Source organism: Bufo bufo, chromosome 3 (genome assembly GCF_905171765.1).
Source record: "Bufo bufo chromosome 3, aBufBuf1.1, whole genome shotgun sequence".
NCBI classification, from domain to species: domain Eukaryota; kingdom Metazoa; phylum Chordata; class Amphibia; order Anura; family Bufonidae; genus Bufo; species Bufo bufo.
This window is the reverse complement of record NC_053391.1, coordinates 79,628,790-79,772,968: the sequence shown is the minus strand read 5'-3', so window position 1 is coordinate 79,772,968 and position 144,179 is coordinate 79,628,790. Positions and strand designations below refer to the sequence as shown.

The window sequence follows — 144,179 nt, the reverse complement described above, 5'->3', positions numbered from 1 at the left end:
TTTTGTCACAAGTTAGTGGAATATGAGACTTTGTATGAAAAAAAAAAAAAAAAAAAAAATAAGCATTTTCCACTAACTTGTGACAAAAAATAAAAAATTCTAGGAACTCGCCATGCCCCTCACGGAATACCTTGGGGTGTCTTCTTTCCAAAATGGGGTCACTTGTGGGGTAGTTATACTGCCCTGGCATTTTCCAGGGGCCCTAATGTGTGGTAAGTAGGTAAATGACCTGTGAAATCCTAAAGGTGCTCTTTGGAATATGGGCCCCTTTGCCCACCTAGGCTGCAAAAAAGTGTCACACATGTGGTATCGCCGTATTCAGGAGAAGTTGGGGAATGTGTTTTGGGGTGTCATTTTACATATACCCATGCTGGGTGAGAGAAATATCTTGGCAAAAGACAACTTTTCCCATTTTTTTATACAAAGTTGGCATTTGACCAAGATATTTCTCTCACCCAGCATGGGTATATGTAAAATGACACCCCAAAACACATTCCCCAACTTCTCCTGAGTACGGCGATACCAGATGTGTGACACTTTTTTGCAGCCTAGATGCGCAAAGGTGCCCAAATTCCTTTTAGGAGGGCATTTTTAGACATTTGGATACCAGACTTCTTCTCACGCTTTGGGGCCCCTAGAATGCCAGGGCAGTATAAATACCCCACATGTGACCCCATTTTGGAAAGAAGACACCCCAAGGTATTCAATGAGGGGCATGGCGAGTTCATAGAAATTTTTTTTTTTTGGCACAAGTTAGCGGAAATTGATATTTTTAATTTTTTTCTCACAAAGTCTCCCGTTCCGCTAACTTGGGACAAAAATTTCAATCTTTCATGGACTCAATATGCCCCTCACGGAATACCTGGGGGTGTCTTCTTTCCGAAATGGGGTCACATGTGGGGTATTTATACTGCCCTGGCATTCTAGGGGCCCTAAAGCGTGAGAAGAAGTCTGGAATATAAATGTCTAAAAAATTTTACGCATTTGGATTCCGTGAGGGGTATGGTGAGTTCATGTGAGATTTTATTTTTTGACACAAGTTAGTGGAATATGAGACTTTGTAAGAAAAAAAAAAAAAAAATTCTGCTAACTTGGGCCAAAAAAATATCTGAATGGAGCCTTACAGAGGGGTGATCAATGACAGGGGGGGTGATCAATGACAGGGGGGGTGATCAATGACAGGGGGGTGATCAATGACAGGGGGGTGATCAGGGAGTCTATATGGGGTGATAACCACAGTCATTGATCACGCCCGTGTAAGGCTTCATTCAGACGTCCGGATGCGTTTTGCGGATCCGATCCATCTATCAGTGCATCCGTAAAAATCATGCGGACATCTGAATGGAGCTTTACAGGGGGGTAATCAATGACAGGGGGGTGATCAATGACAGGGGGGTGATCAGGGAGTCTATATGGGGTGATCACCACAGTCATTGATCATGCCCCTGTAAGGCTTCATTCAGACGTCCGGATGCGTTTTGCGGATCCGATCCATCTATCAGTGCATCCGTAAAAATCATGCGGACATCTGAATGGAGCTTTACAGGGGGGTAATCAATGACAGGGGGGTGATCAATGACAGGGGGGTGATCAGGGAGTCTATATGGGGTGATCACCACAGTCATTGATCATGCCCCTGTAAGGCTTCATTCAGACGTCCGGATGCGTTTTGCGGATCGGATCCATCTATCAGTGCATCCGTAAAAATCATGCGGACATCTGAATGGAGCTTTACAGGGGGGTAATCAATGACAGGGGGGTGATCACCACAGTCATTGATCATGCCCCTGTAAGGCTTCATTCAGACGACCGGATGCGTTTTGCGGATCCGATCCATGTATCAGTGCATCCGTAAAAATCATGCGGACATCTGAATGGAGCTTTACAGGGGGGTGATCAGGGAGTCTATATGGGGTGATAACCACAGTCATTGATCATGCCCCTGTAAGGCTTCATTCAGACGTCCGGATGCGTTTTGCGGATCCGATCCATCTATCAGTGCATCCGTAAAAATCATGCGGACATCTGAATGGAGCTTTACAGGGGGGTAATCAATGACAGGGGGGTAATCAATGACAGGGGGGTGATCAGGGAGTCTATATGGGGTGATCACCACAGTCATTGATCATGCCCCTGTAAGGCTTCATTCAGACGTCCGGATGCGTTTTGCGGATCCGATCCATCTATCAGTGCATCCGTAAAAATCATGCGGACATCTGAATGGAGCTTTACAGGGGGGTGATCAATGACAGGGGGGTGATCACCACAGTCATTGATCATGCCCCTGTAAGGCTTCATTCAGACGACCGGATGCGTTTTGCGGATCCGATCCATGTATCAGTGCATCCGTAAAAATCATGCGGACATCTGAATGGAGCTTTACAGGGGGGTAATCAATGACAGGGGGGTAATCAATGACAGGGGGGTGATCAGGGAGTCTATATGGGGTGATCACCACAGTCATTGATCATGCCCCTGTAAGGCTTCATTCAGACGTCCGGATGCGTTTTGCGGATCCGATCCATCTATCAGTGGATCCGTAAAAATCATGCGGACGTCTGAATGGAGCTTTACAGGGGGTTGATCAATGACAGGGGGGTAATCAATGACAGGGGGGTGATCAGGGAGTCTATATGGGGTGATCAGGGGTGATTAGGGGTGATCAGGGGCTAATAAGGGGTTAATAAGTGATGGGGGGGGGGGTGTAGTGTAGTGTAGTGGTGCTTGGTGCTACTTTACTGAGCTACCTGTGTCCTCTGGTGGTCGATCCAAACAAATGGGACCACCAGAGGACCAGGTAGCAGGTATATTAGACGCTGTTATCAAAACAGCGTCTAATATACCTGTTAGGGGTTAAAAAAAACACATCTCCAGCCTGCCAGCGAACGATCGCCGCTGGCAGGCTGGAGATCAACTCTCTTACCTTCCGTTCCTGTGAGCGCGCGCGCCTGTGTGCGCGCGTTCACAGGAAATCTCGCGTCTCGCGAGATGACGCGTATATGCGTGACTGTGCGCAGCGCTGCCACCTCCGGAACGCGATCCTGCGTTAGGCGGTCCGGAGGTGGTTAATTAAGTGAACAAATGGACAATAAATTCAAAGCAAAGCATAAACATTAATCTTTAAATCAAGAGGATTTACACAGAGATTACGATCAATCATGTGCCTGGAATCTCATATTTAATAGTGTGATGACCTTAGTTACTTCATTTAATCACTAAAGACAAAATCAATTTCCTAAAATTGTAATTTGGATTCCAGCCAAACCCGATGCCATTAATTCTGCTGCTGCTTCGAAACGAACATGTTAAAACTCCAACGGCAAAAGTTATTTTTGTTGTGTTTCCGTATCGCTCGCCTCCCCGTTTTTGGAATATTCATTCACAGAAATCTGTGAAGCAATTGCTTAATCTTGCTGCATTTAAGTTGGATAATTGAATCTCAGGGTTTGCAAATTCAGTTCTGTTTTAACACACGCAGACGTAAAGTGCGGTTATATTGAGTTTGGCTGATGAATATTGAAGAATAAAAGTTCAGGATGAAGGGTGAGACTGCTGCGCAACAAACAGGATTTTAATTGAATTCCTTTTATTGCCTTACAGTAAATATTTGTTACAGAGTTTACAGGTAATGGGGGCTTCATATATCCGTGCGGTAGTCTCTTTGGATGTAAACAGTCGATCTGTTTCACCTAATATCCAGCCAAATACTTTCATAGTACAGATGTGTAACACTGTAGTCATAAAGGCTCTCCAGAGAAGTCATTCAACATATCCTTTTTTTTTTTTCAGAATGTAGTCTGTTTTTTTTGTGTGCAGTGCAAGATGGTAAATTCTCACAGCCTACAAAATGGTTATAGAATGTTTACATAATCTGATTTTGGATAAGAAAATTACTTTTACTCCTTTTTATGATTCTTTTTTAAAAAAATTGCAAGTCTCATTTTTGATAACTTTTGGTCCAGTGTCCCACCTTCCAAAATCTCACTTACCTGTGGCTTTAAAAGGCAGAGTTCTCAAGATGGCTAATTTTATAAGGTGGCAAATGGGGCAGTTCCCCTTGGCCTGCTATTTCCTAGGGCCCCCTGAGGACAGAACTCCCGAGAGCAAATTGAAATGTATGGTGGTATTAATTATGAATTGTACGGCAGTATGATGTGGGGTTTTCCAATAATAATGATTTTCTAGCAACTGCCTGCAACGTTCTTCCTGAAACAGAAGATTCATACTTACCTGGTCCTTCACGCTGTCTCCATCTGCAGGTTCCTGAACTGTACATATATATCCAGTGATGCATGGGGATGGTCAATTGGATCGCTGCAGCTAATGACTGGCTTCAGCAGTGATATGAGCACAAGCAGAACATCACCGCTAAATCGAGTTATTGGGTTTAGCGGTGCACGTGACCATGCCCATGCACCACGGATGTAAACAGAGCAGGGACCTGAAGATGGAGACAGCAGAGGCAGCACGGAGGACTGGAGCGGCATGGAGCAGGTAAGTATGAATCTTCTGTTTCAGGGGGCACGTTGCAGGCAGTTGCTAGAAAATCATTATTACCCAAAAACCCTGGAGTGTTGCTTATGATAGTTGTAGATGCTGCATATGCTGCTGCTCCATATCATGGTATCAGCAACCTCCAACACTCCAGCTTTTGTGAAACTCCCAGCATGTATACTTGCTCAGCTGTTCTCAGAACTCCTAAGGGCTCATGTACACAAACATATTTTTTCCCGTTTCCGTTCTTTTTTTTTACAGGTCCATATGTGGAACCATTCACTTCAATGGGGCTTGAAAAAAAATGAAAATGACTCAGTCTGCATCCCTCGTCCTTATGTCCTTATATCCGTTCCGCAAAAAAATAGAACATGTCCTATTCCTGTCCGTTTTGTGGAAAATAACAGGCATTCTTAGGGCTCATGCACACGACCGTATGTATTTTGGAGTCGGCAAAATACAGATCCACAAAAAATACGGATGGCAACAGTGTGCATTCTGTATTTTGCAGAACAGAACAGCTACCCCAATAGAACAGTCCTATCCTTGTGGACAATAATAGGACATGTTTTATTTTTTGGCGAAATGTACATGCAGACATACGGAAATGGAATGCACACAGAGTAACTTCCGTTTTTTTGCGAACCTATTGAAATGAATGGTTCTGCATATGGTCCCCAAGCAAACGGAATTGACACGGTGAGAAAATATATTTGTGTGCATGAGCCCTTACAATGGATCTACAAAAAAAACATGCAACACAGACGTCACGCGGATGTCATTTGTTTTTTTTGCGGATCCGTGTTTTGCGGACCGCAAAATGCATACAGTCGTGTGCATGAGCCCTAAGTAAGTGATTGGAATAAGGTGGGAGTTGTAGTTTCGTAACAGTTGGAGTGCTGGAGGTTGTTGACCCCTGGTTTATGATATGGACAGGCATGGTTGTAGGAGGTGCAAACTCAACTGTTCTCAGAGGGTTGGGGTGGGGGGGCTGGGCTGCAGCAGTAGCAACATTCCCACTCAGACATACATTGCTGCACTAGATAGTGCCTTTTCGACCACCACCCGGGTCACCAACTCATCAGGAGGGAAGGGGACATGCAGCAAACTGGCTTTCAATTACTAAGCCTCTGCAGTGATGGGGGCAATGCTCAGAGCAGCTCTTACTGCAGCTGAGGGATGAGCCGAAGGAAGCTACAGGAATGTTAGCTTACTGCAGCTGCTCAGGGTGAGGTTGCTCTAATGATGATCTCAAGCGCACATGCAGAGATCACCTCTCCGAGCTTCTGCAGTGGTGATTGTTGTTCCATGGGATGTCCAGGCTGTAGGTAGGATGCATGAAGGTGCTACATTGATGTGAGGGCCGCATACTTGGGATACAAGGCCCAGGAGAAGCTGGTACACCACAGTTAAGGACTAGTAATGAGCGGCATAGGCAATATTCGTTTTCTCAATATTTTGCTAATTTTTTGCATAATATTCGCAATAAATTTGCAAATTCGAGAATTCGTGATTTCCAGTCATTATCTTTGCGATTGCGCAAATCGGCACTAATGATGCGCATATTTTTTGGGCAATACGTGCAACTTCACATTTTATCAGGTCTGAGTAGATATTACTGATTGGTGCAGTAAGTATTATTGTGACATCACAGCACTATGTCTGTAGCATGTATGTATGGACAGCAGAACCTATCAGCTACACTATATCAGGATATAACCTAAACTGACTATCTCCCACTAACTATCTGTATTATATATATATATAAGCTAACTAAGTAACTATGTAATGTAATGACACAGCAAAGCACAGAGCACAGCAATGACACAGCTCTCTCTCTCAGAACTGCTGCTGGGGAGGTTCTTATATAGTAAGGGGTAGGCAACTTTCCTATTGGTTGCTAGGGATGTTGCTAAGCTCAGACAAAGATATTGCAGCCTTCTCATTGGCCAACAAGCAAGAAGGGAGGTTACTGATGGAAAAAAAAATCTAGAATATTCGCGATTACGAATATATAGCACTATATTCTACATCTTCGCAAATTCTCGAAGTGCTGATATTCACGATAAAAATTTGCGATTAGAATATTCACGATCAACACTATTAAGGACTGCCCTCTGTATAGAGGTGTCTAGGGTGCAGATTGCGGTCTCAGGATGATTATCAGCTTCTGTGCCCAAAATTAACATCTGAGCTGCTCGTGGCACACACTGTCATGGACACTCCATAAATCATTGCCAGCAGATCTGGTCTGTCTTTTGATCCCCCTTGAGCTGCATGTGGCACAGAAAGAGTTGGAAATAAATAGCAAATCAATGCATATAATCCATCACTGCATCACTTCAAATCTAAAAGTCAATGAGATAAAATATAGAATGGGCTTCCGTGTTTTTGAGATGCTCTAGCCCTTCCCCATAGCATAGCAACAGGTATGATACATGACATTAAAATAGTGTTCACCATAAAAATGAACCAAAAGGAGCTATTTATTAATCATTAATGATTCATTAATCAATTAACACTTTCCCACTAACTGAGTTCGTAATTATCCAGAGGGAGAGAAGCACACCTCTATAACAAACTAGAGTCATATTCACACCATGTCACCACAGCTGTTAATTGGTACAGAGAAGAAATAGTATGGAATATACACTCACCTAAAGAATTATTCGGAACACCTGTTCTATTTCTCATTAATGCAATTATCTAGTCAACCAATCACATGGCAGTTGCTTCAATGAATTTAGGGGGGTGGTCCTGGTCAAGACAATCTCCTGAACTCCAAACTGAATGTCAGAATGGGAAAGAAAGGTGATTTAAGCAATTTTGAGCGTGGCATGGTTGTTGGTGCCAGACGGGCCGGTCTGAGTATTTCACAATCTGCTCAGTTACTGGGATTTTCACGCACAACCATTTCTAGGGTTTACAAAGAATGGTTTGAAAAGGGAAAAACATCCAGTATGCGGCAGTCCTGTGGGCAAAAATGCCTTGTGGATGCTAGAGGTCAGAGGAGAATGGGCCGACTGATTCAAGCTGATAGAAGAGCAACGTTGACTGAAATAACCACTCGTTACAACCGAGGTATTCAGCAAAGCATTTGTGAAGCCACAACACGCACAACCTTGAGGCGGATGGGCTACAACAGCAGAAGACCCCACCGGGTACCACTCATCTCCACTACAAATAGGAAAAAGAGGCTACAATTTGCACGAGCTCACCAAAATTGGACTGTTGAAGACTGGAAAAATGTTGCCTGGTCTGATGAGTCTCGATTTCTGTTGAGACATTTAAATGGTAGAGTCCGAATTTGGCGTAAACAGAATGAGAACATGTATCCTCTCATGGCTACTTCCAGCAAGCAGGATAATGCACCATGTCACAAAGCTCGAATCATTTCAAATTGGTTTCTTGAACATGACAATGAGTTCACTGTACTAAAATGGCCCCCACAGTCACCAGATCTCAACCCAATAGAGCATCTTTGGGATGTGGTGGAACGGGAGCTTCGTGCCCTGGATGTGCATCCCTCAAATCTCCATCAACTGCAAGATGCTATCCTATCAATATGGGCCAACATTTCTAAAGAATGCTATCAGCACCTTGTTGAATCAATGCCACGTAGAATTAAGGCAGTTCTGAAGGCAAAAGGGGGTCCAACACCGTATTAGTATTGTGTTCCTAATAATTCTTTAGGTGAGTGTAGTATACAACATATACTGTACATCTGGATCCTCTAATAGCATAGGTAAGACATATTACTTCCTCATAGATATTTAAATGGACGTGTTCTGCATGTTAATTTCACTCATAAATTGACAGCTAGATCTCTAGCTATGCATATTTGTAAGGGGTTAAATAAATGTAAATAAATTACCAGCACCCAAGACCACCCTGCACCTTATCGATTATTGACAGCAACAGTGTATTCAGAAATGTGCTGCTGATAATCAATAGAACCGAACAGTGGAAGAACAATTGGGGGAGTGCAGTACCCCAGAATCAGGTACTTGCAAATTGTTTCTTGTTATGTAATATTATTTCATTTTATTTATGTGTTGCATACCCAGTATAATTTTGTATGGATCAGTCGGGGTTAACAGTCCCCCCCTGTAGGAAGGTAGGATTTGGATTTAGGTCAGTCATTCAGTTTCTAGCAGAAATAACTTCTATTCAGAATACTAGGCTTAAAGGGGGTTTCTGACACTTACATACTGATGAGCTAGTCTTTGGATAGGTTATCAGTATCTGATCGGTGGGGGTCTGACACTTGACTGGACCCCCGCTAGTCAGCTGTTTGAGTAGCGGTGCGGCCTTCTCTCAGCTTTTCCTAGGCCAGTGATGACACATTCATCAGTCACGTGGCCGAGGAACAGCTCAGCCCCATTGAAATGAATGGGGCTGAGCACGATACCAAGCACAGCCGATATACAATGTACGGCGATGTGCTTGGTAAGCTGAGAGAAGCCTATGGTGCTCACAGGAGTGCCGATTTCTTGTCAAACAGCTGATTGGTGGGGTGCCAGGTGTCGGGCTCCCACCGATCAAATACTGAGGACCTATCCTAAGGGTAGGTCATCAGTCATAATATCCTGGAAGATCCTCCAGAGAACCTACATCACTACATTACAGTACTCCACCAAGGGCACCCCAACAACCGCGAAGCAGAAGCCCCTACATCAAGGTGTTTCTTCGCAAAGGAAGAAAGCGTGAGTGTTCCTATGACTGTCCTGGCTCTAGAGAGCATGGGTGTGAGGATTGGCACTGTGAATAACTGTTGCAGCCAGAGCCACTACCACTCTAATCCTCCGCTCTGCTCCTCTGGGGCTCGCGGCAGTAGCAATCGTTCGTCCCACATTTACTTTGCATGGACCTGTGCAATAGACCAATGCAAGCAAGTGCCAATTGACATTTTTATTGTCGATTGGCCTTTACTATTCAATAATGGTAGGTAACATCCTGCCTCACATTTATTCCCTGTGGCTGATTGATTTATTTTATTTTTTTAGATCTTCGCCTCTTGATGACCTCGTCACCCATTCTGTACCATGAAATACAAAACCTGCTAAATTACCTCCATGCATTTGTGTAAAATGTTTGGGCACCAACAACAGATTCAAAGCTGTATTGCTACCAACACCCGACAGGTAGATCTTGCAGTCTATGAGGTACACCAAAATTGTAGTATTGCAATTAATGTATGTCTGTATCTTCAAAGCTGAAGTATTCACCTTAGACCTGAATTGCTTGGTAGCTACCATATGTCTATATCCCTATATTCACCCAAATAATTAGCAACTCAGTTAGTGGAGAAATGCTCATTTTCAACTTAATTAATGAATCACTCCTTTTGTTAAACAAAACAAGCAATGCAACAGCTCACTGCAAACCAAATAAAGTACAAAATTGCATCATAATTGCAAATGCTAAACTAATAAGTTAGAGATACTTGGCAAATCGTTTTGTACAAAATTATTTGAGCCCGTCTGCCGCGCGTCAAGGCAATCTCTAGTTAGACGGGTTCCTAACACTAAATGTACCTGTTATGTGCCATAGCGGCTATCATATAATTCAGAAAAAGCAGGTTCCACTTACATGCTGGGCCCGCCTGAATTTCTGTCATTTTCGGTGCCAAAATGGCCTCCATTATATCCAGGGAAAGCAGTTACCAGCATGCACGCCGGGCCCACTCCACACCACCCCTGGCGCCACATGGTCACCAAGGACTGCAATGAGAGTCCACTCCTTTTGTTAGGGTGAACACTATTTTAATGTTATGTATCATACTTGTTGTTATGCAATGAAGAAGAGCGAGAGCAGGCCGAAACACGTAAGAAAGTTCTGTATTTCACCTCATCGACAATAAAGTCCTGCTTTAATATTTGACCTGATGAGGTGCTGGTGGATTTCTGAGCTGCTTGTAGTACCCCATATAACTATACAGAGCTCCATACTGGGATGTTCCTATAGAGAGTTGGATATATTGCAACCTCTACAGCAGGGATGAACAACCTCCGGCACTCCAGCTGTTGTGAAACTACAACTCCCAGCATGCTCCATTCATTTCTGTGGGAGATCTGAGAATGAGTAGGCAAGTGTGCATGCTGAGTGACATAGTTTCACCACAGCTGAAGTGCCGGAGGTTGCTGGTCCCTGCTCTACAGTATGCTGTGAATAGAGCCTTACCTATTGCTGGGGTCTGATGGGTGCAAATTGGTCTGGAAGAAACAAGGGAATAGAGACCTAACGGATTGATAAATTCAAAGAACTTTCAAGTTCAGTGGAGGAAGCCTGATGATATGGGATTGTTTCACAGCCAAAGGCGTTGGATACTCTACCTGTCACGAGGGTGTCACGACCTATCACTGACCCTGTTGTGCCTGGGGTCAGAAGGTTCGCAGCGGGTGGCTATGTGCCTGGTTTCTCAAGAGATTGCTCCATGACCTAGTGGTGGGAATATATTTTGGTCCAGGTTTTCCTGCTTAGGTTTGTGATCCTTTTTGTCCCATTTAGGAATCTGTAACTTTTCCTTTCAGCCACTCCCAGCTCCTATATATTCTCCTTTTCCGCTTCCCTTGTTGCCAGATATAGACCTTCTTTCCAGATCTTGTGTTCTGACCTCTGGTGGAGTTGGAGTTGCTGTGGAGGTGTTGGAACTGGACCTGTCATATCTCCTGTTTGTTGTCTACCTTCGTGGATTGTTTGTGTTGTTTGTCCTTTCGCTGTTGTTACCCTAGGTGTCAGTGGTGAGGACTAGTGCTCCCACCGCCCTATTCACTACCCGTCTAGGGACGTCAGGGCAGCCAGGTGCCAGTGCTAGGTGAGTTAGGGGTCACAACTCCCTCTCCCTAGTAGAAAGGTACTCCTCTTCCCTCACCTCTGCGCAGCACGTCTGTTACCTGCCTAATCAGATGTGATATTATATCTGGCCCTTATTTGGAAATTTTTATTTTTTTATTTTTAAAGGGAACCTGTCATCAACAGTGATGGCCAGTTCGCCGTGTTCGCCCGCGAACACATGCGGGCTGCCATCTTAACTCACAAGTCCGGCGATGCACAGGTAAGTCCTTACCTGTGCCTGTGCCGGGAGCCGGTCTAAAACAAATGCGATCACCGAGGGCAGGCAGTTCCGAGAACAGCCGCCAGGGGTCATACTAATGGCAGCATAAAGTAGAGACAAATGAATTGATTTCAGCGGTCTGGCATTTCTAACTTAAAAGCAAATGGTTGCTGAGAACCAACATCACAAACATTGCAGACTGGGCCTGGAAAAGAGTCAAATCTATATGAGAAGAGTCATGGTTATTCATGAAGTCCTGCTCTCCCTGCCCACCTGCTGATGATTGACAGTCTTCTACCAAGGTTTCTCCCTTTCTCTCTGGGAGAGAACTGCCAATCATCAGCAGATGGGCGGGAGAGCAGGAGATTATGGATAACCATGACTCTTCTCAGGTAGATTTGACTCTTTTTTAAGGCCTGGACTGCAATGATTATGATGCCGGTTCTCGGCAACCACTTACTTTTATCTCATGAGTGACACACCAGTAAAATCTACATGTCTGTCACTATTTCATATGGCCCTTAGTGAGGTCCGCATAAAATTGATGACAGGTTCCCTTTAAGATCCACTATGGATCCTATTGCTGATTTGGAAAAGCAGTTGCAAGGTCTGTCTCTTGAAGTGACAGAATTGAGGGCGTCGGTCCTTCAGCAGCTGCAGCAGACCTTGAGTCCAATGGTTGCTATGGGTAACCAGGTCAATTCAGAACCTAAGGTTGCTCTCCCTAACAGATTTTCTGGAGGGAGAGACAAATTTGTGGTGTTCCGAGAAGCCTGTAAATTATATTTTAGGCTGCGCCCAAATTCCTCTGGTAATGAGGAACAGCGTGTGGGGATTGTTATCTCCCTTCTTCAAGGGGATTCTTAATCCTGGGCTTTTTCGTCTACCCAGGCTCTTTGGTTGGTAATTGAGTTTTTTGAGGCCCTGGGTCTTACATACGATGACCCTGACCGAGTCTCCTTAGCTGAGTCTAGATTACGGTGGCTTCAGCAGGTTTATTGTTCCGAGTTTCGTAGGTGGGCCACGGATACTCAGTGGAATGATCCGACTCTCAGGAGCCAGTTTTGCCAGGGGTTGTCAGTGAAAGTAAAAGATGCGCTTGCACTGTATGAGACTCCTTGAGGCCGCTATGTCGCTATCTATAAGAATTGATAGATGCCTTAGATATAGGCTGAGAAGTTCTTGTACTCCAGAGACTTTTCTCAGGCAGCAGTCTGTTTGTTCTGACTCAGACAAACCTATGCAACTAGGGGGAGCCACTCGTCAGGTTGGGACTCCTGGGGCTCGCCGTAAGTCTGTGGTTTGTTTTTTCTGTGGTCGGAGGGGTTATTTCATTGGAGCTTGTCCATCCATACGCAAAAAGAAACAACCGTCAGAAAACTACTGACCCCAGGTTATGGGGAGGATGACAACCTGGGTGTATACATCTCCTCCATATGAACGTCTCAGTTTGTTTTGCCAGCTATGGTAGTTTTGGGTAATGAAACTGAGACGATTTCTGTTTTCTTAGACAGTGGGGCAAGGGTCAATTTGGTGGATGCCTGATTTGCTCAGACTCTAGGTTTTTCTTTTAGTCCTTTACCTAGATCTATCCCCATATTCGCTATCGACTCTGCTCCTCTTACTCAGGGGAACCTGGAACACATGGTACATAACATACATCTCCAGGTAGGGACCCTCCATAATGAGTTTATTTCTTGCTATGACTGCAACACCCCAGAGGTTTGCCTGGAATGGAGTCTTTCTATCCATTCTGGCCCTCTCTAGAGAGGGAGGAGTTGTTAGTTAGTGAAAGGCCGTTGAGAGGACCCCCTGCAAGGTGAAGGCTGTGCTCCAGCCAGCAGGTAAACCTTCTGCTCTGCTGGATCAGGAGGCCAAAGTAAAGAGCCTCAGAAGCCAGGAAGAAGGTTCCCTGGATAAAGATTAAGATAGAGACAGACTACAAAAATTAAAGTTCATCAGAAAGGAAAAGTTCCTATTTAAGCCTGTCAGCATAGCAGAGCCGAGTGTGTTCGCCTGCCAGAATTTAAGCCAAAGCCTGCTGGTAACCAAGATAAAGTCTGAAGATTGTTTCATGATGAAAGTTTATTCAAGTAAAGTTGCTGTTCAACATTATACAAAGTCTGGACTCCATTTCTTTCTACATCCCTTCCATCAACTACCCCTTGATTTGCTTGGCACGACCAAGCCTGGGATTTCAGCATATCCAGGTAGGAGCACCGTGACAAGTGCAACACCATTAAGGGACACTTAGGCGACCCTACACCACCCTGGCATTCCTACACTAGGTACCACCATATCACTAAAAGGGGGCCCTGTGCCCTCGTTGCTGCAATGCAACTGGCGTCACAACAAACTTTTAACACTTATAACACCTTAAAGGGATCCCATGGATGTTAACCACCCGTGCGCTGCATGTTCTTGAAGGTCTTCCTACTCGTATAGTATTAGGTCTTCCCTGGTTGGAAGCGCACAATCCTGTTGTTGATTGGCAGGACAGGTAGATATTGGAGTGGAGTGAGCATTGTAGGGGCAATTGCCTAAGTAACAGTTGCTCAGCCACCTCCATTACAACCTTACCAGCATTTGTGTCCGACTTTGAGGATGTTTTCTCTGATAAGGGGTGTCAGGAGTTACCACCCCATCGTCCGTATGATTGCCCGGTGAACCTGCTCCCTGGAGCAAAGTTACCTAAAACCGGGTTATATAATCTTTCTGGCCCCGAAAGACAAGCCATGAAGGACTATATTTCCGAGAGTCTGGTTAAAGGACATATCAGACCCTCCTCTTCACTAGTGATGAGCGGCAGGGGTCATATTCGAATTTGCTATATTTTGCAATTATTTCGTAGAATATTCCTAGAATATTCGCGAATTTGAATATTCGTCATATTCTACTTTTTTTAACTCGAAAAATCGGCAAGGTAATGATCGCGTAATATGCGAATATTACGCAAACAATACAGGCGTGGGTCAAAAACAAATAAATAGCACTATAGAATTTAGTGCTATATATTCGTTTTTTAGAATATTCGTCATTTTTTTCCATCTGAAGTTACTTAAGCAGGGAGGAATCATGACTTCAGATGACGAATATTCTAAAAAACGAATATATAGAGCAATACTAATATAGTGCTATATTAATTTTTCGGAATATTCGGAATATTCTAAAGCAAGAATATATAGCAATATAGCGAATATTCGAAAAACAAAATTAATATAGAGCAATTTAGCTAATATAGTGCTATAATATTTTTTTTTCATTTCAATCTGAACTTCAGATGAGAAAAAAATTGCAAGATTCTAGCACTATATTAGCTAAATTGCTCTACATTCATTTTTTCGAATATTCGCTATATTGCTATATATTCTTGTTTTAGAATATTATGAATATTTTAAAAAACAAATATATAGCACTATATCGAATATATTTATTTTTTTGAATATTAGTCTTTTTTTTTTTTAAAATCTGTACAGTTGTTCCACTTCGGCATACTCCTCCCCGACAAGCGTCCCTGTCACTATGGGAACGCCTGGGGGTTAAAATATACCACCGGATCTCATTGAGATTGTGAAAACTCAGATCCGATTGTATATTCTAACCCCCAGGCTGTAAATAGCGTCAGCCATCTTAGACTCTGCCATTTACCAGTGTACTTAGTGCAGGGAGAGACATCAGCAAGCGTTAGAGACAGTGTTAGAAAAAACTTCATTGTGCTAAAAAACTATTTACAAGTGCAGGGAAAGATTATTCAAGGTGTAGGGAAAGGATAGAGAGGAATCATTCCACAGCATTTATGTTGAACAGGGTTCAGTAGGGGAGGCTACAGCCTGGGTAATAGGAACAATCCTATTACACCTTGTTGCACTGACTGGGGATCCAAATTGCCATTATAGAGCTCTGTAATTGCAGCAAACCATTCTTATTAGGGTGCAAGTGCTATTTGAAACGGGCATTAGCAGGGTTTATTACAAGGAAATATTTCTACGTCTTATTTGCCCTTGTGCGGTGCAGTTATATGTTCTAAAGCATTTTTTGGCTTGTATTCGTTGGAAAAAAGGGCTTATTAGCCGTTGTGTGGTGAAGTGCTAAAATTACAGTTCTTTTCGTTGTGTATTAGTTGAGAAAGAAAAAATATATTTGCCGATCAGCGGTGCAGTTATATGTTCTAAAGCCTTTTGTGGCGTGTATTAGTGGAAAAAGAAAATATATATTTGCCATTCAGCAGTGCAGTTATTTGTTCGAAAGCCTTTTGTGGCATGTATTAGTGGAAAAATAAAAAATATATTTGCCGTTCAGCGGTGCAGTTATATGTTCTAAAGCCTTTTGTAGCATGTATTAGTGGAAAAATAAAAAATATATTTGCCGTTCAGCAGTGCAGTTATCTGTTATAAAACCTTTTGTGACATGTACTGTATTAGCAGCAAAATAAAAATATATTTGCCGTTCAGCAGTGCAGTTATATGTTATAATGCCTTTTGTGGCGTGTATTAGTGAAAAAAGAAAAAATATATTTGCCGTTCTGTGGTGCAGTTATATGTTCTAAAGCCTTTTGTTTAGTGTATAAGTGGAAAAAAATAAGGGCCTATTTGCGGCTCAGCGGTGCAGTTATATGTTCTAAAACCCTTTTTGGCGTGTATTAATGGCAGAAAAAAAGTATTTGCCTTTGTGTGATGAAGTGATAAAATTACAGCCCTTTTTGGCGTGTATTAGTGGTAAAAAAAAGGGCTTATTAGCCGTTGTGTGCTGAAGTGAGGAAATTGCAGAGTTTTTTGGGGGTTTTAATTTCCTTTTGATTTATTTATATATTTATTTGATCTAACAATATGTCAGACTGAGAAGTGCCAGGCCCTGCACAGGGAAGTGGCAGAGGCCTACATGTTTCTGGCGCAGGCAGAGGTCGCAGCAGAGAAAGGGGCCGTGGCAGCAGGGGTCACAGCAAGAGGCCTGAGCTCCCAGTGTCATCTAGCGGTCGTGTCTTGACCAGCAACCCAGCGGTTCTTGAATTGTTGGCTCGGTTATCCACTTTATCCCAAGTGACATCAGAGTCGATGGGTTCCTTTGACACGACGCTTAGTTGGCATGGCCCGGAAGCAGGCCCTGTGCCCCCACCTGTCCTGAACCTGACTCTGTCATTTTCAGTTCCCTCACCGCGAGAAGTATTATATGCCGTAAGGCTCGGCTCCTCTTTTCAGCGAGGACGAGCTACTAGAGGACAGTCAGGAGCTACTGCTTAGCCAAGATCTGGAGGAGACATCCGCTGCTTCCTCCAGTAGGTGGGCAAGTAGTGATGAGGGGAGTGGCATGGGAGCTGGTGTTGCGAGCAGTCAGGCTTCTGACCTAGAGACGGTCAATCAGGACATCAGTGACGTGCAGACAGTACTCAATGATGATGATGTAGGGAGCTGGGTGAATTAGGGGCTTCATCATCATCGGGAGAAGAGGGTGGCAGCTTGGCCATGAGCCAGCGTGGCCGGAAGTCAGCAGGGTGGCAGCAGTGGGAGGGCGGGAGCCAAACGCGCCCGGGGTAGACCACCCACTTTGCAAGAGCCTACCTGCTTGGGAAGTAGCGGTGCATGGTTTCACGGAGGCAGCGGCAGTATCAGTCAGTCAGTGCGTAGTGTTGGGGGTAAAATCACCTACTTGGCGGTGTAGCAGTTTTTGGTTAAGCCGCCGGAGGAGGTGAACATGGCCATATGTAGAATCTGTGGGCAGAAGGTGAAGCGTGACCAGGGTGCCAATGTTGGCACCACAGCCCTGAGTCAACATATGCAGCGTCACCATAAAGTAGTATGTGAAAACCGTGGCTCACATGTGGTGGTCCAGTCTGCCGCAGCAACCACTGCATCACACAGTGGCATGCTCCCAGTTTTAGGCTGTCAAGGCTCCACCACCTCAGCCGAAGGGAGCTGTCTGTCCTTCCCATCATTTGCTGGTCCTGATGCTCCTGCTCTTCACCCGCCTACTCCTCATCACTCATTCAGTCAGCCATCGATCACCGAAGCGATTGCTAAGAGACAACATTATGCATGCATTCATCCAACGGCGCAGAAGCTGAACGTGCTCCTGTCCAAGTTGCTGGTGCCGCAGTCCCTCCCTTTCCAAGTAATGGACTCTGCACCTTTCAGAGAACTGATGGCTTGTGCCGAGCCGAGGTGGAGAGTCCAAAGCCATAATTTCTTTGCCAAAAAGGCAGTATCAGCCCAGGACACACATGTAGAACATAAGGTGGGCCAGTCCTTAAGCATGTCGGTGTCTGCCAAAGTGCACGACAACGCCGACGTGTGGAGCTGTAACTACATGTCCTTTACGGCCCACTGGGTGAATGTAGTTCCTGCACAGCCACACCAGCAACTTGGCCAGGTGACACCGCTTCCACCTTCACGTTTTCACACCGTGGGTCCTGCGACAATGTCCGCCTCTGCCTCCTCATCCTCCACCGTGTCTTCAGCCTCTACTGCAGGGACAATTCACAATGCCCCTCCAGCATACCACATGTGCAGGGCACGGCGGTGTCACGCTGTTGTTCACCTCGTTTGCCTAGGCGGATGGAGTCACACAGGGGAGGAACTGCTCCTTGTCCTTCATCAAGAAATTGAATCCTGGCTTTCTCCGCGACAACTCAAAAATCGGAACCATGGTGACTGACAATGGGAAAAACATGGTGTCGGCACTGCATCAAGGAGGGCTGAGCAATGCGCCCTGCATGACACACGTGTTCAATCTGGTTGTAAAGCTTTTCCTGAAGTCTTACACCTATCTCCAAGACAACCTAAAAATGGCAGGGAAACTTTGCATGCACTTCAGCCACTCGTACACGTAAACTAGCTCAGTCTATGAAAAAAGGGGATAAGACATTCTTCAGATATATAAATGAAAAAAGGAAATTAAAACAAGGAATAACTAAATTAAAAACAAAGGACGGAAGGTATGTAGAAGAGAATAAAGGGCTAGCCGACTGCCTTAATGAATACTTCTGTTCAGTTTTTACAAAAGAAAAAGGAGAAGGACCTCCACTAGAAAGAATGACTATTAAATCGTTTGATGCATGTATCTTTACAGAGGAAGATGTTCTAAGTTTGCTGTCTAAGGTGAAGACAGATAAGTCACAGGGGCCTGATGAGATACACCCAAAATTATTAAAAGAGCTTAGTGGTGAGCTGGCAAAACCGTTAACAGATTTATTTAACCAATCATTAGTAACAGGAGTCGTCCCGGAAGATTGGAAATTGGCAAATGTCATGCCCATTCACAAGAAAGGTAGTAGGGAGGAATCGAGCAACTATAGACCAGTGAGTCTGACATCAATAGTAGGCAAATTAATGGAAACCCTATTAAAGGATAGGATTGTGGAACATCTAAAATCCCATGGATTGCAAGATGAAAAACAACATGGGTTTACTTCAGGGAGATCATGTCAAACAAATCTTATAGATTTTTTTGACTGGGTGAATAAAATAATAGACGGTGGAGGTGCAGTAGACATCGCATATCTAGATTTTAGTAAGGCTTTTGACACTGTCCCACATAGAAGACTTATCAATAAACTGCAGTCATTGAGCATGGACTCCCATATTGTTGAGTGGATTAGGCAGTGGCTGAGTGACAGACAACAGAGGGTTGTAGTCAATGGAGAACATTCAAAACAAGGTAATGTTACCAGTGGGGTTCCACAGGGATCTGTACTGGGACCGATTTTGTTTAATATCTTCATAAGTGATATTGCAAAAGGCCTCGCTGGTAAGGTTTGTCTTTTTGCTGATGACACAAAGATATGTAACAGGGTTGATGTTCCTGGAGGGAAACGCCAAATGGAAAAGGATTTAGGAAAACTAGAAGAATGGTCAGAACTCTGGAAACTGAAATTTAATGTGGATAAGTGCAAGATAATGCACCTGGGGCGTAAAAACCCAAGGGCAGAATATAGAATATTTGACACAGTCCTGACCTCAGTATCTGAGGAAAGGGATTTAGGAGTAATTATTTCAGAAGACTTAAAGGTGGGAAGACAATGTAATAGAGCAGCACGAAATGCCAGCAGAATGCTTGGATGTATAGGGAGAGGTATAAGCAGTAGAAAGAGTGAAGTGCTTATGCCGCTGTACAGAACACTGGTGAGACCTCACTTGGAGTATTGTGCGCAGTACTGGAGGCCATATCTCCAGAAGGATATAGATACTCTAGAGAGAGTTCAGAGAAGAGCTACTAAACTAGTACATGGATTGCAGGATAAAACTTACCAGGAAAGGTTAAAGGACCTTAATATGTATAGCTTGGAAGAAAGAAGAGACAGAGGGGATATGATAGAAACTTTTAAATACATAAAGGGAATCAACTCGGTAAAGGAAGAGAGCATATTTAAAAGAAGAAAAACTACCACAAGAGGACACAGTTTTAAATTAGAGGGGCAAAGGTTTAAAAGTAATATAAGGAAGTATTACTTTACTGAGAGAGTAGTGGATGCATGGAATAGCCTTCCTGCAGAAGTGGTAGCTGCAAATACAGTGAAGGGGTTTAAGCATGCATGGGATAGGCATAAGGCCATCCTTCATATAAGATAGGGCCGGGGGCTATCCATCGTATTCAGTATATTGGGCAGACTAGATGGGCCAAATGGTTCTTATCTGCCGACACATTCTATGTTTCTATGTTTCTATGTTTCTACACAGCAAAGCACAACCTCCTTGAGCTGCAGCGGCAGAACGGCATCCCCCAACATAGGTTGATATGCAACGTTCCCACCCGTTGGAATTCCACCCTCCATATGTTGGACCGACTATACAAACAGAGAAGGGCTGTAAACAATTTCTTGATGATCCAAGCGGACAGCAGTACTCCCCTGTGTAACTTCGATGTCAGCTAGTGGCAGCTCATGCGTGACACCTGCCATTTGCTCAGGCCCTTTGAGGAGGCCATGTTATTTGTCAGTCGCCAGGACTACAGCCATAAGGGTCGTGAACAATGTCATTCCACTGCTTCATGTCCTGGAACAGATGCTGGTAAATCTGGCTGGTCAGGGGACTGGAGACATGGCGTCTACATCTCACGGACACATGAGCCCTGTGGGGGCTGAACTGGAGGAAGAAGAGGATGAGGACATTGGAGAACAAGCAATGTGTAGCGAAATGGGTCGTTTTCTACACAGGTGACAGGAGAGAGGGAGCAGGAGCAGGCAGAGGAGCTACAGGGCGATGAGGAAGAGGAGGCAGAGGACCCAGACACACTGTGGCAGTATGCAGTGGAGATGGATGCAGGGAGTCCCTCCGAGTCACTTGTACAAATGGCCCGGTGCATGCTCACTTGCTTGCGTAGTGACAGCCGAATTGTCACCATTCGGCAGTGGGATGACTTCTGGCTCTCCAGAGGGAGGGCAAACTGAACTACTATAGAGACATCCTATGTAGACAGTTGGCCGCTGCCTATGTGCGCCATCATCCATCCTCTTGCAGGTCTGACCGGGGGGGGCCCTCTGACATAGAGCAGAACCTGAACCAGCAGGTGGTGGCATACTTGGAGTGCACTCTGCCAGCCGTCATTGAAGATCCGCTGGACTACTGTGCTGTCAAACTGATTTGTGGCCGCAACTGGCCGAGTATGCCCTGGAAAAGCTGTCCTGCCTGGTCAGTAGTGTGGCATCAGAGCTGGTGTTTAGTGCGGCGGGGGTCATAGTTACCCCAAGAAGAACTCGCCTGTCCACCCAAAATGTGGAGAGACTGACCTTTGTCAAGATGAATCAGGCATGGATCAGCCAGGATTTCCACCCACCAATGCCTAATGCATCAGACTAGATTATCCATGGTGCCACACCAACACTTTGACAAAAGAGACCGATTTCTTCTGGCTACCTGCCTCAGCTACTATTCTGATGCTGCCACCCACCTGATGCCACACATCTGATGCTAAGTGCTCCTTCTTTCACTCACCATCTTCAACTGGTATTGCCACCCACCTCCCCACTCTGTCACCGGGTCACTCTTAGATCTCCTGATGCTGCTGCCACCTCCACACTATGTCACCTTGCCACTCTGTGGTCTTCTGATGCTGCTGCCACCTCCACACTATGTCACCTTGTCACTCTGTGGTCTCCTGATGCTGCTGCCACCTCCACACTATGTCACCTTGCCACTCTGTGGTCTCCTGATGCTGCTTCCACCCCCACACTATGTCACCTTGCCACTCTGTGGTCTTCTGATGCTGCTGCCACCTCCACACTATGTCACCTTGCCACTCTGTGGTCTCCTGATGCTGCTGCCACCTCCACACTATGTCACCTTGCCACTCTGTGGTCTCCTTTGTGTTATTCCCTCATTATCCCAATTACAATGAGCAGATAAAAGGTCCAGAGTTCATTTCAAGTGTGCTATTTGCATTTGAAATCTGTTGCTGTCAACTCTCAAGATGAGATCCAAAGAGCTGTCACTATCAATGAAGCAAGCCATCATTAGGCTTAAAAATCAAAACAAACCCATCAGAGAGATAGCAAAAACTTTAGGCGTGGCCAAAACAACTGTTTGGAACATTCTTAAAAAGAAGGAACGCACCGGTGAGCTCAGCAACACCAAAAGACCCGGAAGACCATGGAAAACAACTGTGGTAGATGACCGAAGAATTCTTTCCCTGGTGAAGAAAACACCCTTCACCACAGTTGGCCAGATCAAGAACACTCTCCAGGAGGTAGGTGTATGTGTGTCAAAGTCAACAATCAAAAGAAGACTTCAGAGTGAATACAGAGTGTTCACCACAAAATGTAAATCATCGGTGAGCCTCAAAAACAGGAAGGCCAGATTAGAGTTTGCCAAACGACATCTAAAAAAGCCTTCACAGATCTGAAACAACATCCTATGGACAGATGAGACCAAGATCAACTTGTACCAGAGTGATAGGAAGAGAAGAGTATGGAGAAGCAAAGAAACTGCTCATGATCCTAAGCATACCACCTCATCAGTGAAGCATGGTGGTGGTAGTGTCATGGCGGGGGCATGTATGGCTGCCAATGGAACTGGTTCTCTTGTATTTATTGATGATGTGACTGCTGAGAAAAGCAGCAGGATGAATTCTGAAGTGTTTCAGGCAATATTATCTGCTCATATTCAGCCAAATGCTTCAGAACTCATTGGACGGCGCTTCAAAGTGCAGATGGACAATGACCCAAAACATACTGCAAAAGCAACCAAAGAGTTTTTTAAGGGAAAGAAGTGGAATTTTATGCAATGGCCAAGTGAATCACCTGACCTGAATCCGATTGAGCATGCATTTCACTTGCTGAAGACAAAACTGAAGGGAAAATGCCCCAAGAACAAACAGGAACTGAAGACAGTTGCAGTATAGGCCTGGCAGAGCATCACCAGGGATGAAACCTAGCATCTGGTGATGTCTATGTGTTTCAGACTTCAGGCTGTAATTGACTGCAAAGGATTTGCAACCAAGTATTAAAAAGTGAAAGTTTGATTTATGATTAGTATTCTGTCCCATTACTTTTGGTCCCTTAACAAATGAGAGGCACATATTAAAACTGTTGTAATTCCTACACCGATCACCTGATTTGGATGTAAATACCCTCAAATTAAAGCTGACAGTCAGCAGTTAAAGCACAACTTGTTTGTTTAATTTCAAATCCATTGTGGTGGTGTATAGAGCCAAAAATTTTAGAATTGTGTCGATGTCCCAATATTTAAGGACCTGACTGTAAATGAGACTTTAAACAACTTAACATCTTGTAGGCATCTCTCAATACCAGTGAACTGATGAGGACTCCTTGAAGGCATTTCAACTGTTCTTGAGTCTTTTCCAACAACAGGTCTACAAGACCTGACACCCTTTTGGGGGAACCAATCCACAGGAGAATAACCAAAGGAATTAACCCAAAACACCATCACAGGTATTTTGGGTTCATATGCTCCCTTTACTTTTAGATCTATTTTCCTTATTTTCCATCCTTCTTTAAGGATCTACTTATAATCCAGCTATTTCGACTAGTACTACACACAAACAGACCTTCGATCTTTTTCTATAGGGTCGATTCAGTGCAAAAATTACAGAAACTGATTGGGCCCTTCCTCTATATCCGAATTCTTGAACTTGTCCTAAAATTTCCACTTCTGGAATACTTTAAAAGGAATCTCATCATTATTGGCAAAAAAAGAGAATGAAGCTCATAGGGTAAAAATGTTTGGTATGTGTGGTCACCTTCTCAGGTTGTGCAAATTCAGGCACAACACTATTTAAATGCATATAGGTTTACCACATTACAACATATTCCCCCTCCCCTTCTTTAGACCGGAGGTCTGGGCACTTTCAGCCACCATGCAGTATATCCTGGACAAAGCATCTGCGTTCCCCTGCAATTTCCCCGGCATATGTTCTACGTTGAAATTGTAATTTTGCAAGGAGAGAAACCACCTTGTCACTCTTGCATTTCTCTCCTTGTTTTGCTTCATCCAGGCCAAAGGAGCATGGTCTGTCACCAAGACAAATTTTCTACCCAGCAGATAATATTTCAGAGACTCCAGTGCCCGTTTAATCGTTTAATAGCCAGACATTCTCGTTCCACTATGGTGTAATTTTTCTCTGCTGGGGTCAGTTTTCTGCTTAGGTACATCACTGGGTGCTCCTCCCCATTTTCCACTTGTGACAGGACCGCTCCCAAGCCTGTATCAGACACATCAGTCTGGACCAGAAACTCTTTTCCGAAATCTGGGGAAATGAGCCCTGGTTGTTGACAAAGGGCAGACTTTAGGCTCTGAAAAGCCTTTTCTGCCTCTGGGGTCCATTTCACCATTACTGACTTAGGGTCTTTCGTTAAGTCAGTCAATGGTGCTCAAATGGAGGCAATATTCGGTACAAACCGACGGTAGTACCCAGTTATGCCAAGGAAGGCCCTGACTTGTTTTTTCGTTAAGGGCTTAGGCCAGTTCTGTATTGCCTCTACTTTATTGACCTGGGGTTTAACCAGCCCTTTATAAATAATGTAGCCCAGGTATTTTGCTTCCTCTAGACCTACCGCACACTTTTCAGGGCCTATGGTTAGGCCCGCCTCACTAATGGAGTCTATCACGGCCTGTACTTTCCAGAGATGACTGGCATCACTGTGTACTGGAACAGCCCCTCTGAAGTGGAGAATGCCGTCTTTTCTTTAGCCTCATCTGACAATGGTATCTGCCAATAACCCTTTGTATGGTCAAGGGTCGTGTACCTGGCTTTCCCAAGCCTCTCAATCAGTTCATCTACACTGGGCATGTGGTACACGTCAAATTTTGACACCTTATTTAGCTTCCGAAAATCATTACCGAACCTCCAAGTCCCATTAGGCTTCGGGATTAATACAATAGGGCTCGACCACTCACTGGTAGATTCCTCAATGACCCCTAGTTCAAGCATGCGCCTAACCTCAGAGGACACACTTTTCTACGTGCTTCCGGTATCCTGTAGGGCTTCAGATTCACCTTACTGTGGGGCTCAGTTCTCACGTAATGTTTTATTAGATGGGTACGGCCTGGTAGGTCAGAAAACCTCCTTCTAGAGGGATTAAAGTTCCTTACCCTGGCTGACTTGTTATATATTCTGCTTTGGGCCTTCTGAACTTTTTGCAGATGCTCTTTAACTATGGGCATCATGGTCGCAATCCGGTCTTGCATTTAAGCCACATGTTCGATGATGCTTTTATAGGGAGTAGCCTCGGTCTCCCAGGTTTCTTTGGCCACATCTAGTAAACCCCTTGGGTGACAGCCATATAGTAACTCAAAAGGCGAAAACCCTGTAGAAGCCTTGGGCACCTCTGACAGAAAACATAAGGTACCACTTTTTAACATTTGTTTCAGGGTCTTGTTGAATCTCTTGACCAACCCGTCTGCCTGGGGGTGGTTCACAGATGTTGGGTGATTTTAAATAATTTGCATAATTCTTTGATAACCTTTGACATAAAAGGTGTACCCTGGTCTGTGAGGATTTTTTTAGGGATCCCCATGCGGGAGAACATGAAAAATAACTCTCGGGCAATATTTATGGATGCCATGTTTCATAGGGGCACCGCTTCCGGCTACTGTGTGGCATAGTCCAACACAACCAAGATATACTGGTTTCTCTTAGCCGACTAAACAATGGGACCCACCAAATCCATGTCAATTCTTTCAAAGGGTACCTCAATGATGGGAAGAGACACCAAGGGACTCGGGAAATGTGAGGTCGGGGCACTTATATGGCAGGTGGGGCAGGACTCGCAGTATAATTCTACTTCCTTGTACACTCCATGCCAGTAAAATCTTTGTAGTACCCTCTCCTGTGTTTTGCTAACACCCAAATGACCCCCAAGTAAGTGGTTGTGTGCGAGGTCTAGTACCATACGTCTATAGGGTTTTGGCACCAGAAGCTTCTCCACAATTTCATTGTTGCATTTGGTAACTCAATACAGTAGGTTTCCATTCATGGCGAAATGCGGAAATTTCTGGTCAGCTTCTGGTTCCTGTGGTACACCATCTATCACAGTAACATTTCCGTGAGCACTCATGAGAGTGGGGTCTCTTAATTGCTCTGTACCAAAGTTACCCCGAGACACTTCTAAGTCCAACACATTTTACCCAGATAGGGAAGCTTCTTCTTCCCCAGCTAACACCTGCAATGGAAAAGTGTCATCATCAGGTACGTCACATAACTCAACATTTTCACTAGACATTTCAGTTAATATGACATATTCACTTTGCACCTTATCGGCTCCATTGTTTTAAATGGTCACTTCCTTTAAACCATTGTGTTCAATGGGCAACTCACAGAAATTATTATTTAAAGGGGAAGACACAGATTTTGCAGGAGTTTCTTCACTGGCTGTAGAAGAGTTTTTCTTCCCCCACATCTTCCAAAATAATGGGAAGTCCCGGCCCAATATTACATCATACATAAGTCTTTTGACTACCCCAACTTCATAGGTTACAGTCCCATCTGGAGTCACCAGCTTAACCCGAGCCACCGGGTATGATTTTGCATCCCCATGGCTGCACAGTAGTGATGAGCGGCAGGGGCTATATTCGAATTTGCGATACTTCAAGAATATTTGGGCGAATATTCGTCATATATTTGTGAATTCGCGAATTCAAGATTATTTTCTTGATTGCGAAAAATCGGCAATGTAATATTTGCGTATTGCACGCAAAATACAGGCGTGAGTCACTTTTGCTATATTTTCCAAGCTGCTAGAAGTTTCCGGAGACTGGAGAAAATGGTTGGCACGGCAGAACATTAAAAATGCATTTAGAGTGCTCCAATATATTCGCGATTGCGCTAATCGGCACTAATGATGTGAATATTTGGGCGCAATACGTGCATACGTAAACTACTGAAGAAAATAGCTTCAGCAACTATGTTTGCTGAAGCCAGCACCATCCTGGATCTTACTTACCTCACCCAGTTGAGGAACCTGGGTGAAATATACATCACTTCCAGGACTTTACCATATATTCTTCTGTTCATATTACCACAAGGTTATACAGTCCTGATCAAAAGTTTAAGACCACTTGAAAAATGCCAAAAAATCATATTTAGCATGGCTGGATCTTAACAAGGTTCCAAGTAGAGCTTCAACATGTAACAAGAAGAAATGGGAGTGAGACAAAACATTTTTTGATCATTCAATTTAATGAAAACAACGAATAAACTGAAACAGGCTGATCAAAAGTTTGTGACCACACCTCCAAAAAAATAACTAAACCCCCCCAAAACAGAAATCCAACTTCCAAACATGAACTCAGTAATAAGTAGCTCCGCAGTTATTGTTTATCACTTCAAAAATTCGTTTCGGCATGCTTGATGCAAGCGTTTCCATAAGGTGAGTGGGAACATTTCTCCAAGTGGTGAAGACGGCCGCACAAAGTCCTTCTACTGTCTGGAACTGTTGTCCATTTTTGTAAACTTCCCTTGCCATCCATCCCCAAAGGTTCTCAATTGGATTTAGATCAGGGGAACACGCAGGATGGGCCAAAAGAGTGATGTTATTCTCCTGGAAGAAGTCCCTTGTCCTGCGGGCATTGTGAACTGTAGCGTTGTCCTGTTGAAAAACCCAGTCGTTACCACACAGACGAGGGCCCTCAGTCATGAGGAATGCTCTCTGCATTATCTGGACATAGCCAGCGGCCGTTTGCACTTCCTAAAGCTCCCTTGTTCCACTGAAAGAAAAAGCACCCCAGACCATTATGGCGCCCCCTCCACTGTGGCACGTAGAAAACATCTCAGGTGGGATCTGCCTGTCATGCCAGTAACGTTGGAAACCATCAGGACCATCAAGGTAAAAAATTTTATCATCAGAGAATAAAACTTTCTTCCACCTTTGAATGTCCCATGTTTTGTGCTCTCTTGCAAAGTCCAAACGAGCAGTTATGTGGCATTCAAGGAGACGAGGTCTTTGAAGACGTTTTTTGTTTTTGAACCCCTTCAGTCTCATATTCCATCTGATGGTTATGGGGCTGCTGTCAGCACCAGTAAGGGCCTTAATTTGGGTCGAGGATCGTCCAGTGTCTTGACGGACAGCCAATTGGATCCTCCGGCTCAGTGCTGATGAATTTTTTTTGGGTCTTCCACTAGACTTTTTTGTTCCATAACCCTCAGGATCATTTAAGAAATTCCAAATGACTGTCTTACTGTGTCCCACCTTAGCAGCGATGGCGCGCTGTGAGAAACCCTGCTTATGCAGTTCAACAACCCACGTTCAAAAAGGGAGAGTTTTTTTGCCTTTGCCATCACAACGTGTGACTACCTGACAGAAAATGACAATGAATCCCCATCTTTGCACAGATTTGGCCTTTTAAATGCATGTGGTCCTAAAATTTGGATCAGCTGAAAAACAGTCTGTTTCAGTTTATTCATTATTTTCAATTAATTGAATGCTCAAAAAATGTTTTGTCTCACTCCCATTTCTTCTTGTTGCATGTTGAAGCTCTACTTGGAACCTTGTTAAGATCCAACAATGTAAAATATGATTTTTTGACATTTTTCAAGTGGTATTAAACTTTTGATCAGGACTGTACAGTCGTGGCCAAAAGTTTTGAGAATTACATAAATATTGGAAATTGGAAAAGTTGCTGCTTAAGTTTTTATAATAGCAATTTGCATATACTCCAGAATGTTATGAAGAGTGATCAGATGAATTGCATAGTCCTTCTTTGCCATGAAAATTAACTTTATCCCAAAAAAAACTTTCCACTGCATTTCATTGCTGTCATTAAAGGACCTGCTGAGATCATTTCAGTAATCGTCTTGTTAACTCAGGTGAGAATGTTGACGAGCACAAGGCTGGAGATCATTATGTCAGGCTGATTGGGTTAAAATGGCAGACTTGACATGTAAAAGGAGGGTGATGCTTGAAATCATTGTTCTTCCATTGCTAACCATGGTGACCTGCAAAGAAACGCGTGCAGCCATCATTGCGTTGCATAAAAATGGCTTCACAGGAAAGGATATTGTGGCTACTAAGATTGCACCTCAATCAACAATTTATAGGATCATCAAGAACTTTAAGGAAAGAGGTTCAATTCTTGTTAAGAAGGCTTCAGGGCGTCCAAGAAAGTCCAGCAAGCGCCAGGATCGTCTCCTAAATAGGATTCAGCTGCGGGATCGGAGTGCCACCAGTGCAGAGCTTGCTCAGGAATGGCAGCAGGCAGGTGTGAGCGCATCTGCACGCAGAGTGAGGCGAAGACTTTTGGAAGATGGCCTGTTGTCAAGAAGGGCAGCAAAGAAGCCACTTCTCTCCAAAAAAAACATCAGGGACAGATTGATCTTCTGCAGAAAGTATGGTGAATGGACTGCTGAGGACTGGGGCAAAGTCATATTCTCCGATGAAGTCTCTTTCCGATTGTTTGGGGCATCTGGAAAAAGGCTTGTCCGGAGAAGAAAAGGTGAGCGCTACCATCAGTCCTGTGTCATGCCAACAGTAAAGCATGTGTGGGGTTGCTTCTCATCCAAGGGAGTGGGCTCACTCACAATTTTGCCCAAAAACACAGCCATGAATAAAGAATGGTACCAAAACACCCTCCAACAGCAACTTCTTCCAACAATCCAACAACAGTTTGGTGAAGAACAATGCATTTTCCAGCACAATGGAGCACCGTGCCATAAGGCAAAAGTGATAACTAAGTGGCTCGGGGACCAAAATGTTGACATTTTGGGTCCATGGCCTGGAAACTCCCCAGATCTTAATCCCATTGAGAACTTGTGGTCAATCCTCAAGAGGCGGGTGGACAAACAAAAACCCACTAATTCTGACAAACTCCAAGAAGTATTATGATAGAATGGGTTGCTATCAGTCAGGAATTGGCCCAGAAGTTGATTGAGAGCATGCCCAGTCGAATTGCAGAGGTCCTGAAAAAGAAGGGCCAACACTGCAAATACTGACTCTTTGCATAAATGTCATGTAATTGTCGATAAAAGCCTTTGAAACGTATGAAGTGCGTGTAATTATATTTCACTACATCACAGAAACACCTGAAACAAAGATCTAAAAGCAGTTTAGCAGCAAACTTTGTGAAAACTAATATTTGTGTCATTCTCAAAACTTTTGGCCAAGACTGTATATAATTCTGGCCGATGCTGCCGATATTATCTATGTTCTAAAAAAATGGGAGTCAGCCATCAGGAAGAGAGGAAATGGCGGATACTGTTACATGCAGAGGATCCACCCATGTGCAGACATCCGCTAGCACAAGTTCACAACCACACTTGATAGTTAGATAAGCTGCTTTAGTATGATTCATAAAACCTCTTTATAAAACAACGTGTTTTGGAGTGCCAAGACTCCTTTTTTCAAGTCTGTAACACAGGTGGATTCTTTGCATCTAACAATATCCAGAATGAATAGAAATTAGCATCTCTCAAGACATGCAGTATACGGTAATTCATAATGGATGAAATGTAATACAACACCAAAAATGTTAAATACAATGAATAGTAACATAGTATATAAGGCTGAATAATTAAAAGAAAAAAAAAATGAAAAAAAATCAATATACAAAATAAATTTATATATAAAATAGATTCCAAAGATAGATATAATATAAATATAGAGTAAACCATAAATAGAATTAATAATAAATAACTAAATCTATTTTTATATTTATTTTTTAATATTAATTGTATATTAAATTGTTGGTGATTTTATACTGCATGTCTTGAGAGACAACATTTTCTACTATTGTACAACTTTTTTTCTCCATTGTTTTAAAGGGAACCCGTTACCAGGAAATGCAGAGCAATCTGCAAGCATCACGTTGTTGAGAAGGAGGAGCTGAGCAGATTGATATCTCATTTTAAGGTAAAATATTCAGTAAAAATTGTGATTTATTATTAATTTAAACCTCTGCTCTTTCCTTGCTTAGAAGTCATGTGATTGACAACCTTCCTGTTTGTTTAGTCTTGCAGACTTTAGCTGCCCACTTGACTCCTAAGCATAACAAGAGCAGAGGTTGATATGAAAAAAAATTACAAGACGTACTGAATCTTTTCCTTTTAACCTATATATCAATCTGCTCAGCTCCTCCTGCTCTAAAATGCCTGCAGATTGCACCTCGTTTTCATGCTGAGAAGTTCCCTTTAACCCTTTCTAACTAGTCCGCCTGAAACATCGATCCTGTACTGCACTACTCTCGCTGTCGTAAGTTCCCTCCGCTACGATTCCAGCGACGGGGTCTTGCTTTGTTTAGAATTTCTCTACAACTTTCCTTAAGAAGATTTCATTTATTTTTTCAAAAGGCAAAGTGAAAACCGAGTGTTTTTTTAGCACATTCCCACAGGACTTGGTAACATATGGCGCTGTTAGCACTGTAATTATGCCAGTGTTTATTAGTTAAGTAAAAATCACACATCTTCTTTAAGGAAATTAACCTAGACGACTGGAATCAATATACTTCAACCCCTCCAGGATGAATTGTAACGTTTTCCAGCAGACGTTGGCTTCCCAAGGCTCAGCGCTCACCAATTATGTCACAGAACTTAGGATTTGCTGACGATGGGCTAAGTGTAATGTCTTTTGTTATCAGAGACTAATTAGAGGCAAGGTAAGTAATACGCAGTCCTGGACACGTGGTGAACCATTGACACTTAGTAGCTCAAATTAATGGACCATAATTAGTTAAGACACTGAACCCAATAGGGTAAATAAAGAAAGGAGTAGCTGCGCTCACCTGGCTATAATGACATAGGAAGCACTGAAAATGCCGGGAACCAGGCGGGAAGTAAGTTTTAAAAGTAGAAACAAAGTCCAGCTTCCAAAAAACGTGACAGCTTTTATTCAAAAAAGTGCAGTAAAAACTGACACCCGGTCCATGTCTACGCGTTTCGGATCACATAGGGCGATACACAGACCAATATCACAGATTCAATGGCAACTTATATCATCAGTCTTTTACACATATATTTCCACATATTCACAATTGCACTGTGGCTTCCGTTCATGACTAGTGTTGAGCGAATCAAAGTTCACAAAGTCGACTTTGATCCGAACTTCAGGAAAAATTGATTCACTGCAAAGCCAAATTTCCTTGTGTTTTGTGGTAATGAATCGATTTTCCCTGAAATTGTGGTAAAATTTTAAAAAAATCATACTTACCTCATCCATTTGAGTGAGAAGAGGCTGCAGCAGCCATCTTGCTTGAAGATCCCACGTGAAATCTCGTGAGTAGTGACGTATAACGTCCCCACACCAACTTATGTGATGGAAGATGGCCGTAGCGCCCTTTTTCGCGATCAAATGGATGAGGTAAGTACAATAAATATATTTTTTAGTTAGCAAAGACTAAAATGCTTTTATGTGGATCTCAGATGCCACGATTAGTGATGAACATGGCATCTAACTGGTTCAATTATGGAGGCGGCGCAATCGCCGTTCTCTGTCTTTGCCCCGCTGTTTATAAAGAACTGCGCTTCGTGACAAAGTAATTCGTCAGGAAACTATTTATATTTGTAAAATTCAGCGAGGGAGCCTAATTGCATTTTAAAGAACTTTGTTTTTCTCTATTCATGACAGAAGCCACAACACTCTGCTTGATCCATCACAGCACGGACACCAGCGCCATTTGAACCAGGTGACTTATTATTTGATCTGCCATGTTTTTCAGACATGAGGGTTTGATGCAGTTTTTGAAACCAAAACTAGGAGCGGATGAAAGAGAAGAGAGAAATAAAATCTTTCCTATGAAATTCCAACACTTTTTTCTTTGGCTTCAAAAACTTCCTGAATACTATATATGAGACCACGCTATGGTCCTCTACACAGCCAAATAAGGTTTGACGGTTCTTTACTGCTCAAAAAAGGCTATAAAAAACACAAGCAATATTTGCATACGATATGTGTTTTTTTAAGGCTTTTTTGTGCTGTTTTTGTGTTGACATGTAAACATCATAGATAACATAGAAACATAGAAACATAGAATGTGTCGGCAGATAAGAACCATTTGGCCCATCTAGTCTGCCCAATATACTAAATACTATGGATAGCCCCCGGCCCTATCTTATATGAAGGATGGCCTTATGCCTATCCCATGCATGCTTAAACCCCTTCACTGTATTTGCAGCTACCACTTCTGCAGGAAGGCTATTCCATGCATCCACTACTCTCTCAGTAAAGTAATACTTCCTTATATTACTTTTAAACCTTTGCCCCTCTAATTTAAAACTGTGTCCTCTTGTGGTAGTTTTTCTTCTTTTAAATATGCTCTCTTCCTTTACCGAGTTGATTCCCTTTATGTATTTAAAAGTTTCTATCATATCCCCTCTGTCTCTTCTTTCTTCCAAGCTATACATATTAAGGTCCTTTAACCTTTCCTGGTAAGTTTTATCCTGCAATCCATGTACTAGTTTAGTAGCTCTTCTCTGAACTCTCTCTAGAGTATCTATATCCTTCTGGAGATATGGCCTCCAGTACTGCGCACAATACTCCAAGTGAGGTCTCACCAGTGTTCTGTACAGCGGCATAAGCACTTCACTCTTTCTACTGCTTATACCTCTCCCTATACATCCAAGCATTCTGCTGGCATTTCGTGCTGCTCTATTACATTGTCTTCCCACCTTTAAGTCTTCTGAAATAATTACTCCTAAATCCCTTTCCTCAGATACTGAGGTCAGGACTGTGTCAAATATTCTATATTCTGCCCTTGGGTTTTTACGCCCCAGGTGCATTATCTTGCACTTATCCACATTAAATTTCAGTTGCCAGAGTTCTGACCATTCTTCTAGTTTTCCTAAATCCTTTTCCATTTGGCGTTTCCCTCCAGGAACATCAACCCTGTTACCTATCTTTGTGTCATCAGCAAAAAGACAAACCTTACCAGCGAGGCCTTTTGCAATATCACTTATGAAGATATTAAACAAAATCGGTCCCAGTACAGATCCCTGTGGAACCCCACTGGTAACATGACCTTGTTTTGAATGTTCTCCATTGACTACCACCCTCTGTTGTCTGTCACTCAGCCACTGCCTAATCCACTCAACAATATGGGAGTCCATGCTCAATGACTGCAGTTTATTGATAAGTCTTCTATGTGGGACAGTGTCAAAAGCCTTACTAAAATCTAGATATGCGATGTCTACTGCACCTCCACCGTCTATTATTTTATTCACCCAGTCAAAAAAATCTATAAGATTTGTTTGACATGATCTCCCTGAAGTAAACCCATGTTGTTTTTCATCTTGCAATCCATGGGATTTTAGATGTTCCACAATCCTATCCTTTAATAGGGTTTCCATTAATTTGCCTACTATTGATGTCAGACTCACTGGTCTATAGTTGCTCGATTCCTCCCTACTACCTTTCTTGTGAATGGGCACGACATTAGCCAATTTCCAATCTTCCGGGACGACTCCTGTTACTAATGATTGGTTAAATAAATCTGTTAACGGTTTTGCCAGCTCACCACTAAGCTCTTTTAATAATTTTGGGTGTATCTCATCAGGCCCCTGTGACTTATTTGTCTTCACCTTAGACAGCAAACTTAGAACATCTTCCTCTGTAAAGATACATGCATCAAACGATTTATTAGTCATTCTTTCTAGTGGAGGTCCTTCTCCTTTTTCTTTTGTAAAAACTGAACAGAAGTATTCATTAAGGCAGTCGGCTAGCCCTTTATTCTCTTCTACATACCTTCCGTCCTCCAAATTAAAAACAAATACCAGTACCAAAAAATGTTTTAAGGCCTCTGATTGATTTCAATGGGAATTTCCACATAGAATCTGCACCAAGAATGGACATGTTGATTTTTTTTCAGCTAAAATCCACGTGCAGAGTTCGCTATGTATTAAGCAAATATATTGCTGCATTTGTGGGAGGGGAGGCTGATTACAAGGCTATTCATACGTACCTGTGGGCCCAGGCTGGCTGATTACTAGGCTATTTATAGGCACCTGTGGGCCCAGGCTGACGCCGATTCAGCTGATTTCACCCACCCACACCATCTTACAGTCACTTCACATTAGGGTGGCCCCCTTTAGGCTGCCCTACCACAGCAGTTATGGCATAACTCCACTGCTTGTTGGGGGAAAGTTCACATCACTGTTATTTTTCTATTCTTCTGATCTGTCAGAAGAACAGAAAAAAAAGGGGCCTTTAAAAAAAACTGATCCTGGAAATGGCTCAAACAGATGCCAAAAGGGCATAACTGATGAACACGATCTGTTTTTCACAGGATCCTTGTTTTGCTTTGTTTTTTCCAATTTTCTGACGGATCAGAAGAATGGAAAAATAATGGTTATGTGAACTCTCCCCTATTGAATTTAGCAAAATCACAAGGGGGCACCCACCACAGTTCCCAGCATCGTCCATGTGGACACAGCACCACAAACGGCATGGCTATGAACCGTGGTCGCATTAAGTGCAGTGTGGCCTCCCATCGCAGATTCAGGGTAGCTGCTGGCGGCTTTTTGAGGCAGAAACTACACCAAATCATGGCAGAAAAGTATCCATGAGAACGGGGCTTTAGCATTGTTTCGCACACCTTTTGGGTAAAATTTTATTTTCACGTTTTTCTGTCTTTTTTTACTGCATTTTTGACCAAAACAATGCTGAGGCCAAATGTTAGCTGAAGGTTGACAGTAAAATATAAAGTACACAACAAGCAATTTGTTTTTACTTATATCTAGAGATGAGCGAATTTCCGCTTATGAAATTCGTTCACACTTTGGTGGTAAAAGGTGAATTGAGTTATGGATTCTGTTACCACGGACCATAACACAATTCTATGACGGAATGCATAATGGGATGCCTTTAGAGGCATTCCGTTATTCATTCCGTCATAATAGAAGTCTATGGCCTGCATAACTGATCCGTCCCGTTTCCGTTATGCAGGGGAGTCCTCTCCTGCATAACGGAAACGGGACCGATCCGTTATGCAGCCCATAGACTTCTATTATGACGGAATGAATAACGGAATGCCTCTAAAGGCATCCCATTATGCATTCCGTCATAGAATTGTGTTATGGTCCGTGATAACGGAATCCATAACGCAATTTACCTTTTACCACCAAACAAAGTGTGAACGAATTTCAAAATATGAAATTCGCTTATCTCTACTTGTATCTACAAGAGTTTATACAAGAGAGAAGGATCTATCAATCTTTATCATATTTTTTTTTTTTTGGATCCACTTGTGACTTGAAAAAGTGCATCAGAAACTGCCACAAAAACTGCCTGTGTGCTTCCCGGCTTCCAGGTTCTCTTAACAGGTGCACCTGAATAGTCTTCATAGTGACGGTAATTTGTGCCTATAGAAATTATTCTTTCAGTGAATGCAGCACAAACAGATTTTTGTATTGTCACCAGACTATAGAAAGGTCCTGAAATGTGCAAAAATAACCACCAGAAATATCAGGTTCTGAAGAGTGTACTGGGGACAAGTTAAAATAACACAGTTGTCAATGAAATGATTTCCAACTCATTATTACTGAAGTGTTCTCTGCTCTCCCACCTGGATGATATTACTGTCCGGCTACCTGGGTGTCCTTGTAGTTTGGATTTCGTCTATAGTCATCATTCTTCATCACCAGCCATTGATTGCAATATAGATGTTATCTGATACACTTGTAAACAGATATTGTGAATTTTTCACAGTCAATTAGATCTGAGCAGCAGTAAATTGGATATTTGTCGGAAGTGCGACATGGTAAGGATACAATCCAAGCAGTTTCGTTCTTTCTTTACGTGACCCTTCAGGACAGCATAAGGGCTCATACACACGACCATAGGTATTTTGCAGTCCGCAAAACACGGATACACAAAAAATATGGATGGCGTCCGTGTGCATTCCGTATTTGGCAGAATGGAACAGCTGGCCCTTAATAGAACAGTCCTACGGTCCGCAAAAAAAATGGAACAGACAGGGAAAATACAGAAAATTATGAAATGTCAGAACTGGTCCTGGTCCACCTCCGCCCAATCTTTGCTTATTCCATGGTGCATAAAAATCGGACATTTTGCAATAGAGACTATCTAGAGCCTAGATTTGTTGTTTGGCTCCTCATACATGATGTGCCCTCGGCAGCTGGATCGGCCGGCTCATTGTTAATTGCCAGGACACACTTGTAATTGTCGCCCGGCACCTGTCTGTGCTATTTGTTTCAAATAACATGTACAAGAATGTTCCGGCAAGTACATGTGCGTCCCAACAATTAGCAGTGAGCCTCTTAAAACTGGTGATCAGCGACATGCCAGGAGTCAGCTACTCGCCAATCAAATATTGATGACCTATTGCAAGCATAGGTCATCAATATGTTACTCCCAGAAAAACCCTTTAAACTACTAGTGGATTTTATTGTTGAGGAAATGGATCCCCAGTGTATTTGATATTGAAATTGATTGGGGGGGGGGGGGGGCATGAGTTCCAAGCAGCTTAGAATTTGATTGTGGAGGGTGGACGTGGATGCCCAATAGCTTTAGCTTTGATTGGGTGGTGGATGGATAGCCAGCAGGCCACCATGAATTATATTAATGTATTCTTTCAAGGGCTTTTCCGAGACTTTTACACTGATGACCTATCCTCGGAATAGGTCATCAGTATCTGATCAGTGGTTGTCCGACACTGAGCTGCTGTCACGGGGTTCCGAAGGTGCACTCGGTCCCCCATTGCCCGCAGAACTGTTGCTTAGCTTTTGGAATGAGGTTCTGTGTTTGACCTCATTCCCAGGGCGGCTTTACTAGCTGGGTGGCTCCCTGCTCCTAGTCTGCCTTGAGCGCCGAGCTGATCACTCGGTGCTCGACTGGTTGGTCTGTCGGTCATGTGACGCTGGCCACGTCACATGACCCTCACTCCCCACTATAAATACAGGCAGCCTGCTGGCTACAGGTTGCCTGTTAATTTCTAGGTTCCTGGCTATTTGTTGGACTGCTGAATACTTACCTGATCCTGTTCCCTGACCATCCTTTTGCCTGCTCCTCCTGTACTGCGCTTCCGTCCTGGTATTGTGACCTCGGCTCCCACCTGACTACTCTCTTAGGACTCCTCTTGTACTTCTCTGCTCTCCTGGTATTTATGACCCCGGCTTCTCCTGACAATTCTCCGCTTGCTCCATTTGTACTTTGCAGCTTTCCTGGTATTGACTCGGTCCGTTCACGTCCTGTTGTTTGTCTGTCTGTCATCCCTGCACTTACTCCAAGTTAGGGATTGCCGTCCAGTTGTCCCCTGTCATTAGGACTCGCGAGGCAAGTAGGCAGGGCCAGGGGTAAGGGTGGAGCGCAGTGGTCACTTCCCTCCCCCCTGTGTGTGTGTGTACGCGACCGTTACAGCTGCGATACCAAGTACAGCCATAATACAATGTAAGGCACTGTGCATGGAAAGCTGAGAGAAGGCTGCCATGCTACTCAGAGCGCCGCTACCTTCTCAAACAGCTAATCGGCGGTGGTCCCGGGTGTCTCGCTCCCACCGATCAGATACTGATGACTGAGCTCTCCAGAGGATAGTTCATTAGTATAAAAGTCTCGGAAATAAACTTGAAATATGGCAACCTTGCCAAACCTCTACATATTGATGTACACTTCTTTCATAGTTGTTCCACACAGTTATAGCCAAGTGTGAACGTAGCTTGGCTGTGCAGCGGGGCTTGAGCACTACGCATGCCTTGGGTTGCATGCTCCTAGAATATGGTCCTGGTTTATTTAAGCCTAGCAGTTAACATGCCTACAATGATCTGTTCTGCTTGTCAATGTGCAATTTCAATCTAACCACCGACACATAGTTTGATTGGAGTCTCTGAGTCTGTGTTGGTGGAAAAGAATAGCCGATCTGACACCCAGTAAAGATTTATTCACACCGATCAGAGTTCATCGTGGCACAACCGCTTTTAAGTCGGTTTAGCCCCAGGTAAAACCAATGTAGCTTGCATTGTACAGCCATTAACAAGGAGATCATCCAATTACCCGATCAGTCCTGACATTTGCCCTGAACATCATATTCATCCAGACGCTGAGTTCTAGTTCTCAGGCTACATGACTATATAAATGTTAATGTTCAGGATGGAGCTCCGAGCTCACCGTCTCTGTTGATTGGGTTTCTTTCATAGATATTGAACATTTGAGGGAATCCAGTTAGACCAATTCACAAACTACTATTGACTTATTGTATTTTTTTAGGTCTAGACAGATAAAATTCTATTTTGGATTTTTGTTTCTACTGCCACTTAGCCCGGCAGGAGCCATATGTCGCTGGTTTCTATTCATTGATTAACTATGCATATAACGACACTGATCATTTGTTCAATACTATGATTATTTTTGTGAATGAAAGGACCTGACACACTGATATAAGTTTCCATCACCACCTGCACACGTAGATCAGTTACTATACTGTTATGGCTTTGCTGCTATGTGCAGGAGGAATATAATAATTTCAACAGCACACCGCACTCCAAAGGAAAGTGAAATTCTCCACCGTTATCTTGCAGGTCCAACAGTCGACCACTTCCAGCCACTGTATGAAGCAGGAGTTCCAGGCCCTGTTTTTGCAGTTTGCAGCAGTTTCTTCCATCTACAAGGCTGCATGCTGTTTCTTTATTAGCTGATATTCTATACATTTTAGGATATGAGGTATCCATTGTAAATCTTATTCCTGATCTGTGTGCTGTGTGTACTAGGCAGATAGTATAAGAAATAACTGAGAAGAGAGGATCTTAAGTAGTGATGGGGAGTTACAGGAATTGAGCCAAAAAGGTTTACGACAATCATAGATGTGACAATATATTCATTGTAAAGCAAGAGGGATTCTGTGTGAGCAGCAGGCGTGGAAGAGAGGTGTCACCAGAAGTGAATGTTACATCAGGCAGGAATCTGAATGGAGATTAGAAATGAGGAGCACGCCTTAACGGGAACCTCCAGCTTCACAAATTTTACACAGCGTAAGCAACTACGTTGCAATTAAATATGGTGGAATTAAGTTTCTCCTTGTCTAGACCACCAAGTTGGTGAAGTGAGTCTTATAGACCAGACAATGGACTCTGAAAACGAGGAAATGTAAATAGGTTCTTACCGGGGTTGCCAACCGTCCAGAAATTGTTGGACAGTCTGTAAAAATGGGCAACTTTGTTCCTGTATCCGTGAAAAAAAAATAGTTTTTCATAGAGAGAGAGATAGAGAGATCCTTACAGTTTATAGACAGAGTATTAGGAGGGGGTCAACAGTCAATGGCACCTTGCTCAAAGGTACCCGAACTGTCATAAAGTCCAGCTAGGTATGGGAGAAAAAAATGTAGAGGGTTAATCACAAGACTTACTTGGAACCCAATCCAAGAAGTCTATATAATTAGTTGCAGGGCGCCAAAGGAGGAAAGAATGGAAGTGAATAGGGCAGAGAATACGGTAAGGTAATCGGTAGGCAGCCGACTGTGGTCGGTAGTGTGAACTAGTTCAACACATACATGGAATGAAAGAGAGGAAAAATAAAGTGAGTGACCACAGTGTGAGGCGCCAGTCGAGCAAGGGAAAAATAACAATAACAGTAGCTAAAAAGTATATATTTTTGACCCGTACAGATCAATGATATTGATACCAGAGGTATTGAAATTTTAGACCAATTTTTGGTCGATGGATAACGGTAAAAGCAGTCAGGAGGGTGCAACACGGGATTAGACCCTGAGCATTCAAATCCTGAATAGGTTGAGTAGAGAAAATCTGGTAGCAATAAAAATCACACTGGTGATACTAGGTTTTAGACCCATGCAGGGTCAATCCAAATACATATATATATATATGTATTTGGATTGACCCTGCATGGGTCTAAAACCTAGTATCACCAGTGTGATTTTTATTGCTACCAGATTTTCTCTACTCAACCTATTCAGGATTTGAATGCTCAGGGTCTAATCCCGTGTTGCACCCTCCTGACTGCTTTTACCGTTATCCATCGACCAAAAATTGGTCTAAAATTTCAATACCAGCCTATATGAGGACCCATGGTTCCGGTCACCAGAGACGCCGGCATTTTTTCCTACAGTGTGCAAGCACGAGCACGACTGCTGGATTGCAGGGTGGTCATAACCCCTGGATATGAGCAGTGTGTAATGTGATGGAAAAATGAATACAGCCAGCAAAGGAAGCAATATGGACAATCACAATACATTAGTTAGTGGTTTCTCTACATGATAAATGCCACTTGCTGAAATGACAAAACTCCTTTAACACTGAAGACCGACTAAAAATTGCCAACCTAATTAGTTTATTTGAGACGGCTTGTACCCCACCTGGTACTCAGTATAAGGGCTCATTTACACGGCCATTATCGCGCCGTGCCCGTGCTATGGACTGCAAATTGCGGTCCACAACCGTGAGCCAGCCGCATACGGATCGCAGACCCATTCACTTGAATGGGGTCCGCAATCCTTCCGTTCCACAAAAAAGTTTATCAAGTTCTATCTTTTTGCGGTGCAGAGGCACGGAATGGAACCCCACGGAAGCACTCCGTAGTGCTTCCGTGGGGTTCCGTTCCGTGCTTCTGTTCCATTCCGCACCGCATCTCTGGATTTGCGGACCCATTAAAGTGAAGGGGTCCGCATCCGTGATACGGAATGCACACGGTCTGTGCCCCGTGTATTGCAGACTTGCCGTATGTGGGCCGCAATACAGCAACAGAGGGGCAACGGCCGTGTGAATGAGCCCTAACACAACGTGTCGCAAATGCAACTTTGGATTCCTATCTTAAAATGTTTTTAAAGATGCAGATAGGAATACCGAATTAATTCACCGAAGTCTCACGTGACTTTGGGTGATACGAATTTTTGCCGACGTTGAACAGTATTAAAAACAAAGTTTTTGAATGAATCGATTTTGGATCAATGATCCGAAGCTTGATTCACTCAACCCTACTGACTACCAAAATAGATTTTACAACATTTTACAATGAAATATATTTTTGGCATGTAATATGTCCCCCAAGGGGTCATCAAAAGACCTCTGGCGGATACTGACACTTTTTTTTTTTGGACTTTTCCACTATATCTGGGATATCCAAAAGAGCCCCAGTTACAGGGGAAATCAGCCCCAGCATTGTACACAGACATATCTTATCAGGGTCTGCTAAGCCCCAGCAGCTCTGCTATGCCAGGACACCTGGCAATCACACAATTGGGGAAGTAGCATAGTCACTCCCTTCATTGACTGCATAGTGCTTATTGAACACGATGTACCAAAGAAAGGAGAAGACAGAAGCGGTAACATTGCAGGAGTAGGAGCTTTAATCCTCCAGATTAAGCCTAAAACCGAGCGCTATACATGATGTACGATGCTTGGTCGTTATCAGGTTAAAGTGGTTATATCATTATTTAAAGTTATCCCCCCATCTTGAGATTTGTGGGGGTATGACTACTAGGACCACTATCAATCTCGAGAATAGGGGTCATGTTCCTCCTTATCAATGTAGCTGCAGATCTGGTATTCCACAGAAGCTAAATTAGCACCAAATGGTGCAGAATTTGTTGCAGAAGTACTGACGCACCCTCAACATTGCAAAAGGTGAAATCTGCAGCAGATGTTCGTGACATAAATTGACATAATGCAGAACTAAAATCCACAGCACAGCTCAAGTTATGTGTGGACTCCAGCGTGAACATGCTCTGAGGCATGTGGATACGAATTTTGAAGATGTCATCCACTTCACTGCAATTCCACCGTGGAAAATCTGCAGCATTTCTGCTTCATGTTTGGGGCAAGAAGAACAGAAAGATATAGAAAAAAACGGATCCTGTAAAAAAAAAAATCCTGAGGATCCTGAGCATCAGTTATGCACAGCTAGCATCCGTTTTAGCCATTTCCATCAGATAGCTGTTATTTTAGATGGAAAAAAGTCCTGCATGCAGAAGAACGGAAAAATTAACGGTGATGTGAACCCGGCCTTATGTATTAGGGAATCACACAATAAGGAATTCAATAATATGCATGCAGGAGGTTTATGTAGGTGGGGGCTACCTGGATGAAAAAAAGCCACCTTGCCCTGGCCAGGGTAGTTAGATACAGGCCTAGGGCTGCAAATAGCCCTGTGTCAAGGAAAGCCTGTCTCCAGCTCTGTATATATGAGCTGGAGAGATTCATGGAGTAGAGGAGCAGCACAAAGTCAACCCCCCTGCAGCTGAGCTCCGGGAGCTGACAGCAAAATACAGATATCATTAGAAGCAGCCTGAAGGCTGGGTTCACACTTTGTGATAGAGTGCCAGGTGTGTCAGGCTGCAACATGTGAACCTAGCCTTATAACGTGAATAGAGACAGCAGAGAGGCTGACCTGTCATGAGGTCAGGGTGGTGACTGCTAAATCTGGTTTCACCTTTGCTGTCCTTCTCTGGAAACTATATGAGATAATAATAGGTCTAATATTCAACTGTGGGTTTCATATCACCAAAAATTCATAGTAGAGGGTGCTTTGCATGTTTATTTAAATGGGTTATCCTCCAAAAACTATTATGATGCATTGAATAAGGCATCTCAAATTATTATTATTACAATATACAGTACATGCAATATAAATGTTGGTCAATTTTTTATGTGCTTTACGCTTTCCTCTCTGGCACTAACTGCTGGCTGAGACTGCTGGCACTGTGACTGGTGGCTGTGGCTGCTGGCACTGTGACTGGTGGCGGAGACTGCTGGCACTGACTGGTGGCTGAGACTGCTGGCACTGACTGGTGGCTGTGGCTGAGACTGCTGGCACTGACTGGTGGTGCTAAGACAGCTGGCACTGTGACTGGTGGCTGTGGCTGGTGGCACTGACTGGTGGCTGAGAATGCTGGCACTGTGACTGGCGGCTGTGGCTGGTGGCACTGACTGGTGGCTGAGACTGCTGGCACTGTGACTGGCGGCTGTGGCTGGTGGCACTGACTGGTGGCTGAGACTGCTGGCACTGTGACTGGCGGCTGTGGCTGGTGGCACTGACTGGTGGCTGAGAATGCTGGCACTGTGACTGGCGGCTGTGGCTGGTGGCACTGACTGGTGGCTGAGACTGCTGGCACTGTGACTGGCGGCTGTGGCTGGTGGCACTGACTGGTGGCTGAGACTGCTGGCACTGTGACTGGCGGCTGTGGCTGGTGGCACTGACTGGTGGCTGAGACTGCTGGCACTGTGACTGGCGGCTGTGGCTGGTGGCACTGACTGGTGGCTGAGACTGCTGGCACTGTGACTGGTGGCTGTGGCTGGTGGCACTGACTGGTGGATGAGAATGCTGGCACTGTGACTGGCGGCTGTGGCTGGTGGCACTGACTGGTGGCTGAGAATGCTGGCACTGTGACTAGTGGCTGTGGCTGAGACTGCTGGCACTGACTGGTGGTGCTAAGACAGCTGGCACTGTGACTGGTGGCTGTGGCTGGTGGCACTGACTGATGGCTGAGATGGCTGGCACTGACTGGTGGTGCTGAGACTGCTGGCAGCGGCTGGTGTCTGTGCCTGAGAGTGCTGGGACTGTGCGGTTGATTGATTATCCTGATGGTCCACCTTCTCCTGCATTCAGAGGTAGACTGACATGATCAGTAGCTTCCCTGCTCCTGTTCTCTCCCTTCAGTGCTGTCTCTCTAGAGAAGCAGGTGAAGCAGTCCAGAGACCTTTCATTTATTTATCCTTACTTCTAAGTGCATAGGACTATAATGCTATATCTTTCTCTAGATAGCAGAGAAGGAAATTGCGGGAGTGTTACATACCATACATAGGCGTGTGCACCCTAAAGCACAAACACACACGCCGCGCGCGTGTGCATGTATGTGTATATATATATATTATATCCACAGATTCTCCATAAGGGTCCATTCACACATCCGTAAGTGTTTTGCGGATCCGCAAAACACGGACACCTGCAATGTGTGATCTGCAATTTGCGGATCCGCACATCACAGACACTATAATAGAAAATGCCTTTTCTGGTCCGCAATTGCGGACAAGAATAGGACATGTTCTATTTTTTCCAGGAACTAAATTGCGGATCCCGAAAAAACGGATCCCGAAAAAACGGATGCGGATCCCGAAAATGCGGATGCGGATCCAGGAAATGTGGATTTGCATCTGTTCCAGCCCCATTGAAAGTGAATGGGTCCGCAAATTGCGGAACGAATGCGGACCCAAATTACGGACGTGTAAATGGACCCCAGTGTGGAAATTTTTATTGTACTAACCTAATACTTAAAAGACAAGCTTTCAAGAGTTTTCCTTTCTTCCTCGGTACGTTTGAGTATTCAGAAACAATCTTGTCCTAAGGGTGGGTTCACATCTGTGTTATGCCATTCCGTTATATTCTGTTTTAAAACGGAATATAACGGAATGGCCAGATGGAATGCAAAACGGAAACCTTTAAGAGGCATTCCTTTTTTCTCTGTCCTAATAGAAGTTTATGAGAAAGCATAACCGATCCGTCTGGGTCCTGTCGACAGGACTTTCTTTTCCGTCTTGCATAACGGGAACCAGATGGATCCGTTTTGATTCCTATAGACTTCTATGAGGACGGAGAGCAAACGGAAAGCCTCCTGCAGAGTCTGCACTGTACGAGAGAGAGATAGCAGTGACTGTGAAGGGAAAAGTTCCAGAGCCTTTCTGCTGCCTGACCAACCGTATCCTTCCACAGCGCCAGCGTGCAGGACATGAGAGAGGCCTGGGGTCCACATTACACCACCACTACATTTACATTTATTTATTATCAAAAAGCATCATACATAACAAAAAAATTTTTTTTAACTGAATTACATTTATAATAAAACAATTTACTTACAAAAGAAGCTATTCAGTCGTCTGCTGTGCCGTCCTCTGCTTGCTTCCACGGATTCTTTGCCCTCCTTTCTGTTTCTCTTCAGTGCGCAGGCGTACTGTTATGGTGGATCTGTGGATGACACACTGTTATGGGGGACCTCTGGATGACACACTGTTATGGTGGATCTGTGGATGACACTGTTATGGAGGATCTGTGGATGACACACTGTTATGGGGGCATCTGTGGATGACGCTATTATGGGGGCATCTGTGGATGACACACTGTTATGGGCATTTGTGGATGATACACAGTTATGAGGCATCTGTGGATGACACTGTTATGGGGGCATCTGTGGATGACGCACTGTTATTAACAGTGCGTCATCCACAGATCCCCCCCATAACAGTGTCATCCACAGATCCCCCATAAAAGGTGACATATTCCACACAGATGCCCCATAACATTATCATTCACAGATCCCCCATAACAGTGTCATATTCCACAGATGCCCCCATAAGTGTGTCATCCACAGATATCCCCTTAATAGTCTATTAAGGGGATATCTGTGGATGGCACTGTTATGGGGGCATCTGTGTGGAATCTGACACAGATGCGGGGGGGATCTGTGGATGACAATGTTATGGGGGGCCGGGGGATCTGTGGATGACACATATATAGCAGCATCTTGTGCTATATATGTGTGATCATCCACAGATCCCCCCCCGCCCCCCAGAACAGTGTCCCTGACAGCGACTGACCCCCAACAGGGGGTGGAGGCCGGCAACTATTGTAAGACCCCGCCGTTCCTTATGTAAAATGTTGTAATTAAACTTGTGCCAAGTTGTACTACTATCTAATCTATTACTAACTTACTGGGACAGGACTCCAGCTAGGATTCACAGTTTTTCTTTTTCACAGTGCCCAATCACCATTCACTGGGCTGCCTGGGCATGGGCATGGGCACTGGGCGGGCAGGCAGGCTCTTCAAACATTCAAACTAGCCGGCCGGCCGGGGGCAGCGTAACGTGACGTCACTCACCACGTCACGCCGCACGCGCCTGCTCCTCCCACTTTATTAATGAAGCAGGCGGAGCAGGCGCATGACGTCAGAGTGAGTGACATTACGCGGCCGACCGCCGGGAGCCGGAGCACAGGAGCAGTGAGCAGTCCTATATAGTAATGAGTCGTCAGTCGAGCAGATCTATGTCATTGAAGCTGTGCGGGGCTGGCAGCCGGGGCTCAAGCGGCAGGCGGCAGTGCAGGAGGCGGAGCACAGGGGTGTGATTAGGGTGTGCCCAGGCACACACGGCACACCCCGTGCGCACGCCTATGATACCATATGTATCACTGGGGCTGTATGTGAGGGACTATTTTCTATGCAGAGATTGAAAGGATTAATATGAGCTAATTGCAATGTATTCCAAGACATGTAGGTGCTTGATGAGATGCTGCCCACCTGCAGAAGGAGAAGAAAGTCCTCCAGATCCATAATAATAAAAGCCCTGTGTGCGTGTCAGGGCTGCGTGTCCGTGCGTGTGTGCCGATAATTGAACTGGGCATGTGCGGCGCACCAACTAATCATCACACGGCGCTCCACACGCCGCCTGTACCGCCCACACCTGCGCGCCGGCCAATAACCTCTGCCGCTCGCATGTTATGGTGTGCTCTCCTCGTCGGACCGACGCCATTACTGTCCCTGCATCACACAGCCGCACAGTCCCAGCACTCTCAGCCACAGACACCAGCCGCTGCCAGCAGTCTCAGCACCACCAGTCAGTGTCAGCCATCTCAGCACCACCAGTCAGTGCCACCAGCCACCAGTCACAGTGCCAGCAGTCTCAGACATCAGTCAGTTCCACTAGCCACAGCCACCAGTCACAGTGCCAGGAGTCTCAGCCACCAGTCAGTGCCACCAGCCACAGCCACCAGTCACAGTGCCAGGAGTCTCAGCCAGCGCCAGCCGTCTCAGCCAGCGCCAGCCGTCTCAGCCATCAGTCAGTGCCACCAGCCACAGCCACCAGTCACAGTGCCAGCAGTCTTAGCACCACCGGTCACAGTGCCAGCAGTCTCAGCCACAGCCACCAGTCACAGTGCCAGCAGTCTCAGCCATACAATGTGGTCAAGTTCCCTTGCCATGTAATATAGACTGTTCCTACTAATGTTTATGCACTACTGTTCTAGCGCCCATTATTGTAATGGACTTAATGTCTAGTATGTGAATAAAAATTTGTGGGATAACCTCTATATATGTTATAGGAAAAATATTTTTGGAGTTCTATCTAGTGAAAAACATTGCCTAAATATAACCCTACAAAACTTTGGCATGTACAGTCTCGAACAGTTTAGGGTATTATCACTTATGGTGGATCTGCTGCGGATCTTCTACCACAAAATTGCAGTTGGAAATTCCACAGCAGATTTCAATATCAGCAGAGTGTGAGATTTTTTAAAAGCCCATCCACACGGTTCGGGGGAAAAACATCAGTGGACATTGGCCTGTGGTACGGGTTTTAATTAAATCCAGAGCATGTCAATTTATACTATGGACTTCATGGAATTTACTCTTTTCAATGCATAAAGTGAAATTTGCGGCAAATCCTAATATGGATTTGATGTGGATTTTGCAGCAGAATCTCTGAAGACAACCCGTACCATGGCTGTACCCAGAGGAAACAAAAGCAAGTTAGAAGTTCAGTAGAATGAGTTCTATTCAGCTGGTTTGTTGTATCTTTTTCCACTTTTGAGAAAGTTGGGTGACGGTCATTATGCCTGTTGCAGCTCTCTGTGAGTTGGCATTCAACTTAACTAATAAGGCCTCATTCACATGTCTGTGTCCGTGGTATGTCTGTGACGGTGCAGTCCTTGTTCCATCCGTGACACTGTATGTGATTTATCTGGTACCGTGATTTTCACTCCTTGTGTCTTCTGTGTTTCACGGACATGGCTAGGCTGAAAATTAGCTTCCAGAGCATCTTCTAGCAATGATCCATGAAAACCACAGACCAAGCACTGGTGGCATCTGTGTTGTGTCCAGGGTTTTCACAGACCCATAGACTTGCAGGAGGGATCCATAACCACAGACAACATAGGTAGTGGCGTAACTAGAAATGACTGGGGCCCACAGCAAATTTTTCAACAGGGCCCTCAGCAACTTCTTCACTACCCCTGACTCCTGTGCAACCCCCACTCTTGTGACTAGTCAAGATCGCTCTCTCAGACAAGATCCAGAAGCCGCTCCATCTGCTTCCTAAAGGTATATACTCTGTTATGTCACTGTATATACTGTGACTGTATATAGGGTCATTGTATAATAATGTTGAGGGATCTTTTAGTCCTCTTCCTGGATAGGTCCTTCTGTGTGCTGGCCCTTGCTTCTCCTACAGCTACTCCCCCGAACACAGGGCATGCTTTTGTGGTTTCACGGCCCGTGGAAGAGCATTGATGTGTGAAGTCGATTTATACATGAGCAGTACTTGGAGACCATGTGTAGCGCACTCAACATGGGCCAAGGGTCCCTTAAAGGAAAATGGTTTTGTCGTGACGCCAGTTGCATTGAAGCAACAAAGGACAGAGTCCCCTTGAGTAGATGGTGTTGGTGGTACCCAGGTGTAGGAATGCCAGAGTGGTGTAAGGGTAGCCTATAGTGTCCCTGTAGATGTGGTTGTGCGCGTGTCACGGTGCTCCTACCTGGATATCCTAAAACTCCCCTCGTGGTCGAGCGAAGCAGAGCAAATAGGGTGAACAGTTAAAGAATTAGTAGAATAAATTGAGTCCAGACCTTGTGTATAGTTGACAACAGCTTTACTTGCATGAACGTTCATCAGGAAACAATCTTCCAACTTTGTCTTGGTTACCAGTAGGCTTTGGCATCGATACTGGCAGGCAAACATATTTGGTTCTGCTACATCTGTTACTCTTTGGCTCTGCTGTGCTATCAGAATTAAATAGAAACTTCTCCTTTCTTTCTGCTGTACTTAGCTTGGTAGTCTGACTCAGTCTTTATCTTTATCGAGGGCAGTTCACTCCTGGCTTGTGAGGCTTCCTGCTGTGGCCTCCATGTCCAGCAGAGCTTAGGGGTGGCTTGCACACACCCTTCCCCTTACAGGGGGTAAGCTACACTGACTTCTGCAGGGCTCGTCCAACAGGGACGAGGGCCTGCTTCCTTTCCCTCAGAGGGGGTACACTGAACTGCACTTCACTAACTAAAACTACTCCCTCTCTAGAGAGGTCTAAAATGGAAAGAAGGTTCCATTCTGTGTAGGATAGCTCTGCCATTACTGCCGCCATCTGCTGGTGAACCAGGTACATTACGCTTGAACATAACATTTACGTGGAAAAGACTATGTACATTATACAGGACCTGGAAACTAATATACATGATGACATTAGATCAACCATAGAAGACAGTGGGGAGGTGTAGAAGGTGGTAATGAACCTCTGGGGCATTACACATGGAAGTACACGTGCGTGAATCACTGACGTTTGAAAGCGGCTTTAACCATACCAACATTTAGTTGGAAACAAAGCAGGACATATAAGGCCCAACCCCACTTTGGGTGGAGTTTACATTAACTCCACTCATTTTCAGCCTGGGAAAGCCTAAATTTGGCAGGACTATCTCTGAAAATCAGAGACAGTCCTGCCAAATTTGGGACAGTTGTCAACTATGCTTATATTGTGACATATTCTCTGCTTCTGTATCCCTACACATAGGCAGGTTTGCTGAATAGAAAACTAGGAAAGATTGTCACTGATATTAAGAAACTTGACAGAACATGGGCCCGATTTTTAACAACTGTTGCCCATGGCAACCAATCAGAGTTTAGATATCATTTCCTAAAGAGCACTGAAAATAATAAAAACGGAGCTGATTGGTTGCTATGAGCAACCAAGACAGTTTTACTGCGGTTTTTAATGTCCCAGATTTATGATCTTCCTTGCACTTGAAAAGCGGCATTAAAAAGTCATAAAGTATTAGAAATGTTCACACCTCTCGGATTTTACGCCGCCCTCGTCACTTTCCCTAAAGGGGGAGTGGCAAGGTTGGGGAGGGGGCGTGGCCCGTTGCCAAGACAAATTTATCTTCATCGAAACCAGTTTTCTGGTGTAAATGTAGCCAGAAATCTACGGCAGCTCTGAGCGGTCATAGATTTCGGACTGCCGGGGGATGAGCCTAATTTATGACAAGGCCTGCACCTTACCATAAATTTAGGCGCATCTTCCGGAGGCACAGGGGATATCAAGGCCGTCTTGATAAATCTCCCTCGTAATGTTTCACTGATGGTTACTGATTTTGCGCCCCCTAAAAATGAGCAGCAGGAAGAGTCATAGGGGGTCGTTTTCTAAACGTGTGTGCAGGCAAAAGTTTCAAACTGCTCTTTACTTTACTTAAAAATGTGCAAATTTTTTTACGCTGGTCCTGTGACTTTAACAAAAAAAAAAGGTCACATTTCACGCCAGCTGGCTTTTTACTAAGAAAGGCCAGTCTTTAGTGAATGACCCCCATAGATGTTTTCTCTGCATGGGTATTTGCACTCCACTTCTACTTCTATATTCATGACAACCTGATTTAAAAAAAAAAAAAAAAGAAAAGAATCAAGTTGGCAGATATGTTAATGAATCTCTTCTTTAGGCTGATTTGAAAATCAAATAATCATATTATTTTCATTCACAAAATCTGCTTGAGTACAAAACTTCAACAATCAGCACACCGATTTAATTTTCCCTACTCAAAGCAATGGCAGAACACACAATGAACTCATTTAAAGGCAAATGCAATAACTGTGACAACACTGCCCCTAAGTGGTCAGTTAGGAAAATAGCATCATGACATAAAAGTGTCTTGTTTCTGTACGGGTGTATTAAGACATTGCGTTTAGGGTGCGGACTTTGCTGCGTGGCAAGGAACTGTGCCAAAAACTGCAGCGATTTTTACCAGTAATTATCACAATTCCACAATTAATAGGTGAAACTCATTAAAATCTCGAAACTGCTCCAAGTAGTGTTAAAAAGCATGCGCGGTTCTCGTCGCACAGTTCTCAGATGCGCGGCAATAATTAAACCACCATGTCTGAGTACACCTTAAATGTATATAGTTTCTCTGGTTGACATTTTGAGCGGTAGCTATAGGCCTGAGGGGGCCCAAAGGCCTCAAAACAACAAAATCATGACTGACACATGGCAGGAAGGGGCCCAATAAAAGATTTTGGTGCCTAGGAGCTTCACATTATACCTCAGGTTGGTTAGACATTGTGTAAACTCGAGGAAAAAAATATTTGTATTAATTGCCATTCTGTGGTGAAGTTACATTGTACTACAGCCTTTTTTGGGATGTATTTTTTTACATTTTAATTTAATTTATTTATTATACAGTATGTCAGACAGGTGACCTGTCACCTGTCTGTCTGACATACTGTATAATAAATTAATTAAATTTAAATTTAAAAAATACATCCCAAAAAAGGCTGTGGCCAAAATGTTTCTGTCGCAGGCAGAATTAGCAGCAGAAGAAGGGGTGGTGGCAGCAGGAGTCACAGCGAGAGGCCCGAGCTCCTGGTGTCATCTAGCGGTCGTGTCTTGACCAGCAACCCAGCGGTTCTTGAATGGTTGACTCGGTCATCCACTTTGTCCCAAGTGACATCAGACACCCCCACCCAAGAGTCAGTGGGTTCCTTTGACACGATGCTTAGTTGGCGAGGCACGAGAGCAGGCTCTGTGCCCCCAACTGTCCTCAACCTGCCTCTGTCATTTTCTGTCACCCCAGCGCGAGAAGTATTATATGCCGTAGGCTCAGCTCCACTTTTCAGCAAGGACAAGCTACTAGAGGACAGTCAGCAGCTACTGCCCTGCCAAGATCTGGAGGAGACATCCGCCACTTCCTCCGGTAGGCGGGCAAGTAGTGATGATGACAGTCGCGTGGGAACAGGTGTTGCGAGCGGTCAGGCTCCTGGCCCTGAGACCGTTAACCACTTCCCATCTGGGCCATTTGCCCCCTTCCTGACCAGGTCTAATTTTGCAAAACTGACATATCTCACTTTATGTGGTAATAACTTTGGAACGCCTTTATTTATCCAAGTCATTCAGAGATTGTTTTCTCGTGACACATTGTACTTCATGATAGTCATAAATTTGAGTCAAAATATTTCACCTTTATTTATGAAAAAATCCCAAATTTACCCAACAATTTGAAAAATTCGCAATTTTCTAAATTTCAATTTCTCTGCTTTTAAAACAGAAAGTGATACCTCATAAAATATTTAATACGTAACATTCCCCATATGTCTACTTTATGTTGGCATCATTTTGGAAATGTAATTTTATTTTTTTAGGACGTTAGAAGGCTTAAAAGTTTAGAAGCAATTCTTCAAATTTTTAAGAAAATTGCCAAAACCCACTTTTTAAGGACCAGTTCAGGTCTGAAGTCACTTTGTGGGGCCTACATAGTGGATACCCCCATAAATGACCCCATTGTAGAAACTACACCCCTCAAGGTATTCAAAACCGATTTTACAAACTTTGTTAACCCTTTATGCGTTCCACAAGAATTAAAGGAAAATGGAGATCAAATTTTTAAATTTCACTTTTTAGGCAGATTTTCCATTTTAATCCAATTTTTTCTTTAACACATCGATGGTTAACAGCCAAACAAAACTCAATATTTATTACCCAGATTCTGCGGTTTACAGAAACACCCCACATGTGGTCATAAACTGCTGTATGGGCACACGGCAGGGCGCAGAAGAAAAGGAACTCCACATGGTTTTTAGATGCCATGTCCCATTTGAAGCCCCCTGATGCACCCTTACAGTAGAAACTCCCAAGAAGTGACCCCATTTTGGAAAACTAGGGGATAAGGTGCCAGTTTTATTAGTACTATTTTTGGGTACATAGGATTTTTTGATCATTCATTATAGCACTTTATGGGGCAAGGTGACCAAAAAATTGGTTGTTTTAGCACAGTTTCTATTTATTTATTTTTACAGCGTTCATCTGAGGGGTTCAGTCAAGTGACATTTTTATAGAGCAGATTGTTACGGACGTGGCGATACCTAATATGTATACTTTTTCTGATTTATTAAAGTTTTACACAATAATAGCATTTTTGAAACAAAAAAATTATGTTTTAATGTGTCCATGTTCTGAGAGCTATAGTTTTTTTATTTTTTGAGAGATTTTCTTATGTAGGGGCTCATTTTTTGCGGGATGAGGTGACGGTTTTATTGGTACCATTTTGTGGGACATACGCGTTTTTGATCACTTGGTGTTACACCTTTTGTGATGCAAGGTGACAAAAATTGCTTGTTTTGACACAGTTTTTTTTTTTTTTTACGGTGTTCATCTGAGGGGTTAGCTCATGTTATATTTTTATAGAGCTGGTTTTTACGGACGCGGCAATACCGAATATGTATACTTTTTTTTATTTGTTTCACTTTAACACGATAATAGCATTTTTGAAACCAAAAAAATGATGTTTTAGTGTCTCCATGTTCTAAGAGCTATAGTTTTTTTATTTTTTGAGAGATTGTCTTATGTAGGGGATCATTTTTAGCGGGATGAGGTGACGGTTTTATTGGTACCATTTTGTGGGACATACGCGTTTTTGATCACTTGGTGTTGCACCTTTTGTGATGTAAGGTGACAAAAATTGCTTGTTTTGACACAGTTTTTTTTTTCTTTTTTTACGGTGTTCATCCGAGGGGTTAGGTCATGTGATATTTTTATAGAGCTGGTTTTTACGGACGCGGCAATACCAAATATGTCTATTTTATTTTATTTTTTCTATTTTTAAATTATTTTTTTTATTCCTTACTTGGGGACTTTTTTTTATTTTATTTTTTCAACCCTTTATTTTTTTTATTTTTTATTTTACACTTTTCGTCCCCCATAAGGTCATACAAGACCTCTGGGGGACATTTGCTTCACTTTTTCTTTTTTTTTTTCACTGTTGATTTCTCCTGTAACTGGGGCTGACATAGTAGCCCCAGTTACAGTGGAAATGCACCCCTAGAGAGGCTGTACAGCAGCAATCCAGCGCTGTACAGCCTCAGAGCAGGGCTGATCGAGGTCTGTGAAAGACCTCACACAGCCCCTGCACTCTCCGGTCCCGGCGGTCACATGACCGCCGGGCCGGAACAGGAAGCGCAGCGATCCAGAAGGCAGGGACACCTGGGCACTGTCCCTGCCTCCTCTCTGGGTTGCCCTGCTGTCACTGACAGCGGGCAACCCGATCAGAAGCTGCACGATTAGCGTGCAGCTGCGATTTCTGAAAGGACGTTTTAAAACGTGCTTTCAGAAATAGAGGTCCACCCATAGGACGTTTATATCCTATGGGCGGACGTAAAGTGGTTAAGGGGTACATCAGTGACGTGTAGACAGTAGCTGATGATGATGTATTGTAGCCGATCGCACTTTGGAGCCAGGTGAAGAAGGGACTTCATCAGGAGAAGAGGGTGGCACCTTGAGCGTGAGGCAGCGGTGAGCTAGCAAGGTGGTAGCGTGCCATGAGTCAGCAGGGTGGCAGCAGTGGGAGGTCGGGAGCTAAACGTACCCGGGGTAGACCACCCGAGCAGGAACCTTCCTGCCTGGAAAGTAGTGGTGCAGGGGTTCACGGAGGCAGCTGTAGTAGGCAGTCAGCAGTCAGTCATTTTCCCCCCAGAGTGTTGGGGGGAAAATGCCATACTCTGTGGTAATTTCATGCAGTCAAGGCTTCACCACCTTAGCCGGAGGGAGCTGTTTGTCCTTCCCATCATCTGCTGGTCCTGATGATCCTGCTCCTCCTACTCCTCATCAGTCAATTTGTCAGCAATCGATCACCAAAGCGATTGCCAAGAGACAACAGTACGCCTGCACTCATCCAACGGCGCAGAAGCTGAATGTGCTCCTGGCCAAGTTGCTGGTGCTGCAGTTCCTCCCTTTCCAAGTTGTGGACTCTGCACCTTTCAGAGAACTGATGGCTTGTGCCAAGTCGAGGTGGAGAGTCCCAAGCCATAATTTATTTGCGAAAAAGACAGTACCAGCCCTACACATATGTAGAACAGAAGGTGGGCCAGTCCTTGAGCCTGTCGGTGTCTGCCAAAGTGCACAGCAGCGCCGACGTGTGGAGCTGTAACTACAGTCAAGGACAATATATGTCCTTTACAGCCCACTGGGTGAATGTGGTTCCTGCCCAGCCACACCAGCAACTTGGCCAGGTGACGCTGATTCCGCCTCCACGTTCTCACGCAATTGATCCTGCAACAATGTCCGCCTCTGCCTCCTCATCCTCCACTGTCCACTGCAGGGACAATTCACAGTGCTCCTCCAGCATACCACATGTGCAGGGCACGGCGGTGTCACGCTGTTCTGCACCTAGTTTGTCTGGGAGAATGGAGTCACACAGGGGAGGAACTGCTCTGCATCCTTCATCAAGAAATTGAATCCTGACTTTCTCCTCGACAACTCAAAATCGGAAACATGGTGACCGACATGGTGCCGGTGCTTGGTCATGGAGGGCTGAGCCATGCACCCTGCACGTGTTCAATCTGGTTGTAAAGCGGTTCCTGAAGTCTTCACCCCATCTGCAAGACATCCTGAAAATGGCCAGAAAGCTTTGCATGTGCAGCGTCCCACTAGTGCACATGGGCACTGCTTGTTTTGTCATATGTTCTATCATGCTGTATTACATTCTTAGGTGAAATCCCCGTTACCAGGCTGTCAGGTGCACTACACACTTTTCACCACTAGATGGGGATAGCACCACAGTATATATATAGCGCAGTTCAGGCCTAGTTAGTCACTTGGTAAAATGTAGGAGTTGGAGTTAGGTTTTGGAGGAAGAAGGATATGGAGTGAGGAGCAAAGGGGAAGGAGAGAACCCCTCTCCTCTCTGCTCTCTCTTAGGCTCCACGGCCCTGAGGAGCCAATTTATATCTCAGTGTCAAGCCAGGAAAATAGGCAGAGGTGAAGTCTGTATTCTACCATTCACTCTTCCAGAGTAGCAAGTGGATTTTGCCAAGTTTATTGTAGAAAAGACAAAGGAAGGACAAAGCCATTATTCTAGGCTCTAGGCGCCTTTGTATCTAGGTTAAGGATTTATTAGCTTCCGGCAGCCTCACCGTTATTTTCAGGACAGAGAAGATATCTGTTGCATCACTTGTGTGTAGAAAAAAAAGACTTGAACTACCTCTACTGAGACTGAAGCAGGGCAAGGAGCTGAATATCAGTGAGTACACATCTACCTACTATAGCCTGAGACATAACTACATGTACAGCCTGTTACTGGGATTCATGACATCCAACCTGCATGTTTAACTGCTGTCAAGATCCTGGTTACAGTAAAGTTCTTAGTTGGATTCAAACCTGCCTCATTCTTCTATCTTCGTACTACCACCACTCTCATCAAGGTACTGGCATCACGACATTACTCAATCACTCAGAAACCCAATCACCATCAAGGGCACCTCGATCACCACCTGGCCGGTGTCCCCTGTAATAGAGTGTGCCCCGGAGAATCCAGTGCTGTTCTCCCCTTCACTGCACTTCTGGCCTAGGGAGGCATCTGCTAACTGTGAGTAACCGATGAACTGTTGTAACTTTCAGCCCACTGTGAACCTCACGTGTTCTCCCATGCGGACCGGCACGTTGCAGATGCACTTCAGCCACTCATATACCGCAAAGCACACCCTCCTTGAGCTGCAGGCTGATATGCGACGTTTCCACCTGTCAGAATTCCACCCTCTATATGTTGGACCAATTATATGAACATAGAAAGGCCATAAACAATTTCTTTATTATACAGGCAGACAGTGGTACTCCCCTGTGTAACTTCGATGTAAGCTATTGGCAGCTCATGCGTGACACCTGCCGTTTGCTCGGGCCCATTGAGGAGGCTACTTTGTTTGTCAGTTGCCAGGACTACGAGATGAACAACATCATTCCACCGATTCATGTCCTGAAACAAATGCTGCTAAATCAGGCTGGCCAGGGGACAGGAGACATGGCGACTACATCTCACAGCCACATGAGCCCTGTGGGAGCTGAACTAGAGGAGGAAGAGGACATTCGAGCACAAGCAATTCATAGAGAAATGGGTGTTTTTATACACAGATGACAGGGGAGGAGGAGCAGCCAAAGGAGCTACAGTGTGATGAGGCAGAGGACCCAGACACACCGTGGCAATATGTAGTGAAGATGGAAGCAGGGAGTCCCTCCGAGTCACTTGAGCAAATGGCCCAATGCCTGCTCAGTTGCTTGCTTAGTTACAGCCGAATTGTCACCATTCGGCAGACGAATGACTACTGTCTCTATAGCATGTTAGACCGTTGTTACCGGTCCAAAATGGGGGCCTTTTTTACAACCAATGAGAGGGAGGACAAACTGAACTACTATCGAGACATCCTATGTGGTCAGTTGGCAGCTGCCTTTGTGCGCTATCACCCATCCTTGCGCAGGTCTGCCCTCTGCGCTCACGTTCCACTGCCATGGCTGCTGGGGGAAGGGGCAGAAGCAGTAACAGCTCCATCAGCATCAACTTAAGTCTAGAAACGCTGATGAGCAGTTTTCTTCACCCGCCTACTAAAGAAACTACTCACAGCAGCAGCAGCTAGACATAAAGCAGAACCTGAACCAGCAGGAGTGCGCCCTGCCACCCCACATTGAAGAACCCCTGGACTACTGGGCAGCATAACTCGATTTGTGGCCGCAACTGGCCGAGTTTGCACCTGGACAAGCTTTCCTGCCCAGCTAGCAGTGTGGCATCTGAGCGGGTGTTTAGTGAGGCGGGGGCCTTTGTGAAGATGAATCAGGCGTGGATCAGCCAGGATTTTAAAACACAGGATGCATCACACTAGATCATCCATGGTGCCACACCTACACTTTGTCAAAAGAGACCTGTTTCTTCTGGCTACCTGCTTCAGCTACTATTCTAATACTGCCACCTGCCTGATGCCACACCTGCTGCCAGGTGCTCCCATTGTCACCCACCATCTTCAGCTGGTACTGGTATTGCCCCCTACCTCCCCACTCTGTCACTGGACCACTCTGTGGTATTCTCATGCTGCTGCTACCACAACACTGCTGCTGCTGTGGTTTTCTCATGCTGCTGCCACCTCACCATTATGTCACTGCCACCTCACCATTATGTCACTGGCCCACTCTGTGGTCTCCTCATGCTGCTGCCACCTCAACACTCTGTCACTGGGCCACTCTTTGGTCTCCTCATGCTGCTGCTAGATCGCTACTATGTCACTGGGCCACTCTGTGGTCTCCTCATGCTGCTGCCACCTCACCACTATGTCACTGGGCAACTCTTTAGACTCCTCATGCTGCTGCCACCTTACCACTCTGTGGTCTCCTCATGCTGCGGCCCCCTCAAAACTCTGTGGTCTCCTCATGCTGCTGCCAACTCAACACTATGTCACTGGGCCACTCTGTGGTCTCTTCATGCTGCCACCTCAACACTCTGTGGTCTCCTCATGCTGCTTCCACCTCAACACTGTCACTGGGCCACTCTGTGGTCTCCTCATGCTGCTGCCACCTCACTACTATGTCACTAGGCCACTCTGTGGACTTCTCATGCTGCTGCCACCTCACCACTCTGTGGTATCCTCATGCTGCTGCCACCTCACCACTCTGTGGTATCCTCATGCTGCTGCTGCTACCTCACCACTCTGTGGTCTCCTCATGCTGCTGCCACTTTACCACTATGTGGTCTCCTCATGCTGCTGCTACCATAACACTCTGTCATTGTGCCAGTATCTGGTCTCCTCATGCTGCTGCCAACTCAACACTATGTCACTGGCCCACTCTGTGGTGTCCTCATGCTGCTGCCACCTCAGCACTCTGTGGTCTCCTCATGCTGTTGCCAACTCACCACTATGTCACTGGGCCACTCTGTGGTCTCCTAATGCTGCTGACACCTCACCACTATGTTTCTCCTCATGCAACCACCTCAACACTCTGTGGTCCCCTCATGCTGCTGCCACCTCAACACTCTGTGGTCTCCTCATGCTGCCGCCACCTCAACACTATGTCACTGGCCCACTCTGTGGTGTCCTCATTCTGCTGCCACCTCAGCACTCTGTGGTCTCCTCATGCTGTTGCTAACTCACCACTATGTCACTGGGCCACTCTGTGGTCTCCTAATGCTGCTGCCACCTCACCATTATGTCACTAGCCCACTCTGTGGTCTCCTCATGCTGCTGCTACCACAACACTCTGTCATTGGGCCACTCTGTTGTCTCCTCATGCTGCTACTACCTCACCACTCTGTGGTCTCCTCATGCTGCTGCCACCTCACCACTCTGTGGTCTCCTACTGCTGCTTCCACTTTACCACTCTGTGGTCTCCTCATGCTGCTGCTACCACAACACTCTGTCATTGTGCCGGTCTCTGGTATCCTCATACTTCTGTCAACTCAACACTATGTCATTGGCCCACTCTGTTGTCGCCTCATGCTGCTGCCACCTCAACACTCTGTGGTCTCCTCATGCTGCTGCCACCTCAACACTCTGTCACTGGGCCACTCTGTGGTCTCCTCATGCTGTTGCCAACTCGCCACTATATCACTGGGCCACTCTGTGGTCTCCTCATGCTGCCACCTCAACACTCTATGGTCTCCTCATGCAAGCTGCTACCACAGCACTCTGTCATTGGGCCACTTTGTGGTCTCCTCATGCTGCTGTCAACTCAACACTCAGTCACTGGACCACTTTGTGGTTTCCTCATGCTACTGCCACCTCACCACTATGTCACTGGGCCACTCTGTGGTCTCCTCATGCTGTTGTTAACTCACCACTATGTCACTGGGCCATTCTGTGGTCTTCTCATTCTGCTGCCCCCTCACTACTATGTCACTGGCCCACTCTGTGGTCTCCTCATGCTGCTGCCACCTCACCACTATGTCACTGGGCCACTCTGTGGTCTCCTCATGCTGTTGCCAGCTCACCACTATGTCACTGGCCCATTCTGTGGTCAGCCAGGATTTTAAAACACAGGATGCATCAGTAGATCATCCATGGTGCCACACCTATACTTTGTCAAAAGAGACCTGTTTCTTCTGGCTACCTGCTTCAGCTACTATTCTGATACTGCAACCCGCCTGATGCCACACCTGCTGCCAGGTGCTCCCACTGCCACCCACCATCTTCAGCTGGTACTGGTATTGCCCCCCACCTCCCCACTCTGTCACTGGACCACTATGTGGTATTCTCATGCTGCTGCTGTGATCTTCTCATGCTACTGCCACCTCACCATTATGTCACTGGCCCACTCTGTGGTCTCCTCATGCGGCTGCCACCTCAACACTCTGTGGTCTCCTCATGCTGCTGCCAGCTCACTACTATGTCACTGGGCCACTCTGTGGTCTCCTCGTGCTGCTGCCACCTCACCACTATGTCACTGGACCACTCTATGGACTCCTCATGCTGCTGCCACAAAACCACTCTGTGGTTTTCTCATGCTGCTGCCACCTCAGCACTCTGTGGTCTCCTCAGACTGCTGCCACCTCAACATCCTGTCACTGGGCCACTCTGTGGTCTGCTCATGCTATTTCCAGCTTGCCACTCTGTCAATGGGCCACTCTGTGGTCTCCTCATGCTGCTGCCACTGCCACCCACCATCTTCAGCTGGTACTGATATTGCCCCCACCTCCCCACTCTGTCACTGGACCACTCTGTGGCCTTCTCATGCTGCTTCTACCAAAACACTGCTGCTGCTGTCATCTCACCATTATGTCACTGCTACCTCACCATTCTGTCACTGGCCCACTATGTCGTCTCCTCATGCTGCTGCAACCTCAACACTCTGTCGTCTCCTCATGCTGCTGCCACCTCAACACCCTGTCACTGGGCCACTCTGTGGTCTCCTCATGCTGTTGTTAACTCACCACTATGTCATTGGGCCACTCTGTGGTCTCCTCATGCTGCTGCCACCTCATCATTATGTCACTGGCCCACTCTGTGGTCTCCTTATGCTACTGCCACCTCACCATTATGTCACTGGCCCACTCTGTGGTCTCCTCATGCTGCTGCCACCTCACCACTATGTCTCTGGGCAACTCTGTGGACTCCTCATGCTGCTGCCACCTCTACACTCTGTGGTCTCCTCATGCTGATGCCACCTCAACACTGTCACTGGGACACTCTGTGTTCTCCTCATGCTGCTGCCACCTCACCACTCTGTTGTCTCCTCATGCTGCTATCACTTCACCACTCTGTGGTCTCCTCATGCTGCTGCTACCATAACACTGGGCCACTCTGTTTGCTCATGCTGCTGCCACCTCACCCATATGTCACTGGGCCACTCTGTGGTCTCCTCATGCTGTTGCCAGCTTACCGCTATGTTACTGGCCCAATCTGTGGTCTCCTCATGCTGCTGCCACCTGAACACTTTGTGGCCTCCTCATGCTACTGCCACCTTAACACTCTGTCACTGGGCCACAATGTGGTCTCCTCATGCTGCTGCCATTTCACCACTATGTGGTCTCCTTATGCTGTTGTCACCTCAACACTCTGTCACTGGGCCACTCTGTGGTCTCCTCATGCTGCTGCCACCTCACCACTATGTCTCTGGGCAACTCTGTGGACTCCTCATGCTGCTGCCACCTCAACACCCTGTCACTGGGCCACTCTTTGGTCTCCTCATGCTGCTGCCAACTCCACACTATGTCATTGGGCCACTCTGTGGTCTCCTCATGCTGCTGCCACCTCATCATTATGTCACTGGCCCACTCTGTGGTCTCCTCATGCTACTGCCACCTCACCATTATGTCACTGGCCCACTCTGTGGTCTCCTCATGCTGCTGCCACCTCAACACTCTGTGGTCTCCTCATGCTGCTGCCACCTCACCACTATGTCTCTGGGCAACTCTGTGGACTCCTCATGCTGCTGCCACCTCAACACTCTGTGGTCTCTTCATGCTGATGCCACCTCAACACTATGTCACTGGGCCACTCTGTGGTCTCATGCTGCCACCTCAACACTCTGTGGTCTTCTCATGCTGCTTCCACCTCAACACTGTCACTGGGACACTCTGTGTTCTCCTCATGCTGCTGCCACCTCACCACTCTGTTGTCTCCTCATGCTGCTATCACTTCACCACTCTGTGGTCTCCTCATGCTGCTGCTACCATAACACTGGGCCACTCTGTTGTTTGTTCATGCTGCTGCCACCTCACCCATATGTCACTGGGCCACTCTGTGGTCTCCTCATGCTGTTGCCAGCTTACCGCTATGTTACTGGCCCAATCTGTGGTCTCCTCATGCTGCTGCCACCTGAACACTTTGTGGCCTCCTCATGCTACTGCCACCTTAACACTCTGTCACTGGGCCACAATGTGGTCTCCTCATGCTGCTGCCATTTCACCACTATGTGGTCTCCTCATGCTGCTGCCACCTCAACTCTCTGTGGTCTCCTCATGCTGCTGCCAACTCACCACTATGTCACTGGGCCACTCTGTGGTCTCCTCATGCTGTTTTTAACTCACCACTATGTCACTGGGCCACTCTGTAATCTCGTTATGCTGCTGCCACCTCACCACTTTGTCACTGGCCCACTCTGTGGTCTCATGCTGCCACCTCACCACTCTGTGGTCTCCTCATGCTTGTGCTACCACAGCACTGTCATTGGGCCACTCTGTGGTCTCCTCATGCTGCTGCCACCTCACCACTATGTCACTGGTCCACTCTGTGGTCTCCTCATGCTGCAGCCACCTCACCACTCTGTGGTCTCCTCATTCTGCTACCACTTCACCACTCTGTGGTCTCCTCATGCTGCTGCTACCACAACACTCTGTCATTGGGCCACTCTGTGGTCTCCTCATGCTAATGCCACCTCACAACTATGTCACTGGGCCACTCTGTGGTCTCCTCATGCTGTTGCCAGCTCACCACTATGTCACTGGCCCATTCTGTAGTCTCCTCATGCTGCTGCCACCTCAACACTCTGTGGTCTCCTCATGCTGCTGCCACCTCAACACTCTGTCATTTGGTCACTCTGTGGTCTCTTCATGCTGTTGCCAGCTCACCACTATATTACTGGACCACTCTGTGGTATCCTCATGCTGCTACCACTTCACCACTCTGTGGTCTTCTCATGCTGCTGCTACCGCAACACTGTCACTGGGCCACTCTGCGGTTTCCTCATGCTGCTGCCATTTAATCACTCTGTGGTCTCCTCATGCTGCTGCCACCTCAACACTCTGTCACTGGGCCACTCTGTGGTCTCCTCATGCTGTTGCCAACTCACCACTATGTCACTGGTCCACTCTGTAGTCTCCTCATGCTGCTTCCACCTCACCACTATGTCACTGGCCCACTCTGTGGTCTCCTCATGCTGCCACCTCAACACTCTGTGGTCTCCTCATGCTGTTGCCACCTCACCACTCTGTGGTCTCCTCATGCTGCTGCTACCAAAACACTCTGTCATTGGGCCACTTTGTGATCTACTCATGCTGCTGCCAACTCAACACTATGTCACATGGCCACTCTGTGGTCTCCTCATGCTACTGCCACCTCACCACTATGTCACATGGCCACTCTGTGGTCTTCTCATGCTGCCAACCTCAACACTTTGTGGTCTCCTCATGCTGCTTCCAACTTAACACTCTGTGGTCTCCTCATGCTGTTGGTACCGCAACATTTTGCCATTGGGCCACTATGTAGCAGCTGTAAGGCCTGTATGACATTTTCCCTATTTTTCATCAGAATTGACTTATGATTTGGTAGCTAAAAGCAGGAGTGGGTACAAAACACAGAAGACATGCAAATATTCAATTCAAATGTGATCTCTGTTTTGGATCCACTCCTGTTCTTTTTTGGCTTTAGCAATATTGATGGATCACTGACCAAATGCTGACCGAGTAAAGTCGGATGCTCAACAGACAGGATCCGTTTTTGGGGGGTTATTGTTCTGACAGATCAGAGGAACGGCAAAATAATCATTGATGTCAACACAAACTTACTGCTGATACCCTCTCCACTCTGTCAGGGGGCTCTACTTGTATAAGTGTTTAATAGAACAGGTTCTGTAGAAATCTATGTGGAATCAGCTCATGACAGTGTAAAAGGATTACGCTCTTTCACGCTATAGTAGGATCTTGTGCCTCTGGACAGTTCTTTATACCTGGCGCTAACATAGTAAGGCTGAGTTCACACTTGAGTTATTTGGTCAGTTTTAGACCCATAACTGCCCAAATAAGTGAAGTGTGCAGTGATTCTAAGAGTGACGCCTGTCATCTGCATGTCATACTGACTCACAGTTTTGTTTTACTACCACAGCAGACTCCCTATGCGTGTTTCTGCAAGGCACAGTGCTCTACACTACTATGCAGGCTTTCTGCAGCCAGGAAATAGCTGTTTTTTAACTCGATACGCCACAAATAAATTCGGATCGAATCAAATCTTTTTGAAAAATTTGTCGAACTGACCGAATCGAATTTTTGAGAAATTCGCTCATCTCTAGTGGCGGTGTTTGCACATTGTAAGAAAAAGCTTTTTCCTATGGTGTGCAAGCATTGATTCATTTTTCCATCACGTTATACACTGCTCTGGGGATACGACCACCCTGCAATCCAGCAGTGGTCACTGTGACCCCTAGAAATGAGCAGTGTAAAATGTGATGGAAAAATGAATCAAGCCAGTAAAGGAGGCAATATGGACAATCACAAAATATTAGTAAGTGTCTTATATTAGCTTTCTCTACATGAAAAATGGCATCTGATAAAGTGAGACAACCCTTTTAAGAAATCATTATCTCTCAGTAGAGATGAGCAAAGTATTGGAAAATTCGATTTGGTTGGTTCACCGAATTTTACCCAAAAATTTGCTTAGCGACGAATTTCTTTGTAAGTAGTGGGTGCAATGACAGGGAATGGTGATTGCTTCGACCCCCTTCATTGTACCCCTGAGATACCTCGTTCATAGCTGACATTAATATTACAGTGTAAAAAATGTTAAACATTGATTAAATCCTACTTACCCTCATCCATTTGTTCGTGAAGAGCCAGCCGCCATCTTGATTGGAGATCCAGTGGGAAATCTTGCACGGTCCATGATGCGGCTGGCATGGTGACGTCATACGTCACAGAGCCTGGGATTTCACGCGGGATCTTCAATCAAGATGTCGGCAACTGGCTCTTCATGTGCAAATGGGGGAGGTAAGTATGATTTTTTGATTTTTTTTACTGCCCTTCAGGAAAAATGTATTTATTACCACGAAGCACGAGGAAATTCGGCTTCGCGATCTGGACTTATTTCCCATTGGGGTGCACCACGTCTTACCATCCCTTCTAGAGAGCAGCAACACGTGGTGACATTGGGGCCACCCCAAACTCAGCCACTGCAATATACGTAAGTGATTGCAATATTAGAGTGAAAGGAGACTTTTATTGGAGAAAACTGTACAATTGAAATGAGGCTGTAGTTCTCTGTTGGGCCTCTAAACCTGGATACAAGATAAGATATGGTCTCTAACCATATGGTACCTCAGAACCGAAGCCAAGTTTGGTTTTAAGTTTTGAAGTGGTTTTCCACTCTAAAAATCTATTACCGAAGTTAATTAACAAAGTCACGCACGACTTTGTGAATAACTAACTTCGGCTCATCGGAGCCCATCCAGTCTAATGCTGTACGGAGACGAATCTCCGTACAGTATTATTCCGAAATTTTGAATGAAGCAACTTCGGATCTAGCATCTGAAGCTCTCTTTGCTCAACACTACAAACAGGCTACAAAGCTGGCTGTCAGTGGCAGGACACATAATGGACGCCATGAAATTCCTTCTGATATGCGTAATTCGACCCGAAGTGCGACCAACATCCACGTGTTCGCTCATCCCTAGTAGCCAGCATTATCTTTACTCTGGTAGTGCAAGAATGGTCACTTTAATGGAATTTGTGATTAATTTGTTAAGACTGTCAAGATAAATGTGGCTACATCTGTATGTGTGTGGCCAGCTTTAGACTACACAGTCAGAAACGTGCGAATTTTATCTCTGTGGTTCAGGCTGACTGATAAATTGGGTGAATCATTAGATGTTTTTGTCTAACTATACACCACTTATTAGTTTGCTTACTTTGTACCAATATTCAGTAGCGTCACCAAAATGATGGCATAAGTGGTTGCATCTTAAAGGGAACCTGTCACCGGGATTTTGTGTATAGAGCTGAGGACATGGGTTGCTAGATGGCCTCTATCACATCCGCAATACCCAGTCCCCATAGCTCTGTGTGCTTTTATTGTGTAAAAAAAACTGATTTGATACATATGCAAATTAACCTGAGATGAGTCCTGTCCCTGACTCATCTCAGGGACAGGACTCATCTTAGGTTAATTTGCATATGTATCAAATCATTTTTATTCAACAATAAAAGCACACAGAGCTATGGGGACTGGGTATTGCGGATGTGATAGAGGCCATCTAGCAACCCATGTCCTCAGCTCTATACACAAAATCCCGTTTACAGGTTCCCTTTAAGCCACTCGCCTTTTCTAGTAAATCACACCTCCTTTCATCTCTTGTCAAGTGAGGTGCAATTTATTAAATTAGTAAATCTATCCCATTATGAACATTAAAAACACAACAGTTGGCGAGTCCCTCAGATTTGGATTTCTGGCATGTAATTGGAGGAACACTGCAGTATTCATGTTCAAACAAGTTTGAAGCCCTGTAATGGATTTTGTGTACTGCAGTTTCCAGATCTAAACACTAGGTGTCACTCCTGAATAGGAGTCAAAAATCAAGTGAGCCGTAACTAAAAATGTACTGCACTCACATGAGGAATTTACTTTTTGTTTTTTGTTTTTTTAGATTTATTAAAGGGAAAAGATTTTGACTTTCACATAAATGCCATCTTTTTTCTCCCCAAAGCGATACTCTGATTGCCCTTAAATGCTGTGTATGACACTTTGGGGTCTCCTAGAACTGCATCCAACCCCTTTCAAGGTCTTTAAAAGCCAGTACTCTCTTCTCTGCACTGATGAGGGGCAATCACCCCGAAACAGCTGTCTGCAGATGAGGTGCTGGCTTATTTAATATTCAAGTCATGTCTCAAGGCTTTTTTTTAAAGAGCTGAACATTGACAGTCCTGCCTGTAATGATAAGCAGATAACTGTAGTAAATTGATCTGTACAGTGGTGCCTATTATTAGGCTCTGACTTTCTGAGCACCTGTCATGTTTCTTGAGGTGCTAGAATGCCAGGATAGTATAAATACCCCCCAAATGACCCAATTTTAGAAAGAAGACACCCCAAAGTATTCGCGGAGGGGCATGGTGAATTCATGTATGATTTAATTTTTTTTTTACAAGTTAGCGGAAAATGACACTTTCTGAGAAAAAATAAAAATAAATAAAGTTTCCATTTCTGCTAACTTCTGGCAAAAAAAATAAAAAATCTCCCACGGACTCACTATGCCCGGGGGGTGTGTTTACTGTTGTGGCATTTTGGTCGGGGCTAAATTGTGAGCAACCCTGTAAAGCCTAAAGGTACTCGTTGGACTTTCGGCCCCTTTACGCACCTAGGCTGCAAAAAAGTGTCACACATGTGGTGGGGAGGCCGTCCAGTGCGGCCTCCCCTCTCCCCCCCACCCCTAATTAAAATCATTGGTGGCAGTGGCCACAGGTTAACAACCCCCCTCCCCCCCCCCATCATTTGTGGCAGCGGAGCGGCAGTTCTGATCGGAGTCCCAGTTTAATCGCTGGGGCTCCGATCGGTTACCATGGCAGCCAGGAGGCTACTGCAGTCCTGGCTGCCATGGTTACTTAGCACTTTTAGCAGCATTATACTTACGTGCGCTGTCTGTGGCCGGCCAGGCGCTCCTCCTACTGGTAAGTGACAGGTCTGTGCTATAAGCAATGCGCCGCACAGACCTTTTACTTACCAGTGCGGCACCTGAGGTTGTAGAGCTTGCTCTTTACTTTGCAAGCTCTACAACCTCATGGATTGAATATGGAGTTTAATGCAAACAATGTAGATAGTTAAAGTACCTTTTTAGATATTGAGGTCCAATTCAGTATACCATGTTTTTACTGGGTATTTTAAGGTATATATGTACATATTTGTTTTACACCTCTTTATTCACAGAAAGAAATATTTATAAGCACATCACTTGTATGATCATCTGCCCCCTAATGTACAAGTTGACTCTTTGTCATATATGTATCTTCTCTGGCGTCCGATTTATGGCAATACCAGTGGATAATGGCAGTGTTAATTTTTTCTATACATGGATCCAGTGGCCGATTATATCGGCTTTCTGCTTAATAATCTGCTTAGTATATAAACCATATATAGATTGATGTGGGATATATGATGGCGCTTTCTTTTGGTGCATTAAATATATTATTGTGGATTATACATTGGATTTACCATTGTGCCCTTTTCGGCGCTCCAGGACCTTTTGCGGGTCAGGTGACTGTCACATGATCTATGACGTGCTTGACATGTGACCATGAATAGCGGTGTCTATTGGTTCACATGCGGCGCTTGTATATGGATGGGAGCGGCCTTTCGGCTGATAGTGGTGACGGCGCCCCGCCCATTCATAGACTGGATGACATCACGGACATGCGCAGTGGGCCCATGGAGACGCCGACAGGTATGGCCATTATGGTGATGCAGCTGGATGTTGCCTAATGAATAACAGGTACATTTGACTTTGAAGCAACATTCTCATTGGCAGCAGAGACTGTTTTAATTAATACACAGGTGATATTAAGTAGTAAGTAGTATGTTCTGTTCATTGGCTATATTTTGTCACATGGGGGGCTTAGTAGGGTATTTATATGTTTAATGAATTTTGTACCAGTATACTTGAGAAAGGCTACTGCGTAGCCGAAACGTCGAGTATTTGTGTGTGTACTCTTGGTCCCCAATAAAAGTCGCACTGGATATGCTGCTGTGAAACCTTTTTCTTATCTATATGGACAGGGACTCCCAAGCCATATATGGAGTCAGAGCATGGAGTTAGTAACACTGCCGAGCTGCCGAGTCCCCACTGCCGCCCTGATGTTCAGCAGCACTAAAGCACCCCTTAGAGGAATAGGGCTCTGGACAAATGTCCCCCCCCCCCCCAATGCCGGACCTGTATATATGTGTATATTTTTTTTTTATATATGGATATACAAAATCATGCAATTTTCACACTGCCTAATAATAGGCACCACTGTACAGATCAATTTACTACAGTTATCTGCTTATCATTACAGGCAGGACTGAAATGATCCATATTACCCATCTACTCAGATAACACAGGATCCACCATTCACAATAGGTAATTGTCAAAGCTTATCAGCACCCTCCTGACCTCTTCACAGGTCACAGAGCATGCCTAGAAAACTCTACTATAAAAGTCAATGAGGTCCCCTCCAGACCATTGGGTCTATGGCCCATCGGGCTGCCGTAAAGCTATTTTCTGAATCAACTCTAAATACCATTAAGAACAGCTCAGAAAATATATCGCCCCCATCAGGAGATAGAATAAAAAATGTGCAATTAGAAAATAAAAACAGATTAGAAAAAAGGAGATGTGTCACTATCTGGTTTTAATTGTCAGAAAAACATTGCAGTGACATATTTCTTTTAAAGACCTTGTCAGGGGGGAACTAACGCTCCTTAGGGAGAGAGCACCTTAATCAGTGTGAGGAGACTTACAGGCCATACATGCTCCTCTGGAATTCTGGGAGGGAAGAAATGCAAATGAGCTCTTAACAAAGCTCCGCCTCTAATGCCACCAGATGTAAGGCAGCTATGCTGTAAGTCAATGTTCAGCTCTTTAAAAAAAAGCCTTGAGACATGACTTGAATATTAAATAAGCCAGCACCTCATCTGCAGACAGCTGTTTCGGGGTGATTGCCCCTCATCAGTGCAGAGCAGAGAGTACTGGCTTTTAAAGACCTTGAAAGGGGTTGGATGCAGTTCTAGGAGACCCCAAAGTGTCATACACAGCATTTAAAGAGGACCTTTCACCGATTATTACACTATGAACTAAGTATACAGACATGTAGAGCGGCGCCCGGGGATCTCACTGCACTTACTATTATCCCCGGGCGCCGCTCCGTTCTCCTGCTATGTCCTCCGGTATCTCTGCTCACTAAGTTATGGTAGGCAGAGTCTGCCCTTGTTCTTCTGTGAAGCTGGCCAATCGCATTGCAGAGCTCACAGCCTGGGAGAAAATAACCTCCCAGGCTGTGAGCTCTGCACTGCGATTGGCCAGCGCTAGAGCAGAACAAGGGCAGACTCCGCCTACCATAACTTAGTGACTGGAATCTCCGCCTACTATAACTTAGTGAGCGGAGATACCGGAGGGCATAGCAGGAGAACGGAGCGGCGCCCGGGGATAATAGTAAGTGCAGTGAGATCCCCGGGCGCCGCTCTACATGTCTGTATAGTTAGTTCATAGGGTAAGAATCGGTGAAAGGTCCTCTTTAAGGGCAATCAGAATATCGATTTGGGGAAAAAAAAGATGGCATTTATGTGAAAGTCAAAATCTTTTCCCTTTAATAAATCTAAAAAAACAAAAAACAAAAAGTAAATTCCTCATGTGAGTGCAGTACATTTTTAGTTACAGCTCACTTGATTTTTGACTCCTATTCAGGAGTGACACCTAGTGTTTAGATCTGGAAACTGCAGTACACAAAATCCATTACAGGGCTTCAAACTTGTTTGAACATGAATACTGCAGTGTTCCTCCAATTACATGCCAGAAATCCAAATCTGAGGGACTCGCCAACTGTTGTGTTTTTAATGTTCATAATGGGATAGATTTACTAATTTAATAAATTGCACCTCACTTGACAAGAGATGAAAGGAGGTGTGATTTACTAGAAAAGGCGAGTGGCTTAAAGGGAACCTGTAAACGGGATTTTGTGTATAGAGCTGAGGACATGGGTTGCTAGATGGCCTCTATCACATCCGCAATACCCAGTCCCCATAGCTCTGTGTGCTTTTATTGTTGAATAAAAATGATTTGATACATATGCAAATTAACCTGAGATGAGTCCTGTACGTGACTCATCTCAGGGACAGGACTCATCTCAGGTTAATTTGCATATGTATCAAATCAGTTTTTTTTTACACAATAAAAGCACACAGAGCTATGGGGACTGGGTATTGCGGATGTGCTAGCGGCCATCTAGCAACCCATGTCCTCAGCTCTATACACAAAATCCCGGTGACAGGTTCCCTTTAAGATGCAACCACTTATGCCATCATTTTGGTGACGCTACTGAATATTGGTACAAAGTAAGCAAACTAATAAGTGGTGTATAGTTAGACAAAAACATCTAATGATTCACCCAATTTATCAGTCAGCCTGAACCACAGAGATAAAATTCGCACGTTTCTGACTGTGTAGTCTAAAGCTGGCCACACACATACAGATGTAGCCACATTTATCTTGACAGTCTTAACAAATTAATCACAAATTCCATTAAAGTGACCATTCTTGCCCTCCCAGAGTAAAGATAATGCTGGCTACTAGGGATGAGCGAACACGTGGATGTTGGTCGCACTTCGGGTCGAATTACGCATATCAGAAGGAATTTCATGGCGTCCATTATGTGTCCTGCCACTGACAGCCAGCTTTGTAGCCTGTTTGTAGTGTTGAGCAAAGAGAGCTTCAGATGCTAGATCCGAAGTTGCTTCATTCAAAATTTCGGAATAATACTGTACGGAGATTCGTCTCCGTACAGCATTAGACTGGATGGGCTCCGATGAGCCGAAGTTAGTTATTCACAAAGTCGTGCGTGACTTTGTTAATTAACTTCGGTAATAGATTTTTAGAGTGGAAAACCACTTCAAAACTTAAAACCAAACTTGGCTTCGGTTCTGAGGTACCATATGGTTAGAGACCATATCTTATCTTGTATCCAGGTTTAGAGGCCCAACAGAGAACTACAGCCTCATTTCAATTGTACAGTTTTCTCCAATAAAAGTCTCCTTTCACTCTAATATTGCAATCACTTACGTATATTGCAGTGGCTGAGTTTGGGGTGGCCCCAATGTCACCACGTGTTGCTGCTCTCTAGAAGGGATGGTAAGACGTGGTGCACCCCAATGGGAAATAAGTCCAGATCGCGAAGCCGAATTTCCTCGTGCTTCGTGGTAATAAATACATTTTTCCTGAAGGGCAGTAAAAAAAAATCAAAAAATCATACTTACCTCCCCCATTTGCACATGAAGAGCCAGTTGCCGACATCTTGATTGAAGATCCCGCGTGAAATCCCAGGCTCTGTGACGTATGACGTCACCATGCCAGCCGCATCATGGACCGTGCAAGATTTCCCACTGGATCTCCAATCAAGATGGAGGCTGGCTCTTCACGAACAAATGGATGAGGGTAAGTAGGATTTAATCAATGTTTAACATTTTTTACACTGTAATATTAATGTCAGCTATGAACGAGGTATCTCAGGGGTACAATGAAGGGGGTCGAAGCAATCACCATTCCCTGTCATTGCACCCACTACTTACAAAGAAATTCGTCGCTAAGCAAATTTTTAGGTAAAATTCGGTGAACCAGCCAAATCGAATTTTCCAATACTTTGCTCATCTCTACTGATGACTTATTCTAAACATAGATAATAATTTCTTAAAAGGGTTGTCTCACTTTATCAGATGCCATTTTTCATGTAGAGAAAGCTAATATAAGACACTTACTAATATTTTGTGATTGTCCATATTGCCTCCTTTACTGGCTTGATTCATTTTTCCATCACATTATACACTGCTCATTTCTAGGGGTCACAGTGACCACTGCTGGATTGCAGGGTGGTCGTATCCCCAGAGCAGTGTATAACGTGATGGAAAAATGAATCAATGCTTGCACACCATAGGAAAAAGCTTTTTCTTACAATGTGCAAACACCGCCACTAGAGATGAGAGAATTTCTCAAAAATTAGATTCGGTCAGTTCGACAAATTTTTCAAAAAGATTTGATTCGATCCGAATTTATTTGTGGCGTATCGAGTTAAAAAACAGCTATTTCCTGGCTGCAGAAAGCCTGCATAGTAGTGTAGAACACTGTGCCTTGCAGAAACACGCATAGGGAGTCTGCTGTGGTAGTAAAACAAAACTGTGAGTCAGTATGACATGTACATGACAGCGTCGCTCTTAGAATCACTGCACACTTCACTTATTTGGGCAGTTATGGGTCTAAAACTGACCAAATAACTCAAGTGTGAACTCAGCCTTACTATGTTAGCGCCAGGTATAAAGAACTGTCCAGAGGCACAAGATCCTACTATAGCGTGAAAGAGCGAAATCCTTTTACACTGTCATGAGCTGATTCCACATAGATTTCTACAGAACCTGTTCTATTAAACACTTATACAAGTAGAGCCCCCTGACAGAGTGGAGAGGGTATCAGCAGTAAGTTTGTGTTGACGTCAATGATTATTTTGCCGTTCCTCTGATCTGTCAGAACAATAACCCCCCAAAAACGGATCCTGTCTGTTGAGCATCCGACTTTACTCGGTCAGCATTTGGTCAGTGATCCATCAATATTGCTAAAGCCAAAAAAGAACAGGAGTGGATCCAAAACAGAGATCACATTTGAATTGAATATTTGCATGTCTTCTGTGTTTTGTACCCACTCCTGCTTTTAGCTACCAAATCATAAGTCAATTCTGATGAAAAATAGGGAAAATGTCATACAGGCCTTACAGCTGCTACATAGTGGCCCAATGGCAAAATTTTGCGGTACCAGCAGCATGAGGAGACCACAGAGTGTTAAGTTGGCAGCAGCATGAGGAGACCACAAAGTGTTGAGGTTGGCAGCATGAGAAGACCACAGAGTGGCCATGTGACATAGTGGTGAGGTGGCAGTAGCATGAGGAGACCACAGAGTGGCCATGTGACATAGTGGTGAGGTGGCAGTAGCATGAGAAGACCACAGAGTGGCCATGTGACATAGTGGTGAGGTGGCAGTAGCATGAGGAGACCACAGAGTGGCCATGTGACATAGTGTTGAGTTGGCAGCAGCATGAGTAGATCACAAAGTGGCCCAATGACAGAGTGTTTTGGTAGCAGCAGCATGAGGAGACCACAGAGTGGTGAGGTGGCAACAGCATGAGGAGACCACAGAGTATCTACATTGTTTGCATTAAACTCCATATTCAATCCATGAGGTTGTAGAGCTTGTAAAGTAAAGAGCAAGCTCTACAACCTCAGGTGCCGCACTGGTAAGTAAAAGGTCTGTGCGGTGCATTGCTTATAGCACAGACCTGTCACTTACCAGTAGGAGGAGCGCCTGGCCGGCCACAGACAGCGCACGTAAGTATAATGCTGCTAAAAGTGCTAAGTAACCATGGCAGCCAGGACTGCAGTAGCCTCCTGGCTGCCATGGTAACCGATCGGAGCCCCAGCGATTAAACTGGGACTCCGATCAGAACTGCCGCTCCACTGCCACTAATGATGGGGGGGGGAGGGGGGTTGTTAACCTGTGGCCACTGCCACCAATGATTTTAATTAGGGGTGGGGGGGAGAGGGGAGGCCGCACTGGACGGCCTCCCCACCACATGTGTGACACTTTTTTGCAGCCTAGGTGCGTAAAGGGGCCGAAAGTCCAACGAGTACCTTTAGGCTTTACAGGGTTGCTCACAATTTAGCCCCGACCAAAATGCCAGAACAGTAAACACACCCCACGGGCATAGTGAGTCCGTGGGAGATTTTTTATTTTTTTTGCCAGAAGTTAGCAGAAATGGAAACTTTATTTATTTTTTCTCAGAAAGTGTCATTTTCCCCTAACTTGTGAAAAAAAATTTAAATCATACATGAACTCACCATGCCCCTCCGCGAATATTTTGGGGTGTCTTCTTTCTAAAATTGGGTCATTTGGGGGGTATTTATACTATCCTGGCATTCTAGCACCTCAAGAAACATGACAGGTGCTCAGAAAGTCAGAGCTGCTTCAAAATGCGGAAATTCACATTTTTGTACCATAGTTTGTAAATGCTATAACTTTTGCGCAAACCAATAAATATACACTTATTGGATTTTTTTTATCAAAGACATGTAGCACAATAAATTCTGACACAAACTTGTATAGAAATGTAATTATATTTGAACAATTTAACCAGAGAAAGTAAAAAATACACTTTTTTTTTAGAAAATTGCGGCCTATTTTGATTAATATCGGAAAAACGAAAAATCTTAGCAGCAATCAAATACCACCAAAAGAAAGCTGTATTTGTGAGAAGAAAAGGAGGTAAAATTCATTTGGGTGGTAAGTTGTATGACCGAGCAATAAACCGTGAAAGTAGTGTAGTGCAGAATTGTAGAAAGTGGTCTGGTCATTAAGGGGGTTTAAGCTAGGGGGGCTGAGGTGGTTAATAGGGGGGTGGGGGTAAGGGGGCCACACTGGCCACCAATGATTTTAATACTGGGGAGGGAGGGTGGGGGCGCCGCACTGGCCACTAATGATTTTAATACTGGGGAGGGAGGGGGTCTGGCCCCTGCTGCCTGGCAGCACCCGATCTCTTAAAGGGGTCTGAGATCCGCACAATTAACCCCTCAGGTGCAGCACCTGAGGGGTTAATTGTGCGGATCACAGCCCGCTGTAAGAGATCGGGTGCTGCCAGGCAGCAGGGGGCAGTTATGTACACAGTTCTTAGCATATTCTAACTTGAAGATTCCCAATCACCATGGGAACGCCTCTGTGTTAGAATATACTGTCGGATCTGAGTTTTCACGTTCGTAAAAACTCTGATCTGAAAAAGCTAATACTATTATTTTACGTTATAACCATGTTATAACGGAAAATAATAAAGTGAAGTTCGGGTCCCCATTGACTTCAATGGGGTTCGGGTCCAAGTTCGGATCAAGTTCGGGTCCCGAACCCGAACTTTTTTTTCAAAGTTCGGCCGAACTCCCCGAACCCGAACATCTAGGTGTTCGCTCAACTCTAGTTACAAGTCTATCTCCAGAGATCTAGATTTGCCTTTGTCCACAGTGTGCAACATTATTAAGAACAGTGATGGCCAGTTCGCAGTGTTCGCCGACGAACACATGCGATCTGCCATCTTTATTCTCAAGCCCGGCGATGCAGAGGTAGGTCCTTACCTGTGCCTGCGCCGCGAGCCGCTCTGAAACACATGCGGTCACCGGGAGCAGGCAGTTCAGAGAACAGCCCGATGAAGGCTGTTCTCGGAACTGCTTGCTCCCGGTGACCACATGTATTTCAGAGCGGCTCGTGCCGCAGGCACAGGTAAGGACCTACCTCTGCATCGCCGGGCTTGAGAATAAAGATGGCAGATCGCATGTGTTCGTCGGCGAACACTGCGAACTGGCCATCACTGATCAAGAAGTTTGCAACCCATGGCACTGTAGCTAATCTCCCTGGGCGTGGACGGAAGAGAAAAATTGATGAAAGGTGTCAATGCAGGATAGTCTGGATGGTGGATAAGCAGCCCCAAACAAGTTCCAAAGATATTCAAGCTGTCCTGCAGGCTCAGGGAGCATTAGTGTCAGTGCAAACTATCCGTCGACATTTAAATGAAATGAAACGCTATGGCAGGAGAGCCAGGAGGACCCCACTGCTGACACAGAGACATAAAAAAGCAAGACTACATTTTGCAAAAATGAACTTGAGTAAGCCAAAATCCTTCTGGGAAAATGTCTTGTGGACAGATAAGACCAAGATAGAGCTTTTTGGTAAAGCACATCATTCTACTGTTTACCGAAAACGGAATGAGGCCTATAAAGAAAAGAACACAATACCTACAGTGAAATATGGTGGAGGTTCATTGATGTTTTGGGGTTGTTTTGCTGCCTCTGGCACTGGGTGCCTTGAATGTGTGCAAGGCATCATGAAATCTGAGGATTACCAATGGATTTTGTAGAGCCCAGTGTCAGCTGGGTTTGCGTCCGAGATCTTGGGTCTTCCAGCAGGACAAGGACCCCAACATACGTCAAAAAGCACCCAGAAATGAATGGCAACAAAGCGCTGGAGAGTTCTGAAGTGGCCAGCAATGAGTCCAGATCTAAATCCCATTGAACACCTGTGGAGAGATCTTAAAATTGCTGTTGGGAAAAGGTGCCCTTCCAATAAGAGAGACCTGGAGCAGTTTGCTAAGGAAGAGTGGTCCAAAATTCCAGGTATTAAGTTATGGGTATTAAGTTATGGGTGCCAATAATTTTGTCCAGCCCAGCCCATTTTTGGAGTTTGGTGTGACATTATGTCCAATTTTCATTTCTTCCTCCCTTTTTTGGTTTTGTTCCAATACACATAAAGGGAATAAACATGTGTATAGCAAAACATGTGTTACTGCAATACTTTTCTGTGAGAAATACTTAATTTTCTTGAAAAATTTCAGGGGTGCCAACATTACGGCCATGACGGTATATCTAACAGACTTACTGTCCCTCCAATGTACAAGCCCAGAAAAATATGGCAGATCCTGGCTGGGTTATTATACAGTGCCCATGACATATTCACTGACATCACAGCTATAGTCTCTAATGATTGGCAGAGGCTGAGAGCAGAACATTATGGGCAAGCCTGCCAGGAAGGAGTCATGTAATCACCCTTCATCTTCTCATGCTCCTTTGTGAGGGACAGATTCCAAAAACCTCAGATTTGCTTGAAACGAAATTCTTTGGGAAATTAGTAAAAATTTGATTTATGCAAAATCGATTTGGTCATCTCTAGCCACAAACTGTCCATGTAAAACTATTGATAAATAGTCCTACTTGTGATCCTTATGATGTAAGCGAACATGAGCATTAATTATTTACATGCAGAAGATTAACAGTATCAATCTGTCACCAGTTTAATGGTGTCGTAATTACGGGCAACAGTAACAAGTGACAGACCCCCTTAGCAAAATGCTGGGTCACTTTCCTTAATTGTCAAAGCCGTTTTGCCAAAATCTTGTATTGAACAGCTCCAGCGCATGCCGATGAGTTCCCATATTCAGGAGCTCCTGGCTCTTCCCGCCCACCTGCTGCTAATTCAATTGGAAAAAACTGTCAATCAGCGCCAGGTGGGTGGGGAGAGCCAGGAGCTCATGAATATGGGGACTCATCAGCATGTGCTGGGGATGTTAGGAATTAAAATGAGGGCAGCAGAAAACTGAAGACAGATTCCCTTTAAAGGCATTTTGCGTTAACATAATGTGATGGCAAATCTTGAGGATATGACATAACTTTATGGTAGGTGTCTAATTACCAGACGCCAACATCCTGAGAATGAAGGGGTCATTGGCTGTGCAGGGCAGTGTGGCATGGTGACAAGTTAGTCTACCAGGATGCAGGGGGAGAATTTATCATTCCTTTTGCACCAGAAAGCTAGCCTGACTGTTGTGCATTTTGGCACACTACAATTTTTTGTGACTTTTTGTAATCTTATGCCACACTAACCACTTTCGTGCAAATTATGGCAATGCAGACTCCATTCCATCGAATGTCCATCTCAACACACCAGCTCAAATTGACCAATCTATGTGTTTTATTTTTATGGTACAGAGCCAGAGTAGCAGTCTGTATTATGTATACTGCAGAGCTGAATTTGCAATTCAGACTGTTGAAGATGCAAGAAACACCAATAATTACCAAAATGAAGGGGGAAGGAATTCCCTATGTCCCTTTGGCTGTGAATGACGGTCCTAGACAGCTAAACCGGATAAATCAGATCTCTGCCCCTTCCTTTAATCGACTGGTGGGGGTATTGTTTGCTGCAATGATGAATTTCCTCGAGCTTTGTAGTAGCTGAGACTGCTGGCTGCGGGTGAGACTGCTGGCACTGAGTGCTGGCTGTGGCTGAGAATGCTGGGACTGACTGGTGGCTGAGACTGCTGGCACTGTGACTGGTGGCTGAGACTGCTGGCACTGTGACTGGTGGCACTGACTGATGGCTGAGATGGCTGGCACTGACTGCTGGCACTGACTGGTGGCTGAGACTGCTGGCACTGTGACTGGTGGCACTGACTGATGACTGAGACAGCTGGCACTGTGACTGGTGGCACTGACTGATGACTGAGACAGCTGGCACTGACTGGTGGCTGAGACTGCTGGCACTGTGACTGGTGGCTGAGACTGCTGGCACTGTGACTGGTGGCACTGACTGATGGCTGAGATGGCTGGCACTGACTGCTGGCACTGACTGATGGCTGAGACGGCTGGCACTGACTGGTGGCTGAGACTGCTGGCACTGTGACTGGTGGCACTGACTGATGACTGAGACAGCTGGCACTGTGACTGGTGGCACTGACTGATGACTGAGACAGCTGGCACTGACTGGTGGCTGAGACTGCTGGCACTGTGACTGGTGGCACTGACTAATGGCTGAGATGGCTGCACTGACTGGTGGCTGAGACCGCTGGCACTGTGGCTGGTGGCACTGACTGATGGCTGAGATGGCTGGCACTGACTGCTGGCACTGACTGGTCGTGCTGAGACTGCTGGCAGCGACTGGTGGCTAATACTGCTGGCAGCAGCTGCTGTCTGTGGCTGACAGTACTGGGACTGTGCGGCTCTGTGATGCAAGTAATGGCGGCGCTCCAACGTGGAGAGCCCACCATAGGAGGTGGTGATTGGCTGGCACGCAGGCGTGGGCGGTGCGGTTGCGTGTTGGGCGGCTGTGATTGGACGGCACTCTAGTGTGGGCGGTGCATGTGGACCACCGTGTGTTGATTGGCTGGCGCGCCGCGCACTTCAATTGTCGCCACACAGGCACGCACACAGGGCTTTTATTAGTATAGAAGATATTCTGTGAATTATATGATGGGTTCATGTATAATGTATTCTAGGATAATTAGATCAATGTATATACTGTATAATAATAATAATGTACACTGTGTATGGTATACAGCAGCACACAGGGAAAATACAGCCGTGTGCCCTGACATGTAGTTGCCCGGTTGTTTACATGAGTGTCCTCTGCCCCCTTCCTTCTTGTGTTCCCCATCCCCCAAGCTGAGACTGGGAGGGTTGCCGGCTGGCCCCTCACTCCAGCCCGAGGTCTCAGCTCTCTGCTCACAGAGTAGTGTTGATCGCGAATATTCTAATCGCAAATTTTTATCGTGAATATCGGCACTTTGTGAATATTCTAGATTTTTTTTTAATCAGTAACTCCCTTATTGCTTGTGGGCCAATGAGAAGGCTGCAATGTATTTTTCTGAGCTTAGCAACATTTCTAGCAACCAATAGGAAAGTTGCCTACCCCTTACTATATAAGAAACTCCCCAGCAGCCATTTTCTGCATTTTATTTTTTTTGCAGTTCTGAGAGAGAGAGAGCAGTGACATTGCTGTGCTCTGTGCTTTCATCTGGATCCTACTCCTTATCCAATTACAGTAGATATCTTATATATATAATACAGATAGTTAGTGGGAGATAGTCAGTGTAGGTTAGGTAGTAAATCCCATGGGGTATTGATTATGTTGTGAAGAACATGCGCAGTGGAGACATCTCAAAGAGATTGGCTCAATTGGAATGTAGATGAATCTGGAAGCTGAATACGTTACGCCCTAACGGTTTATATGAGTTGTCTGGCTTTTCATCCTTCCTATAGATGTTCTTCTAATCTGCATACTTCTTGTTTTTAATAGAATATATATTCCTATATATTTTTTATAAGTTTCACTTTTTTATTTTACTTTTTCCTCACCTTTTGAATATTTGTGAAGAAAAGTAACAATTTTCTATTATTATTATTGTTATTCTCTGTATGTATCACAGGGGTTCACATTTTACCATTCTGGTTTATTATTTTTTATAATTCTTCATCACTTTATATTTATGTACTAAAAGTTATTGTTTTTTTTTATTATTATTCATTTTTCTTTTCTATTTTTCATTATTTTTTATTCTTTATTAGCATTTTTTTGGCCATCCAGTGTGGATTTCTGTGCCTAAGGCCTCATGCACACGACTGTTGTTGTGTTCCGTTCCGCAAAATGGGGTTCCGTTGTTCCGTGATCCGTTTTTGTTTCCGTGTGTCTTCCTTTATTTTTGGAGGATCACCAGACATGAAGGAAAGTAAAAAAAAGTCTAAGTCAAGTTTGCCATGCAAATGATAGGAAAAAAACGGACGCGGGGACGCGGATGGCAATCTTGTGTGCCTCCGCGTTTTTTCACAGTCCCATTGACTTGAATGGGTCCGCGAACCGTTTTCCGTGAAAAAAATAGGACAGGTTATATTTTTTTGACGGACTGGAACCACGGATCATGGACGAGGATAACAAATGGTGCATTAGCCGAGTTTTCAGCGTCAATGGGTCCGCAGAAAATCACGAAAAACGGAACAACGGACACGGAATAAAACAACGGTCGTGTGCATGAGGCCTAAGTATAGGGATAAAAATAAGTGAAAAATATGGCGAGAGAGAGAAGGGAAGAGAAGGAGGAATGAGCAAGTAAAAGAAAAAGTAAAAGCTTTCTAAAAATATGGTGTGTATATGTATATGTACCTTTTGATAGGGGTCTATTTTTAGATGGGGGTTTATACTGTATATACATATAGACACTGTTTTTGTGGCATGACAAAATATGAAATATTTTTTTTAATGTTTTAAATTTATCAATACACTGTGTTTGTTTTTGCCTATGTTGTTTTTATGCAGTTATTCACTAATTTATTTGTCTTCACAGGTATTTTATTTTTATTTTTAGCACATCACATCTTTAACATGTCATTATTTTTAAATAATTCACACATATTCGATTATTAATTATTATTTTTATTTCTATTATTTACATCCATTCATTAGTCTGTTTTAGTACACACCACATATCCACATATTGGCACTATATACACATATTTGTCACTTAGATGAAATTAATTAGATTTTATTAATTTATTTATTCCATAATCAAGTGCTTCACGATATATATATATATTTTTTTTTTTAATTCAATCATGCTATCACTAGCTATTCAATCTGGCTAGATATGACAATATGCGTTGGGCCCGCGCATGCGATATACCACGTCTCGTCCTGTCGGCATTTTCGCAATCTAAGTATCGCCATTTTGGCCGGGGGATATAACGTGTTTGATGGGCGGTCATGTGACTATCTCACCGCTGACATCGCGCAATGTTTTGCTTCATCTCAATGCGCTTCCATTCTGTCTCTTCCCCTTTCGGTATACTCAGATGTTTCACATACGGTTTTGATTGGGCAGCGGAGCCTGTGATTGTTTGGCCTTGGCATTTAAAGTGTTTCCCTCTGAGATGACGCCACCCGCAGACAAAGGTTCGTCGAAACGCGCGTTGGGGCTGGCTCCATCCCAGAGGAGACACATAATGGATAAATAGACTCTTGGTTCTGTATGTATTTAATATTTTTATGCACTTGAGTCACCATTTGTGTCTCCTATGTGGATGTCACCTTCCTTTCCCCTGCACTTGTTTTTATGTATGAATTGTCAATCATTAATTATGTCAATAAATTATATTTATACTTCATGCGGTCTGGCAATTTTTAATAGGTATATGTATATGCTTTTTCCATAGGCATGTGCGGATTGCATATTGCATGGTGTTGATTATATATGGGTGGTTGCTCTATTTTCTTATGTTTGTTTGAAGAATTTTTTGGCTTACATTTTTTGGATATATTAAATAGTGATATAGTGTAGCTGATACAGTGTAGGTTCCAGTGCAGGGTGTTAGGTAGTGTGATAGGAATTACTGTTTCTCTGCTGTCCATACATACATGCTACAGACATAGTGCTGTGAGGTCACAACAATACTTAGTGCACCGATCAGTAATATCTACTCAGACCTGATAAAATGTGAAGTTGCATGTATTGCGCAGAAAATATGAGCATCATTAGTGCCGATTTGCACAATCGCGTAATTATTTTCACGATTGTGCAAATCAGCACTAATGATGCGCATATTTTTTGCGCAATACATGCAACTTTACAAAAATTATTACTGGAGATTACGAATTCTAGAATTCGTGAATTTATTGCGAATATTATGCGAAAAATTAGCAAAATATCACGAAAATGAATATTGCACTATCACAGAGGACAGGCCCTGGGAATGTAGTTCTGGCTGCAGAGAAGGGGGAAGGGAGGAGAGAAGGTAGTCCCTACGGAATTCCGCGACCGAACGGATGGCTCTGGGTACAGTGCACAGAGTGGAGGGTTCTGGGTTAATACCCAGGCAGTAAGGACTTAGGTTCATCGGTGGAGCAGTGCGGTACTCGGTTACAGGACAGGGATCATTCCGCCGCCAGAGCAGGAGGGGGAGGAGAGTATCTGCGGCGGCTTTACATGCAGCATGGTGGCTCCTGAGCGGGGAAGCATCAGCCGGGGCTGGGAGAGCGCTGAGCATTGAGGCGCACACTCGCGATGTACAGGGGCCACACGCAGACATGGGCGCCGTGCTGAGGAGACTGCTGGTGTGCAGCCTGAGCTGGCTGCTGAGAGGTAAGTGCGGGGTCATGTGACTGCAGAGTCCGTGGGGGCTGAGAGCAAGGGGGTGACTTGGAGAAAAGTCGAGAGAGGAGTTGTGGGTGGCGCGGTTGCGTGTGGGGCGTCTGAGCATGCACACAGGGCTTTTATTAGTATGGAAGATGATTGTAAAGCTTGCGCTGGGGGTTTCCTTTTCAATAGTTAATCAGTCACGTACTGCATTAGTCAGCACAGGTTTAGGGGATGCCAAATTGAGAAATTGCCCAGGGTCCCCATTTCCTAGTTAATCAAACTGTTTCCTTGCAGCGCTGGGGTTCTAGGTTTGAATCCGACCAAGGACAACATCTGCATGGAGTTTGTATGTTCTCCCCATGTTTGTGTGGATTTCCTCCGGGTACTTTGGTTTCCTCCCACACTCCAAGGACATACTGATAGGGACCTTAGATTGTGAGCCCCATTGGGGACAGCTTGATGCTAATGTCCCCAGCGCTATATAAGTGAATAACATAAATAAATAAATTATCTCGAGACAGGCCGAACATGGTAAAATATGAACTCCTTCGTGGGCTTGAAACACCAATTATTACCTTCAGATCCCAAGACTGCCAAGGATTTAACCATTAAAAGGGCAATCCCATATCTGTTCTATATTATCCGTTCAAAGGAAGGACAGCACTCCGACCCATAGTAGTGAAAGGAGCATTCTTAGGATACACCCAAAATCTGTCATGTATCACTTATCTTTTGGGTAGGTGAAAAATACCCTTCGTGGTATAACCCGTTAACTCTGTCATTACCCTTGACCACCAGGACTTTTATAATTAATCCTTTTGCTGACCTAGACCAACAAGGATGAACCAATAACCCCTTCACTCTCCCAGACCACCAGGTATTTTATAATTGATTTCTTGTGTCATGTCCTTTTTAACCCCTTCACCACACTTGACCACTGGGTAATGTCAGCTTGAAACTTTTTACCGTTCTTGATTAAAATTGAATCTTAAAAGGAACTAGTATTATTTACAGGGTATTATTTTGCAATTGAATGGCAGTATTATGTTACAGTACACATACTATATACAGTATATATATATATATATATATATATATATATATGCTTCTTGCACAGGCATACATGTCTGCTTTTACATGCTCCCTATATGGTCAATTTTGTATTCCTGCAGTTGTTCTGTGGTATATTGTAATGGGGGAACCTGCAATTTGTGTCCTGAGATCAAAGGATCCCAGTTATCTATTCTTAGATAAATTGATTTGATCTTGTAGTTACCTGTGGACGGACACCTAATAAGTCCAAAGATCTGGTTGAAAACCCCTGAACAGTTGTCACTATTGGTTATGACTCCAGTAACCGCCACCACCACTAGTCCATGCTTAGAATTCACACAACTTAACCTTTCGCTGTCAGGCATTGGTGTAAATTTTAGTTTTTGGTCTTGTGTCATTTCAAGCAGTTTTGAGCTCACACATTCATCTCCAGTGTATTTGTCGAAGGAATTGTCATGTACTATTGAAAATATTACATCCTTCCATAAGATATTAGGGTCCCAATGAGGTTTTTCCTGCCCAGGAGAGGGGTTCTGAGCATTCAGTTGGCTGTAGAACCACTGGCAAAACTGTTGTCCAAGTTCATGACAGTCAAATACCGGAAAAGGTTGCTTGCCTCTATTAGTTACCTGTGAATAAAGAATCTTTACATTAATTGAGAATGATAAAAGAAAGATGGTTGGGTGAGGGAATACATTTTAATATTGCACAGCGACATTGACCAAAACCATGAGTTACTGCAACCTTTATGTGCCTTTGAGGGGTTATCCCATGAATGATGTGAAAAAGAAAAAGAAAGAAAATTAGAAATTATATTGTATATAAGAATCTTTTTCTAACCAAGCTATAACTAGCCCTGTACCTCACATGGATCCAGAGATCTCCCCAATCATTGCTTCAATTGGTCTGCTACATCCTCTTAAGGCTTGCAGCTCAAAGGGTGTGTCCTTCCTCGGGGGGCATGTTCTTTATGCTGCTGCTCTCTCCTTATCGCAGCTCAGGGGGCGCGTCTTTTCTTAAGGAGCATGTCATTTCTGCTGAAGTTCTTTTCCTATAACTGTCACAGCTTCTTACAGTAGATATGTCTAGTGGCAGTGGAAGGAAGGAACTGAGCATGTGTGGCTTCCTCAGTAGGTGGATATGCACATTACTATACATATTAAAAACCAGGTAGCGCCAGTATTTTTGTAACAGAAAGTAAATTACAAAAATAACAGTTTTTCATGGTGAATTATATTAAAATAACATTTAACGGTGGCACAGCCCTTAATGTTTCCTAATGGATAAAATTTGCAGTTGTTTAAGGGGTTATCCCATGATTAATGTATAATATTAAAATTAGACATATAGTACAAGACAATGTCTTCCTAATAAGAGATTGGTCCAGATATCTCTTCATTTATTGCTCTGCTAGCTTTATATCAAGCTGATAGCTAAGGAAAGGGGGGTTTCTGCTGCAGTTCAGGGGGCGTGTCCATTCTGCTGCAGTTCAGGGGGCGTGTCCATTCTGCTGCAGTTCAGGGGGCGTGTCCATTCTGCTGCAGTTCTGTCTCTATCACAGCTCAGGAGGCAGTTAAAGGATGGAACTAAGCATGTGCTGCCTTCTCAGTGAGCAGGGCAAAGAAATTAGAAAAAGAACAAACAGCAGGTGGCGCTATACAGATACGTTTTATTGAATAACTCAGTGGCTATGATAAATTTTTAATTATATGCAACTACAAAAGGATTCAGATCCAGGTGCTGGTTTGAAAACTGTAGAATATTTTTCGTGGGACAACCCCTTTAAGTAAGGCTGCCCATACAGATTAAATAGCTGTTGGCCAAATGCTTTTTCGTCTGGCTGCTATCTCTCCTGACCCCACATACACATGCACGGGAGACGGGAATAAGCGCTGCCAGACACCTCTGCCTGATCCTTCTCTCCTCTGACATTTTCCTACGGTGGGGAGGCCCTTATACATATTTGGTGGTCAGTCACTGCTGCCAAAATTGCCTGGTTCAACCAACATTAATCTAATACACGGACCGTAAGGCAAATTCTGCAATAGGACTCCACCTACCATATTGTTCTCTATAGTTTTGGGGTCTTCTTATGTGATAGAGCAGCATTTGTACCCCCTTATGCACAAGGGATTAAAGGCTATGTACACCTTTTTGGGAACATTTTTTTTAATTATTTTTGCATTTTACTCATATTTTTGCATATTTTGAGCTACAAAACATATTTTATTGATCTTTATTCAAAATGTTGAGAGTTGAGACCCTTTCTCTGTACAGCCTTGAGATTCTCTTGTAGCATGCTCTATATTTTTACTGTTTCCTGTCAGGCAACTCAGCTGATGGCTTCTTATATCTGATTTTTGACCTCTTAGTAATTCATTATAGTTCAGTTCTTATCTTACTGATAAAAATGTGACTTAAATGTTTAAGATCTTTTGGTTATTTAGAGATGAGGTTTATTAGATGACCAGCACAAAGTAAAAGTGAAAGTGCCTTTTATATAGCTGGACAGTTAACTCTTTGTGACTGTACAGGTGAATAGTTTTAATGAAGACCAATAAAAAATATTTATTTTAGCCCACATTGAGTAAAAGGCAAACATTTAAAAAAAATTGGCACCGAATGTGTACATGGCCTTTAAGTGTAACAGTTACCTCTGCACCCCCTATAGCTATGGCTTCTGGAACTAACTGAAGCCAAGGTTCATCAGTTTGTAGTAATCCACAGACACACGACAAAGAAAACCATCAGATTTCCCTTAAAACATCAGAACTAGTTAAAAAGGGTTTGCAATAAAATGCAACAGTACAACATGTAAGTAGCAAAATGCAAAATCTCACCTCATAATGTGAAAATGATCCAGATTTTTGAGCAGAGCCTTGTCCAGACACACAATGGTGGCCGGTATTGGAATGATATGTAGTTTCTGGGCTGGGTGGCTTGTAACATGATGTGTCCTGTGGTTATAAAGACAAATTAGAAATCCTTTTTTTGTTCATTGTATCATTGGGGCATTATTGCACATACATAACCTCCATGGGAACGGACAAGGATTTGGAGACTAGAACGGCAGTACTTCTAGTTCCTCACAGGGAAGTAGTGTATTATGATGGCCACTGGCATGACTGTTAGGCCTCATGCACATGTCCACTGGCCGGAACAGTGTGGAACGGAGGCACATGTTCTATCTTTTTGCAGTGTGGACGGATCACGGGCCCATTCAAGTTGAACGGGTGTACGGCAACCACACGGAAGGTGCGTGTGTATTGGGGACCACGAATTACAGTCCCCAATGTACGGAATGGCCTGCACACTTTTGTATGCATGAGGCCTTATTGACAGAGCTCCATAGTAGAGATGAGCGAACCGAAGTTGACGAAGTGAAATTCGATCCAAATTTCAGAAAAAATTTGATTCGTCCCAAAGTCTAATTTCCTTGCACTTCGTGGTAAGGAATCGTATTTTTCTAAAATGGCTGCTGCAAATGTTAGAACGAGGAAGTAAGAAGCCTGGGAACGAGGGATCACCCACAATGCCATGCATCCAGCCAGCCAGCCAATCAGCAGCTAGCCAGCCCCTTTGATGTCACAGCCCTAAAAAAGTTTCAGCCTGCTCAGTTTCCTCCATTTTACAGTGAACTTAGTGCAGGGGGAGACGTTACAGGCACTAGGGACAGTGTTTAGAAAACAATGTATTTACAAAAAATTACTATTGAGCTGTTCAGAGAAAGATTATTCATAGTGTAGGGAAAGGATAGGGAGGTATTATCCATATTGTAGTGAGATAGCAGGGTCCAACAGGGGAGTGTACAGCCTGAGTACATCCATTCCTTCTTGATTCTGGGGTGATGTTGCGTTCTGTTACAAACAGTTTTGGGGTGTATATATTTTACATACAGTATAAGTACTTCCATTCCTCCTTGATTCTGGTGTGAAATTGCAGTCTGATACAAACAGTTTTGGGGTGTATTTAGTTTATATATAAGTACTTCCATCCATCCTTACTTCTGGGATGAAAGTGCAGTCTGGCATGCTGCACGGGGTGAAATAAGCACGCTCCTCGGGCTTAAAAAAAAAAGGATACTAGAGGTGATCACACCATAAAGGAAGAAAACACATAACACGAAAAGGAGGTTAGCCGCCGAGTAGTGTTGAGCGAACTTCTGTTTTAAGTTCGGCGTCTAAAGTTCGGCTTCCGGTTAGCGGAGGATCCCAATATGGATTCCGAATTCCGTTGTGGACCGTGGTAGCGGAATCAATAAACGGCCATTATTGATTCCGCTACCACGGACCACAACAGAATTCGGAATCCATATCGGGATTCTCCGCTAACCGGAAGCCGAACTTTAGACGCCGAACTTAAAACAGAAGTTCGCTCAACACTACCGCCGAGGCCACAGTTCACCGAAGCAGAACACTTTGCAACGGGGGCCTCCTCCTAGGGCCCTCTATGTAATGCGACCCAGGTATAGGAATGCAGAGTGGTATAGTGTGGCCTAAAATGTCCCTTTATATGTGTCACGGTGCTCCTACCTGAAAATGGCTGGACCCCAGGCTTTGGCTCCGAAGCAATAAATAGGGGGAATAATTGAGGGATTTGAAAGAAACATTGAGTCCAGACCTTATATGTAGTTGGACAGCAGCTTTACTTGAATAAACGTTCATCAGAAACAGTCTTCAAGCTTTGTCTTGATCCCAGCAGGCTTTAGCATTAAACTGGCAGGCAAACTCTACTCTCCTACATCTGTTGCTGCACTTCTTTGTATGGTCTGTCTCTAGATTAGGCCAGGGAGCTTTTCTCCTGGCTTCTGAGGCTTTATGCTTCAGCCTCCAAGGCCAGCAGAGCTGAGGGTGCTCTGGCTGGTTTGGGCACATCCAGCAGAGACGTGCCCTGCACACCTTCCCCAAGCGGGGGGTAAACTAGAACTAACTACAACTCGTCCCAACCCTTCCTGCAGGAAGTGGGACTCACCCACTCCTCTCCATGTTTGCTGCCACCTGCTGGTGAACCAGGCACATTACATGTTAACATAACAGTTGCAAACAGATTAGGAATGCACATTATGGGCGACCTGGAATAAATGCATAAGATGACATTATATTAGCCCATTAGAGAGAGTAGTAGGGTGCACCACTCTGGGGTGTTACAACTTCTCTACACACTTTTAGGATTGTTAAATTATTTTACACTTAATTTGATGCGTCAATCAGTAGTTCAGGAGTAGTGATGGCCTCGTGATTCGCCGAACATGCGAACATATGGCGATATTCACGCCCGCCATATTCTTTTACATTGTGAAGAACTTTGACCCATGACACATCCATCAGGTGGTACAGGACAGCCAATTGAAAAGTTTCAGCACATGAAATAGACCCGATCTGGCCGCCATTTTACATTTAGTCTTTTGTCAGTGTAGGGAAAGGTTGCTGTGTGGAGCAGAGACAGGCTGTTAGTGACACCAAACGCTAGCTAATAGGGCCACAAAAGTCCTTTTAAGGACTGATATAGGTGTACTATTGATAGGTGTGCAGTACAGAGGGGTGTAATATACTTATTATATACTTTCTAACATAGAAAGTATATTATAGTGGATTTGTATTGTGCAGCAGTGGTGAGCGGTTCTGCAGCTACACAAAGTGACAAACGCAATTAGAAAAAATTATTATAACTGATAGAAGCAGGGTGTTATATACCAATAATATACTTTCTATATAGTGCATTTGGGTACTGCAGCATTAGTTTGCGGTTTTGCTGCGTTCCCTCTGCTACACATAGTGACAAACGGTATTGGAAAAAATAATTATAACTGGTGTGCGCATGCGCGTACGCGAAACTTATATTGCTGATATTTTGCATTGAAAAAAATAATGAATGGAGGTTGCAAATTCGAATAATACATCTGGTATGTCACTGTCCATGTTGTGGGACTATTTGTGCACTTCTAGTAATTATTTCTTGGCTGCGAATATGAGCTGAAGGTTTTTCAGGTTCGCCTGCCATTAAAATGAATGGGACCCGCCGCGAACGTTTGATTGCGTTCGTGCGATCGTGTTCGTGAACCGTCCCGGCAGATGTTCGTCCATCACTATTCAGGAGTTGGTGTGAAATAGTGGCCTGATACTACACACTTTAGGGTGAGTTCACACTTCAGTTATTTGGTCAGTTATTTCCATAATTTTTCTTGAGCCAAAACCAGTTATGTAGCTGATCGCACGTGGGAGCCGGGTGAAGAGGGGGCTTCATCATCATCAGGAGAAAAGGGGGGCAGCTTGTGCGTGAGGCAGTGGCTGAGCCAGCAGGGTGGTAGCGTGGTCGTGAGTCAGTAGGGTGGCAGCAGTGTGAGATCTGTTGCCAAATGAGCTTACCTGTCCAAAAAGAAGTAGTGGTGCGTGGTTTCACAGAGACAGCGGTAGCAGGCAGTCAGCACAGAGTGGTGGGGGGAAAATGCCTTACTCGGTGGTGTGGGAACTTTTTATCAAGCCACCAGAGGACGTCAGCATGGCCCACTCTGTGACTGGGCCACTGTGCTGACTCCTAATGCGATTCCTCATGCGATTGCCACCCTCACCACTCTGTGGCTGGGCCACTGTGCTGACTCCTAATGCGATTCCTCATGCGATTGCCACCCTCACCACTCTGTGGCTGGGCCACTGTGCTGACTCCTAATGCTGTTGCCACCCTCACCACTCTGTCACTAGAGATCTAAGTGGAATCAGCTGACAATGGTGTAAAAGGAGTGCGCTTCTTCACTCTATAGTAGAATCTTGGGCCACTGCACGGTTCTTCATACCTGATGCTAACATTGACCTGTAAGGCTGAGTTCACACTTGAGTTATTTGGTCAGTTTTGGCCTCGTAACTGACCAAATAAGTGAAGTGTGAATTGATTTTTAAGTGTGACACCTGTTATCTGCATGTCATACGGACTCACAGTATTGTTTCACTACCACAGCAGACTCCCTATGCGTGTTACTGAAAAGCACAGTGTTCTACACCACCAGAAAGGCTCTCTGCAGCCAGGAAATAGCTTTTATTTTAATTCGATTTGTCATGAATAAATTTAGATCGAATATGATCTTTTTGGGAAATTCAGCGAACTGTCCGAATCGAATTTTTGAAAAATTCGCTCATCTCTACTCCATAGCAAAAAAAATAAAAAATCAACTTCACTCTGACCAACAACAGCAAGTTTAGTCACAAAAAGGAACAGTTGTTATCCATCCTTCGAATTTTTTGCCTTTTTAGGCCTCTCATTACTTTATATTCTATATGATCTAGACGAAATGTCAAGTCCTGTCACTCGAAGTGGAGAGTTCATCGAGTACAGAGGGTGTTGCAATAGTGGTGCTGCTGGCACTATGGCCACCCCCTTGGTGCGCCTAATAGGTAATATACATACATATAAACATTAATATATCTCAGCAACTATTACCGTAACCCTATAGAAAAAAGAAATATTATCATTTTACTCAGCATGAGCAACCCTACCAGATGCATGGTTTAATAGGGTTAGTCATATTGGGTCTTTTCCTCCTTTGTTTGGACTTTTAGTATGGTAAACACCTTCACTTCACTTTCACACTCAGACTTTTCACTGAGACTAGAGAGGGAAGGGGCATAAATGAGTCAATTAGTGCATCACAGATTAAACTGATCAGTCCAATCTTCTGTGGACATCTTTATCTAAGACTATCCAGAGAACAATAAAGCTGTTATTCTGTTATCCTAAATTCTACATCTACTATTATACTGGCAGATCATATATTTCCCTCACAGCAGCAGTAAACTGACAATACAATAATTTGTATTTAAGGGAGTGTTTAATACTTATGACCTGGAGAGGTCATCAGTATCTGATCGGTAGGAGTCTGACACCCGGGACCCTCGCTGATCAGTTGTTTGAGAAGGCAGCAGTGCTCACAGTAGCGCCACAGCCTTCTCTCTACTTACCAAGCAGTAACACAGCGCTCTAAAGTGCATAGCGGCTATGCTTGGTATCACAGCCTAGTCCTATTCACTTCAATAGGGCTGAGCTGCGTGGGCTGAGCTGCGTGTATCCAGAGGATAGTCATCAGTATAAAACACTTGGAAAACCCCTTTAATTTTCAATGGCATAGTACTGCCAAAAGGAAAAAAATATATAACTTATTTAAATTGTTTTATCACTATATTATTTATAAGTAATACATCTTACCTCTTTATTCATATTTACATTATCATCTTGAACAGGTTTCTCTGTTTTGCCTGTAACAGAAAAAAAGTATATAAAATGAAACATCTCCAAAGGAGCACTTCTTTAATATTTTCAGTAACAGATTTTCAGTCTTACCATATACAGTACACTCTTCGACAAAAAAGAACGCAGATAGAGATGTCAGGTTGCTGCAAAACTCGGCATGCAGTTATTTCTCAGGCAGATATGTAAATTATTAAAGGTGTGGTCTGATTAGACACAGGGCCTTGCCACAAGAGGGCGTAAAAGTGCTTCCCCCACTGCCCTACAAAAGGTCTCTCAGAAGCTAATTTTGGGTAGTGTACCTCTTGGTGAGAGATTGGTGACAGCTAGACATGTCTTTATAATGCACTCAAAGACATTTTGCCAAGCTGACAGACTTTGTGAAGTGGTAGCATTTGTCACGGCTGTGTCATGGTACTGTTGTTGTTCGCTGTGACACGTGTGCCGTGCATGCTGGTTGCCAGGGGTAACGTGTTGTTGTTGCAGCATGTTTTTACCTTCCTCCTTTCTCCTGGTTCTTTTCCTGTCTGGTAATGGTGGGATTAACTACCTGGCTGGGTGTGGTCAGGTTTATAGGGGTTTATATTGCCTGTGGCTTTCAGGATGGAGTCAGTTGTCCTCCAGCCTCTGTCCTGGGTGTTCCATCTTTCCAGTCCTTGAGGGTCACCTAGTGAGGGTGACCTGAATGTCACAGATATTTAGGATGTGCAAACGCTATACAGGAGATGTAGCGCAGGTAATGTCGCTGTCAGCAGCGGCCAAACTATTGCGCTGAATGTCACAGATATTTAGGCTGCGCAAATCTAACACAACAGATGTAGCAGAGGTTGAGTCACTGTCAGCAACGGCCCAACAATTGCACGCAATTTAGCACAGGTTGCGCTAATAATATATATTGCTGCTAGATAAAACAATAGTCCTTAAAAGGACTTTTGGGTCTCTAACACCTTTCAAGACTAAACCCTGCCTAAAAATTTTTTTTATTCCTGTCCCTACACTATCTGTCCCTTCTGCTGCAGCTCGCCCTGACTAAGACTGAGATGAATCACGTGTCATCGGGTGCTATATAGCACCCGATGACGCGTCTTGGCCAGCCAATCACTGTAATGCCAGTAACCAACATGGCTACGGCATTACAGTGAGTGCCAGTACTTCCCCGCACGTTTATCGGCAGCGTAGCAGCCAAGAAACGCGCGGGGAGGAGACTCGAGCATCGAGTCAAAATGGTGTTTGGCCGAGTATGCTTGCCCAAAACTAGAACTAGCATCTGCCCTAAATAGCAGGTAAGCTAAACTAAAGTGGCTGATGCAATCTAGCTTGAAATCTCTCTCAGACAGCATTTTGGGAATACATACCAGATATAATACAAAGCATGAATAGATTAAAGCATGCACATTCACACATAGAAAGTAGGGCTAAAAACATATATACATCCTAGTTGCCAAGTGTCCTAAATTTTCAGTGAGTATGCCTAATTTTCTGAGACAATTATGGCAAATTTGACTAAAAATGGATTGTTCTTATGTAAGCGCCATCCAGAAGTGGGTGTTCCTGGATGAATTGACCATTCCTGGGGCAGAGCTTAAATGTCTCAAATTTGTCAACAACAATGTTGGTAAGTATTGAACACCACCCATGGTCAAATGGCTGGATGCAGCTGAATAATTATATTATGCTGTCCGTTGTCTTTGGAGCAGTGCGTATAGGTTCATGGGGACATGCATGAATGTGTTAACGAGGGTAAGGGAAAACAGGCAGCTTTGATGGATATGCGCTGCTGATAGGGGTCTATCCATAGTGTTGCATCTTAGGCCATACGCCTTTCCCACTAAGCCATGTCCCTTTTTCGTTAAACCACATCCTGCTGGCGAGCTAAGCCCAGTAGATTTTTTTTTAGAACTGGATGTGCCAAATTGTAGATTTTGGTGCTATTTACAGGGAGTGCAGAATTATTAGGCAAGTTGTATTTTTGAGGATTAATTTTATTATTGAACAACAACCATGTTCTCAATGAACCCAAAAAACTCATTAATATCAAAGCTGAATATTTTTGGAAGTAGTTTTTAGTTTGTTTTTAGTTTTAGCTATTTTAGGGGGATATCTGTGTGTGCAGGTGACTATTACTGTGCATAATTATTAGGCAACTTAACAAAAAACAAATATATACCCATTTCAATTATTTATTTTTACCAGTAAAACCAATATAACATCTCAACATTCACAAATATACATTTCTGACATTCAAAAACAAAACAAAAACAAATCAGTGACCAATATAGCCACCTTTCTTTGCAAGGACACTCAAAAGCCTGCCATCCATGGATTCTGTCAGTGTTTTGATCTGTTCACCATCAACATTGCGTGCAGCAGCAACCACAGCCTCCCAGACACTGTTCAGAGAGGTGTACTGTTTTCCCTCCTTGTAAATCTCACATTTAATGATGGACCACAGGTTCTCAATGGGGTTCAGATCAGGTGAACAAGGAGGCCATGTCATTAGATTTTCTTCTTTTATACCCTTTCTTGCCAGCCACGCTGTGGAGTACTTGGACGCGTGTGATGGAGCATTGTCCTGCATGAAAATCATGTTTTTCTTGAAGGATGCAGACTTCTTCCTGTACCACTGCTTGAAGAAGGTGTCTTACAGAAACTGGCAGTAGGACTGGGAGTTGAGCTTGACTCCATCCTCAACCGAAAAGGCCCCACAAGCTCATCTTTGAAGATACCAGCCCAAACCAGTACTCCACCTCCACCTTGCTGGCGTCTGAGTCGGACTGGAGCTCTCTGCCCTTTACCAATCCAGCCACGGGCCCATCCATCTGGCCCATCAAGACTCACTCTCATTTCATCAGTCCATAAAACCTTAGGAAAATCAGTCTTGAGATATTTCTTGACGTTTCAGCTTGTGTGTCTTGTTCAGTGGTGGTCGTCTTTCAGCCTTTCTTACCTTGGCCATGTCTCTGAGTATTGCACTCCTTGTGCTTTTGGGCACTCCAGTGATGTTGCAGCTCTGAAATATGGCCAAACTGGTGGCAAGTGGCATCTTGGCAGCTGCACGCTTGACTTTTCTCAGTTCATGGGCAGTTATTTTGCGCCTTGGTTTTTCCACTCGCTTCTTGCGACCCTGTTGACTATTTTGAATGAAATGCTTGATTGTTCGATGATCACGCTTCAGAAGCTTTGCAATTTTAAGAGTGCTGCATCCCTCTGCAAGATATCTCACTATTTTTGACTTGTCTGAGCCTGTCAAGTCCTTCTTTTGACCCATTTTGCCAAAGGAAAGGAAGTTGTCTAATAATTATGCACACCTAATATAGGGTGTTGATGTCATTAGACCACACCCCTTCTCATTACAGAGATGCACATCACCTAATATGCTTAATTGGTAGTAGGCTTTCGAGCCTATACAGCTTGGAGTAAGACAACATGCATAAAGAGGATGATGTGGTCAAAATACTCATTTGCCTAATAATCCTGCACGCAGTGTATATAGCCAATACTCACATTGGAAAATGTGGATCAGTGTGTACAAGATACATTAGGTAGGATAATATGCACCCTGTTTAGGGCTGTGGGCAGAAGCTATTATAACCACTTTAAATATCACTAAGACACAAAAAGACTTACCATTAGTCAGCGCCTGACAGAAAAGTGTAGCTTGCATCTCTGTATGCTTTATGAAATCTGCCATCAGCCTGGACTGAAAGTCTTGTTGTTGCTGGAGGAACTGTTTGAAAACTTTGTTTTGCTGCTGTTGCCTTTGCTCCTGTTGTCTGTGTTGATGACTTAGTTGGTCTTGCAGGGTCCTGTTTGCTTTTTCTTGGGACTCTTGCTGTTGCTTGTGATGCTCAGTCATCAACTTCATCAATGGGTTCACATCAACGTTAATCTAAAGCGCAAAAATGGTAGAAGCTGTGAGTCGACACAGTGCAAGGACATCCATTGTGCTGTCATTAGTTTTTCTATTACGCACAGCCTTGAAAAATGCTAGGAGATTTTTTACCCAAAAGCATAAAATTGGCCACATATGGGTTAATCTGATGCAGCAAGTTTGGTAATTGATTTATTTATAGAGAGGAACATGTCTCTTCATACATTTGTCACATCTGCTGCCTGTGCCATAGAAACTGAAATCTACTCATCTAGGAGCCGGCACAGATTTCATTTATAATCTAGACCAGTTTTTTGGCAATAAATCATTGTAAATGTTTAGGGACAGGGTGGGGCCAGCCCCTTATGCTAAACTCTGTCCACTCCTATGGTTCCTGACAGCCAGTGCTACTTCCATGCAACTGATCCCATGCTGTCTACCCACATGATTGCTGCGGCCACTACATGACCTTAGAACTCTTCTACTGTATGTATCTCCCCCTCTCCCCTGAAGAAGCCATTGGCGAAACACGTTGGCAAGCCTGGCCTGCGGTCAGTATTATCAACATGGTTCTTGTGATTTTGATGTAACTTGTTTATCCTACTGTATGCTTTGGTCACTGGGATTTGTCTACGTTGATACTTACTAATTACCTCTTTCTTATTTGTTTGTCCTGTGTTGACCACTGCATGTGAATTGCAAGCATTATGATTGTATATATTTGCTATCTTTGACTTATTTATACCATCATACTTACCACAGTTTTCTATTATTTTCATTGGACTATTCCCCTGTTTTATCATATTATGTGTTTTTATTATGATGAATTTAATAAAGATTCTATTCTATATTTATTTTGGTTGGTTGATGCTGTCTTTTTAGGTGTTGTGTCTGTATATATTTACAAATGGCACCACGAACACCAGTGATTGGGTGCAGCGATCATATACAGTGGGATGCGAAAGTTTGGGCAACCTTGTTAATCGTCATGATTTTCCTGTATAAACTTTCTGTAAGTTTATTGGATTTACAGAAAGTGTGCTATAATTGTTTAAACAAAATTAGGCAGGTGCATAAATTTGGGCACTGTTGTAATTTTATTGATTCCAAAACCTTTAGAACTAATTATTGGAACTCAAATTGGCTTGGTAAGCTCAGTGACCTCTGACCTACATACACAGGTGAATCCAATTATGAGAAAGAGTATTTAAGGGGGTCAATTGTAAGTTTCCCTCCTCTTTTAATTTTCTCTGAAGAGTAGCAACATGGGGGTCTCAAAGCAACTCTCAAATGACCTGAAGACAAAGATTGTTCAACATCATGGTTTAGGGGAAGGATACAGAAAGCTGTCTCAGAGATTTCAGCTGTCTGTTTCCACAGTTAGGAACATATTGAGGAAATGGAAGACCACAGGCTCAGTTCAAGTTAAGGCTCGAAAGTGGCAGACCAAGAAAAATCTCGGATAGACAGAAGCGACGAATGGTGAGAACAGTCAGAGTCAACCCACAGACCAGCACCAAAGACCTACAACATCATCTTGCTGCAGATGGAGTCACTGTGCATCGTTCAACCATTCGGCGCACTTTACACAAGGAGATGCTGAATGCGAGAGTGATGCAGAGGAAGCCTTTTCTCCGCCCACAACACAAAAAGTGCCGCTTGAGGTGGGCTAAAGCACATTTGGACAACCCAGCTTCATTTTGGAATAAGGTGCTGTGGACTGATGACTGATGGCCATAACAAGGGGCTTTATGCATGGAGGAAAAAGAACACAGCATTCCAAGAAAAACACCTGCTACCTACAGTAAAATATGGTGGTGGTTCCATCATGCTGTGGGGCTGTGTGGCCAGTGCAGGGACTGGGAATCTTGTCAAAGTTGAGGGACGCATGGATTCCACTCAGTATCAGCAGATTCTGGAGACCAATGTCCAGGAATCAGTGACAAAGCTGAAGCTGCGCCGGGGCTGAATCTTTCAACAAGACAACGACCCTAAACACTGCTCAAAATCCACTAAGGCATTTATGCAGAGGAACAAGTACAACGTTCTGGAATGGCCATCTCAGTCCCCAGACCTGAATATAATTGAAAATCTGTGGTGTGACGTAAAGAGAGCTGTCCATGCTCGGAAGCCATCAAACCTGAATGAACTAAAGATGTTTTGTAAAGAGGAATGGTCCAAAATACCTTCAACCAGAATCCAGACTCTCATTGGAACCTACAGGAAGCGTTTAGAGGCTGTAATTTCTGCAAAAGGAGGATCTACTAAATATTGATTTCATTTCTTTTTTGTGGTGCCCAAATTTATGCACCTGCCTAATTTTGTTTAAACAATTATAGCACACTTTCTGTAAATCCAATAAACTTCATTTCACTTCTCAAATATCACTGTGTGTGTCTTATATATGATATATTTAACTGACATTTTTTATCGTAACAACCAACGATTTATACAGGAAAATCATGACGATTAACAAGGTTGCCCAAACTTTCGCATTCCCACTGTAGGTAGGCGGCACATGATCAGCTCCATCGAAATGGCGACACTGAAGCCGGAAACCCAATTCATGAAGATCCAAAGCACACATTTCTTGTGCTGTTGACACTTTCATGGGCAGTTTTTAACTCTGTAGTGGTACAACAGAAGATAGGCAATTGTTACGAGCCACTCACTTCAGCACCTGATCTGTGAGTTTTCATGGCTGATTTATAGTTATTCCTAGATGCCTCCACGGAATAATAACTTACAGAACTAACAGATCAGATTGGAAACTTCATGAACAGACCTGTGACAAACAGCATTCTTGGATGGTCTCATATTTAAAACAGTGAGCTCTTCATTAGGAAACATACTGCTACCAATTTTTGTCTATGAATATTGTATGGCTGTGTGCCTGATTTTAAGTGACAATGGCTGCAATTCTGAGTTTTCTGCAGCTGGTCAAAAGTCTTATTGGATACAGGGACACAAAGTATCAACGCACAGTAAAGTAAGTAGTAGTGTCTGGTTTAGATATCATTACATGGTAATCCTACAGAAATAAAAAATACAAGTTCAGGAAAACATACAGAACCTTGGAGGGATCAGGTGATGACTGAAGAATATGTTCTATATATGTCTCTACTTCTACATGTCTTTCTTCTTCCACGATCGTCTGTGTTTTTTCTTCCCTAATGTCAGATTCTGGATTCTGTAATATGAAATACAGTGATTTACAATATGTATCTAAAAGCAACTAAAAACAATATAAAGCATGTGTAAATGTATGTAGTGTATTACTACTAGTCCATATTGTAACCGACTGATCAATTTAATTCTTCAATATTAATATCAATCTTAAAGGGGTTGTCCTGCCATATATATTATTGACCTATTGTCAGCATAGGTCATCAATATCTGATCGGAGGTGGGAGGGGTTTGACACCTGGCACCCCTGCCAATCAGATGTTTCATTGCACTATACGTTGTCTCCTGTGGAGCAGCGGCGTTATGTAAATACAATGTCAGAGTAGTTCAATATTCATTTAGAAAGGTATTAAATCGTCAAAGAGAAATATTTATGGGGTAGTTGCAGAATCAAAACCACTATCACTGAAAACAACTACCTAAAACGTAACTTTTATTAAAAATTATTAAATACAGATCCCTTACAGGGGACCAATGAATACATGGACAAACACAAAAAAAAGAGCTATTGTGAACCAGGCAGACGGCTACTGCTATTGGATAGAGGCACGGGGCAACACGTATAGATTCCTGATGTCTGTCCCTGAATATCCCTCAAACTATCCTCAGCCCAGAGATGCACCTGAATGGTAGGAGCACTCTGTCCACGTGCCTTGACTGCCTGTCCTTAAAAAGGACCTTGCTAATGGTAAAGTACACAATACATAATCTACCAAATACCAGAGAAAAGATACATGGTTCTTACTTTACACTTGATATGATACACACTTCGTACATATCGAGAACAGTATAGATTTACGGTCCCGATCAAACACGGTATTAAATTACGGTATTAAATTACACAAGTAATTTAATACCGTGTATCGGGACCATAAATCTATACTGTTCTCGATATGTACAAAGTGTGTATCATATCAAGTGTAAACTAAGAACCATGTATCTTTTCTCTGGTATTTGGTAGATTATGTATTGCGTACTTTACCATTAGCAAGGGCATTTTTAAGGACAGGCAGTCAAGGCACGTGGACAGAGTGCTCCTACCATTCAGGTGCATCTCTGGGCTGAGGATAGTTTGAGGGATATTCAGGGACAGACATCAGGAATCTATACGTGTTGCCCCGTGCCTCTATCCAATAGCAGTAGCCGTCTGCCTGGTTCACAATAGCTCTTTTTTTGTGTTTGTCCATGTATTCATTGGTCCCCTGTAAGGGATCTGTATTTAATAATTTTGAATAAAAGTTACGTTTTAGGTAGTTGTTTTCAGAAAGTAATTAAATCGGCCGATAACAAAGACACAGACAATGCTTGCTGTATCTAAGGAGATCTGAGAGACCACCCCAAATATCTTTATTATTATTATTATACCTTTATGATAATGGAAGTAACTGGGAGTTCCCAGGCGGTTACAATATTTAAATTCAAACGTGACACATTACATAATTACACGTGATAGCATATTGGCAATATCTTGTGGTTTGAAAACAGTTGTCTAATACTGGACCTGACCATCTGGATCCATTAATTGTGGAAAAGCAACAAACATTTCCTAGAATCCCTGAGAATATTGATACATATCTGTTCACACTGCATTCTTTGTAACCTTCTTCATTGTATTCATGTCACAGAACAATTACAGATGGCCTTCATAATATATTCTAGACCAAGTTGTTATGAACAGTGGAATAGATGATAAAGTTCACAGAGGATACACATATTAAAGATGAAGGTTTATCTATATGGTTATATGTATTATAAATCACTCATATTATACAGTATGTACTATAGGAATATAATGTTAGCATTGACCACATTACTCTCACAACAAGTACTTGCTCAATTCAGGTTAATGGAACGAGAACTCGTCATTACACTGCACTTCCGAGATGACTTGCGGTGTAATAAACAGGAAGTGGTGCTCGTATGGAGCGCCGCCTCTTCTTCAAACAACTAATCAGGGGGGGTGCCAGGTGTCGGACACCCGCCAATCAGATATTGATGACCTATCCTGACGATAGGTCATCAATACATATGGCAGGACAATCCCTTTAATTTCTTGTCACTTTCAGGCTCGGTGTATCAATCGGACCGTCCTGTGCTCCTAAAATGAATAAGAAGTGATATACAGTACAGACCAAAAGTTTGGACACACCTTCTCATTCAAAGAGTTTTCTTTATTTTCATGACTATTAAGGCATCAAAACTATGATTTAACACATGTGGAATTATATTCATAACAAACAAGTGTGAAACAACTGAAAATATGTCATATTCTAGGTTCTTCAAAGTAGCCACCTTTTGCTTTGATTACTGCTTTGCACACTCTTGGCATTCTCTTGATGAGCTTCAAGAGGTAGTCCCCTGAAATGGTCTTCCAACAGTCTTGAAGGAGTTCCCAGAGATGCTTAGCACTTGTTGGCCCTTTTGCCTTCACTCTGCGGTCCAGCTCACCCCAAACCATCTCGATTGGGCTCAGGTCCGGTGACTGTGGAGGCCAGGTCATCTGGCGCAGCACCCCATCACTCTCCTTCATGGTCAAATAGCCCTTACTTTCAAAGTTTTCCCAATTTTTCGGCTGACTGACTGACCTTCATTTCTTAAAGTAATGATGGCCACTCGTTTTTCTTTACTTAGCTGCTTTTTTCTTGCCATAATACAAATTCTAACAGTCTATTCAGTAGGACTATCAGCTGTGTATCCACCTGACTTCTCCTCAATGCAACTGATGGTCCCAACCCCATTTATAAGGCAAGAATTCCAACTTATTAAACCTGACAGGGCACACCTATGAAGTGAAAACCATTTCAGGGGACTACCTTTTGAAGCTCATCAAGAGAATGCCAAGAGTGTGCAAAGCAGTAATCAAAGCAAAAGGTGGCTACTTTGAAGAACCTAGAATATGACATATTTTCAGTTGTTTCACACTTGTTTGTTATGAATATAATTCCACGTGTTAATTCATAGCTTTGATGCCTTCAGTGTGAATCTACAATTTTCATAGTCATGAAAATAAAGAAAACTCTTTGAATGAGAAGGTGTGTCCAAACTTTTGATCTGTACTGTACATACAATGAGTAGGTGAAAATACTAGTAGATGTCTCCAGAAAGTGGCCTTTAAATTAGAAACCAGCTTTAGAAGCATGGAAGCTCATCTGTCTAACTAACTCGGTCTGTCTGTGCATTACATGGATAGCCCACTGGAAATTTAATGACCCCCATAATAAAAATAAAAAAGTGTTAATTGGCGCAGTCTGAGATCTACACATAACCTTACACAGCCTTACAGAGAGATGCCCAAACTGTTTGCATGCCCTGAAGCAGGGCAGGAATGAAGAATACATACAGAGTTGGAGCAAAATGGCATTTATTCATTAACTTTTGGGGGGTACTATGTCCTTGCGAGATGAGGAGACTTATAGGCCATACATGCTCCTCTGGAATTCTGGGAAGAAAGGGATGCAAATGAGCTCTTAACGAGCTCTGCCTCTAATACCACCAGATGTAAGGCAGCTAAGTCAATGCTCAAGCCTAAAAGGTCTATAAGTCTCTTCATGCCAACTAAGGCGCTCTCTAACCAAGGAGAGATAGTACTCCGCAAATCCTGACTTGGCCTCTCACCTAGTTAAGCCAGTACAAAGGAAAGTTACTTGATTGTTCCTTGGCAGGCATCACCAATTTGCAAAAGAATCCACCCAACGAATAGGTCCCGATTCCTTTCATTAACAGCAATAAATGATTTTGGATCTGCGCTAATAAAACAGACACAAAACTAGGAAGGTAGACAGATAAAATGCCAATCTCCAGAAGCACAATTTTCCCGTGTCACTCCTCTCACGCCACACCTTCAAAAAAAAATTGACTTAGCCTGGATCCGCTTAAAAGCTTTAACCAAAGCTCTTTATTCAGGACGCCCCAGATGAAGCGGAGCGAAACCCGGGTCGGGCATTGTGTAATACTTTTATGCACAAATGAATACAACAATCTTGTAAGTAAATAAAGTGCTTTGGTGAAAGCTTTTAAATGGATCTAGGTTTCCTCCAAATTAAACCTAAAAGAAGGGGGGGGGAATCTAATAAAAAATAATAATAAATAAATAAAAAAATCGCAAAAATTATTTTGGTAGTCAAACAAATAAAAAAGCCACCACGTGCACAAAATCACATTCAGGCCTTTTTTGGGCCAAGTCATGAAAGAGTTAATATACAAGTCGTGTCTGAAGGTCTATTTTAAGGGTCGAACATTGAATTATAGGATAGCTGTCTTACATCTGGTGACATTAGAGGCAGAGCTTGTTAAGAGCTCATTTGCATCCCTTTCTTCCCAGAATCCAGAGGAGTACGTATGACCTGTAAGTCGCCTTACGCCGATTAAGGTGCTCTCTCCCCAAGGAGAGATAGCACCCCTCAAATTCATTAATACTGACATATTGCCAAACAGTACACCAGTTTTTAAATAGACTGCAGCCTTCTTCAGCACAACGCATTAATACACCATAGCACAGCTACGGAGTTGTGATGTCTCTTTCCTTCATCAGGGTTCTACCTATCATAGATGGCTTACATTTTCGTTTCCTTTTTATTTCAATAAGTTGCACTGCAAGTGACCGTAAAGGCACACTCCCCTTTTTTTAAAAGTTTGAAAGCATTGAATGTAAGGTTTCTGATCCTGTATATTTAGAAAACTAGGCCATGAGCTTACTAACCTTGAGCAATTGAGCAGCAGTCTTCTCCAAGCAGTACATTACCACATGTAGGGTTAGAAGACTCCAGCGGTCTGCAGGAATGGATGAAATGTTCTCTTTTTCAGCATATTCCTGTATACCCTCTTTGATGAATTTGCTGCATGTTGAAATTATGTCTATGAGGAAAAGAAAAGTAATGATCAAGGATACGCAAACATAAAAATATAATGTGCTAGATGGTACGTGCATCTCATTACGTGAAGTAAAACATTTACTCTAAAATATATATTATGTGAATGCCTGCCTACATTTGTGGATTATCATTACAGCCTATCATTGGCAGTTCTAGATGTACTACGTCTTGTGTGTGACCAGAATATGGTGGGAATTTTCCGTCCTTCTGAATCTTGTTGATAAATGTTCATTTTTTTTCTCAATACATCAGATTTTCCTGCTGTGGAGTTGGGGGCTGTGCTGCATGCTCTGACCCACCTTTCCGCTGCTCATTTCCCTAACTCTTTCCCACAGCACAAGTTTTAAACGGAGGTGGAATCCGAGAGACTCCTCTGCATCTTCAATAACTCTGTCACTGAAGAGGACTTTTTAAATAACTGTACAGATGTCTACAGAGAGGCTACAGGAATAGCAGCCATGACTAAAGACAAGTAGAAGTTGAGGGAAATGCCACTTTTACTTCAATAAGGTATATTATAAAGTTTTATGTATCCAAAAAAAGATAATTAAGATTTAAAGCCTGGAATCCAGATCTTTTTTCACATTGTTAGGCCTCTTTCACACGGGCGTTGCGGGAAAAGGTGCGGGTGCGTTGCAGGAACATGCACGATTTTTCCGCGCGAGTGCAAAACATTGTAATGCGTTTTGCACTCGCGTGAGAAAAATCGCGCATGTTTGGTACCCAAACCCGAACTTCTTCACAGAAGTTTGGGCTTGGGATCGGTGTTCTGTAGATTGTATTATTTTCCCTTATAACATGGTTTTAAGGGAAAATAATAGCATTCTGAATACAGAATGCAAAGTACAATAGGTCTGGAGGGGAAAAAATAAAATAAAAAATAATTTAACTTACCTTAATCCACTTGTTCGCGCAGCCGGCATCTCTTATGTCTTCATCTGTGAGCAATAGGACCTTTGATTACATCACATGGTCTATCATATGATCCATCACCATGGTAAAAGATCATGTGATGGATCATGTGATGACCGGAGTGACGTCACCCACAGGTCCTTTTCCTGCACACAGCAAAGAAGGAGACAGAAGAGATGCCGGGCTGCGCGATCAAGTGGACTAAGGTGAGTTTAATTTTTTTTTAGTTTTTTTTTAACCCCTCCAGCGCTATTTTACTATGCATTCTATATTCAGAATGCTATTATTTTCCTTTATAACCATGTTATAAGGGGAAATAATAATGATCGATCTCGATCATCTCCTAGCAACCGTGCGTGAAAATCGCACCGCATCCGCACTTGCTTGCGGATGCTTGCGATTTTCACGCAACCCCATTCATTTCTATGGGGCCTGCGTTACGTAAAAAACGCACAAAGAGGAGCATGCTGCGATTTTCACGCAACGCACAAGTGATGCGTGAAAATCACCGCTCGTGTGCACAGCCCCATAGAAATGAATGGGTCATGATTCAGTGCGGGTGCAATGCGTTCAACTCACGCATCGCATCCGCGCGGAATACTCGCCCGTGTGAAAGGGGCCTTAATGTCATAAAAATCCTGGATACATAAGGTAAAAGCTTGGAAACACGTATTTAGGGCCCACATTACAGGTCTGCAATATGTCAAAGGAGTTTATACAGGATATTCTTTGCTTTATATCAAATGTACTAGAAGGAGGGTCGGTAAAGTACCACAACTGTTTGAGACATCAAACTGCCCATTCTGTGCCCATTTGCCTGAAGAGGGGTGGCTGATTTATAATTGTAGCTGTGCTGCTATATTTCATAGTGCACTGACTGCATACCTCTCTAGTATCTGGAGGGACACTCCCGATTTTCAGTCCCTTGATGGCTAAGGTTTGTCTTGATTTCTACTGTGTCTGTGTCCTGAGGATGCAGATACAGTTGAATGCAGTGGTGAGGTAAGGATCCATCAGCTCCCTGCTTCATCATTCACCAGCCGTTGCTCTGCCTTGCAGCAGGTCCAATGAGGTGATGTCATCATGTTTGCTGAGCTGTGGGGAGCACACAGGCCATAGAATCATTCCCAGATGGGGAAGCGGCCTAAGCGCTCTCCTGCTCAGATCAGCACGTGCAATGACATGACTGCGTTGCACCTACTGCTGGAAAGAGCATGCTATGCTGCGTTCATCGGGGTAGTGAGGCTCGGTGAGTATTAATTTTCTTTTTCTTTTATTAGCACTAAGGAGCTTCACTACTTTAAAGGGTGAACTAAAGGGATAACATTATTGTAAGCAGACAACACTACTGTAAGGAGGGCATAATTACTGTGTGGGGTAACTAAGGGGGCATTATACTGTGAACAGGAAACTAATGGGGCCATAAGTACTGTGCAGGGGGCATTTTACTATGAAGGGGGCACTAAGGGAGTATTCTACAGTGTGGAGGAAGTAAGGGGAAAGCACTACTGTGTGGGGGACACAAAGGGGATATAACTACTGTGTGAGGACAGCAAGGAGGAATAATTACTGTGCGAGGGTACTAATGGGACTGGGCAGGATTGGATGTGAATAGGTAGGCACCTGGTAGCTACACACACCGCTGCTGTTTTCCCTCCTTGAAATAAGCAGTGTATAAAGTGAAGTAAAAATGAAAGTGCTTGTGTAGAACACTTCCCAATGCTCGGGTTCTCTACAGAGCACCCGAACACAATGTAAGTCACTGGGAGAACCTGAGCATTAAACCAGGCACCCCCTGCTCTGAAGAGGGGAGGGTGTCGGGACTCTAGTTCAGCTTAGGAGTCCCTGCTCTGACTCCATATATAGCTATGTCCATATATGGAGTCAGTGCTTGGGGACACCCAGTGTATTTAAATCTAATTTAGCCTCAATTTCTGAAAAGCTTCTGGCGGTATTCAAACTCACAACCTTCTACATTACAGCCAAGAATCTTAACCACTACACTATAGAGCTGCATGGCTTGTTATTTTAAAAAATGTTTACTAGTATCAAGTATTCCTATACAGCAGAAGTCTCTTTTTTTTTTTAAATGATTGGCCATGCAGCTCTATAGTGTAGTGGTTAACATTCTAGGCTGTAATGTAGAAGGTTGTGAGTTTGAATCCTGTCAGAAACTTTTCAGAAATAGAGGCTAAATTAAATTTAAACATATATATAAGTTTTTAGCCATAATATATTTACATATATTATTAAATATTTAAATTATATAATATATTATAATATATGTAAATATATTATGGCTAAAACATTAGAAGTAGTTTCCCACATATTATGCATTCATATATACCAGAAGTATGATTTTATATATATATATATATATATATATATATATATACACTGCTCAAAAAAATAAAGGGAACACAAAAATAATACATCCTAGATCTGAGTTAATTAAATATTCTTCTGAAATACTTTGTTCTTTACATAGTTGAATGTGCTGACAACAAAATCACACAAAAATTTAAAATGGAAATCAAATTTTTCAACCCATGGAGGTCTGGATTTGGAGTCACACTCAAAATTAAAGTGGAAAAACACACTACAGGCTGATCCAACTTTGATGTAATGTCCTTAAAACAAGTCAAAATGAGGCTCAGTAGTGTGTGTGTGGCCTCCACGTGCCTGTATGACCTCCCTACAACGCCTGTGCATGCTCCTGATGAGGTGGCGGACGGTCTCCTGAGGGATCTCCTCCCAGACCTGGACTAAAGCATCTGCCAACTCCTGGACAGTCTGTGGTGCAAAGTGACGTTGGTGGATAGAGCGAGACATGATGTCCCAGATGTGCTCAATTGGATTCAGGTCTGGGGAACGGGCGGGCCAGTCCATAGCATCAATGCCTTCGTCTTGCAGGAACTGCTGACACACTCCAGCCACATGAGGTCTAACATTGTCTTGCATTAGGAGGAACCCAGGGCCAAGGGCACCAGCATATGGTCTCACAAGGGGTCTGAGGATCTCATCTCGGTACCTAATGGCAGTCAGGCTACCTCTGGCGAGCACATGGAGGGCTGTGCGGCCCTCCAAAGAAATGCCACTCCACACCATTACTGACCCAATGCCAAACCGGTCATGCTGGAGGATGTTGCAGGCAGCAGAACGTTCTCCACGGCGTCTCCAGACTCTGTCACGTCTGTCACATGTGCTCAGTGTGAACCTGCTTTCATCTGTGAAGAGCACAGGGTGCCAGTGGCGAATTTGCCAATCTTGGTGTTCTCTGGCAAATGCCAAACGTCCTGCACGGTGTTGGGCTGTAAGCCCAACCCCCACCTATGGACGTCGGGCCCTCATATCACCCTCATGGAGTCTGTTTCTGACCGTTTGAGCAGACACATGCACATTTGTGGCCTGCTGGAGGTCATTTTGCAGGGCTCTGGCAGTGCTCCTCCTGTTCCTCCTTGCACAAAGGTGGAGGTAGCGGTCCTGCTGCTGGGTTGTTGCCCTCCTACGGCCTCCTCCGCGTCTCCTGATGTACTGGCCTGTCTCCTGGTAGTGCCTCCATGCTCTGGACACTACGCTGACAGACACAGCAAACCTTCTTGCTACAGCTCGCATTGATGTGCCATCCTGGATAAGCTGCACTACCTGAGCCACTTGTGTGGGTTGTAGACTCCGTCTCATGCTACCACTACAGTGAAAGCACCGCCAGCATTTAAAAGTGACCAAAACATCAGCCAGGAAGCATAGGAACTGAGAAGTGGTCTGTGGTCACCACCTGCAGAACCACTCCTTTATTGGGGGTGTCTTGCTAATTGCCTATAATTTCCACCTGTTGTCTTTCCCATTTGCACAACAGCATGTGAAATTGATTGTCACTCAGTGTTGCTTCCTAAGCGAACAGTTTGATTTTACAGAATTGTGATTGACTTGGAGTTCCATTGTGTTGTTTAAGTGTTCCCTTTATTTTTTTAAGCAGTGTATATATATATATATATATATATATATATTTTTTTTTTTTTTGTAGTTGCAAATTTTTTACAAATACAAAAAAAAAAAAATATTATATATAAATTTAATTTAGCCTCTATTTCTCAAATGTTTCTGGTGGGATTTGAACTCACAACCTTCTAAATTATAGCCAAGTACTTTAACCACTACACTATAGAGCTGCATAGCCAGGTGTTCAAAAAATAATAATATGAGACTTCTGCTGTATAGGAATACTTACTACTAGTAAGTATTCCTATATAGCAGAAGTCTCAGATATTTTTTTTTTTAAGTAACAGGCTATGCAGTTCTATAGTATAGTGGTTAGGATTCTTGGCTGTACTGTAGAAGGTTGTGAGCTCGAACCCTACTGAAAACTTTTTAGAAATAGAGACTAAATTAGATTTAAATACACTGACTCGAGCATCGCGCTTGAGCACACGCGATATTCGGCCGAGCAGCCCAACACTAACTATGATGCCTCTAGAGGCCATCAAGCCAAAGGGGAGAGCAAAAGTGTATGGGCTCTGTATTCATTTAGGGGGTCTGTTGATAGCGTCTTGGGTCTGAATTCTGCCCTGGACCACAGAATTGCAACTGGAAAATAAGTAGCAATTTACAATAACAGCAAAGTGAAAGATTAAAATAAATTTCATTCCCACACTATTAGAAAATTTGATACAGTGCAAATCTGCAGTATGTCATGTAGAGTTTCCATGGATCCACAGCAAACTCCACTGCATATAAGGCTACTTTCACACTAGCGTTATTGCTGGATCCGGAAGGGTCCAGCAAAAACGCTTCAGTTACTGACAATACAACCATCTGCATCAGTTTGAACGGATCCGGTTGTATTATCTTTAACTTTTTTTTTAACATTGCCAAAACGGATCCGTTTTGAACTCCATTGAAAGTCAATGGAGGACGGATCCGTTTTCTAATGTGTCAGAGAAAACGGATCCGTCCCCATTGACTTGCATTGGGGGTTATGACGGATCTCTTTTGCTCCGCATCCCAGGGACAAAAAGAAAAAAGCAGCATGCTGCGGTTTTCTCTCCGGTCTGGAAACTAAACTGAACAGAACGGAATGCATTTTGGTGGATTCCGTTCTGTTCAGTTCAGTTTTGTCAATGAATGGGGACCAAACTAAAACGTTTTTTTTGATGTATTGAGCCCCTAGGATGGAACTCAATACCGGAAAACTTTCATGCTAGTGTAATAGTTCCCTTATTCTGCTGATTTTATACTAAGTCATGTAAACTATCTTTGCTCTCTAATTTGAATTCCCGCCTGTTACTGAAAACTGCTTCTATGTTCCAGTAGCTGCAAGTTCTCAATGCAGCTGTAAACTCTGCAAGGACAGACAGAAACATTCTTCCGAACTTATATGTAGAAACACCAGATGTTTAACATCTTCTTGCAGTCCTCAAGTGCTAAAATTCTTATCCACTGCACACTGCAGATGTCTTGCATGGAAAATCCACATGGAAAATCAGCACTTTATCTACCCTATGTGAACATATCTTAATACTTTAAGGGAATGGGGGCTGCCTGGGTTTTGGGGATTTGTGTTTATTCCTGGGCCTGTATTTATTTATGTGAGCTGGTCTGGGGTCTGAATTTATTTAAGTTGCTGATATCTGCAGTAGTGAGGAACAAACGATATCTCTGCAGCAAACTTTACAGTCATCAGCAGAAGTCGTCATGGTGGTCTGGGCCAGACAGAGAAAAAGATTAAGGCCCCTTTCACACGGGCGAGTATTCTGCGCGGATGCGATGCGTGAGTTGAACGCATTGCACCCGCACTGAATCATGACCAATTCATTTCTATGGGGCTGTGCACACGAGCAGTGATTTTCACGCATCACTTGTGCGTTGCGTGAAAATCGCAGCATGCTCCTCTTTGTGCGTTTTTTACGTAACGCAGGCCCCATAGAAATGAATGGGGTTGCGTGAAAATCAAGTGCGGATGCGGTGCGATTTTCACGCACGGTTGCTAGGTGACGATCGGTATGGGGACCCGTTCATTATTATTTCCCCTTATAACATGGTTATAAGGGAAAATAATAGCATTCTGAATACAGAATGCATAGTAAAATAGAGCTGGAGGGGTTAAAAAAATAAATAAAAATTTAACTCACCTTAATCCACTTGTTCGTGCATCTCTTCTGTCTTTAACTGTGAGCAATAGGACCTTTGATGATGTCACTACGCTCATCACATGATCCATCACCATGGTGATGGATCATGTGATGGACCATGTGATGAACGCAGTGACATCATCAAAGGTCCTATTGCTCACAGTTAAAGACAGAAGAGATGCCGGCTGCGCGAACAAGTGGATTAAGGTAAGTTAATTATTTTTTTTTTAACCCCTCAACCATGTTATAAGGGGAAATAATACAATCTACAGAACACCGATCCCAAGCCCGAACTTCTGTGAAGAAGTTCGGGTTTGGGTACCAAACATGCGCGATTTTTCTCACGCGAGTGCAAAACGCATTACAATGTTTTGCACTCGCGCGGAAAAATCGCGGGTGTTCCCGCAACGCACCCGCACCTTTTCCCGCAACGCCCGTGTGAAACCAGCCTAAAGTGAAAATGTCACTGGATCTGTCACCTCCTCTGACATGTCTGTTTTAGAAAATACTGGTATTCCACAAAAAATACAAAAATTGCTTTTACCAATTTCTTATCAACAGGATATATAATAATAACTGCACTACTACTACTGGGGGTACTGTGAGGGCATTGTTATTGGGCACAATATGGGGGGCATTGCAGTCTTGGAAAGCATTATCACTATTAGGGGCACTATTATTAATGAGGGCACTCTGAGAGAGAAGTTTTACTATTTGTGGGACTTTTGGGAGCACTTTAGAGACAGTATTGGGGGTCGTAGCAGGATAGTACTATTGAGTCACCAGGAGATGGGATGATGGAAATGTGAGAAAACTAAGATGTCTGTGTGGTAAACTCTGCAGAGATGAGACTCGGCTGAAATACTTTGTCTGGTCTGAATAGAGAAGATAAGGAAAGAGAACATCTACATCAGACATCACTGCATGTGAGAAGTATGTCGTGCTGCATGTAATGTCCAATTCAAATATGACTTTAGCAGTAGGGCTGGGGTGGGGAGGGGTTGGATTGAGAATTTGGCACAGGGTGGAGGGGGCGTCAATTTTTACCTTAGGCAACAGAAAAGCTAGAATCGGCCCAGGCCACAGCTTTCAACTGTATCTGATGTCGTAAATACAATTGTGGACAGACGGAACCGCTGCTGGGAATAGCGATTACTGCCTGGCCGTCAGGCTTAGGGCACCAGAAATGCCAGGCCCACCCCTGCCTGTACCCTAGGTATGCAGGCTATTGGCAGAGCAGAGCAAGCACAGGGCAGGAGCTCCATAGCACATCGTAGCAGCTTTGGTACAAGCAGGAGAGCAATGTGCTATGGAGCGTCAGCCTATGCAGTGCACACACTGACACACAAATGTGTAGTAGTATAATTCTCACCACACTTCTCCTAAAAAAAATTCCACCTTCCCACCAATCCTTTAGTTGAACCTTGATGGTCTTTTTTCAACCATACTATGTGGCCCCCTTAGTACATGTGGCAACAACTTTACCATTAAAAAGATTCTTCTCATATCCTGCATAATAGGTTTTCCTGATACTGGTTTTTCTTTCTTTTAGGGAGGGTTCACACATAGATTTTAAATGCCATTTTTCTGCACTTGTGTGTTTTTAGTTGTATTTTTGGACCTGCAATTTTTGGTGTATTTTTTTGTAGTAAAAACACCAAATCCAGATGTCAGTTGAAAGTCTAGGGGAAATAAGAAATGCAGGACACGTATTTGTTTGCTACTGGTGTTTTTGTTAATGTGCGGTGGCATTTTTTTAGGTCTCTTGCTTTAAAAAAAAATGTTGTTGTTTAGAAAAAAAGGCTTCTAGACAAAAAACGCCATAAAAACAGCATGTGGCATGTAAAAACTGGAAATACTCCAGACCAATTTAAAGGAGCTGCGGAATATGTCAGCGCTATATAAGTGAGTAAAGTAAATAAAAGTGAATAAATAAATAATAAATAATAAATAAATAAAAATTAATAGGTGCCCCTTAGGCCCCTTTCACACGGGCGAGTATTCCACGCGGATGCGATGCGTGAGTTAAACGCATTGCACCCGCACTGAATCATGACCCATTCATTTCTATGGGGCTGTGCACACGAGCGGTGATTTTCACGCATCACTTGTGCGTTGCGTGAAAATCGCAGCATGCTCCTCTTTGTGCATTTTTCACGTAACGCAGGCCCCATAGAAATGAATGGGGTTGTGTGAAAATAGCAAGCATCCGCAAGCAAGTGCGGATGCGGTGCGATTTTCACGCACGGTTGCTAGGAGACGATCGGGATGGAGACCCGATCATTATTATTTCCCCTTATAACATGGTTATAAGGGAAAATAATAGCATTCTGAATACAGAATGCATAGTAAAATAGGGCTGGAGGGGTTAAAAAAAAATAAAAAAATTAAACTCACTTTAGTCCACTTGATCGCGCAGCCCGGCTTCTCTTATGTCTCCTTCTTTGCTGATTGCAGGAAAAGGACCTGTGGTGATGTCACTCCGGTCATCACATGATCTTTTACCATGGTGATGGACCATGTGATGACCGGAGTGACGTCACCACAGGTCCTTTTCCTGCAATCAGCAAAGAAGGAGACAGAAGGAGATGCCGGCTACGCGATCAAGTGGACTAAGGTGAGTTTAATCTTTTTTTTTTAACCCCTCCAGCGCTATTTTACTATGCATTATGTATTCAGAATGCTATTATTTTCCCTTATAACCATGTTATAAGGGGAAATAATACAATCTACAGAACACCGATCCCAAGCCCGAACTTCTGTGAAGAAGTTCGGGTTTGGGTACCAAACATGCGCGATTTTTCTCACGCGAGTCCAAAACGCATTACAATGTATTGCACTCGCGCGGAAAAATCGCGCATGTTCCCGCAACGCACCCGCACCTTTTCCCGCAACACCCGTGTGAAAGAGGCCTTATAGTTATACAGCAAATGCTTCTTGTATATTTTCTGCTTTATATTCTGAGCTGCTTAGCTACACCTGATAAGATTACATGGAAACAAAAGAACAAGATGTGACTTTTACATAGGAATATACACCTGTTTAATTGCCTGTAATTGTTACTTTCTGTGAACAACACCTCTTAGATTGTGAGCTCCCTTGAGGACAGTGATTATAATGTCTGTAAAGCACTGTGGGATATGTTAGCGCCATATACTGTAAAGTCTCATGCAGACGTCCGTGGAACACGGTCCGTGAGATACTGGACTTAGTGCAGGAGCGCACGGCGTCATTAGTTGCTGTGACGTCGTGCGCTTTGTGCCATAGCCGCAGTACAGTAATACACTGGTATGATCTATACGAGTGTATTACTACATGATCTATAAAATCTGCAATGTAAAAAACCTGCAATAAAGATTTGAAATCTGCAGCATATCAATTTATTTCGCCCTTTGCAATGTATAGGGTGAGATCCACAGCCATTTCTGCAGCAAAATTTGCACGTAATTCATGTTCATTTTCTTTTTTGCAGATTTTTCTGCTGGATTTAACGTCCCAATCACTTGTAGCGCAGCGTGTCTGGCAAAATCTGTGTCAAACTGAGCAGACTTTTCTGTGGATTTAATTCTTGAAATGTAGATTTCCAGATATTTCACCCACTGCATTCTAAAGGCATGAATTGGAAGTCTGCGGATTTACACTACGTTTACATGTGAAGAGGCTGCTGAGTATTTTACGCAATAGAAAATCTGCAGTGGATCTGGCTGAACTGCTGCTGAAAAAAAAGCCACTTCGCTGCTACACTCTGGATTTCTGGATTATCAGGACGTAATTCTTTGGCACGATATTGCAGTTCTCACTGCAAATATTAACAAGAGGACGGTTCCCCAGATTTCTTGCAGAAATTTCTGTGACTGAAACTCTTTTTCACGCACCTTCTGAATGGGACTGTTTCTGAAGTATGTGAATGGATTTTTTCGAATCCCATCCAGATGTACATAACAATTTCCGAAATTTCTGCAACAAATCTGCCGAATGTGAACATACCTGGAAAGCAGTACAAAACACTTTCAACTTTAGGGAACGGCCACACGGTCACAATTCTGCATGCAGTTTTGGAAGCCAAAATCAGGAGTGGAGCTTAGGCCCCCTTCACACGGGCGTCGCGGGTGAGGGCCGGATGCGTTCAGGGTGCATTGCGGGAAACCTGCACGAGTAGGCACGCAATTGCAGTCAGTTTTGTCTGCGATTGCGTTCCGATGTTCAGTTTTTTCCACGCGAGTGCAATGTGTTTTGCACGCGCGTGAGAGAAAACTGAATGTGGTACCCAGACCCGAACCCGGACTTCTTCACTGAAGTTCGGGTTTGGGTTTGGTGTTCTGTAGATTTTATTATTTTCCATTATAACATGGTTATAATGGAAAATAATAGCATTCTTTAATACAGAATGCTTACTAAAATGTCAATTGAGGGTTAAAACATAATAAAAACATAACTCACCTCATCCAATTGATCGCGCAGCCGGCATCGTCTTCTTTCTTCTTTCAGGACCTGCAAAAGGACCTTTGATGACGTAATCGCGCTCACCGCGCGGATCCTCTATCTTCATTCAGCAGGACCTGTGCTGACGTCACCGCGCTCACCACGTGGTGAGCGTGATTACGTCATCAAAGGTCCTTTTGCAGGTCCTGAAAGAAGAAGAAAGAAGACAATGCCGGCTGCGCAATCAATTGGATGAGGCAAGTAAATTTTTTTAATTTATTTTTTTAACCCCTCGAGGCACATTTTACTAAGCATTCTGTATTAAGAATGCTATTATTTTCTTGCTATTATAACAATGTTATAAGGAAAAATAATACAGTGAATAGAATTTAATGGAGTCCGGGGTTGCTCATCCCTATAATCTCCTAGCAACCATGCGTGAAAATCGCACCGCATCCGCACTTGCTTGCGATTTTCATGCAGCCCCATTTATTTCTATGGGGCCTGTGTTGCATGAAAAACGCAGAATATAGAACAAGTGATGCGTGAAAATCACTGCTCATCTGCACAGCCCCATTGAAGTGAGTGGGTCTGGATTCAGTGCGGGTGCAATGTGTTCACCTCAAGCATTGCACCCGCGCGGAATTCTCGCCCGTGTAAAAGGGGCCTTAAGAAGAGAGAAAGTATAAGAGCTCATGCACACAAACGTATTTTCTTTCCATGTCCGTTTCAGTTTTTTTGGGGCAGAACGTATGCGGAACCATTCATTTCAATGAGTCTTGTGGTGATGTGAACGCTAAAGTGAATAAGGATCCCGGAAGAGGGGTATATCTCACCCAGGTTCCTCAACTGGGTGAGATAAGTAAAGTTCCAGAGTGGTGCTGGCTTCAGCAAGGCATAGTTGCTGGAGCTATTTTGCTTAGTATTTAAGGGCTGGATTTTACTTGGATTGGGAACTAGGTTGGTAGTGGGATTTCCCAATCCACCCCTCCCATTCCAGGGCAGGTTTTCCCTAGCATGAGGGATCCCCAGGTGATTACTGTCAGTCGGGGGCGTGGTTGCAAACAGAGGCCGGGCTAGGCTGAGAAACCAAGAGGCTGAGACATAGCCCGGACTGACCGTGTTACAGCCTGGGGGGCTGGTATACGCTTGGCTGAGGAAGCCGGACCTGATGCTGTATCGGGGAGTCAGGGATTGTATCATATCTTCAGTTAGAGCCCAGCCGGGCAGGTGTTTGTTTTGTATTATTTATGTTTTTCTGGAGCGAGATTAAAGCACACGTTTGGCCCTGTAACCCGGCTGTTTGTGGAGATAATTGTGAGAGTGACCCCCGAAAGAGAGCTAATCCCTCACAGTCTGCAAATAAACGGAAGTTACTCCATGTGCATTCCATTTTCCTATGTCCGCATGTCTGTTCTGCAAAAAAATAGAACATGTCCAATTATTGTCCTCATAACACACAAGGATAGGACTGTTCTATTAGGGGTCAGCTGTTCCATTCCGCAAAATACGGAACACACACGGATGTCATCCGTATTTTTTTGCAGATGCGTGATGTGCATGAGCCTTAAAGGGCAAATACGACTTCTCCTCTGTTTTGAATTCACTCCTGCTTCTGGCTTCCAAAACTGCATCAGGAAACCTGACCGTGTGACCGTACCCTAAGGCCGGAGTCGCACATAACTGATTAGCTGCATATTTGCTGTTGTGAATTTTCGTGCAGCAAATCCGCAGAGTTGCACAGTATCAGCAAAGTGGATGAGAATTTCTGAATTTTCATCCACATGCTGCATACAAAAAAAAATGAGGGAAAGGTGTGCCATTGTGGATCTGAAATCCGCAGCAGGTCAATTTATACATTGCTCCTGTAGATTTCACCCTTTGCAATGGGGGGGGGGGTGAAATCCAATGGCTTTTCTGCTGTAAAACCCCACATGTAATACAGGAAACTCCACAGAAGACTTTTCCTCTTGATTTTCAATCACATGTGAACCCAGCCTAAGGGCTTATTCACACGAACCTAAGGGCTCCGTGCCCGTGCTGCAGGGCATCGACCGTGGGGCCGCCGCATGCGGATCACAGACCCCTTCACTTGAATGGTGTCCGCGATCCTTCCGTTTCGCAAAAAGACAGAAGAAGTTTTTTTTTTTTTTGTGGAATGGAAGCACTGAACGGAACACCACGGAAGCACTCCGTTCCGTGCTTACGTTCCGCACCGCATCTCCGGATTTGTGTACCCATTCAAGTGAATGGGTCCACATCTGTGATGCGGAATGCACACTGCTGGTGACCCGTGTATTGCAGAACCGCCGTATGCGGTCTGCAGCACGTACAAGGAGCCCTTACGTTCATGTGAATGAGCCCTAAGGGGACATCTCCTGTCTTTCAGATTCATTATAGGCTACTTTCACACTCGCGTTTGCTGCGGATCCGTCATGGATCTGCACAAATGCATCCATTCAGATAATACAACCGCATGCATCCATAGCCAAAATGGATCCGTCTTTAACACCAGTGAAAGTCAATGGGGAACGGATCTGTTTTCTATTGTGCCATATTGTGTCAGTGAAAACTGATCCGTGTGGCTCAGTTTCGTCAGACGGACACCAAAACGCTGCAAGCAGCGTTTTGGTGTCCGCCTCCAAAGCGGAATGCCAAAACGCCAGTGTGAAAGTAGCCTTACATGTAAGGCTTCATCTGCACAGCCATGTCCATATTTCAGTTCGTAAAAAATGAATCCGCACAATATGGCTACCCTTTGTGTGCATTTTTCTCCCTCCCATCAATAGAAAGGGCTGCTGTCGTCTGCACTTGTGGAACGGCCACCCGAATCCACCAAAATAGGGTTGTGTGTATGACCGGAGTGTGCTCTCCACGGAAAATGCATGTGGCACTTGGATAAAAAATACAGTCCTAGACATGAAGTCTGTGTCTGGAGAAATGATGTTTGTTCCCTTTTTTAAATGTTGCAACTATGTTGTTGTTTTTTTGACTTGCACACAGTGCTTCCTGCATTGTCAGTCATGTAGTAAGGTGTCCTGATTACTGTTTGGTTTCCTTGTAAAGTTTCGATTCTCTAACAATAAGCTTTTGTTTCTCTAATACCTAATATTTAAGTTTCGTTTTCGCCCAGCAGTGACATATGGTTATGTGATTTACAGACCCCGGTGGCGTCATGTGATTGTTTATACCCAAAATCTGCACTCGCACTGCTTTTTTTTAGAAATAGAGGAATCTGGCTAAGGGCTCATGCACATGACTGTGTGCTGGCCGTTCCGTGCATTGGGGACCGCAATTTGCGGTCCCCAATGCAAGGCAACATCCGTGCAGCTGCCGCAGACAGATCCAGACCCATTCAACTTGAATGGGTCTGTGATCTGTCCGCACCTCAAAAAAGTAAGGACCCATTCAAGTGAATGGGTCCGAGATCCGTGATCCGGGTTGCACACGGCTGGTGCCCGTTTATTGCGGACCTGCCGTATGCGGGCCGCAATACGGCAACGGCCGCCACACGTTCGTGGGCATGAGCCCTCATCCTGCTGAGACTTCATTTTACCCTGTGGCGAAACCAACCTCGCCACTGGGTTTTGGAGAGGACTGGCAGCTGGCCTCTTGCCCCAGGATTATGGGCCATATACTAACTTTTAAACCCCTGAACCTATTCAAATGAATTTTGGATAGGTTTGTCCCAAAGTTATACTGTTTAAATTGATGTAAGTTATATGTATGGCCAATGTAAACTCACAAAGTTGTAACAATTTATAATAAGTGTAACTTGTCAGCTTGGGAGGAAATGCTGGGTGTGTTTCTATTGTGCCATTGTCCCATTGTGTGTTTAAAGGGTGATGTCTGTCCTATTGTCTGCACATGTGTATTGGTGACTTCTCTTTGTCTTGAGAGATAATTGGATTACGCCTCGGGTGTCTCGAGGGCAGAGAGGAGGAAACCATGATGCATTGTGGGGATGTGTTGTGTCTGTGTGTCCTAAGTGCTGTTTATCTGTCCTATGTCACAGTCTTCATTCTGGTCCCCTAGGGGCGTGTACACCAGATGGGCTGTACTTACATTGTATGTGTTGTAAATTACTGATTGGTTATATTTCAAACCCCTGTGGGCAGTACTATGTTTTTGGTTTGTGAATAAAAGAGGCTGTACGTGAAGTACAGGCAGTTCCTGTTTTATACCTTCATGAAGTCTTGGCTCATGTTTGGGGGATGGAATAACTACACTCTTGGGGATTGCTATATCACAATACTCCCCTGAGTATAAGCTCTTGTAAGAGCTTGCTCCTGGTTCCTGTCTCTGGATTTAGGAGAAGTTCACCCACTGGAAGCTGAAGCCCGGTCTTGGGTCCAGCGTGGGTGGAGGACGGTGAGACCCCAACCAAGCTGCGGCGGTTCGTGGGGTCTGCAGTGCTGACGGGGTCGAGTGGAGTGCTTGGAGTCCTCTGGAAGCACAAGGAGCATCTATCGACGGAGGTACCCGGTCGGGGTGCTAGGCGTTCCGTTACATACCCTGAGGCCTCTTTCACAAATCAGTGAATCACAGACATGTTGCGTCCGTGTTCTCCACCATGGACAACATCTGCATGGAGTTTGCATGTCCTCCCCGTGTTTAGCTACCTTTTGGCCTCATGCACACGACAGTATTTTTTCACGGTCCGCAAAACAGGGTTCCGTTGGTCCGTGATCCGTGACCATTTTTTCGTCCGTGGGTCTTCCTTGATTTTTGGAGGATCCACGGACATGAAAAAAATGTAGTTTTGGTGTCCACCTGGCCGTGCGGAGCCAAACGGATCCGTCCTGACTTACAATGCAAGTCAATGTGGGCGGATCCGTTTGACGTTGACACAATATGGTGCAATTGCAAACGGATCCGTCCCCCATTGACTTTCAATGTAAAGTCAGGAGTTAATATACCATAGGATCTGAGTTTTCTCCAATCCGATGGTATATTTTAACTTGAAGCGTCCCCATCACCATGGGAACGCCTCTATGTTAGAATATACCATCGGATTTGAGTTAGATCGTGAAACTCATATCCGACAGTATATTCTAACACAGAGGCGTTCCCATAGTGATGGGGACGCTTCATGTTAGAATATCCTACGAACTGTGTACATGACTGCCCCCTGCTGCCTGGCAGCACCCGATCTCTTACAGGGGGCTGTGATCAGCACAATTAACCCCTCAGGTGCCGCACCTGAAGGGGTTAATTGTGCGTATCAGAGCCCCCTGTAAGAGATCAGGGGCTGCCAGGCAGCAGGGGGCAGACCCCCCTCCCTCCCCTGTTTGAATATCATTGGTGGTCAGTGTGCGGCCCCCCTCCCTCCCTCTATTGTATTATTATTGGTGGCCAGTGTGCGGCCCCCCCGGCCCCCCCTTCCTCCCTCTATTGTATTATTATTGGTGGCCAGTGTGCGCCCCCCCCCGGCCCCCCCTCTATTGTATTAATATCATTGGTGGCCAGTGTGCTGCCCCCCCCTCTCTCTCTATTGTATTATTATTGGTGGCCAGTGTGCGCCCCCCCCGGGCCCCCCTCCCTCCCTCTATTGTATTATCATTGGTGGCCAGTGTGCGGCCTCCCCTCTCAGGTCTGTGCGGCGCATTGCTTAATGATCTGTCACTTACCAGTAGGAGGAGCTCCCGGCCGGTCACAGACAGCGCAGCAGGTAAGTACGATGCTTATAATATTGCTAAGTAACCATGGCAACCAGGACTGCAGTAGCGTCCTGGTTGCCATGGTTACCGATCGGAGCCCCAGCGATCAAACTGGGACTCCGATCGGAACTCTCCGCTGCCACCAATGATCGGGGGGGGGGGGTGAGAGGGGAGGCCGCATACTGGCCACCAATGATATTAATACAATAGAGGGGGGGCCGGGGGGGGGCGCACACTGGCCACCAATGATAATACAATAAAGGGAGGGGGGGCCGGGGGGGCGCACACTGGCCACCAATTGTAATACAATAGAGGGAGGGGGGGCCGGGGGGGCGCACACTGGCCACCAATGATAATACAATAGAGGGGGGGCCGGGGGGGGCCGCACACTGGCCACCAATGATAATACAATAGAGGGAGGGAGGGAGGGGGAGCCGGGGGGGCGCACACTGGCCACCAATTATAATACAATAGAGGGAGGGGGGGCCGGGGGGGCGTACACTGGCCACCAATGATAATACAATAGAGGGAGGGAGGGGGGACCGGGGGGGCCGCACACTGGCCACCAATGATAATACAATAAAGGGAGGGAGGGGGGGCCTGGAGGGGGCCGCACTGGCCACCAATGAAATTAAAACTGGGGAGGGAGGGGGGTCTGCCCCCTGCTGCCTGGCAGCCTCTGATCTCTTACAGGGGGCTATGTTACGCACAATTAACCCCTTCAGGTGCGGCACCTGAGGGGTTAATTGTGCGGATCACAGCCCCCTGTAAGAGATCGGGTGCTGCCAGGCAGCAGGGGGCAGTCATGTACACAGTTCGTAGTATATTCTAACTTGAAGCGTCCCCATCACTATGGGAACGCCTCTGTGTTAGAATTTACTGTCGGATTTGAGTTTTCACGAAGTGAAAACTCAGCTCTGAAAAAGCTTTTATGCAGACGGATCTTCGGATCCGTCTGTATGAAAGTAGCCTACGGACACGGATCACGGTTGCCAATCTTGTGTGCATCCGTGTTTTTTCACGGACCCATTGACTTGAATGGGTCCGTGAATCGTTGTCCGTCAAAAAAATAGGACAGGTCATATTTTTTTGACGGACAGGATACACGGATCACGGAGGCGGATGACAAACGGTGCATTTTCCGAGTTTTCAACGGACCCATTGAAAGTCAAAGGGTCTGCAGAAAATCACGGAAAACTGAACAACGGCCACGGGTGCACACAACGCTCGTGTGCATGAGGCCTTTGTGTGCATTTTTCTCCCTCCCATCAATAGAAAGGGCTGCTGTCGTCTGCACTTGTGGAACGGCCCCCTGAATCCACCAAAATATGGTTGTGTGTATGACCGGAGTGTGCTCTCCACGAAAAATTCATGTGGCACTTGGATAAAAAATACAGTCCTAGACATGAAGTCTGTGTCTGGAGAAATGATGTTTGTTCCCTTTTTTAAATGTTGCAACTATGTTGTTGTTTTTTTTACTTGCACACAGTGCTTCCTGCATTGTCCTGATTACTGTTTGGTTTCCTTGTAAAGTTTCGATTCTCTAACAATAAGCTTTTGTTTCTCTAATACCTAATATTTAAGTTTCGTTTTCGCCCAGCAGTGACATATGGTTATGTGATTTACAGACCCCAGTGGCGTCATGTGATTGTTTATACCCAAAATCTGCACTCACACTTTTTTTTTTTTTTAAATAGAGGAATCTGGCTAAGGGCTCATGTACACGACCGCGTGCTGGCCGTTCCATGTGTTGGGGACCGCAATTTGCGGTCCCCAATGCAAGTCAACACCACCTGTGCGGCTGCCGCAGATAGATCCAGACCCATTCAACTTGAATGGGTCCGTGATCTGTCCGCACCGCATGCATGCACTACTTTTTTGCGGTGCGGAGGCACGTACAGTAAACCCACGGAAGCACTATGGAGCTTCCGATCCGTGCCTCCGTTCCTCATCTCCTGGATCCCGGACCCATTCAAGTGAATGGGTCCGTGATCCAGTTTGCACACGGCCAGTGCCCATGTATTGCGGACCCGCAGTATGCATCACAGACATGTTGCGTCCGTGTTCTCCACCATGGACAACATCTGCATGGAGTTTGCATGTCCTCCCCGTGTTTGTGTGGGTTTCCTTCAGGTTTCCTCCCACTCTCCAAAAAGTCATTTAGATTGTGAGCTTCACTGAGGACAGCGAGTGAAGTGAGGCCGTACTGGGCGACAGTTAGGGGAGGCCGTCATGAGGGGTTTTGGTAGGAGGGGGCCAGTGGTGATAGGGTTAAGTGGAGGTAGGAATTGCGGTGGGTGGAGTAAAAAGGGGGTGGTATAGGAAGGTTATATTAAGGGGAGGGGTGTCGGAGCCATTTTAGATTTTCAAATCGGAGGAGACGGAGCAAACTTACGTGATGGAGGTTGAGGCATTAATATAGCAGTTGCGGGCAGCGGCGGAGACCCGGGGACCCGAATGGCTGCAGGACCAGGTGGCTGGTGTGTTGCAGGGGGCGGCGGTGAGTAGTGTCAGCTCACCGCCAACTGTTAGACGGCCGCGGCGGGTACGGCCGCCGGCGCGCCTTAGTCCGGATGCGACCCCCAGGGCTCTGCGCCGGGTGCAGAGCCCCTCCGGGGACCCTTCACTTAGGGTTGCGCACAGGCCACAGGAGACGGATGGACAGCATGGCGGAGGCTCCGCCCATCGTGTGAGGGGAGATGATCAAGGGCCGGTGCAAGGCACATCCAGTAGGCCAGGTGCTGGGATGTTGATGGCGCAGGGAGAAGATGTTCGTGCTGAGGCGGAAGATCATCAGGAAGCAGGACCTTCGGCTGCGGGGTTCACAGCCCCCCGGCAGCTTGGTGAGGCTAACTGGGGTACCATTAATGCGTGAACGGGTGGCCAAGGGGGGGGGTGGGGTGCCACAAGGTGATTTGGGTAGGGGATTGGGGCAGCTTTTTCAGAGTTTGGCGGGTTGGGTGTCTGGTTTTGGGGGGGCAGGAATGTCACCGGTGCCGGCATGGGGAGTGGGGGCTGGGGTTAGTGGAGGACCGGCCAGCGTGGCAAGCAGGGTAGGAGACTCGGTGTCCGTGCAGACGCAGGTTGGGGGGGAGGATGATAGGTCAAAAGTGGACGACACAGCGCGGGGGGGAAGTGTATGTCTGCTTTGAGGGTCCGTTGGGGGCGCACTTAAAAGTGGAAGTGCGGGAGCGCATATGGAAGGGGGAGTATGTATATATCTTCCTTGCTCCCCCTGGAGAGGTTTAATTTAGATAGGGGTAAGAAGGAGGATGGCAAGAAGGACGAGGAGGAGAAACGGAGGTTTCGTCTTATTCCACGGACGTTTTCTAATTGGCTGCAGGCATTTGCTATTTTGGCCAGTGTGGTAGGGGAAAAGAAGCCGGAGTGTTGTTCGGCTCTTTTCTGTTATATGGATGCGATTGGGGAAGCATTTCGGGTGTACGGGGGGAAGGGCTGGTTGCGTTACGACGAGCAGTTCCGGCAGAGGATGGCGGTGCGTAGTACCATTAGATGGGATCATAAGGACATAGGGTTATGGATGCGGGTGATGGCTCCGGTGCGTGCGGGGCAGTCCTTTCGGGGGGAGTCGGGTGGATCGGGACAGGCAGCTTTTTCAGCGGCGTCGGCAAAAGGGCTTTGCTTCCTCTTTAACGAGGGCAACTGCAGGTTTGGGGCAAAGTGTCGTTTTAAACATGAATGTTCCGCATGCGGCGGGAATCATGGATTCAGTCGTTGTTTCAGAGGGGGTAGGCAGGTGGAAAAGGGGCTGACACCGGTGCGGGTAGCAGAGATGGGGCCCTTTCTAAATAGATATCCCGATCAAGGGATGGCGGAATTTTTGAGGGTCGGGTTTACGGAAGGGTTTGGTATCCCCTCTTTTCCCGTACCGGTGATTGCAGGGAGAAAAAATTTGCGTTCGGCACTTGAGCATCCCGAGGTGGTGTCTGAAAAATTGGCGAAGGAGGTATCTTTGGGGCGCATGGATGGCCCCTTTTTGAGTCCGCCTTTGGTCAATTTGAGGATATCCCCTTTGGGGATTGTCCCCAAAAAGGAGCCGAACAAGTTTCGGTTGATTCATCATTTGTCCTATCCTAAAGGTGCGTCGGTCAATGAAGGTATTGATCCGGAACTCTGTTCGGTGGTATATACTTCATTTGATGCGGCTGTAGAGTGGGTGAGGAAATTGGGGGTGGGGGCGTTGTTGGCTAAAACGGATATTGAGGCTGCGTTCCGGTTGTTGCCAGTTAATCCGGATAGTTTGCATTTGTTGGGTTGTTATTGGGAGGGGGGTTATTTCGTGGATAAGTGTTTACCAATGGGGTGTTCAGTGTCCTGCGCATATTTTGAAGCATTCAGTTCGTTTTTGGAGTGGGTTGTTAGGGACGTTTCGGGTTGTTCATCCATTATTCATTATTTGGATGACTTTCTTTGTTTGGGTCCGGCGGGGTCTAGGGTTTGCTCGTTGTTACTTAGCACATTGGAGTCGGTTTTTGGTTTATTTGGGGTGCCGTTGGCTGAGGGAAAAACGGTGGGTCCCACTACGGAATTGAGTTTTCTGGGTATTGTTATTAACACAAATGATGGAATGTCTGTTGCCTGAGGATAAATTGCAGGATTTACGTATGGTAGTGGAGAGGGCTAGGAAATCGGCTAAGATCAGGTTGAAGGACTTGCAATCGCTGCTTGGTAAACTCAATTTTGCATGTCTGATTATGCCAATGGGGAGGATTTTTTTGTCGTCGATTGGCGGGGGCTACGGCGGGCGTTACGGACCCACATTATTTTATTAGGTTGGGGAAGGAATTAAAAGGGGATTTGGCGGTGTGGGGGGATTTTCTGCAGCATTTTAATGGACGGACTTTGGTTTTGGGGGCAGCTGTGGATAATTTTGACTTTGAGTTGTTTTCGGATGCGACGGGCGGTTCGGGATTTGGTGTGAACTGTCATGGGCAATGGTGTGCGGGCAGGTGGCCGATGACCTGGGTGGAGAGGGGATGGGTTCGGAATTTGGCATTGTTAGAGCTTTTTCCGATTGTATTAGCTATGGTGTTGTGGGGGGACCGGTTTAAGGATAATAAAATCCGTTTTCATTGTGATAATTTGGGGGTGGTTCAGGCCATTAATGGTATGACGGCGTCTTCGCCGCCGGTTATTCGCCTGTTACAGCATTTGGTTTTGGTCTGTTTGTCACGTAAGGTTTGGGTGGTAGCAGTACATGTGCCAGGTATTTTTAATAACATTGCGGATGCCCTTTCTCGTTCGCAGCTGGAGCGGTTTCGGCAGCTGGCGCCAGGAGCGGATGCCGAGGGATTGGAATGTCCGGAGTCCATGTGGGAGATGTTGGAGGTACCATAGACGGTCTCCTTCGGGATTCAATGAGTACCGGGACGTGGTTGGCGTACGGTAAAGTGTGGGGGGAGTGGCTGCGTTGGTGTGATGAGTTGGGGGCTCGAGTGGATGAGGGGGATATCCCGTTATTGTTGTTTTTGGGGCATGTTAAGGAGCTGGATTGGTCGGTGTCAAAATTGAATAAGTGGATTGCTGGGCTGGCTTTTGGTTTCAAATTGAGGGGTTTGGCAGATGTGACGAAGACGTTTTTAGTGAGGCAGGTGTTGCGTGGTTGGCGGCGTGGACAGAAGGTTGCGGACAAAAGGAGGCCAGTTTCGTTTGATTTGTTGTTAAGATTAGAGACGCAGTTGGAATCGGTTGGTAGTTCAGGTTGGGAGGTAAAGTTGTTTAGGGCAGCTTTTTCTTTGGCGTTTTTTGGAGCGTTTCGGTTGGGCGAGTTGGTATGTCAAAGTGTGCGGGCTGTTGGCGGTGGGCTGCTGAAGGAGGATGTTATGTTGTTGGGGGATAGGGTGGTGATAAAAATTCGTAGGTCTAATGCCTCTTTCACACGGCCGTTTTTTTTTTTCCGTTTACTGGCCGTTTTTTGCGGTCCGTATACGGTCCGTATACGGAACCATTGATTTCAATGGGTCCGCAAAAAAAACGGAATGTGTTCCGTATGCATTCCGTTTCCGTTTTTCCGTTCCGTTTTAACATAGAACATGTCCTATATTTGGCCGCAAATCACGTTCCGTTGCTCCATTAAAGTCTATGGGTCCGCAAAAAAACGGAACACATACGGAAGTGCATCCGTATGTCTTCCGTATCCGTTCCGTTTTTTGCGGATCCATCTATTGAAAATGTTATGCCCAGCCCAATTTTTTCTATGAAATTACTGTATACTGTATTTGCCATACGGAAAAACGGAAACGGACAAACGGAACGGAAACGGAAACACAACGGAAACAAAAAACGGAACAACGGATCCGTTTAAAACGGACCGCAAAACACTGAAAAAGACATACTGTCGTGTGAAAGAGGCCTAAGACTGATACATCCTGATACATCCTGAACGTATTACTCTCCATTCAGAATGCATAGGGATATGCCTGATCAGTTCTTTTCCAGTATAGAGCCCCTGTGACGGAACTCTATGCCGGAAAAGAAAAACGCTAATGTGAAAGTACCCTAATGTATTGTGATTGTCCATATTGCCTCCTTTGCTGGCTGGATTCATTGTTCCATCACATTATACACGGCTCATATGCAGGGGTTACGACCACTGCAGCAGTGCAAATACAAGAGAGGCTGGCGCATTGTCCTATGCAGAGAAAACACGACCACCACTGGTGGATTACAGGGTGGTCATAACTCCTGATACGAGCCATGTATAATGTAATGGAAAAATGAATCGAGCCAGCAAAGGAGGTAATATGGACAATCACAATACATTAGTAAGTGCCTTGTATTAACTTTCTCTACATGATAAATGCCATTTGCAGAAGGGACACAACCCTTTTAAGGAATCCTGCATCTCAAGCTGCTTATCTCTAATCACACCCAACTCCAGCTTCACACACAGGAGGAGGCTTTTGCCTCTGAGCAGTTGTAAAGCCTTATCTTACTAGATATAGTAGAGTAAAAAGTGCTAGTGTTATGTCGCAGAGATAAGAAACTGCAAGTTGTGTGTCTCTCATCCAGCAGCTTCTTTCTTCTTTCCATAGGCCTCAATGTAACAAGCAGAAAAGAACGAAGCAGCCTGATAAAAGCAGATCAAAGTCTTTTTCTTTAATAGAATATATTACAAAGTTTCTGCTGATTTCTCCTGCAACTGGGGCTGACATATTAGCCCCAGTTACAGGAGAGATACAGCCACAGAGAGAGTGTACAAGCTAGTAATGGAACTTGTCTGGGTCTGCTACCATCACAGCCGGGACGGGAGCCGTGACCACAGCCCAGAATGGGGGATAGCAGCAAGAAAGGGAAAAGAAATACATTACAAAATTACAGAGAACTTCATCAATGATTATTTTAAAGGATGTTGATGCAAAATGGAAAACCCCTTTTATTGATGGCAGTATAGCGGTGTATGGATTCCGCAGTCAGAGCAGTACCAGCAGGAGCACACATCGCTGCTCTGCTTAGTATATCCTAGTAGGAGACCCTGCACCTATGTTCTCTGCTAAGCTTTAGCCGTCACAGGTAGCGATGTTCTATGCAGAACTCCTTCCTGCGCCTGCTCCGCTAAAGTCAGTGCTGGGTCTCCTACTATGGTGTGCTATGCAGAGCGGAGCTGAGGCATGGACCTGAACGCCCTCGGAAGCGTTTCCATGGGCTTTCGGGTCCGTGCCTCCACACTGCAAAAGATAGGGCATGTCCTATTTTTTTGCCACATTTTGTGGATTGCAGACCCATTCAAATCAATGGTTCCGCACTGCAATACAGGATTGACACGGCCGGTGCCCATGAATTGTGGACTGCTATTTGTGGTCCGCAACATGGACATGGCGACCATACAGTCATGTGAATGAGCCCTAAAGCACCTATTCCCGTAGAACTGCGGAATCCATAAACCACTATACTGGCCTGCAACTTTGGGGGCCTATTTTGTCATTGGTTTTCTGAGACTTTACAACTCAAGCCATTAGTATATGATTGGTGGGAGTCCGACTACCGGGACCCCACTGGTCAGCTGTTTGAGACAGCACACCGGCACTCTCAGAAGCGCTGCAGCCTTCTCATGCTCTCTAAGCACAGCGCCATCCATTTGATAGTGGCTGTGCTTGGTATTGCAGCTCAGCCCCATTCACTGACCAGCACCTAGACCATGTGACCAATGACCGTGACGTCACATGGCCTAGGCAAAGCTGGACAAGGCCGCGGCACTACTGCAAGCTCTGCTGCGTTCTCAACCAGCTGATCGGCGGGGGTCCCCACTGATCAGATACTAATGACCTATTCAGGGGGTAGATTATCAGTATATAAATCTTAGGCTACATGCACACGACCGTATGTGTTTTGCGGTCCGCGTTTTTGCAGACCCATTGAAATGAATGGGTCCGCATCCTATCCGCAAAAAAAAACGGAACGGACACTGAAACAAAATACGGTCGTGTGCATGAGGCCTTAGAGAACCCTTTAAGACAGTAATATGAATTTGTAAAATACAGAATTACAAAAATGAATTTATGGGCATTTAGAATAGTTTTAAAGAAAATTGTATTAAAAGGAACTTGTCACCAGGATTTTGTGTATAGAGCTGAGGACATGGGTTGCTAGATGGCCGCTAGCACATCCGCAATACCCAGTCCCCATAGCTCTGTGTGCTTTTATTGTGTAAAAAAACCGATTTGATACATATGCAAATTCACCTGAGATGAGTCCTGTCCCTGACTCATCTCACATACAGGACTCATCTCAGGTTAATTTGCATATGTATCAAATCGTTTTTTTTACACAATAAAAGCACACAGAGCTATGGGGACTGGGTATTGCGGATGTGCTAGCGGCCATCTAGCAACCCATGTCCTCAGCTCTATACACAAAATCCCGGTGACAGGTTCCCTTTAAAGTTTAGTTACACTTTGATCTACTGGTCATTTTCTAATAATACGTTCACGTTATAAATAATGACAATTGAATACTGAATAAGTCAGTATAGATGAAGGTAAAATTAGGCCTTGTTCACACATCAGTTATTTGGTCAGTTATTTAGCTCAGTTAGGCCTCGTTCCGTTTTTTGCGGTCTGAAAACCGCGGATCTGCAAAAAACAGAAGCCACCCGTGTGCATTCTGCAATTTGCTGAACGGAACGGGCGGCCCATTGTAGAAATGCCTATTCTTGTCCGCAAAACGGACAAGAATAGGACATGCTGTATTTTTTTTTGCGGGGCTAAGGAACGGAGCAATGGATGCGGACAGCACATGGAGTGCTGTCCGCATCTTTTGCGGCTCCATTGAAGTGAATGGGTCCGCACCCGAGCCGCAAAAAATGTGGACCACAACAACGGTCATGTGCATGAGGCCTTATTGTGAGCCAAAGCCAGGTGCGGGTCAAAACACAGAATGGGTGTAAGGGCTCATGTATTTTGCGGTCCACAAAAAATGGATCCGCAAAAAATATGGATGACATCCGTGTGCATTCAGTATTTTGCGGAACGGAACAGCTGGTCCTTCATAGAACAGTACTATCCTTGTCCTGGGCAATAATAGGACATGTTCTCTCTTTTTGCGGAACGGAAATACGGACATATACGGAAAAGGGATGCACACGGAGTAACTTCCGTTTTTATTTTTTAGAGCCCCATTGAAGTGAATGGTTCCACATACGGTCCGCAAAAAACCCCGGAACGGACACAGAAAGATAATACTTTCGTGTGCATGAGCCCTAAATCAAATCATTACATCTGATCTCAGAGTAGGCTCACAATAACTGATGGAAATAACTGACCAAATAACGGAAGTGTGAACTCAGCCCTAGTCACAAGATGAGACAGAAATGGATAATGAGCTGCCAATGACGTCCTCTCTGTTACAATTTCTATACGAGACAGATGGATGTTACACTGTATATTCTCCCTTACCTGAGACGTCTAATGTTTCCATGTTGAGGTCCAGCTGACAAGATCAGGGCTGTTTTCCCCACGCGATGTTGTCTTGTGTTATGAAACCTAAGTCAGGAAGTTGCAGTTGGTCTTCTTCTGGACGTCGGGAGGAGCCTGCTCTGCATAAAGAAAGCATTGCAGAATCTAAAAGGAGTAAAAGGAGCCTCCTCTCCATGTTAGGGTAAATGTCGTCCCTGAGTTCAGTGTAAGGGTACGACTACGACCACACGGTCGGGGTTCTGTCTGCAGATTTGAAAGCTACAATCGGAAGCGGATCATAAAAGGAGAGAAAGTATTAGGAAAGGAAGCTGCTTGTCCATAGGTTGTGGCTGATATTGCCGTCAGACGCCTCACTTGACTCCTCACATTGGGGTGGATTTATTATTGCTCTATATCAGGCATCCTCAAACTGCGGCCCTCCAGCTGTTGCAAAACTACAACTCCCAGCATGCCTGTACAGCCTACAGGTATCAGCCTACAGCAGGGCATTGTGGGAGTTGTAGTTTTACAACAGCTGGAGGGCTGCAGTTTGAGGATGCCTGCTCTATATTAAAGGGCATCTGTCAGCAGATTAGTCCCTATGACACTGGCTGACCTGTTATATGTGCGCTTGGCAGCTGAAAGCATCTGTGTTGGTCCCATTTTCATATCTGCCCGCATTACTGAGAAAAATGAAGTTTTAATATATGCAAATGAGCCTCTAGGAGCAAAGGAGGCGTTGCCATTGCACCTAGAGGCTCTGCTCTCTCTGATGCCTAATTAGAGAGTAAAATAACAATCACGGTCAATTGACCACCAAATCCCTTTAGGAGTCCTAACTTGTATATAACTTTATTATAATTTATTAAAAACGACAAAACCGAAAATGAACCAAACGTTTAATTTAAAACTGTCAGGGTGAAACAGGGGACAGTTGTTCATTTCACTGGTAGCGGCAGTACTAGGGTCAGTGTTGTGTATCACAGCACTGTGCGATTTATAAACGCTTTTTTATAAAGTGAATTGTGCGGTGTTTTTTATTCTCCCCTGAGGAAGCCGCACATGCGGTGAAACATGTCGGGAGGGTAGTGTCTGTTAGTTTTTAGCCAGGGCTGAGCACAGGGACGCCATCAATCATTGAGCAGGGAAAGTGTATAGGGCCAGCTACTATCACATACAACAAACAGTGTTTGAACCAGAATTGTGTGGGTTAAGTTACAGCTGAATGTGTGTGTATGAGATAGTGGGTTAGCGCCATTATTATATCAACAGTTATAACATCAGTTCAAAGCGGTGAAGTTCCTGCAGTGGACACATTTACAGAAGGAGGGTGTACTATTGCAGCAAGTAGGAGCATTGCAGTAAGCCCCATCTCATCTCCACAGGAAACTGCTATATAGAAAATCCACTCCATAAAGCATTTGACGCGTTAATAAAAGGCAGTGCACATGGTCAAAAATAAAACATAAATGTTAATGAGTCAATTGTCAATAAATGAAAAGTTGTGGAAACAAATAAAAACACCGCACAATTCAATTAAAAAAAAAGTGTTTATAAATATCCCAGTGCTGTTATACACAACACTGACCCTAGTACTGCCGCTACCAGTGAAATGAACTGTCCGCTGTTTCACCCTGACAGTTTTAAATTACACGTTTGGTTCATTTTCGGTTTTATTGTTTTTAATAAATTATATTAAAGTATGTAGTTTTATAATTTACAAGTTAGGACCCCTAAGGCCCCTTTCACACGGGCGAGTATTCGGCGCAGATGCGATGCGGTAGGTGAACGCATTGCACCCGCACTGAATACCGACCCATTCATTTCTATGGGGCTGTTCACATGAGCGGTGATTTTCACGCATCACTTGTGCGTTGCGTGAAAATCGCAGCATGCTCTATATTCTGCGTTTGTCACGCAACGCAGGCCCCATAGAAGTGAATGGGGTTGCGTGAAAATCGCAAGCAAGTGCGGATGCGGTGCGATTTTCACACACGGTTGCTAGGAGACGATCGGGATGGAGACCCGATCATTATTATTTTCCCTTATAACATGGTTATAAGGGAAAATAATAGCATTCTGAATACAGAATGCATTGTAAACTAGCACTGGAGGGGTTAAAAAAAATAATAATAATTTAACTCACCTTAGTCCACTTGATAGCGCAGCCGGCATCTCCTTTTGTATTCTTTCTTTAGGACCTGGGTAAAGGACCTTTGATGACGTCACTCCGGTCATCACATGATCCATCAAGAATACAGAAGGAGATGCCGGCTGCGCTATCAAGTAGACTAAGGTGAGTTAAATTATTTTTTATATTTTTTTTAACCCCTCCAGCGCTAGTTTACTATGCATTCTGTATTCAGAATGCTATTATTTTCCCTTATAACCATGTTATAAGGGGAAATAATACAATCTACAGAACACCGATCCCAAGCCCGAACTTCTGTGAAGAAGTTCGGGTTTGGGTACCAAACATGCGTGATTTTTCTCACGCGAGTGCAAAACGCATTACAATGTTTTGCACTCGCGCTGAAAAATCGCGGGTGTTCCCGCAACGCCCGTGTGAAAGAGGCCTAAAGGGATTTGGTGGTCAATTGACTGTGATTGTTATTTTGGATTTATCCAGAGGGTCACAGAAGTTTAGTGTTCTAATTAGAGAGTAGGCTTGGCTCCTGAATAGAGATGGGGCAAAGTTTTAAAAAATTTGATTCGCCGGTTCGACGAATTTTTGGGAAAAAATTGGGTTTAATCCGAATCTCGTTAAAAATGGCTATTTTGTGGGTTCAGAAAGCCTTCATAGTGGTGTAGAACGCTGTGCCTTGCAGTAACACGCATAAGGAGTCTGCTGTGGTAGTGAAATAATACTGAGTCAGTATGACATGCAGATGACCGACGTCGCTCTTAGGGCTCTTTCACACCTGCGTTCTTGTCTTCCGGCATAGAGTTCCGTCGTCGGGGCTCTATGCCGGAAGAATCCTGATCAGTTTTATCCTAATGCATTCTGAATGGAGAGAAATCCGTTCAGGATGCATCAGGATGTCTTCAGTTCCTGAACGGAACGTTTTTTGTCCGGAGAAAATACTGCAGCATGCTGCGCTTTTTGCTCCGGCCAAAAATCCTGAACACTTGCCGCAATGCCGGATCCGGAATTAATGCCCATTGAAAGGCATTCATCCGGATCTGGCCTTAAGCTAAACGTCGTTTCGGCGCATTGCCGGAGCCGACGTTTAGCTTTTTCTGAATGGTTACCATGGCTGCCGGGACGCTAAAGTCCTGGCAGCCATGGTAAAGTGTATCGGGGAGCAGGGGAGCAGCATACTTACCGTCCGTGCGGCTCCCGGGGCTCTTCAGAGTGACGTCAGAGTGCCCCAAGCGCATGGATCACGTGATCACATGGACACGTCATCCATGCGCATGGGGCGCTCTGACGTCATTCTGGAGCGCCCTGGGAGCCGCACGGACGGTAAGTATACTGCTCCCCCGCTCCCCGCTCCTACTATGGCAACCAGGACTTTAATAGCGTCCTGGGTGCCATAGTAACACTGAAAGCATTTTGAAGACGGCTCCGTCTTCAAATGCTTTCAGTACACTTGCGTTTTTCCGGATCCGGCGTGTAATTCCGGCAAGTGGAGTACACGCCGGATCCGGACAACGCAAGTGTGAAAGAGGCCTTAGAATCACTGCACACTTCACTTATTAGGGCAGTCACGTGGCCAAAACTGACCAAATAAAAGTATGAACTCAGCCTTACAGATCAATGTTAGCGCCAAGAAGAAGCGCACTCCCTTTACACCCTCGTCAGCTGATTCCACATAGATGTCCACAGAACCTGTTCTATTAAAGGGGTTGTCAGAGTTATGAAAAAAAATATATATAGCACTGTAAATCTGATGGGCAGTAAGTTTTAGGTAAAAAAAAAAATCTTTTTCCTCATTTCCCTGGTTCTCTTGTGGCCCTTTGTTTACCTGCAATAACAACAATCTCTGCCCCTCCCCCTGCTTTGCAAAAGGAGTGAATAAGTCTGCCCTGAGTGACATGTCTGCCTGCTGGGATACTCAGCAGCATGTTGTATGTGTAGGTCCGAGCTGTATAATGACATTGCTGATACACACAGGATCCTCCCCCTACCTGTTGTGCAATGCTCTGCAGAACGCCTTTGTCAGCTCCTGTGCCCAGCATTTTGTCTCCTCACTGCCTGTAGCTACTCAATAAAGCCTTCAGCCCTGAGTCTGTGCTGCTGGGGTTGGGAGAGAGCAATAAGCAGCAGCTGGCAGTGCAGGGGGCGTGGCCAGCACAGTACATGTGCTGCTGGGGTTGGGAGAGAGCAATAAGCAGCAGCTGGCAGTGCAGGGGGCGTGGCCAGCACAGTACATCTGGTGTACAGATCTCTCAGGCTTGTGAACAAATCATTATCAGAGCAGGGAGAGACGCTGACATCACAGGTCATGTGACCCTCAGTGAAATCTGAGAAAGGAACAACTACAGATTCATAAGTGCATGGCAAAGCTGTTATATTTGATTAGTTAGAAACATATAAAGAACAAAAAAAACCCGGACAACCCCTTTAAACACTTATACAAGTAGAGCCCCCCTGACAGGAGACGGTGTCAGCAATAAGTTTATGTTGACGTCACTGATTATTTTGCCCTTCCTCTGATCCGTCAGAGCAATAACCCACAAAAAACGGATCCTGTCTGTTTAGCATCCGCCTTCACTCGGTCAGCATTTGGTCAGTAATCCATCAGTATTGCTAATGCCCAAAAAAAACAGGAGTGGATCCAAAACAGAGATGACACGTGAATGATGAGACCACAGAGTGGCCCAATGACAGTCTGGAGGTGGCGGCAGCATCAGGAGGAGGCCACAGAGGGGCAAGGTGACATAGTGTTGCGGTAGCAGCAGCATCAGGAAACCACAGAGTGACCTGGTGACAGAGTGGGGAGATGGGTAGCAATACGAGTACCGGCTGAAGATGGTGGGTGAAAGAAGGAGCACTTGGCATCAGATGTGTGCCATCAGGCGGGTGTCAGCATCAGAATAGTAGCGGAGGCTGCACTAAACACCCGCTGTGATGCCACACTACTGGCCGGGCAGGACAGCTTTTCCAGGGGAAACTCTGCCAGTTGCTAATACAGTAATACACACCAAAAAGGACTGTAATTTTCTCACTTCAACACACAATGGCAAATAAGTTCTTTTTCTTGACTTTTTCCTCCTCGATACATGCCAAAAAGGGCTTTAGAACATATAACTGCACCGCTGAATGACAAATAGGCTCTTATTTTTGTCCACTTATACACGACACAAAAGGCTTTAGAACATATAACTGCACTGCTGAATGGCAAATACACTGCTCAAAAAAATAAAGGGAACACAAAAATAACACCTCCTAGATCTGAATTAATTAAATATTCTTCTGAAATACCCATGGAGGTCTGGATTTGGAGTCACACTCGAAATTAAAGTGGAAAAACACACTACAGGCTGATCCAACTTTGATGTAATGTCCTCAAGTCAAAATGAGGCTCAGTAGTGTGTGTGGCCTCCACGTGCCTGTATGACCTCCCTACAACGCCTGTGCATGCTCCTGATGAGGTGGCGGACGGTCTCCTGAGGGATCTCCTCCCAGACCTGGACTAAAGCATCTGCCAACTCCTGGACAGTCTGTGGTGCAACGTGACGTTGGTGGATAGAGCGAGACATGATGTCCCAGATGTGCTCAATTGGATTCAGGTCTGGGGAACGGGCGGGCCAGTCCATAGCATCAATGCCTTCGTCTTGCAGGAACTGCTGACACACTCCAGCCACATGAGGTCTAGCATTGTCTTGCATTAGGAGGAACCCAGGGCCAACCGCACCAGCATATGGTCTCACAAGGGGTCTGAGGATCTCATCTCGGTACCTAATGGCAGTCAGGCTACCTCTGGCGAGCACATGGAGGGCTGTGCGGCCCTCCAAAGAAATGCCACCCCACACCATTACTGACCCAATGCCAAACCGGTCATGCTGTAGGATGTTGCAGGCAGCAGAACGTTCTCCACGGCGTCTCTAGACTCTGTCACATGTGCTCAGTGTGAACCTGCTTTCATCTGTGAAGAGCACAGGGCGCCAGTGGCGAATTTGCCAATTAGCTAAAAAAAATAAAGGGAACACTTAAACAACACAATGTAACTCCAAGTCAATCACACTTATGTGAAATCAAACTGTCCACTTAGGAAGCAACATTGAGTGACAATCAATTTCACATGCTGTTGTGCAAATGGGATAGACAACAGGTGGAAATTATAGGCAATTAGCAAGACACCCCTAATAAAGGAGTGGTTCTGCAGGTGGTGACCACAGACCACTTCTCGGTTCCTATGCTTCCTGGCTGATGTTTTGGTCACTTTTGAATGCTGGCGGTGCTTTCACTCTAGTGGTAGCATGAGACGGAGTCTACAACCCACACAAGTGGCTCAGGTAGTGCAGCTTATCCAGGATGGCACATCAATGCGAGCTGTGGCAAGAAGGTTTGCTGTGTCTGTCAGTGTAGTGTCCAGAGCATGGAGGTGCTACAAGGAGATAGGCCAGTACATCAGGAGACGTGGAGGAGGCCGTAGGAGGGCAACAACCCAGCAGCAGGACCGCTACCTCCGCCTTTGTGCAAGGAGGAACAGGAGGAGCACTGCCAGAGCCCTGCAAAATGACCTCCAGCAGGCCACAAATGTGCATGTGTCTGCTCAAACGGTCAGAAACAGACTCCATGAGGGTGATATGAGGGCCCGACGTCCACAAGTGGGGGTTGTGCTTACAGCCCAACACCGTGCAGGACGTTTGGCATTTGCCAGAGAACACCGAGATTGGCAAATTCGCCACTGGCACCCTGTGCTCTTCACAGATGAAAGCAGGTTCACACTGAGCACATGTGACAGACGTGACAGAGTCTGGAGACGCCGTGGAGAACGTTCTGATGCCTGCAACATCCTCCAGCATGACCGGTTTGGCATTGGGTCAGTAATGGTGTGGGGTGGCATTTCTTTGGAGGGCCGCACAGCCCTCCATGTGCTCGCCAGAGGTAGTCTGACTGCCATTAGGTACCGAGATGAGATCCTCAGACCCCTTGTGAGACCATATGCTGGTGCGGTTGGCCCTGAGTTCCTCCTAATGCAAGACAATGCTAGACCTCATGTGGCTGGAGTGTGTCAACAGTTCCTGCAAGACGAAGGCATTGATGCTATGGACTGGCCCGCCCCTTCCCCAGACCTGAATCCAATTGAGCACATCTGGGACATCATGTCTCGCTCTATCCACCAACGTCACGTTGCACCACAGACTGTCCAGGAGTTGGCAGATGCTTTAGTCTAGGTCTGGGAGGAGATCCCTCAGGAGACCGTCTGCCACCTCATCAGGAGCATGCACAGGCGTTGTAGGGAGGTCATACTGCAGCGTACTCAAGTTGTGTGCAATAGGTGTTTCTGGGTGATGTAGTGCAATAGACACTAACCTGGTACGGCTGACTCTCTGCAAGGGCAGGTGATGGTAAAAATTGTTCGTGACGCCAGTGCCAAGTAAACGGTGGCACGCCGTTTGCGGATAGCAGGAATAAATGAGGAACACCGTGATGTTAAAGCAGAACTCCAACTTTAGTAGTTATAAATTCAGAGACATTGATGGAAGCGCAGTTCCTTTGCATACAGTCGATTTGTCAATACGGTTGATGCAGGCAATACAGCTTGAGCAAGGTATTTACAGAGTGTCGAACACAGGACTTGCAGTACAGGAGCTTGCACTCTATTTCTGTCTGATCCTGGAATATAGCAAATCTTCTCCAAGGCCCAATAACCTAGTTCTGGCTTTATATCCTTGGTTGTAGCTTTAGATAGTACCTCCTCTGTTATTTTGAGTACCTCTTGCTTCTCTGCACTTTGCCTCTGTCCCTCTCGGCTTCCTTAGGCTCTAGAAACTTCTGCACAGTGGTCTCCCTGCTTCTGCATGTAGACATATTCAGGAGGGGAACCTTCTCCTAGGATTTGGAACCCGGTTACAGGGACTGCAATGCCCTCTCCTGGTCCCCAGGCTTCAGGCCTGGACTGGTCTCTGACATAGTCTAAGCTCCAGCTTCAGACTACAGGCTGCAGCTTTAGACAGGCACTTAGACTAGACTGACTTGTGCTTCCCTGACTGGGCCTTATATAAACTAGGGCTCCCTAGCTCCCTCTAGTGACTAGAAGCTGGAATGACACCCCTAGCAGGCCTGTACATGCAAGTTTCACAGTAACAGGGAAATACATAGCATTACATTACATGACATTTTATAAAACTGACATATACCAACTTCCCCATAATTAAGGAGGGACGACAGCACACCAAGTGACACTTTGGTAGTGACGGGCATTACAGTCCCCGTACACTACATACCCCACTGCTTTAAGCTGAGTACGACCTCGTACTCCATCATGGGTCGCCCAACTGGAATCTCTACCTGAAACAGAAAATAGAGACATGCAGGCATACATACATGTAATTCATCTGCATTTACATTCACATCAGGTCCAATTGGCAAAGGTGAAGGGTAGTGACAAGGGGCGTCGTTCTCTTCTCTCAGGATAGTGAATGGAACGGGGGCGCTGACCTGGCACAGCGTAACATTATAACCAGGATAGTCCATGACAATGAATAAGTCCATGATAGAACAGCAAAATGGATAAAACAGTATAAAAGTTCTTGGAGGCTCAAAGAACAAACATGAGTTCGTACCCAGGTTATTTTCCTATAAATCACAGAGGCTCTCATGCGGTGGAGTCCATCTCTGGGCACATTTCCTTGTAAAAGAGCAAAAATCTCAGAGGCTCAGGTTCTTTTGAGTCTGTCTCCGGGCACGGTTCCTTAGTATGAAGTTGCACAATAAAAGGACAGCAAAGACAAGTGCTGTAATGCCCCTGATCAACCTGAAAAGGGGGTGAAGGGTAAAAGGTGCAACTAAAGGAACAGGCACAACTTGGCGTGGGATAGCAAAAGCAGGCAGGAGGTCCTGGAAACAAACTTGGCCTTGCTGACTTTGTGATTTCAGTGGTCAACACCTACCACTGAGCCGTGGACAAACTGGCAGCCGCAACAAAGGACCAGACACGTAGGACTCCTGTCCTGGAAGGGTTAATACCCTCATTCATTGAGGAAATAAATCAAAGGCCTAGCAGGCTGTTTCACAGTGGCATATCATAACCACTTGGCTCTGCTGGCAAGTACGGCCTGTAGTAGTCCTCTACAGGAGGATGGGCCCACATAACTGTATTGGGGGGCAGCTGCAAGGTGAAGGGGCCCCTAATAGGTATTGGCCCCATGGGCCTAGGGGTAAACCCTTGGGTGGACCGTACCGGTCCCGGCATAATGATTGTGGGGTGGAATGGTGTGGTTACCGCCGCCTCAAGCGGTCCGGTGGGCTCTGCGCAGCTATTCACAACAACCGGGGGTCTCCTTTGGGGCACTGACGGAGCGGTGGCAGCAGAAGGTGGTCTACGGGTGGTGACAGGCACCCTTACCTCGTCCTTCTTTGGCGGCGTCTGGATCCTGGCGGTCGCGATCTTGCGCAGCTCCCGCAACTTCTCCTCCAGCCGGACAATCTGCTCACCGATGCTCTCTGTGTCGGAGTCGCTGTCATCTGCTGGCGCCGCCGGCGCAGGTACAGTCACCGATGGCGCGGACTCGGCCTCTGCGGGTTCTGGCGATGCGTCTGGTCTCCGACCCTTCCGGATGTTCTCCAAGGTAGCATGAAGTCCTTTCCAGTTTTCCATATCTTGTATGGTCTTCTCCCGACGAGGCAGCTCGGGGGAAGGATAGGGGCTCACCCTTTTCTCCAACACGGTTGGCTGCCAGAAGACGTTAGGCCCAATGAAGGAGCTCCGCTCCTGAAAGGCGTGATGGGCCGGCTCTGGAGAGCGTTCCGGTTCCCGCTCGCAGCCAGAGTAGTCTTCTTCTTCTTCTGCCTCCCAGTCCTCAGGTGCTCGCTTGGGACGGGTCACGGCAGTTGCATAAGGGCCTCTCAGGCTCTCGGCAGGGGTGAACTCCACTTCCTCTCCCTCGCGGAGTCTGTGCTGATAGGAAGGGAGGTAGTCTCTCTTGACAGACCTTCTATTCACATATAGGTCTCTGCCAGTCAGATAGTCTTGGATGAACCCGTAGCCACGGGTTTTGTCAAAGGACACCACCACTCCCTTTCTCCTTTCCAGGCGGGGTTGGGTGTTGGTGTGTCTTTCATGGATAGTTTTAGTCAACTCTTCATAGTAGATCTTGGTCTTGGTATTCCGCTTTATAGCGGCCTCCCGGATCTCCGCCATTAGTGACGACCACTTGAAAGAGGGCTGAAAGAAGTCCCTCCAAGAGCCATAGCAGGGCTCTGGTTCTTTCTCCCTTGGGCGGCAGGCGGGTTTCTCCGGTCCCGGAGAGTAGGCCGGTGGAGCCTCCTCTGGCTCTACACCGATGTCAGTCATTTTTGCAATCTCAGGTGCGGACGCTGCAGCAACGCTCTGCTCAGTTTCCAACATGCTCGATCCTTCTGAGGAGAGCGATAGGGTCGCGTCAATTAAAGCAGCCAGCTCCTCCCATTGCACTGGGAGGCCGCCCCCCAGGTATTCCAGTATATGGAAGGCGGTGTCCATGCTGGCAGACATGCAAATGTCCAGATAAGCAGTGGCGCCTGACCTTGAACTCCTTCCTGCTTTTTCCTCAGAAAGGCGCCAATTTTTCCCGCCTTTTCGGGATGAAGATGACGCAGCAGTAAATTCAGCAAGCTCAGCGGCCATCTTTAGCAAGAAACGCTGTCCATTCACTGACAGCAAGCAGGATTGTAAAAAGTCCACAAAACCACACTCCAATGCGGCGATTTTCTTCCTCTGGGTAGCGCAACACTGCACAGCACTTTTTAGAGGTTTTTGGTACACTTTGGGTATGATTTTCAGTCCACAAAGTCCACTTGAATAAAACAGGCAAATTGTCACTTTGGTCACAGGGCAACTGTATAAGGCACAAAGTTCACGCTTCTTGCACTAGAAAGCGTGCGTATCCTGTTCGTGACGCCAAAAGAGAGGTGCAGCGTACTCAAGTTGTGTGCAATAGGTGTTTCTGGGTGATGTAGTGCAATAGACACTAACCTGGTACGGCTGACTCTCTGCAAGGGCAGGTGATGGTAAAAATTGTTCGTGACGCCAGTGCCAAGTAAACGGTGGCACGCCGTTTGCGGATAGCAGGAATAAATGAGGAACACCGTGATGTTAAAGCAGAACTCCAACTTTAGTAGTTATAAATTCAGAGACATTGATGGAAGCGCAGTTCCTTTGCATACAGTCGATTTGTCAATACGGTTGATGCAGGCAATACAGCTTGAGCAAGGTATTTACAGAGTGTTGAACACAGGACTTGCAGTACAGGAGCTTGCACTCTATTTCTGTCTGATCCTGGAATATAGCAAATCTTCTCCAAGGCCCAATAACCTAGTTCTGGCTTTATATCCTTGGTTGTAGCTTTAGATAGTACCTCCTCTGTTATTTTGAGTACCTCTTGCTTCTCTGCACTTTGCCTCTGTCCCTCTCGGCTTCCTTAGGCTCTAGAAACTTCTGCACAGTGGTCTCCCTGCTTCTGCATGTAGACATATTCAGGAGGGGAACCTTCTCCTAGGATTTGGAACCCGGTTACAGGGACTGCAATGCCCTCTCCTGGTCCCCAGGCTTCAGGCCTGGACTGGTCTCTGACATAGTCTAAGCTCCAGCTTCAGACTACAGGCTGCAGCTTTAGACAGGCACTTAGACTAGACTGACTTGTGCTTCCCTGACTGGGCCTTATATAAACTAGGGCTCCCTAGCTCCCTCTAGTGACTAGAAGCTGGAATGACA

At 44.8% G+C, this 144,179-nt stretch overlaps 1 protein-coding gene across 3 annotated transcripts; it reads right to left on the bottom strand.

Moving 5' to 3' along the window:
• Window positions 1-83,536: 83,536 nt before the first annotated feature.
• LOC120994586 lies at window positions 83,537-136,509 on the bottom strand. 3 transcript variants are annotated; one of them, XM_040423257.1, is made up of 8 exons: window positions 136,444-136,509; window positions 132,313-132,452; window positions 105,105-105,259; window positions 100,293-100,409; window positions 96,976-97,237; window positions 93,307-93,356; window positions 87,954-88,070; window positions 83,537-85,742 (listed from the first exon to the last, which is right to left on the bottom strand). In XM_040423257.1, the coding sequence occupies exons 2-8, from the start codon at window positions 132,332-132,334 to the stop codon at window positions 85,194-85,196; spliced, it is 1,272 nt and encodes a 423-aa protein (XP_040279191.1). In that variant the 5' UTR covers window positions 132,335-132,452; window positions 136,444-136,509; the 3' UTR covers window positions 83,537-85,193. The 3 variants fall into 3 exon arrangements, with proteins under 3 accessions (XP_040279191.1, XP_040279193.1, XP_040279192.1); XM_040423259.1 differs by lacking the exon at window positions 136,444-136,509 and adding an exon at window positions 133,870-133,879 and having other exon boundaries at window positions 132,313-132,340; XM_040423258.1 differs by lacking the exon at window positions 136,444-136,509 and adding an exon at window positions 132,563-132,581 and having other exon boundaries at window positions 132,313-132,447.
• Between the last annotated feature and the right edge of the window lie 7,670 nt (window positions 136,510-144,179).

Excerpts from the sequence above, each read along its gene's own strand:
- LOC120994586 (XM_040423257.1), bottom strand. The coding sequence starts at position 132,334 with ATGGAAACATTAGACGTCTCAG. Across the intron at positions 93,357-96,975 it reads CTGTCAGGCGCTGACTAATG|GCAAAACAGAGAAACCTGTT; the intron begins GTAAGTCTTTTT and ends TTTCTGTTACAG. Across the intron at positions 88,071-93,306 it reads ATGTAAATATGAATAAAGAG|GACACATCATGTTACAAGCC; the intron begins GTAAGATGTATT and ends TTATAACCACAG.